The sequence below is a fragment of the Abrus precatorius genome, unplaced genomic scaffold (genome assembly GCF_003935025.1).
Source record: "Abrus precatorius isolate BTA unplaced genomic scaffold, Abrus_2018 Scaffold11, whole genome shotgun sequence".
Classification (NCBI taxonomy): domain Eukaryota; kingdom Viridiplantae; phylum Streptophyta; class Magnoliopsida; order Fabales; family Fabaceae; genus Abrus; species Abrus precatorius.
The window spans coordinates 26,098,327-26,236,935 of record NW_020874303.1 but is presented as its reverse complement, the minus strand read 5'-3'; the positions used below and the strand labels follow the sequence as shown (position 1 = coordinate 26,236,935).

At 30.8% G+C, this 138,609-nt stretch overlaps 22 protein-coding genes, 1 long non-coding RNA gene and 1 pseudogene across 34 annotated transcripts; 19 read left to right on the top strand and 5 right to left on the bottom strand.

The window, feature by feature from the left end:
- The first annotated feature begins 405 nt into the window (after nt 1-405).
- On the top strand, nt 406-3,916 carry LOC113854255. 3 transcript variants are annotated; one of them, XM_027485158.1, is made up of 6 exons: nt 496-585; nt 1,372-1,428; nt 1,814-2,067; nt 2,731-2,942; nt 3,025-3,271; nt 3,476-3,880. In XM_027485158.1, the coding sequence occupies exons 3-6, from the start codon at nt 1,816-1,818 to the stop codon at nt 3,776-3,778; spliced, it is 1,014 nt and encodes a 337-aa protein (XP_027340959.1). In that variant the 5' UTR covers nt 496-585; nt 1,372-1,428; nt 1,814-1,815; the 3' UTR covers nt 3,779-3,880. The 3 variants fall into 3 exon arrangements, with proteins under 3 accessions (XP_027340960.1, XP_027340959.1, XP_027340958.1); XM_027485159.1 differs by lacking the exon at nt 1,372-1,428 and having other exon boundaries at nt 406-585; nt 3,476-3,916; XM_027485157.1 differs by lacking the exon at nt 496-585 and having other exon boundaries at nt 1,327-1,428.
- A 932-nt stretch (nt 3,917-4,848) lies between these two features.
- On the top strand, nt 4,849-6,179 carry LOC113855934 (annotated as a pseudogene).
- A 1,926-nt stretch (nt 6,180-8,105) lies between these two features.
- On the top strand, nt 8,106-10,361 carry LOC113855218. 2 transcript variants are annotated; one of them, XM_027486760.1, is made up of 5 exons: nt 8,106-8,371; nt 8,515-8,715; nt 9,136-9,347; nt 9,429-9,690; nt 10,026-10,361. In XM_027486760.1, exons 1-5 carry the CDS (start codon nt 8,288-8,290, stop codon nt 10,353-10,355), a joined length of 1,089 nt encoding a protein of 362 aa, XP_027342561.1. In that variant the 5' UTR covers nt 8,106-8,287; the 3' UTR covers nt 10,356-10,361. The 2 variants fall into 2 exon arrangements, with proteins under 2 accessions (XP_027342561.1, XP_027342562.1); XM_027486761.1 differs by having other exon boundaries at nt 8,241-8,371; nt 8,474-8,715.
- A 1,745-nt stretch (nt 10,362-12,106) lies between these two features.
- Nucleotides 12,107-13,660, top strand: LOC113856542 (protein ABSCISIC ACID-INSENSITIVE 5). Its single transcript, XM_027488396.1, has 4 exons — nt 12,107-12,934; nt 13,265-13,336; nt 13,447-13,476; nt 13,574-13,660. The coding sequence occupies exons 1-4, from the start codon at nt 12,107-12,109 to the stop codon at nt 13,658-13,660; spliced, it is 1,017 nt and encodes a 338-aa protein (XP_027344197.1).
- A 3,632-nt stretch (nt 13,661-17,292) lies between these two features.
- On the bottom strand, nt 17,293-24,615 carry LOC113853838 (transcription factor TGA9-like). The gene is made up of 13 exons (XM_027484498.1): nt 24,516-24,615; nt 24,222-24,376; nt 24,004-24,092; nt 23,546-23,622; nt 23,095-23,325; nt 22,241-22,285; nt 22,100-22,159; nt 21,934-22,011; nt 21,797-21,842; nt 20,626-20,897; nt 19,872-20,093; nt 17,575-17,717; nt 17,293-17,380 (listed from the first exon to the last, which is right to left on the bottom strand). Exons 2-13 carry the CDS (start codon nt 24,329-24,331, stop codon nt 17,293-17,295), a joined length of 1,461 nt encoding a protein of 486 aa, XP_027340299.1. The 5' UTR covers nt 24,332-24,376; nt 24,516-24,615.
- A 6,102-nt stretch (nt 24,616-30,717) lies between these two features.
- LOC113853839 lies at nt 30,718-33,932 on the bottom strand. Its single transcript, XM_027484499.1, has 6 exons — nt 33,727-33,932; nt 33,607-33,657; nt 33,457-33,508; nt 32,870-32,928; nt 31,646-31,691; nt 30,718-31,120 (listed from the first exon to the last, which is right to left on the bottom strand). Exons 1-6 carry the CDS (start codon nt 33,814-33,816, stop codon nt 30,993-30,995), a joined length of 426 nt encoding a protein of 141 aa, XP_027340300.1. The 5' UTR covers nt 33,817-33,932; the 3' UTR covers nt 30,718-30,992.
- A 7,020-nt stretch (nt 33,933-40,952) lies between these two features.
- Nucleotides 40,953-43,594, top strand: LOC113854461 (myb-related protein 2-like). Of its 2 annotated transcripts, none has more exons than XM_027485450.1 (7): nt 40,953-41,117; nt 41,200-41,415; nt 41,506-41,582; nt 42,007-42,064; nt 42,147-42,237; nt 42,352-42,421; nt 42,558-43,594. In XM_027485450.1, the coding sequence occupies exons 2-7, from the start codon at nt 41,205-41,207 to the stop codon at nt 43,323-43,325; spliced, it is 1,275 nt and encodes a 424-aa protein (XP_027341251.1). In that variant the 5' UTR covers nt 40,953-41,117; nt 41,200-41,204; the 3' UTR covers nt 43,326-43,594. The 2 variants fall into 2 exon arrangements, with proteins under 2 accessions (XP_027341251.1, XP_027341252.1); XM_027485451.1 differs by having other exon boundaries at nt 42,159-42,237; nt 42,558-43,582.
- Nucleotides 41,802-42,734, bottom strand: LOC113854462. The gene is made up of 3 exons (XR_003502765.1): nt 42,603-42,734; nt 42,139-42,182; nt 41,802-42,027 (listed from the first exon to the last, which is right to left on the bottom strand). It is a non-coding gene; the product is annotated as an uncharacterized LOC113854462 (long non-coding RNA).
- Nucleotides 43,595-45,967: 2,373 nt separating the features above from the next.
- On the top strand, nt 45,968-46,711 carry LOC113855347 (protein BIC1-like). Its single transcript, XM_027486961.1, has one exon. The coding sequence runs from the start codon at nt 45,976-45,978 to the stop codon at nt 46,453-46,455; it is 480 nt and encodes a 159-aa protein (XP_027342762.1). The 5' UTR covers nt 45,968-45,975; the 3' UTR covers nt 46,456-46,711.
- Nucleotides 46,712-53,314: 6,603 nt separating this feature from the next.
- Nucleotides 53,315-55,875, top strand: LOC113854771 (60S ribosomal protein L10a). Of its 2 annotated transcripts, XM_027485983.1 has the most exons (6): nt 53,315-53,335; nt 53,423-53,483; nt 53,702-53,921; nt 54,374-54,539; nt 54,808-55,013; nt 55,431-55,875. In XM_027485983.1, exons 2-6 carry the CDS (start codon nt 53,479-53,481, stop codon nt 55,482-55,484), a joined length of 651 nt encoding a protein of 216 aa, XP_027341784.1. In that variant the 5' UTR covers nt 53,315-53,335; nt 53,423-53,478; the 3' UTR covers nt 55,485-55,875. The 2 variants fall into 2 exon arrangements, with proteins under 2 accessions (XP_027341784.1, XP_027341783.1); XM_027485982.1 differs by having other exon boundaries at nt 53,326-53,483; nt 55,431-55,623.
- A 4,345-nt stretch (nt 55,876-60,220) lies between these two features.
- On the top strand, nt 60,221-64,971 carry LOC113855140 (glucan endo-1,3-beta-glucosidase 14-like). 2 transcript variants are annotated; one of them, XR_003502831.1, is made up of 4 exons: nt 60,221-60,432; nt 60,940-61,967; nt 62,119-62,260; nt 64,592-64,971. XR_003502831.1 is itself a non-coding variant. In XM_027486641.1 (3 exons), exons 1-3 carry the CDS (start codon nt 60,357-60,359, stop codon nt 62,185-62,187), a joined length of 1,173 nt encoding a protein of 390 aa, XP_027342442.1. In that variant the 5' UTR covers nt 60,320-60,356; the 3' UTR covers nt 62,188-62,990. The 2 variants fall into 2 exon arrangements, 1 of the variants encoding a protein (XP_027342442.1); XM_027486641.1 differs by lacking the exon at nt 64,592-64,971 and having other exon boundaries at nt 60,320-60,432; nt 62,119-62,990.
- Nucleotides 64,972-68,998: 4,027 nt separating this feature from the next.
- LOC113855083 (probable calcium-binding protein CML48) lies at nt 68,999-71,672 on the bottom strand. Its single transcript, XM_027486548.1, has 5 exons — nt 71,152-71,672; nt 71,011-71,057; nt 70,134-70,309; nt 69,767-69,785; nt 68,999-69,433 (listed from the first exon to the last, which is right to left on the bottom strand). The coding sequence occupies exons 1-5, from the start codon at nt 71,492-71,494 to the stop codon at nt 69,323-69,325; spliced, it is 696 nt and encodes a 231-aa protein (XP_027342349.1). The 5' UTR covers nt 71,495-71,672; the 3' UTR covers nt 68,999-69,322.
- Nucleotides 71,673-73,636: 1,964 nt separating this feature from the next.
- Nucleotides 73,637-76,936, top strand: LOC113854665 (rho GTPase-activating protein 5-like). Its single transcript, XM_027485807.1, has 5 exons — nt 73,637-74,176; nt 74,314-74,434; nt 74,598-74,717; nt 75,817-76,047; nt 76,341-76,936. Exons 1-5 carry the CDS (start codon nt 73,839-73,841, stop codon nt 76,863-76,865), a joined length of 1,335 nt encoding a protein of 444 aa, XP_027341608.1. The 5' UTR covers nt 73,637-73,838; the 3' UTR covers nt 76,866-76,936.
- Nucleotides 76,937-78,915: 1,979 nt separating this feature from the next.
- LOC113854666 (protein FANTASTIC FOUR 3-like) lies at nt 78,916-80,093 on the top strand. Its single transcript, XM_027485808.1, has 2 exons — nt 78,916-79,243; nt 79,325-80,093. Exons 1-2 carry the CDS (start codon nt 79,026-79,028, stop codon nt 79,893-79,895), a joined length of 789 nt encoding a protein of 262 aa, XP_027341609.1. The 5' UTR covers nt 78,916-79,025; the 3' UTR covers nt 79,896-80,093.
- A 4,660-nt stretch (nt 80,094-84,753) lies between these two features.
- Nucleotides 84,754-89,247, bottom strand: LOC113855026 (N-carbamoylputrescine amidase). Of its 4 annotated transcripts, none has more exons than XM_027486458.1 (9): nt 88,270-88,404; nt 88,050-88,098; nt 87,063-87,154; nt 86,730-86,881; nt 86,608-86,654; nt 86,459-86,492; nt 86,026-86,192; nt 85,598-85,694; nt 84,754-85,450 (listed from the first exon to the last, which is right to left on the bottom strand). In XM_027486458.1, the coding sequence occupies exons 4-9, from the start codon at nt 86,878-86,880 to the stop codon at nt 85,275-85,277; spliced, it is 672 nt and encodes a 223-aa protein (XP_027342259.1). In that variant the 5' UTR covers nt 86,881; nt 87,063-87,154; nt 88,050-88,098; nt 88,270-88,404; the 3' UTR covers nt 84,754-85,274. The 4 variants fall into 4 exon arrangements, with proteins under 4 accessions (XP_027342259.1, XP_027342260.1, XP_027342257.1 ...); XM_027486459.1 differs by having other exon boundaries at nt 84,984-85,450; nt 88,298-88,399; XM_027486456.1 differs by lacking the exon at nt 88,270-88,404 and adding an exon at nt 89,059-89,244 and having other exon boundaries at nt 84,997-85,450.
- Nucleotides 89,248-92,610: 3,363 nt separating this feature from the next.
- LOC113855933 (germin-like protein 9-3) lies at nt 92,611-92,919 on the top strand. Its single transcript, XM_027487562.1, has one exon. The coding sequence runs from the start codon at nt 92,611-92,613 to the stop codon at nt 92,917-92,919; it is 309 nt and encodes a 102-aa protein (XP_027343363.1).
- A 1,210-nt stretch (nt 92,920-94,129) lies between these two features.
- LOC113856208 lies at nt 94,130-95,176 on the top strand. Its single transcript, XM_027487941.1, has one exon. It carries the CDS (start codon nt 94,222-94,224, stop codon nt 94,921-94,923), a length of 702 nt encoding a protein of 233 aa, XP_027343742.1. The 5' UTR covers nt 94,130-94,221; the 3' UTR covers nt 94,924-95,176.
- Nucleotides 95,177-101,163: 5,987 nt separating this feature from the next.
- LOC113856182 lies at nt 101,164-102,225 on the top strand. Its single transcript, XM_027487901.1, has 2 exons — nt 101,164-101,328; nt 101,667-102,225. Exons 1-2 carry the CDS (start codon nt 101,199-101,201, stop codon nt 102,050-102,052), a joined length of 516 nt encoding a protein of 171 aa, XP_027343702.1. The 5' UTR covers nt 101,164-101,198; the 3' UTR covers nt 102,053-102,225.
- A 2,608-nt stretch (nt 102,226-104,833) lies between these two features.
- On the top strand, nt 104,834-105,868 carry LOC113855932 (NAC domain-containing protein 90-like). Its single transcript, XM_027487561.1, has 3 exons — nt 104,834-104,987; nt 105,088-105,377; nt 105,539-105,868. The coding sequence occupies exons 1-3, from the start codon at nt 104,834-104,836 to the stop codon at nt 105,866-105,868; spliced, it is 774 nt and encodes a 257-aa protein (XP_027343362.1).
- A 5,307-nt stretch (nt 105,869-111,175) lies between these two features.
- LOC113856565 (capsanthin/capsorubin synthase, chromoplastic-like) lies at nt 111,176-112,794 on the top strand. The gene has a single exon (XM_027488426.1). The coding sequence runs from the start codon at nt 111,176-111,178 to the stop codon at nt 112,679-112,681; it is 1,506 nt and encodes a 501-aa protein (XP_027344227.1). The 3' UTR covers nt 112,682-112,794.
- Nucleotides 112,795-113,477: 683 nt separating this feature from the next.
- On the top strand, nt 113,478-116,629 carry LOC113855931 (mitochondrial fission protein ELM1-like). The gene is made up of 11 exons (XM_027487560.1): nt 113,478-113,675; nt 113,755-113,869; nt 113,917-113,962; nt 114,054-114,150; nt 114,872-115,033; nt 115,148-115,274; nt 115,604-115,716; nt 115,815-115,878; nt 115,963-116,056; nt 116,283-116,391; nt 116,528-116,629. The coding sequence occupies exons 1-11, from the start codon at nt 113,478-113,480 to the stop codon at nt 116,627-116,629; spliced, it is 1,227 nt and encodes a 408-aa protein (XP_027343361.1).
- A 1,022-nt stretch (nt 116,630-117,651) lies between these two features.
- Nucleotides 117,652-118,597, top strand: LOC113856248 (casparian strip membrane protein 5). Its single transcript, XM_027487989.1, has 3 exons — nt 117,652-117,965; nt 118,179-118,302; nt 118,382-118,597. The coding sequence occupies exons 1-3, from the start codon at nt 117,652-117,654 to the stop codon at nt 118,595-118,597; spliced, it is 654 nt and encodes a 217-aa protein (XP_027343790.1).
- A 1,485-nt stretch (nt 118,598-120,082) lies between these two features.
- Nucleotides 120,083-125,465, top strand: LOC113854466 (mRNA-decapping enzyme-like protein). 3 transcript variants are annotated; one of them, XM_027485460.1, is made up of 9 exons: nt 120,083-120,435; nt 120,520-120,560; nt 120,634-120,683; nt 121,312-121,456; nt 122,505-122,561; nt 123,457-123,583; nt 124,223-124,693; nt 124,911-124,977; nt 125,224-125,465. In XM_027485460.1, the coding sequence occupies exons 1-8, from the start codon at nt 120,277-120,279 to the stop codon at nt 124,965-124,967; spliced, it is 1,107 nt and encodes a 368-aa protein (XP_027341261.1). In that variant the 5' UTR covers nt 120,083-120,276; the 3' UTR covers nt 124,968-124,977; nt 125,224-125,465. The 3 variants fall into 3 exon arrangements, with proteins under 3 accessions (XP_027341261.1, XP_027341262.1, XP_027341260.1); XM_027485461.1 differs by lacking the exon at nt 122,505-122,561 and having other exon boundaries at nt 124,911-125,459; XM_027485459.1 differs by having other exon boundaries at nt 120,083-120,560; nt 124,911-125,459.
- A 4,183-nt stretch (nt 125,466-129,648) lies between these two features.
- Nucleotides 129,649-133,165, top strand: LOC113854932 (leucine-rich repeat-containing protein 9). The gene is made up of 10 exons (XM_027486275.1): nt 129,649-129,783; nt 129,871-129,942; nt 130,028-130,120; nt 130,828-130,909; nt 131,059-131,115; nt 131,349-131,413; nt 131,503-131,598; nt 131,757-131,843; nt 131,948-132,028; nt 132,122-133,165. Exons 1-10 carry the CDS (start codon nt 129,685-129,687, stop codon nt 132,845-132,847), a joined length of 1,458 nt encoding a protein of 485 aa, XP_027342076.1. The 5' UTR covers nt 129,649-129,684; the 3' UTR covers nt 132,848-133,165.
- Nucleotides 133,166-138,609: the final 5,444 nt, after the last annotated feature.

Here is a 138,609-nt window from a genome sequence, read left to right as displayed (position 1 = left end):
ATAAAAAAATTTAAAAATATTATTAATATATTTTTTTACCTTATATACCAAAAATAAAATGCACAATTAACATTATTCTAATTATAATTTTATTTATATATTCTTTAATTTTTGGCACTAGTTAACATAGCATGACCGAAGCATGATTGGATGAACGTTTCTAAATTTAATTTTATAAAATTAATTTTATTTAAAAATAAATTTAAAACCACATAATTTATGGTTTATTTTAAAAAATGTAAATTTATAACAAAATTTAGTATATTCTTTTTACTTAACGCAAAATTTATAATTTATTATGTTGAATTTAAAGAGTTTTAATGCTACTCCAATGACGTCATGGTCAAATATGGTTGTTTATCTCTTTATAACTTTTTAAATGGAGGGATTTTTCTAGAGTCTCATATGCATTTTTATTTTTTCAAGAAATAAACACATATCGAGACATGAGTGGTCGCACCCTTTAAGTGAGTGACCCTTGGAAGGACATAAGGTATTTGAGAGAGAAGAAAAATCGATGGTTTGTTTGGGACTCAGATTCATACAATAAACGCCAAGTTACTGAGAGTTCCTTACTTGCTGGAGGTGGGTCTTCTTTGAATTTACTTCTTCTTTCTTCCATGCCACTTTATTTTACTCTTCTGATTTGATATTATCGAGTTTGGTTCGTATATTTTATGTTGAGTTTCATTTTTCGTTTAAAATATGAGATGAGGTTCGTTGGTTGCCACGTGGGACTCTCGTTGCCATTTAAATGTTAAGACTATTCCTCTCCTTCTTCTGCTCTTGCTTTTGGTGAAATGAATGTTCAGAACAGATAATGTGTTTATGAACGGAGTTCAGGGAATGATTGGATCTGAACAGAGTTCTGGGAAGTATTGTTTTAAAGTGCTTTATATTTTTACAAATTGAAAATATTTAATAATCGATATCTAATGTCAATATGATGATTAAATGGAAAAAATTAATATTTTTATTTTTGAAAATAAATTAAAACAAAAAAATTTGGATGTTGGTGACCGTATTACAGAACAGAGTGTTCTGTCATGAACATCACACCGCTTTTTTCTTCTGTTTTGGTTTTCTGGGATTTGACGAAAAGGTTGTGGATTGAATTATATTATATTATATATAGGGTCTAGAAACTGATAAAGGCAACGGATGTTTTTTCCATGTAAGAATCGAGAAAAAAATTGTCGTTTACTCTGAGCTATGGCATCGAGTTTTTTTGTTAAAATAGTAAGAAGCGTGGTTACCCCGAGAGAGTTCCACGTTTCGTGCCTCCCCTGTCATTCACACCTCATTCCTTTCTGTCTTGTCCCTTTAACGTCATCCTCTTTTCTTATTCTTCTCTCTCTCACACTCACTCAGACAGACACAAACTGGAGCTTTTGTTTGCAGTTGTTGTTTCATAGCTTCGGGGATAAGGTATACTCCCTTTACATTTTGATTAATGGATAATGATTGAAATGGTATACAAACTGAGTTTGTGTTTCTGTTTAGCTAGAAGTTCAGTAGGTGAAGCAATCAACGGTTTAATCTCTGTCAACTGTAAATAAACTGTCAGTTCTGTTTTTTTAAAGTATTTGTTAAGACGTTCTGCGTTGGTCAACTCTCTTCTTATGAGTAAATTTTTTGGAGTGAGTTAGTCTAGAAATTTTAACATGATATCAGAATTTATTAAATATAAATGTTGGGTTACTCACAGATTTCTAGTTTTGCAATTCGTTCTTGTATTAAAATGTTGAAGTGGCAAATGTTATTGAGCTTCACAAATTGATGGGGCAGTCTTTTTTTTCCTTCTTTTTTCAAGCAATGGTTACTGGAATAGCAGTGGCATTGATGATGATTCTCATAGGGTGGGCTTATATGGCCTTAAAGCCCCCTCCTCCAAAACTATGCGGATCCAAAGGTGGTCCTCCAGTCACTTCAGCTAGAGTGAAGCTCAGTGATGGGAGGCATTTGGCCTACCGGGAATTTGGTGTTCCTAAGGATGAAGCTAAGTACAAGATCATTGTCATTCATGGATATGGCAGTTCAAAAGATGCAAATTTGCCAGTTTCTCAAGTATGAACTACTTGCTCTTCTTTTATTTATTTACGCTTTTGCCTGATTTGATTGTACAGCATTAATAATGCTTGCTAAGAATTGAAATATTATTTTTCTGTGGAGAGAGCTGATGAGTAGCACCATGTTAAGCTCAAGATGTTACAGATTTTGAAAGAGACAAGCAAATCATGTTGTTCATTGTGTACCGAGTAATTTTACATATTTCTTATTGATATGTTTCTGTAATATGTTTATAATATTTTAAATTTGAAGAACTAGTATCGCAAAGCCTATTCAATTACTGTTTTAAAAAAACTTGAGCAAAAGTGGTATTATTGAATTGAAGACGGTAGCACATTCAAAACATAATGCGAAGAACCCCTTATTCACTTATCATGTTTCATTCTTAATTTTGTTCATCGGACATCATTCTAAATTTACTTCCATTTGTTGTATTTTTCACCATTACGAAAACTATCAATATTTTTATTTTATTTGGCAAAAAATTAATTTTACTTTTTAAATGAATAACTTTTTTATAATTATTTTATTTGTCTTTAATCATATATAATGTATCAAAGTTTAAGTATGTTCTCTCACAGAATTAATTAACCCGAACATTTAAGTTTCCATGTGTGGCATGAGTCTACATATGTTAAATTTGAGTTTGCTTGTATGTAGGAATTTATTGGAGATCTTGGGATATATTTCCTCTACTATGACAGAGCAGGTTATGGTGAAAGTGATCCACATCCATCACGCTCTGTGAAGAGTGAAGCATATGACATTCAAGAACTAGCTGATAAATTGCAACTTGGTTATAAATTTTATATAATTGGAATGTCAATGGGAGGTTACCCTGTTTGGAGCAGCCTAAAATACATTCCACATAGGCACGTTAATTTCTAACTTAGAGCTTCATGATATTTTTCATTCATGCTCATGAAAATATATATAATAAAACATCTTTAACAGATTATCAGGAGCAGCTTTGGTGGTTCCATTTGTAAGCTATTGGTGGCCTTCTATTCCTGATAATCTATTAAGAGAAGCACTTCTAATGCTACCTAAGTCAGACCAATGGACATTTCGAGTTGCTCATTACACCCCTTGGTTATTCTATTGGTGGATGACTCAAAAATGGTTCCCTTCATTGACTTTGACAACTTTGTTTTCTCCAGATGACAGAGAAATCCTGAAGAGCTTCCAAAACACTAGTCAGGTAATTGTACAATAAAATATTATTAAAAATCATAAAATATAATACATTAATAATGATACATATAGAGCTGTGTGATCAAACTCCAAGCAAAAGCATTCCATATTTTGGGAGATGAAATGCAATGTAAAATGGGATATGCTTTGTTTGGCACTAATTAACTATTGCTATTTGCCAACTACAAATAATATGTGTCTGAACATTCAGGAGAAGATAACTCAACAAGGTGAATATGAATCATTACACAGAGACGTGATGACAGCTTTTGGAAAGTGGGAATTTGGGCCAACGGAAATAGCAAATCCATTCCATGAAAACAATGGTTCAGTCCATTTATGGCAAGGCTTTGAAGATAGGATAATTCCCTATACCCTAAACCGTTACATCTCACACAAATTACCGTGGATTCGTTATCATGAGATTCCTGGTGCAGGGCATCTTTTTATTTTCAAGAAAATTCAATGCGAGTCTATTATTAGAGAACTTTTGCTCTCACCACATATTTCTTAATAAGATCTATTGTGCCCAGTAAACCATTCGTTTATTTTAATGCGATAGCGAGTTTTGTAGGGACTTGTCATATCTTTTATTGTTTATAAATTTTTAATTTTTATCACATTGTATCATTTAATATATTTTATTTTTCTTTTATTTGTTTTGATCTCTCTCGTATCCAAAAAGTGTATAGAAAAATATTTTTTTCAACTTTTTAAAATATTTAACTTTACAAAAAAGTGTGCAGATCATAATTTGTACAACAAGTGGTGTTTTGCACACTTAGATAGTGTTTAGTTTAGAGACGGATATGAAAATATGCTTTATTATGTTTGGTTAGTATTTTGTTAAAAACAGAAATATGAAAAGACACGGGAGACATAAATTTGAAAAACAGCAGTATATTTTCTAAAAGAAAAAAAAGGAAGAGACATAAATCAAATGTTATTTTACAGTATTTTATACTTTTTTTTACATCAAAATATTTGGATTACATGAGAAATAAGATAATGTTAAAAGAAAAAAAAATATAAAGTGAAATGAAGTCAGAGTTATACTAAGATTAAATATTAAGATATTTATATTTTTTTGGATGAACTTACGGATAAGTAATAACTATTAAAAGATAAAATATTATAAATTAATTTTAATTTATGAATTTTATTTTCTATTTTTTTGTTTTATAGATCTTATGAGGTTTAAAGAGAATATATATAATCAAGATTTACCCAACGATCAACTCCCATTCAAAAGTGTCACGATATGTCAAATAAATGTCCAACGATCTCGACAGCTGATATTTGATGACTAGTAGGTGAATAATGTTAAGAAATCAAAACTAAAAATATTTCATGACAAATTATTAATAATATATTTATCGTATTTTTTATATATTTCTAGTGTTACTCTTAATAAAATATTATTTATTATTATTTTGATTAATATATGCAGGACGCTAATTTTTAAGACCTGATAATAAAAGATACACTATAACTTGACTCTGCATTATAGAAGGGACCTTAAGGTCATACCACTGAAATTGAGTGTGAAGATAAACAACTTCCTTAGCTTTTCTTTGTCCCAATATGCTCACAGCAGCAGTGGTATTAGTGTTTATAGTGAGCATTGTTATTTACGCCTATGAAAGAATGAAACCTTCTCCACCAAAAGTTAGTGGAACACCAATAGGTCCTCCAGTTCACCAAGAATTAGGCTGAGTGATAGTAGACATTTGGCTTACAGGGAGAGAGAGGCGTGCTTAAAGAAAATGCCACTTACAACGTCATCCTTGTCCATGGTTTTGACAGCTCCAAGGATTTATATTTGCCCCTTTCTCAGGTAACAAACTCTACATCACAAAGTACATTGCTTTATCCACCTCCCTCTTCCTTTTACCATCACTATGGTTTAGTTAAGAGAAATTTATCTGTAAATATTTATAGGCATACAAAATAGTAAAATAATCAAAATTTTGTCATAAATTAAAGATAATTTATGCTTCTTTTTTTTTTTTTTAAGAAGCTCTCTTATTTAATCTTTTCAAAACTTGAGAAATATAAGTTGCTTTGAACATATGAAATTTTTTTAATCATTTTTCATATAAGTTTTTCATACAGATATTTGAAAATTTTTAGAAGGCTAGTATAACATTAAAAGTATTTAAAGAATTAATGTGATAATATCATTTTTTTTAAGGACTGGGTTAGAAAATTTTCCTAAATAATAATATCCAGATTTAATGAGATGGAGTTAGGGGTAACTACAGGACAGTTTGGTTTTATTTTATACGTTTTTTTAATCTTAAATTCAATAACAATTAGAGCAATTAGCAATAACAATTGTATGATATGGTCTTACAGGACATAATGGATGAGCTGGGTTTGTACATTGTGACATTTGACAGAGCTGGGTACGGAGAAAGTGATCCTTACCCAAATCGCAACGTGAAAAGTGAAGCATTTGATATCCAAGAAATGGCTGATCAGTTGCAATTAGGCCCAAAATTTCATATCATTGGACTCTCTATTGGCACTTATGCACTGTGGGCCTGTCTCAAGTACATACCCCATAGGCAATCTTTATTCACTTATTGTTCTTTTTTTTTTTACTTGGGATTGTAGTATAAGATACGGCAGCATGGTGAATATGAATCCCTTCATCGAGATCTAATAGTGCATTTTGGCAAATGGGAATGGAGCTAAGAAGTCCATTCCCCCAAAATGAGGGGTGTGTCTACCTTTGGCCACATGATGACAAGCTTGTACCATTTGAACTACAACGTTACCTTGCCAAACAACTACCTTGGATACGGTACCATGAAGTCGCTGATGGTGGCCATTTGATGATCCATGAAAAATGTTTATGTGAAACTATTTTCAAACAACATTTGCTTGGAGAAGAACCAACATTCAATTAGGCCTTTTTATGCCAAGGACAGTTTTTTCTCAAGACATTATCAGAATGTGCCAACGGGGCATCTTGTTTGTTGTAAAATGTAATAAGAGTCATTGGGCTTATTAATAATCAGCTATATTCTGGCCAGTGCTTGTTAGGTATGCCTCTTTGAGAAGTTTGACTTGTGGGCTTATATTGGCTTTGCTAACAAAATGACTTGTTTCTTTTGTGTGATCATCACCAACAGCATGATAACATAGGCATTCTGTGAATATTAATATACCACTTATTTTCTGCTCACAGATTTTTACTTTCATTGTTAGTACAGTTTTTGTCCCCAAACTTTGACATGGCTATCTTTGCACGGTTTTCATTGGGTCAGCCCGTCGAGCCGAACAGAGATTCTTTTAGTAACGAATCAATAGTGACTTCCATTAATTACAATGAATGAGTATGGTCAAGTTATGGTTATATATAATTCGGTTTTGTTAATTATTATCTTAAAATATTAGTTATAAAATACACATTTAATGCTATTAATATATCTTGTCAGACAATATAGTTAACAAAATGATATATTATACACTGCAATACAATATTATCCTTACACAAAAGAATGGCCTTAAAAAAATGAGTCGATTTTTTTTTTAACGTTTTCTTACTAATTTTTCTTATAATGTAATATTGTTCGAAGAATAGTTAAAGACTAACATTTTCTATTGGATCGAACTTCGTTACTTGAAAAAACGTGGCTTTATCGAGATTTCTTGTACCAAAAGTAGTTTTTTAGGGAGTCATAAGATATAACTTGCTGGAATTGTTATCCTTGTTCAAGAAGAAAAGAAAAATAAATAAATTGTTTTGCGTGTATATATGGAGCCCATTAGTAAGTCATATACGTAAATGATGTCTAAATTTAAATATTAATCTAGCAGTAGCCAATTTAAATAGTAATTTCTCCTTTTAAAATCATGATACATAAATACGGTTCTCTAGTTCTCTATTTATATTAATAGTAGATTGACTCTTAACCTATTTTAAATAATTGTCTTATTAAATGCCAAGTGATAACAAACTGTAAATTATACGTTTAACACGGATTCAAAATTTTTCATTTTTACGACTAAAGCATCTTTTTATTTTTTAATTATCATTTCTAACAAGAATAAAATCTTATGAAGAAGGCAGAATATAAGGGCAAACATAATTATACAAATAACGTATGTTCTCAAACAAAATTGACAGTGAAATCCGGCAAGAAATTCCGAAGAATATTCTTCATGTAATTGGGTATAAACCTAGAATCTGTTATGTCATTGTGGGCCTGAGAGCAATTACGGACCGCAAGAGTATTCATGTTATTATGCTTATACAAACCTACCAACCAAAGTATCTGTTAATCTCCGAACCGAAAAATGATATGTCAATCTAAAAAGGGAAATGGCTTTGAACCATGAATAATTACTATACCTGTCTTTATCTAATCATCTAATTTAGTAAGCGTGTGCAATTCACTAGTATTCCTACATTACAATGTCACTCTAAGTATATTTACACGGCTAGTCTTAAAAACAAAATTTGGAGAAATTAGGGAGCTAGCAACCCTTTCAAATTCTAACTTACAATAATATTATAAAAAATATTATACTGATTTAGAGGAATTTTTTAAGAGATATAATTATATTATATTATATATACAGGAAAAAAGATCTTTTTACACACCGAGTCTAAAAATTTAAATTTTTTATTCAATTTATATCTAATTATTAGTAAAATAATAAATTATAATTCGTTAAATATTTAAATTTATAATAATGGAAAAAGATTATATATATATAACATGAGAGTAAAATACACTTGCTGAACAATATGTAGTAACTTGTAATGGAAAGCAACTTAGGCACTTGTCTGTCAGACCATATGAAATGTTATCAATTGGTAACGGATAGACAGAAAAGATGCTCCCTAATGGAACCTTTCAAGGGATATCCCCAACGGAAATCACTTCAAAAAGTCAAAGAAAACGCACAACCCTCTCTGTTTTTTATTTTTAAGAAGGAAGTAATCAAATTCAGCTCCATTCCATTGATGTGCATGAAGAGTTTATAAGATCCTTTAAGTCAAGAGCAAATGAAAAGAATAAGACATCATCTTAAACTATTGACTCAAATCCCACAAGCTCAGACACAGAAAATCTGCAGATGTTTCTGTCAGGTTAGCACCTCACTACTACAGTTTTCTGCCTTTTGTTTATATATGTGATCATTGTGCCAGAAAATTGCATGCTATACCTACCCTCTATCGTTTATAGAGCAGCAATAATGTTACTCATGAGTTTTCTGACAATGGTTCAGCAGGGAACTCAAGTAACTCAACTTTCTCCGAACCATAATGATTCATCAGATGATTTTGCTGTGGTTTCACCAAGAATCAGACTCAGAGATGGGAGGCACCTTGCCTATGTTGAGAGAGGTGTCTCCAAGGACATAGCAAAATACAAGATCATCATTGTTCACGGCTTTGGAAGTTCCAAAGAGATGAATTTTCTGGCACCCCAGGTAATTAATAGCCTTAATCTCTCTTTGCAAAACACTGGGCATGATCTAATTAGCAGGGTACCATAGAAACAAAAACTGTATTAAGGTGTCCTATCAATATCGAGAAAAATTGAAAATTTGACCGTTAAGAAAGGAAACAAGTGAAAAAGGTTCAAAATGCTTAGGATGCGTTGCACAAATCAAAAGACTTGGCTGATCAAATACTTGCACACAAACAAGATGTGTCTATTGGCTATTAGTATTCATGTTTAGCATGATTTTCTTGTGTTTTTCAAGTAAGTTGTAGAGGGCTATGAGTATTGAATTTGACATATAGTTTGAATACATCTCACTTAAACATGCTTTTGGAAGTAGGTACTATTACTGTACAATTAAATTATTCTAATTTCTAAATAAAATACGATTGCTCTGAATCTATAGGAATTAATAGATGAATTGGGGATATATCTTCTGCAATATGACCGGGCTGGATATGGAGAAAGTGATCCAAACCCCAAACGCTCACTAAAAAGTGAAGCACTTGACATTCAAGAGCTGGCTGATCAGCTACAATTAGGACCACAATTTTATGTGATTGGAGTCTCAATGGGTTCATATGCTACCTGGAGTTGTCTAAAGTATTTGCCTCACAGGTAAATTACAATATTCAATAAATGTATTCTAAATTCTCCCTTTTGGCTAAGTATGTGAAAAGTGAAAGACTATTTGTGCAGGCTTGCAGGGTTGGCACTGATAGCCCCAGTCATCAATTACAGGTGGCCTTCATTCCCTGGGAGTTTGATAAGGGAGGACTATAGGAGGAAACTTGTTCAGTGGGCACTGTGGCTTGCAAATCACTGTCCTAAACTATTGCATTGGTGGGTCACTCAAAAGTGGCTCCCTTCAGCTGCTGTTATAGAAAAGAACCCAGCATTCTTCAACAAAAGTGATATAGATATTCTAAAGACAATACCCGGGTTCCCAATGCTTACCAAGGTTAATTTATAGTGTTAAGTAGGAGAAAAGAAATTTTCATAAAATTTCCCTTATTTGGTTCAACAAAGGAAAGAGGGAGGAGGCAAGGGAAAATATTATGACCAAAATCTCTATCTTATAGTATTAGTTTATGAATTATGTTGACCAAATTATCTTTAGTTTGAATACTTGAGTTTATTGGTTTTATTTGTCTACCAGAAGGATATAATAATTAATTATTTTATTTTTTTCTTCTTCCCTTCTCTCCGTTGAATAAAAAAAAAGGGTATAATGTTTTATGTTAATATAATTATGCTATGGAAGTAATTGTGATCGTGGTAAGTTCCTATTTGCAGGACAGTTTAAAGGAACAGGATGTTTTTGACACTCTTCGCCATGACTGGAGGGTGGCTTTTGGCAAATGGGAATTTGACCCAATGAAGCTAAGTAATCCATTCCCAAAGTGTAGAAGTTCGTTTCACATTTGGCACGGCTTTGAAGATAAGGTTGTGCCCTCCGAACTCCAGAGATTTGTTTCAGGGAAGCTGCCTTGGATACATTACCATGAAGTTCCGGATGGTGGTCATTTAATTATATACTATAGGGGCTTGTGTGAGGCCATTTTGAAAGCACTTTTACTTGGACAAGAAAATCTTGCATATAGACCTACAGCCACCCTTATTTGAATCTTAATGTGCCATGTTTTCATAATCTAATTTGTTTCTTTGTTAACATTTTTTTAGTAAGATGTCAATTGTATAAAATACATTTGTTATGTGAAAAAAAAAGGAAAATGAAACATATGTATATTACATTCAGTCGCTTTGTTTGTGAAGTTGCAGTCCTAATAAAGTTTTCTATTTTGATAATCGTAACATTGTAAAGATAAAATGGTTATGAAGGAGACATATTACTGTGACTTTACGAAAGGTCTATCATAATGCCAAGAAAGAGGTGAAGATGAATGTCATGTTGAGCTTGAGTCCCACATTGATGGCTACATTTATCTGAAGCCTTTATAAATCCGGAATGAGATAACCTATTGGCAACCGGACCATGAGGCGATGTGAATGGGCTCAAGCTAGTCACTGGGCTCAGGAAAGTCCCCGGGCCCAACATCTGCGGAGACGCAGGCTCGGTAACGGGTAAACTTCAAGTGGAGTTTGTTACACCCTTCGAGGTGTGGGCTGAGACGCGTGCGGAGCCCAATTCAAATTCCGCTGAAGCAATTGGCCGTCATCACAGTCATTCACATGGTCTTTCACGACCAACAGAACGGGGCTTACGACCTTGTGGTCCTTTTTTTTTTTTCATTACGTATATGAAAGAAGAGTCCAAAGAAAGTAAATACTATAACCATCCCTCGCATTGAATTTTCCTTCTGTATTCCACCAATCTACTTTCAATAAATTTTCTGTTTTAAATAATGTTTTTTTCCCCCTTACTATTAACTTCATATTAAAATGTTATTTTTTAATTAGAGAACTGGACAACAAACATAAAGAGCAAGGATGCTTTTACTTGAAAGGTAAAAATGGTGTTACGCTTCAGGGAAATAAGGTTGATAGCACAAAACGTGTCAATATATAAAGAAATAAAAAGTCGAAACTGTGTGAAAGAAAGACTAAAACCTGCGATTAAAACAAATGGTGCCAATGGCAGTTAAAGTTTGTGTCTCTATGCAGTGTATACCATTCCTCCTATTCTCTTTCTCTTCTCCTATCATTTCCACCCCCTTTCTTTCATAGAGTTGGTTTTGGTGTTGCTTTTCTCTCTCAAATTTTTAATTTCAAATCTTTCCCTATTTCAGAATCCAGATTCTCCCTTGCTGTTTGTTTTCAGGTACACATGGATATCTATTCTTTGTATTTCTCTCCTTCTAATTTTTTCCTTTCTTTCTTCAAGTTTATTTTATAATTTTGCTTCTGTTTCTTCCCTTAATCTGCTTTTATCTTGTGGATCAAATTCAGATGCATGTTTGCATGTTGCATGCAACTGGTTAATTTGGTGAAACGGTCCTAGAAGCATCATGTTATCATCTTAATTACATTGTCCACAGAGGGTTTTTTTTTTTTTTAATATTTAATTGTTTATTTTCAAACCTGTGTCTAATTTTATTTTTTTCTATCTTTCCTGCTATTTCTGGTCGGCGGGGGTTGGTTAAAAATTTTATGCATATGTATCTTAAATCAAGTTATTGATGCAGTTCAATTTCTCAAGAGAAAATTCATGCTGATTTTATTAAAAAAAGTTATTGATGCACTACAATTTCTCGAGCTTTAGATCTGACTCATCTGAGAATCCATCAGTAATAGCCAAGAAGTTTGCTGGGTTTTTTTTATTTTTATTTTTTTTGCAATAAATGATGGTAGTTTCTGAGACAAAAACTGTTCTTTATGACAAAATTTCCCAAGAATCAGCACCTTCATCCGCACACATGGCTTTCCAACAATCAGGGCAAAAGGTGCAATTGCAAAATCCAGAAGCTACATTTTCCCAACTTAGTAAACAAAACTCAATACTCACACTCACCCTTGATGAGTTCCAATGCAAGAGTGGAAAGAGCTTTGGATCCATGAACATGGATGAATTCCTTGCCAGCATTTGGAGCTCTGATGATAATCAAGTTAACCCACCACTACCCACTCATAATGAAGCTGCCAAGAGTAAAGGTGTTGCAAAAGAACCAACTCAACCTACCACTTCCAAGCAAGGTTCATTCTCTGTCCCTCCTCCAATTTGCAATAAAACTGTGGATGAAGTTTGGTCTCAAATCCATAAAGACAAACCACAACACAATGCAGCTAATGACAACCTTGGCAAGAATGAGACACTCAAAAAGCAACAAACGCTTGGTGAAATGACTTTGGAGGATTTCCTAATAAAAGCTGGGGTAGTACAAGAATCATCATCACATCAACCAAGAACTACTTGTAATAATATTGCAACAAATGGGCCATTGAATGCAAGTTATAGATTGAGGCCTGCAATGAGGATGGGATTTTCTACCCAACATGATACTGGGAACAATGTGTCTATTAATGGGCTTGAAGCACACCAAATGTTGCTGCAGAATAACAACTTAGTTGTAAAGGATCAAGCTACAAGTCGCACACTAGAGAAATGCCAAACCTTACCAGAGTCAGGTGGGAATGGTAATAGGAAGAGGATAATTGATGGTCCTCCTGAAGTGGTAGTAGAGAGAAGGCAGCGCAGAATGATGAAGAATCGCGAATCAGCAGCACGATCTCGAGCAAGAAGACAGGTTTTGTGCTCATCACAAGCTACTCTTTGTTATACATCAATTTGATATGCTTATTAGTTAGAATCATGTAACTTAATTACGTATGTTTCAGTACTCTTTGCTATACATTAATTTGATATGCTCATATAAACATGTAACTTAAACTTAATTAAGCTTCAGTACTTCACTGTCCATCTAATTTTTGTTAATTTTTATGCTATGTTATTTGCACGAGGGAAAGAAAAATGCACATTCTTTAGATATGATTTATCAATTATATACCTAATGTTTTGGAATGGTATCAGCTTGAATTTGAGGTAATTTCCCTTGTGTCAAAATCTTCTAATGCAGGCATACACGGTGGAGTTAGAAACAGAGTTGAATCTGCTTACAGAAGAGAACGAGAAGCTAAAACAAATTCTGGTATACAATATTGAAATTGAAGATTCCTATTCTTATTTTTCTTATTATATTATGGTTTATATGTGTTTTCAGACTTTTAACATACTTGTCTTAATTTAAATCTGCAATAGGCTGAAGCTGAGCGCAAGAGAAAACAAGAGGTCGTTGATTATGTTTCAAATATAAGTTAGTTTTGATATATAATATTGGAGGGTTATTAAATTAACATCACTTTGTATTTATGATGTATTGATTCAGATTTCCCAGAGAAAGCACTCAACAGTGGCTCAAAAGAGGACAGAAAAATGGAGGGCAATGAGGAGGCCTATAAGTGCTGCCTGGTGAATAGGATTAAAACATTAGCATACACATGATGTGGAGCAAATAATAATGTGTCTGTACCCTTAAGATATTCTTATTCACTCTTGCTGCACATTAGCAAATATGTATGATTGAAAGTGATATAAATGTTACTATTATTCAAATAAGGATAACTTTAATTTATTAAAAATTTAAAAAACATGTATATTATCTAAGATTTGGCCCCGACGTTGGCTTGCCTGCAAAAACTGCTTCTGAAGATGGCGGCTAAGTTAGTTAATCATTATTTTCACCATCGGTGATGATGAGACTAATTTCTTTGAAATTTATTTATTTTTAGTGTAAAATAGCTGAAAAGGAGAGAAATAAGGAATACATTTCAACGACTAATGAAATAAATAAATAAATAAAATAAAAAATAAGAGAACAAACAATACATAAAATTATTATAATATTTTTATCAATTTCTTAGCCACAACAATGAATGGTTTTGATCAGTAGTTGCAATATATATAAACATTAATAAAGTAATATCATTCTTCTTTCTTGAACCTGCCCGTGACTATAGCTTATGATGGATCAAATAGGTCACAAATAAGTTGTTTGACGAGTTCTGCATGAGATAAAGTTACTAATTTTGTTTCTCTGACATGTGCATGTGCGCCTATGGTCCTAATTCACAAACACATACTAACATGCACGTATTGCTTTATGTTAGTCATATCTCTTTAATTTCCATGCACACACAAACACGCCATCTCATTGACATCATATAGTCCTAAACTTTTATATATTAGAACATGCACCAATAGTGAAAGTATTTATTTTTTAGCAACTAATCATTTTCTCAGAAGCAAAGCAAATTAAGAAACACAAGGGCTAGACGCCTATACCTACAATTGTTAGAAAATATCATAGATTCAACCACGTGGGCTAGTAAGCCCTGTATGTCAGCACTACAAGTTTTTTCTTCTTTTCCTGCTGTTGTGTACTAGGGACTAACACATTGCTTGTTAAAAAAATGAAAGAAAATGTTTTATTTGACTACTTATTAAAGTATGATCTCAGTATCTATTACGATAAAAACTAAATTTTTAAATGAGGTTAAGTGTTAAGAACTTTGAATTATAGATTAATTTTAAAGATAAATATTTCAATCATATTTTTACGAAATATAGGTTAAACAAATAGATTATACAATGAAACTAAAATAATCATCAACCAATTAGAAAAAATATAACTATAGCCACTATTATCACATAAAGAAATATTAGTGAAAAAAGTTTTAATTCAAAAAATAAATTTAGTTTCTTCATATCTAAAATTACTTTTCAAATTTTAAAGAAGATAATTTTTTTAACTCTTTGCTTTACAATAAAAATTAATAAGAGTTAAGAATAAACATTTTTTAATATTAAAGTGTTTTCCTATGATTAATTATATGTTGTTGTTTTAATATTGAAAAAGAAAAAAATTAAAAATATTAATTTTAGATGAAAATAAGAAATTATCACAATTAACATTAAATTTAATATTTGAAAGATATTTTATAAAAAATATAACAAGATCTTTAAACATTACATATAATTATTTTTAAATTTTATTTATTAACTTTTTTATGTGTTTAGTTGTTTTATATGATAAATTTTATATTACACAAATATATAAATTTCATGCAAATTAATCAGTTTTCATTCAAATTTTAAAAATTCTTATAATATATAATTAATGTAAATAATTGTTTTTTTTTAAAAAAAATATATCATTGAAAATTATTTAATTAAATATCTTATATAATATTTAATCTTCATTTGATGTAAAATTATTTTTAACTTTGGTCGTACTAATGTCATTTTTAAATTTAATATGCTCAAAATAATTATTTTTTAAAATTAAATAACTTGAATTTATTTTATATTTTTGTTTAAATAATATTTTTTAAAAATTTTCTATTAAATATTATTTTGTGCATTGCACAAGAACAAAACACTAGCGCATTATTATTATTATTATTATTATTATTATTATTATTATTTACCGAAAAGGGTAAAAAAATCTCTCTTTCTGCTAAACTGTTGAGACTCGAAAGCAATGAGACCCACACTAATTATTGGCTTTCTTCAGTTTATTGGCTATATCGAATATGATTTGGTTTTAATTTTTTTTTCTTACTTTTGAATTCCTTATTCCCTTTTTTAGTGAAACAAATCTAAAAGTCTCAATCACCATAATATAAATTGCGTCTCTCGCACTTTAAATGAGATTTTAACAAAAATTTGCTAAATATGACATTCTGCAGATGGACTCTCTACCATACCATGTAAGAATCTATCATTTTTTGTCTGTGTTCTAAGCAGACTTTTAATTTATATTCTTTAGATTTTTGGATAAACGTTTGGGATGCAGTATATCTTTAACATGACATCATCTTATTCAATAATATTGGAAATTCAAATTCATAACATTTAAGTATTTCATAAGCTCAGACTTACTCCTGTTAAGAAACTCTTATTTTTCAAATACTTCCAACAGCATCACCATCACATGTACTGTATCCATTCGTTTTGCATATCTTTTTACCTTAGTTTGCGCCAATCTTGTAATTAGAAAACTGACATTTGTATTTAAAAAAAGAACATTCAGGATGTGGACACCTCTCTCCTTATTAAAGACGGATGAAGAACATTTCAATATTTTAACTATTTAATTACTATAGTTGTATTTAAAAGCTAAATACACCAAAAATAAAAATTTTAAAAAATAGGAAGAAACAAAAAAGCTAAATCAAAGCTAACCAAGTGGTCAATGTATCTAATACATCTCTATTGAGGTGGAACCCATTGGTGTGTGAGTAAGTTTCATGCAACTCATACACAGATAGATACACTTGTCTATAATCCAATCTCTTTCATTTGCCTCCATATTCAACACAAACAAACAAAAAAAACCATTTTCATTTTGAAAGGCAGCCTCCTCTACTTCCTTTTTCTGCATAAACTCTCCTCTACTTCCTTTTTTCGCATAAACTAAGCCCATTTGCACCCACTTCACATACATAAATGAAGATGAGCCCCTTCTTTTCAGCTATAGAGTCACTCAAATTGTGGAGTAACTAAAAGACAATATAAATGTTCTTAATTCATATCCTCTTTTTCCATTTTTCTCCTTTGCACCATAGAATACCGAATACTCAAACTTGCAACTGGGTCCACCTAGGTACGAATAAATGCAATGTAACAGCCTCGGCTTTTTTTTCTCCCCATTCCCCCAAATTGTGCCACCCTTTCATGGTTTTGTAAAGTCATTAATTAAGATATGGGCAATGTATATTTCTATATTTCTAAATTCGTGAGATTTATAAATATATTAAAGGAATAAAAGTCTGAAGAAAAAAAAAAGCTAGCTAGCTAAGAGATGGCATTTTTATGGATACTTTATATCTCACATGCACCTTTTCAACTGTTTTTCTATTCATCTTTAGCTAAAGTAGGAGCTTCCTCATCATGCACATAAAAACTAAATTTACATTTACAAATAAAACATAAAGACTCAAGGAAGCACATAAGATTGAGAAGAAAAATAAACAAATATTTTCTCCTAGAAGACACTGACATTCATTATAAAGCAACTCATCAATGAAATTCACTTATAATCCCTCAGAAGCTGGAGAAATGGTTCTGAGAAGGTTGCACCATTTGCATCTCCGTGGCTGTTTGGCATGAGTTATCGTCGCCGATCAAGGTCCTGTTTGAATATCCCAAAACGAATTTGTTACATGGAGAAGATTTCAAGTTATATGAACACATAATCTTAGATAAAATGGTAATGTCAAATAAAATAAAATATTATAATTAATCAGCACCTTTAAAAAAAAAAAAAAACCAAGCACTCTTGTTATTGTTAAGAAAATATGAAGTAAATAGTAAATTAAAACTTACTCTCGTGTTCTTGACGCCCAAAGAGTACTAAGGGCTCGAAGACGTCCATAGTATTCTCCAATAACAATAAAACAACGTGCTGCTTGGCGAACTGTCAGTAATCGACATAACTGATGAAGAGTCTGTTGCCTTAAATTATCAGCCTTCAATTCATAAACATGGACGATATGAGGTACTTAATCAATAAGCCAAGTTAATTACAAAACAAGAACAAATTAAGAATGTATGAGCTTCTATATAATTGAAATTAAAATATAAAATCATGCAGTTTAAAATAATCATGTGACAATTTAGGTTTTAATCTACCTCTACATATTAAATATACACGGGTCATCATTTTCAAACAAAAATATTTTTAAGAATTATTTAAAAGAAAAAGTATTTTTAAGAATATCTTTTAGTCATTATGTTATTTGACTTTATCATTTAATATTTAATTCAATTCTAATCTAAGTATTATATGATATTATATATATATATATATACTTTTTTTAATTTAGGTTTATTTAATTAAAGAGAATATTTATTATTTTAAAAAAATTACACTATATTTTGATTTTGCATTTACAAATTTATTTTAATTTCATAATACTGATATACCAAAGATCATTAATTATATATAATTATACATATAAAGGTTATTATTTATCTTTTGTATCTCGTCCAACAACACACATTATGTCTCCCCACCAAGAAAAGTTTAGCTAGATTCAATTCTTGCTTAGACAGTATCTTGAATTGAACACAAGGGATTAACGTCACGATATAATAGTTTAGATGGGTCTTCAATACGACAAATTCTTGTGTATTCTGAACAGTATTAAAATACTTCATATGAGTGATATATATATCTAAGCTGTTAAATTGAAATTCAACTATTATTAAGTTATCCTCTAATCACATGGAGCATACTGGCTACAGCATCAAAGGGGTCGAAACTGATGAGATTGTCTTATCAATAAGCTTATTGACAATGACTAATCATTGAATGAAGAAATACATTTTCTTTTCTTCTATAACCCTAGATTTTAATTAATTAGAATCACTTGAAAATTGTCTTTTAAAATAGTGACGATAGTATTTCTACCGAGCGTTAATGATTCAGCATTAGCCATCACTTTCTAAAACCAACTTCTGACTGAGACATTTTAAAATGTAAAAAATAAATTCACTGCCTAGAAGCCAATATTTTGATGAGCACGAGCGTTAGAAGCAAAGCTATGAATATCTCCAATTATTAAACTAAAGTACCAGAAAACAATATATTTAGAGAGACGTGACAACCAAGTGGTGAGTGAAGCTACGTAATTGAAGTCAACCTAGCTAGTTAGTATCTGTCTAGATAATAGGTAATAGAAAAATAAAAGACATCTAAAAAGAAAGCAACACGTGTCAATGAAAATAAAATCGACTAAGGAAAAAAAAGTTAATTATTCTCAAGTTCAATCAAGATGATCAGAAAATGTTACTATAACAACACAATTTTGCGGCCCAATATATGCATGCAGCCAATGAATAAGCAGAAGAAATACAATGCACTATAAAGTGAAATTGCAACTATTACTAATCATGTGTCAACTAGGTAGCTAGTTTTAGGTTTTGGGGTTAATTTTAATCACTTATGTAGAAAGTGTTACAGGCATAATAAAGTGCCATAATTATCCTATAAAAAGATAAAAATCCAAAGGTCAAAAGAAAGAAAAAGAAACCAATGGCGTAAGTCTATTTAATGCGGTTTCCGTTTTCAACTAAGAAGTTTATAAGCCAATTAGTATTTAAACCTAAAAAAATTTTAAGTTTATAAGTCATATATGTATTCAAATCCAAATTTGACAAAAACATACGAAATCATTGGTTAAACCGAAATAGCAACACACACAGACGTCGTCACCACGAGGCTTTACGTCAACCTCCCCACCAAATTTCGTTGTTAAAAATAGTTAGTTTAACCAAAGAAAATCACAATATTAATTTATTTTATTATTAACGATACATTTTTTATTATACTCTTTTAAATATATTTTATTAAAAATAGTAATTCATGTCTTTAAGAAGCTAATTACTAAAAAAAATTAAAATTAAAATATTTTATTAAAAAACATAAAAATTTACTCACTCTAAAATTTTTAATAAAAAAAAATACTATTGAGGAACTTAACGAGACCCTTTTATCATTAGTTCAAATTTATTTAAAATTATAAAAATGGGATAAGTCTCACCTTTAATAAAAAATTAATTTATATACAAAAGTCACTAACAAAGAATATATTAAAAAGTAAGGGTAAATTAGATATTACCTGACGAACAAATCCTTCAAGATTGGCGAGTTTGCTCATGGCAACGGCCATTTGTTGCACACCATCAACAATGGGGCTTCCAGCAATTGTGTCAACGAGAGACTGCTGCAACTGCTCAAGGCCTTGAGAGAGAGCCTCTTCTGCTTGCTGTGAGGAATGCCTCAGCCCATACATTCCCATTATCTGCTGCTCAGCTAGTGGCTCCAACTGTTGGATCAACATCTGACCAAAATAATAACATTACATTATAAATATTATATTTCATACAATTTTATATTTTTTTTTATTTCTTCATTGAAAATAGTTGAAATTAATGCTAATTAGTAATTACTCATTACTGCTTGTAAATAATTGCAAGATTGCCCTACAAACACTGAAACAGTTTTTCACTGCCACAACCACTGACATGAGACAAATTACTAACAACAGTAAAGCAATGCTATTACCAAATAAGTTTTTTTATCTCACTATCCAAAAATATGACACACACCCTTTAACTTTTTCTAGGTTGTCAAATAAATTAGCATTATTAGTAACTACTTATACTATTAATGCTATAATTATTATATTATATCGATTTTTCTATGCACCAAGCACTTAAAGAGAGAAAAACTTAAAAAGTTTCTAACGTTATAAATGTTTTTTTTATCATGTAATTAGTGCATAATGAACGAGATAGAAAAATGGTAATTATGTTTTCATATAATATATGCTTAATAATCTTAGGAAAAGAAATTATAGAATGTATACAAACCGTGATGAGCTCAGAGGGCCTAAAACCACCAATCCAGAGGAAGCAGCGTTCAGCTTGTGAAGTCCACATGCCATTGATAAGATGGAATACATCTGATTTAGCAGCCACTCCCTTGAGCCTGAAAATCTCATCATAATGGTTAAGATATCCATCCACCATCACTCTCATATCACTGTCTGATAATGGTGCCTGCAACCCGTTCCTCAGCTCCCCCATTAGCCTGTGATCTTCTTCTAACCATCTTGCATATTCCATGTCAAACATTGCGGCTCCTGTAACAAAAATATTGTTATTATTTGTTAATCAATAATTGCAATTATTGATTATGATAAACTATAGTATATGTGGTGCCGGTTCAAATAAGTTTTCATATTTCTTATATACTATTGTTGCTACGATAATTTTTAACTATTCAAGTGTCGGTTGATTTGATGACCAGTGCAATGTGGCCAACAATGAAGCAGACACGGCACCATTTTAATTCCTTGAGCATAAATAAATGGATAATCATAATTTATAGTGCATTTCCTTTTCAATAGAAAGTGTGTTATTTCTATGCAAGGTGATTAAGAATTATTATTTTATTTGTTATTAACTTTTTACCCCTACAATCGTATTGTTTTTGCAAAAGTCGAAAAAGAGCGGTATCATGATGGAATGATTCTCTGAAAAGCCAAAGCAATTATAAAGTAGCCTTTTAGTTTCTATAATATAATGTGTTTAGAAAAGGTCATGCACCTAAACATAAAATATATTAGCATGATCTAATTCAAACATTGGACTATATATATATATATATTGTTTTTATTATTCAAACACGAATTATGCTGCCACAGATTTTGGTCAAATTCAGAGACTTCCTTCAATTTTGACTTTTATTTGGTATTCAAAATATTTTTGTACTTTACACAAAGGCAAATTGCAAGTAAAAAATAGTTAAACCACCGTAAGTCTCTTATTATCCCATTGTTCTATCATCTTCCTCGATCAGTTCTATTTTCCGAGCATAAATAGACCGCCAGCAACATCTTTCAGATATTTATTCCTGATTTCTACATGCTCCATAGTCCTTAATTTGGTCATATCTTAGCCAAAAAATTACAGTATTGCCCTCATTTCAAAATGACACTGCATTTTAAAAATGAGCCAAAAAAATGAGAGCTAAACTCACCAGAGCTTACATTACTTCCAACACCACCACAATCCACGAACAAGCCCTATAAATTAACAGCTCAAATAATAATCACTAAAAGTCAAAGGAAAAATATAATAATAATAATATAATACATGACTTGAGAACTTGAGAACCTGAGAACGTGCTCTTTGAAGTTCTTGTTCGAGTTGAGTAAGCTTTAATCTACTTGACTCTAGCTGCTGCACATAAGCCTGTTCCATAGACAGAAAGCAAAATGCAGTTAAAATTTTATAGCTCTTTCTAAGTTTCCACTTTCAGCAACAATATTATAGAACACACCTTTTTCCTGAGACGGCTTTTCCTTGCAGCTTCTCTGTTTTGGGCTAAACGTCTTAATGTCTGTAGCCAACAAAAAATCTTATCGAGGATCCTATGTAATAAAATAGAGGAAAAATAGACTTAGGAAAATTATTGAAAAACCTTTGCATCAAGTGGTTTCTCTGATGTAGAGCCAGCGACCTTTCTCTTCAAAACAAAGGACCCAAAAACATTATTTAAAAGACATCGATGATATTAGAAGTGATAATAGAGAGATGAACATAAAAGTGTGCCCATACTAGTAGCTAAACAAATCAGGGAGGGAAAAGAAGAAAATTGTTAAACATGGCTCAACTTCATCATGGCTTAGAGAGGTGCTAGCTTTGAATCCAAAAAGAAAGATGACATGCTAGAGTGCTCACTCTTGGAAGAATTTCTGAATGCTGAAGGCCCTTTGACCATTTCTCTATAGGCATGCAATCATCAATATGATATGGGTAGCAAAAGGCATCATTATCTGCCATTGTTTTGGTGTGTATATTGTTGGTTTAGATTTCGAACTCCAAATGTGACCACTGGAGAAAAACACAAGTTTTCTCTAAATTGAGCCAAAGTGGGTGTGGGTCACTTTAATGAGAAACGTTGATAAGTACTGAAAAGATTCTCAATTTGTTTTTTTGTTTGTACTTTGTACACACCCCTCTCCACATCTCTCTATCCTATTTCATGTCAGACATTCATCAGAAAATCGTTCAGGAATCAGGAAAACTCTCTGTTCTTTTGATTTTCTGAAAGCTGTTGGGATCTGTGCCTTGTTTGTGAAGATATGCATGCACAAGAGAGAAAGAGAGAAGGGACAGATCCAACAGTACTAATAGCATTTAAAAAGACCAACTTTTCCTGAGTTTTGGGGATATGGAAAGAGAGAAACGAGAGATTAACAATGAAAAAACAGTGGCTTAGCAACCTTTTCTTGAGGTCTAGACTCTGAGAAAGAGAGAGAAAAAAAAAAAAACCTTTTCCTGAGGTGATTTGGGTGCTAATTGATTCTGTGAAGAGGGTGTTCTTGGGGCACCACTTGCCATCTGCTGTTGAAGTTGCTGTCTTTGATGCAGATGATGCTGATCAAAAGCCTGATGATCTGAAGAAGATGCCTTTTTACTCATGGGAGATTCTGCCTCAAAGGGGGCCTCCGTTTTGCTTGAAAGAGCTGAATCAGTGCTTTCCCCTCCTGACTTTGAACCACCCTGAATTTGGAAAGCCACCAAAAAATTTTGTATCACCTCACATGTTATCATACCCGGTTCAGAACAATTATTATCAATAGCTGAGGATTTTTGAATTGAACAATATCTTTTTTCAAATGAAAGGAAAAATAAAATAAAATAAAATATTGAGGTTTCTTGAACTTGTAAGCACAAGCATCATAAATAAATGGTCAAAGATGGACTAATAAGAGACTACTACTCTTGGAGTTTGCTGGAATCTCATTGGCCATGAAGGGAACATTTCCAGTGTAGCTGCAGGTCTGGCTGTGAATAAAGCTGCAAGAATCACAAAAGCAAAATCTCAAGAGGATCACCAACCGGAAGGAGTTGAAGATTACCAAAATAAAGACTTGAGGACTTTCAATTATAACAAAAGCCAGAGGAACCTAATCCTCCTTTTCAGCAGTTATGGAGTCAGTAAAATCATGCAAAGAGAGTCAGGTTTCTAAGATAGTAACCCCACGCCATCCAAGTCTATTGTCTCAGAATCATTATGGTATTGGAAATGGTAACCCCCCCACTGTGCATTCTTTAGACACATTCAAAGCTCTTGTCCTTCAACCCCCACCACCTCCTTTTTCTCTCTGCTTTTAGAAAGAGTTGGTTATGCTTATCTCACGTCAGAAAAAAGGTTAAGTCACAGAAAAGGAAACATACATGCTTTGCCTTCATCATTTCTACTCTTAACTCCTTGCAGAACTATTGCTTCTTCCAGCTCCCCAAAATCAAAAGCTGATCCTTGATTGCTAACAAACCGAACAATTAAAAAAAGTTTGAAATTGAGCAAACAAACCATATTTGTTAAATGAATTGGAGAACCAACACCACACATATAACAGTGACCATGTATTGAAGGAGATATTATTGTAGAATACATTAAGCTTGATGGAGGAGTATTAATCCCATGAAGAACTCCGTAAGGCATGTGGTGACTTGAAGGTCCTGACTCAGATAAACCAAGTTCTCCTATTCTGTGGCTCGCCATGCAAGGCTATTTTTTAGACCATTATCATATTCCCTGAAGCCAGAACTGAAAAGTTTGGTATTTGTTATGATTCAAATTCAATTCATATGAAAAAAAAGTGGTCAAGCTCTGGCATGAATTATCAGAGCTGAAGAATATGAGAACTGCTATATATATATATGATGTCATGTGCGCTTTACTTTACCTCTATGTGTTTGGAATCCTAAGGATAAATAGAGAGTTGTTCTATATGGAGAAGGTCTATAGAAGCGAAAGATCAAAGCTTTCTTGTCAAAGTAAATATCTAATCCAAGTTGTAAGTTGCCACAAGAAGAGGGTCCAGTCTTTTTCTCAGATATGATCCTCTTTGCAACTTTTTATCTTTCATGGGGTGTCTCTATCTCTTTCTTTTCTCCTTCTCAATGAAGAAACCTGATTGATTAGTCTGTTTGGCTTGCTTTATGGCTGTCCCTAGTTGAAAATATTTCAGATTGAGAAACTCATTCTGTGGTGCCCAAGATGTTGTCCCAGCAAACTTGTCTCATGCTCTCTTTGGTGTTTGGACTTGTGGGGCTTGAAATGAAAGGTGGCCCAAATAATATTTTAAAATACATAATAAAAATTTGAATAAAACAAAAATACTAATAAATTTGGACAGGTGGGGTCTTTTGCAGGAACCCACTAGAATCACTGACTCCTACTCCTACTCCTACTCCACTCTCTCTCTCTCTCTCTCTCTCTCTCTCTTCTAACCGCCTGAGTTTTCTTATTGGTTCACCTTTGGGTCTCTACAGCCTCCATGCACTTAACACAAATAAGAACTGAACTCATGTATTTTTCATCTGGGAAGTGGGAACACAATAAATTCATTGAACTCGTGTATGAGACCAAGTTTACTTTCTCATTCAAGTTTGGCTGAATATAGGAGACCAAAATTGAAAGCTAAAGAGGTTTTTTTTTTTTACATCTAATGGGCCTAATTCCCCATCCCTCTTCCAAAAAAAGGAAAAAAAAACTTGTGCTCATACCATTTCAACCAAAACATTAGAATAATAGTCCACAAGCATAACCACTTTGTGTATTTAATCCCATCTCTGAGATGGATTTGTTTGGTATTATCCCCTTTGTTGATAGGTCAACATCCATTCCCTGTCATCACCTAAAACATGCCACGTTAAGATTCCTTTCTACTTAGAGTTATAGAAATCTGTTTGCAGTGCAATATATGGTACACATGGTAATCCTGAATTACTAGCAACTTGATTTCATTTTTAAGATGTTAATTAGTTTAATAAATCCATCACTTGAGTGTAATTTTTATATTTTCCTCTATATCTTTCCTAACTTCGACACCTTGTATAGTAAACTTAACTGCAAATCTTTTCAAGTTCTAACTACCCTAGAGAGATGTGTTAGGACATGGATTGCTGATGTAAAATAAAGTGTGCATAGCAAGGCATAAGTGGATTTATTTCCACAATTTCAAAGTCTGCGTATAAACTATAAAGTTTGGGACCAACATTATTGAACACATAAATATGTAACATATATAGGAAGATAAAGAACGGACAGACAGAAAGAGAGAGATGGAGGAGACTTTTAGGTAATGGACCCATGATATATATCATAAAGAGGAAAAAGCATTATTTTATATTGTGCCCATCTAATACCTTTTGCAGGTAATATGCCTCCTACCGATTATTCCTTTATGATGCCAATGATTGGTCATAAAAAAAGTAGTTTGGCTCAAAATATAAACGTCTTCATGGGTTAGGTCAATATGTATTTTAAGTATATATACCTTTGTTTCCAATAAACCTTACAACATCTTCATGTGGTAGTGTTTTTGAGAAGATTTTAGGCAATAGATCATTCCACGAATCTCTCATTCCCTTGAGCCGTAATTCTGTGAGTTCTTCTGTTTCCCTGTTTAGAAAGGTGATTGGTCTGGATCAAATCATAAAATTAATTATTCTTTTGTTGATTATGTTAAGTCATTGCTTGTCGGCTAAGCAAGTAACTAAAAGTGTCTTTTTGTATTAATTTTTTCTTTACAGTATTTTTGGGGATCATAGCCAAACCATTTTGCATTTTTGGTCTAAATTTGCATCGAGACTTACGTTGAGCAGTTGTGAGAATTGCCTTTCATTCTTTATAGGTGAATGGCCATTGGCATATCAAACAGAGATCTCATGTGTAAGAGTTGACATGGCGCTAACAATCCACCATATATATTGAGAAAAATCAAGGGAGTCAATGATTGGCAATGGACCCAGGTGGCCAGGAAGCAATAGAAACTTTTATTGACTACATTGATTATTAATGGGATCTGCCAAATTCATTCACTCAAACCAATAAAGGAAAATATTACTATTTATTACAATTTTAGTTTTGTAAGTCCAATAAGCTATGAACACTTAGTTTGAAAATTAACTAAATTCTAATTTTCATTGAAGGATAAATGAAAGTAAAGACATGAAAGCAATAAAAGATAAACTCAGAGGGATGAAAAATATATATATAAAGATTTGAGTTGAATTGAGCGTTGTTGGATTCTCTAAAATTTCTATAGTGGTATTTATAAGACCAAAACTAGCCATTAACGTCCTTTAAGCCTACTTATCATGTTCTTAATCCGCTAATCCTCTTTTTCAATTATGTAAAATAATAATTACCTGATTAATTGACGGACTAGCTTAGCTGAATATGTCAACATTTTGTTATTTGAATAATATTTTAAAACACTTACACCACATATTTACAGGTTATAAAAATTGTTTATATTTTTCTCTCTTTCTATATCACATAAAAAAAAAAAAAAACTGGCCATGCTATGTGTTGATCCCCTACAGTATCTCTTGTAACGCCTTCAGTTCAGATTAATTCTTATTCCATAGAAGACTAGTGATATTTTAAAATCAAATCTTAATTACTAACCTATCACTCAAATTTATATTAAAAAAATCAAGAATTTATCAATTAAAATTTCTTTTTGATACCATAGTTTAAGTGCTAATAATTTTTATTGTATGTTTATTCTAAACTAAGGTAGGTTCCGCTTGTCTGTTTTACTTGGCCAATCCAAAAATCATGAAATCATACTATACTACCTCAAATATTGGATGACATTTTTTTGTTTTATTTAAAAATAGGGATGTTTCATCTCTAGGGAGAATGTTAAAAAGAACACTCCCTATGTCAACCATTCCTATTTTTAAGGAAATAGAACTTAAAGCACATCTCTCGACCTAGTCAACAATGCCTTGATTTAGATCAACATTCATGCTTATCTCTAAAATGTAAGAAATTTTTTTCATACCTCTATTAACTTATTCTTTTTTTTTTATCACAAATTTTTTGTCAGTTTTTTGGTTGGCCTTTATCACATAGATGTTCTTAGATTAGACATTGAGCCCAATATCTTAAACTTAAGGCCCATTTGCTGCAACCTAGTTTTCATATCTTAGTCTTGAAATATCGTCGGTAAAAAAAGTCTTGAAATATTTACTTCACCACACCATCCAAATTATTGTCCAGTATGAAACTTTTCAGCTAATAAGCTTTTTCACCAATGACTGACTATCTTCTTGACAAATGACTCCAGGACTATATGGCTAATTTCTCAAATCAGACTCATGTTCCTTCAGCCCAATAATTTTCTGTGATAATAGTTACATATCTCTTTTAATAACATCACACACGATCATCAAACATTTAGTCTATGCTATCGTCTAGACCTTTGTTCTAATAAACAAGAACTTGTCATAAACACTAGTTGGACAGTATTAATAATCATAACATGACTCGGTTTATTTTCCTAAATTTATCAACATCAAGGTTTAGGCAACAAGGACTTTGATTCACAATTATATAAACTAAAACAATTAATAATTATGTTGGTAACTAAAATGATATTTTACTTAATTTAGAGACTATTTAAATCACTCTTTAAAGTAATAAAAAAAATTAACAATTACATTTACTAATGACTAATAAAATTTTAATTTAGAGAATCTTTCGCCGAGTTTTAAAACCAAAATGATCTTCAAACTTTTAAATATAGAGAACTATCATCAGATTGATCGCATATCGTAATTTTGACAAAGTAGATAATAGTAGCCGAGTAGCGTATACATATTACACAATACCTAACAGAAGCCAAGTTGCGTGTTGACGCGGTTTATCAATACTATCATCGTTTCCACTCATAATTCATCTCAACAAAACAAAGGAGGCATATCATGTCAAATTAGTTCAATGTAAATTGTGTAAAATACATAAGGATGATGATGTGAAGATTCCAACATCCATCTGGCAGAGCAAATAGGTTCTCAAGACTCAACCTCTTAAACGGATTAATTAATGACTTTTGTTCTTCGATAAGAAGTGTTTAATCCCTGAACATCTTCCACGATTGTTCGTTAGTCAACAAAATACTAATAAATATTCCAAGCACCAAAGTCTAAAATGGTGAATAAACTATTAAATTCTTTAAGTAACCAGCAAATGCTCCCATAAAATTTGACAAACAAAAAATTGAGTAAACATAAGGCGTTTATCATAATTATATTGAAACTTCAAATTGAGTAAACATGCGTGCATCTACTCATCCATTAACTAATATACATCCTACCTACACCGTCAAATTTCAATATCAACCTGCCAAAAAATTGATCAGCGACAAAATTGCAATTAGGCAACTAAACAAAACAGAGCAAGAAACGATTAAATAAATATATATACATATAGTGTTCGGTCACCATCAGTTAGGTGTGAACAATATATATACATATATTCAATAGAGGAACACAATTGAAAAAAAAAATAGTTGAATTAAACTTCATAAAAAATACATAAAGCATTCTTATATCTAAAAGCCAACATAAATAAGCATCATCATTAACAATGCAGCATCGATAATGCTACAAAAAATAGAGAGAAAAGCAGTGAAAATATATATTTGGATAGCCCGCGTGGCCATCACAGCCCCAAGGAATGCAAGGGGCTCTGACCGCGGGCAGTCTTCATTGCAGGGTTCCGACGGCACCCGAGAGCCTCGGTATCCACCTCTCAGTCGCGCAAGGTGAGGGGCAGAGCCGCCAAAAAATGGAGGCTCCGCCGTCATCGTCACCGCTGCGCGTGAAAGGGAAGAGAGGATCGGAAAGGCGAAGACCGCGCCGTGGGTTCACTCTGCTCAGATAAGATCAAGCAGTGTTAAGTTTCTGTTTAGGGTTTGTGCTCTGCTTAAATACCAATCCCTCTTTCTCCTATTCCCAAAATACCCATATCGTAAAGCCCACCAATTTACCAAGACCTTGTGTCTAAGAAATTTACAATAATTAGTGACTTCCCATATTGAATTAAAATTTTGTATGGTTTTTTTATAAAAATTTAAAGGCATACCATATAACTATTTTTACATTTAATAATACCATATATTAAAATTATTTTTATTCTTATTAATGAGCATTTTAATATATTAAATAGAACAAAAATATACATTTTTTTTAAAATGAAAAAAGAAGCTACCAAAAATTTACAATTAAAATAAATAAAAAAATTAAAGACCAAACGTTAAAAGAAGATATGTGATATATAATAAGGAAGATAAATTTTTTTAAAATGTTATTAATATTTAAAATGACTCTTAAAAGTGTTATCGTTAAAAAATAAAGATTAAAATTTAAAATATAGAATTATATTACAGAATTTTTTAAAAATTAAAAAACTTAAAAAGATGTTTCTTCGCCTTAATAATTTTATTTTCATAATTTATTTCTGATTTTAAAAGTCATATCCTTTTAATTCATTCTTATTTAATATAATAAGAATGTTCATTAATATTAATAAAAAATTAATCTTCTCTTTAATTTATTTTTATTTATAAATTTTAATTTAAAAATTTAAAAATATTTATACGATACATGGCCAACTTTTTTGTTTTTTTTCTGAAACTTAACAAAAAGATGATAATTACATCACAAGATGTAACAAATCATGTCTACCATACATTTTATATCAAAAGTATTATTTATAAACAAATTGTTTTCTTTCTTACCCTTTTTGTACAAACAAATATAGATGATATCACATTTTTTTTTGCGGTTTATTTGTGAGAATTCATGAAAATGGAAATAAAAGATAATCACGTGATTAAGTTATCGCAAAAGAAACAAAATGAGATTAATTGAATATACGAATGAGTTCAGAATAGTTAAGATTCCCAAATACAAGCAATTAAGGGGAGGAGGTACCATATTTCCTGAAAGTTTTCTAAATCCAGCCCATCTTATCAATTTGACAGATAAAGTCATTATCTGATATTAAACTTTATTCAATCAAACTATAAATAACTACCAGTTTGATTTTAAAATTATAAAAATAATTATGCGTTAGACCTCGCCATTCTATTCTTCTGCGTCCAATAAACAAATATGGAGTGCATGCAAAACAAAAATAGCGAAAAAAATTCCTGGCCAAATGCGCTTGGAGCCTAACTAGTTGTAACTAGCAAAACGAATTTCCTATGTTTCTCTCGAATCTGATGAACCGGTTCACAGAGCTGAAATTACATATCGAAACGTTAAAGCTGAAGAGCAGTATTTACACAAGAAAAACAAAACAAAACAAAACTTTCAGCATCCTACATGTATGTGTGTATATATAATAATTTATCATACTATCATAGAGTGGAGGACTTTCTTGACTTTTGAATGTTTTCATCCTCTGATGGCGGGGCTAAGGTAGGAGATGAAAATGCAGCATGATAAGACGAGGAAACAAGTTGTGCTACTGCGGGAACAGCCCCACCTGCAGTTATGCCAATAAAACTGTTAATCAACTCAGTTTGTATTTAGATAAGAGTTTGCAAGTTTAAATTTGAATGAATTTAATTTTATCGAATTGATTTTACTTAAAATTAAGTTTAAATTAATGTGATTTATGTTTGAAATTTTATTTTTTCAAAAACAAAGTTTGTCATAAAACTTGGTATAAAATTTTCAATTCAAAGCAAAAGTTGCAATTTATCACATCTACTCAAAGATGAGTTCAGAGTGAATTAATTTTGATCAAACCTATTAAACATGTTGAGACAACAATCAAAGCATGTCTACATTTATTGTACGTGATTTTAGAGATGTAAACGTATTTGCAAACATGCAGTCACCAACACGGTAAATCCGCATAAGGATGAAACAGCCGTCATCCTAGTCTTCCCAAAAGACTCTGGTGACTTGAATTGTCAGATGGTAACATGATAAATGCATAGCTTATTCTTTAATTACAAAATCTTGAGTATACAAGTCAAGCAAAACAACACATTCAGAAACTCACCTGCCAGTCCTGCACAGGCTGAAGAGAATACTATCACAGGAGGTGCCTGAATTGCAGAGACATTTTATGTCAGCTAACAAGATTTATAATAATTAAGAAGGCAAATAGTATTTAAATCTACAATTTATGAGAAAAAGCTCTACGATGCTTCAACACATATGAAACATGATTCCAAAAGAAACCGCAAAATATATAATGACTGCAACCCCAACAGTACAAATTATACAATTAATCATAGAATAAATGGGTCTAGCTGAATTTACAGGTAATAGAAACCATTAAGATTGGACCTGGAAACCAACCAATGATGTCTGCATCAAAACAAGACTGATCCAAAATGAAACTACAATGATGATCCAAGATGGTGCAGACAACATATTTAGCAATGATAGAAAACATAACTAAAATTTCCTCAAGGAAAAAAGTTCACTGTTGGTGGCTAAAAGCAACTATTAGAAAGGCTGCTTCAAGGAACGGTAGCAAACACCTACCCCTCTCCCAACCCTCTTCCCAAGAAATATCAGTTCCCTTTTCGCAAGAGAAATTTGCCATCTATCTCGTCCAAAATTTAGTCACCAAAGAAATATGTATGAAGAAAACATGGGAGGAATGAACTAATTGTCAAAATAAATCCTCCTATTTTAAGTTCTATTTATGATTCTCTTGCAGATTATAGGATGATATAAGTCATCTTAGTTCTATATAAAGTGGTAAATGACTTTATAGATCAGTGAAGAAGGAAAAGGTGTCTATTTAAAGGACCCCTGTTAACTGTCTTGTGATGTCACAGATAGGCAAGAATTATTTTAGAGGCCAAATGGTTTTCTTTTGTACACTTAAGAATTTGCATTAAGTTGCCAACAACAACTGTATCACTTCGCCATTCATTAGGACAATAGTATGATACAAGTAGAGAGTACACAGCAGACTCTTAGTTAAGAATCTATCCATGATTTCTTATTAAAAGGAAGCAAGTTTTCGAGAACACAAAAAATGGTAACGTTTTAAGAAAATAATATGATGTACTTATGTCATATAAGGGAATATTAAAAATGTTTAGGATGCTTAATCTTATAATCTAAAAGTTCACTAGTCAAAGATTTACATCTCCAAAGAAATAATATGAGGAAAATCATGAATGAGCATAGAAAAAAGCCAAAAACTAGTAAAATGAAAGAACAAAAAACCAAAAGCAGTGACAATAAAAAGCACTAATGAACTTACACCAATGAGAAAATGCAACCACATGGGTCCTTTGACTGATCTCCGGACAACAGGCATAACTGCATCAGAGAATGAAAATTTGCTTCTGAATATACATACGGGAAAACATGTAGGCTTTATGGACATGAGGCTCGGTGCCAAAGAAGAATTGGAAGAATCAGAATAATGATGCAAACATAAGAAAATAAGGATAAATACAATTCATACAGTTTCATGCTTAAAATTAAAAGTTTTGTTTCTAAATATTAAAAAATTAAACTTTCAGTTTGGAAAATAAACAAATTCTTAAGTAAGAACTCGCATAGAAAACAAACTTAATAATTCCTGTACATAATTTTCACAAGCCCCATATATGCTCCGAATCAAGTTTGAAGCAACGCATCTTAAAAGTAAAATAGGCAAACAGTCATGGGCAAAGCATTATATCTATAGATGCACGGTGTTCCTATTTCCAACTATCATGCTGCAACTAATGACTATGAATGAATTAACCCCTTAAAGTTGAGTGAATCTTAGCAAGCTAATATATGCTCATATAATAATAATAATAATAAAAACAGTGAGGAACAAGAATGCATTATGCATACCATGGTTGAATCCATAAAATGCACTTGCGGTGCCACCAACGGCAGAACCAATCTGCAGAGTATTGAAACCCCAGAAAGAAAATTGAAAAATTTCACACAACCCTATATATATATGAAAGAAAAAAAATGAAGTGGGTAGGAGGAAATTACCATAGAAAAGCTATCCCTGATAAAAGGGGGAACTGTCCACTGAGTGGTTTCCTGAAGAAAAGTGGAATGTTAATAAAATCGAAAAGAAAGAAAGAGAGAAGCAATAGTGAAGAAAAAAACCATGTCCTTGGAAAGAGGTCCTGCACAGTGATGGCATCGAATGTTTTGATAAGGGCTACTCTGGCTGTTACTAGGTTTCGACGCTCCCATGTCGCTGTGACTGTGCTCTTCTACGATTCCGATTCAATTCGCGGCAATGATTTCTGCCCCTATAATGGGATCGGCTATTTGGATCAAACTTAGAAACACAGCCAAGTCTATTTTTATATTTCGGTGAAAAAACCACCTCTATTTATCACCCCCGCTAAAATCTCAAAGTTACTAATAAACACAGGAAAGGATAGGATATTTAATATTATTTTCAAAAATTTATCAATCAATATCTTATTTGTTTGCATTCAATTCATTCGGCAGAGCTATGCATTCAGAGGACTTTAAACCCTAACTCAGATCCTACCAGTTCAATCACTTGTTTAATAATGTAATTGCATTCAATTTATTTTATTTTAAAGAAAACAATTTTTTTTGTTAATTTTTTAAATAAAATTTTCAAAAGCGGCAACAATAATAATGATATTGTTATTCTACTAAGTTTGAAAATAAATATTTTTTAAATAACATTCTTAACCAAACTTACACTAATTAGACGAGTTTTGTTATATTAATTATTTAATTTTTAATAATATTATATTACTTTATAAAATAAATATTAAAAACTTTATAAAATGTTATAAAAATATAAATTTATTCTAATTAGATAACAGAAGCTAACATTACTCACATTTACAGAGTCTATTATTGCACGTCTCCCTATTTTAGAGTCACATGGGGTTAATTGTGTAGTTCTGTAAATTGATTTTATTAACTTCAGTTTTTGTAATTGATTTTAAGTATGTAAAAATAATTATTTTTATTAAAAATATAATATTTATGATTTATTTTAAGATGGTGATTTTTTTTTAAATTATATCATTTATAATTAAGAAAGAAAGATACACAACAAGAGGGAGAGAGAAAGTTAGGCATGTAATAAAATTGTTTTAAAAAATAAAAAACGTGATTTTTAATGAATGAAAAAATTTAATTATTTATATACCATTGTAGAGCAATTGATAGGAATTCTTTCGATCACATATTTATATTTGAAAGAAAAGCTTTATCGAATATTTTTAATAAAAATACTTGTAATTAAAGAAAAAACATATATAGTTTATATGTTTAAGTACTTTTAGCATGGCAAGGGAAAAATATGATTTCTATTTTAATTTTCAATTCCATTCTAATTTCCAAACAAAACCACAGTCTATTCTTCCATTGATAAGCAGATTGGACACGACTATGATGAATGCTAATGCCTTTCACGTTTTTTATAGTTAGCTCGATTTAGGAGTATTCATAAATTAATATTGTGAAAATTAATTGAAAAAGACAATTTGATCGAATCGAAAACTAATTAAACTATATGTTGAAAAAATTATTTTAATTGAATTTAAAATCTAATTTCAAATTTAGTTAAATATACTCTAAACCAAAGTTATGCAGGCTTAATTTTTTTTTATGAAATTATCATACAACTCATATTTGTATGAGTAGATGTTTATAAAATTATTTGCGTTAAGCTAAAATTATATATATACAAATAGAAATTTTTTATAAAAAAATACACAATTATTATATTGAAGTTATAAAAATATAATAAATATTTCTCTTTTTAATAAAATTTTACTAGCTTATTTTCTACATAGTCTCGTTATCTAAATTACATCTTATGATTTTAATATTTTGATAACTTTACTAACTATGAATTGTTTTGAAATGTTCTTCTTTTATCATATAACTTGTGGTTTATGTTGAATAAGTTTCGATGAATAATCGGAAGAAAAAAATACAGCAAGATATTGTTAACTAAGTCACAACATAACTTTTATTTTGACTAATGCTATTTGATTTACAATAGAGACGTTTGATATTCTAAATAACTTTTTTATATTTATTATATATTTCAATCTTTATTTGTAATTTCTTAAACAACAAAATCAAAATTGATTCAATCAAAACTACTCTTGTTTTACTCGAAATTGAATTAATCTAATTCACAAACAGCTCTAACTTAATTAACACATACGCATTCAATACACTTGTTTTCTATAAAATTTTAATATTCAACTTTTAGTGTGGCATACTCTCTAATCGTGATATATTCTTTATGCATCTACTCTCCCTCTGCATCATTTTCTTCATGCAAGGGATAAAATCTAGTAAATAATAGCATTCCTTTTATTTGTCTTTTAAAACATCAGATCAAACAAACCTTTAAATTAATTGAGTAATTTAAAATATGTTTATTTTTAAAGTTAAACAACTTATTTTTTAAAAAATATATATACTTATTTAACTTAATTAAAAAAACTAGTATAACACAAAATGAAAAACAAGAAAGAGAGTTGTTCTTACTTCACTAAACTGATTAAAGTTTTTTATTTATCTCACATTTTTCTAACGATACTTATAAATTAACGACAGAATCAAAATATGTCCCTATTACCTAATTATTTTTTAAAAAATATTTTTTTTTACTATAGTGATAAGTTTTAGTAATAAAGACAAAATGCAATTAAATGAAAACGACGTTGATTTAACTCAAATTATTATAAAATTAACATGAATTAAGATGTAAGTCGTATATTTTATACTTTTAATCATATAGTAATGGTCAGGTTGAATTTAAAACTTAATATTTTGAAATCCTTCAGAGTGGCTTTTCCCTAATCCTCATAACATGATTCAATCTTATAAGAAGAACCTAACAAAAAAATATCGATTTATTAGGTGGAAGAACATCGTAATTATGACGTTTAACATTTTTTTATTTGCTCAGTGTAGGACATAACACACTATCTTGTAAATTTTAAGTTCTACAAAAAAATTGACAAAGTTGAAAGTTATATTACCATTTTCATTCATGATGAAATACTAAAAAAGAAAAGCGCCAAAAAAGTTAGGCCCAGAAAATAAATGTAAAAGTCGCAGTAATATATAATAATGGGTTTCTATGCCTGAAAGCGATGTGTACACTTCAAATAGAGGTTTAAATATGTTAATGGGCTAAACAAATTTGAGCTTCTTTGTCTTGATCAAGCTCACGAAGGGATAAATGATGGGAATCTTCACATTTTGCTGAAAAATGATTACATCAGCAAATTATGTTGTGAATTTATGATTAGACTTTATTTGAATAGCATACATATCGACCATTTAAGTATTCCCCATGAGAACTGCAAAACATTTTATAAGCTAAATGAACCCCCCTTATTATCTGCATATTTAGTTCATGAATTAGTCTAAGGACTGCCAATGGCTGGCATTCTTTAACTTATCCTTTTTATATAGAATCATATTCTAATTATATGGGTATATATCTGCATATCATGACATTTCTACCAGTGTCTATTAAATTAGTTGTCAAATCAAATCTAATATAGTCATATATTACAATAATGATAGATAGAATTTTATAAAGCTGATCATCAGAATTGGAGACTTGGACAATCCCATCATCAAAATAAAGTGGGAAGAGAGAAAAAAAAAAGTGGAAAAGGTATGGAATTATCCAAAGGGGCCAAACCAAACACCAATGAGTTAGCAAGAGAACAGTCCAAATGTCAACCAGCCAGGAGGTCACTTCCCAGATGGAAGAAAAGTTGAAGAGAACCCCAAATCTTATTAGAACATAAACAACATCTAAACATAGCAATTCCCAAAATTGAGATCAGTACTATCAAGGTCATGCTAGTCACAATGAATGCTGAAAAGCATCTGATTACAATTAGTAAAAAGATAGGTGGGGAAGTGAGAATCCATTTTTTGTGGCTTTAGGAGAAGAAGAATAACTTAATTCTTTACTTGAGAATATGATATATGGGCTTTAATATGAGTTAAGATTCTCATATTCGCATTCTAAAGAATCTTTGAAACTTTCCTTTTCCCCACTTTATTTTTTTCCTCCTTTTCCCCGTGAGGAATAACATTCCGTGGTCATTTCTCACTTTTCATTTCAACCAATGCCATCATAGCATCATGTGTGATCAACCAAATCACAACCAGTAAACGTCTCAACAAATGGTTTTGCTCATGATTGACCACTTAGTCCATAAGTTGATTCTCATTGTGTCTTGTGCTTCTCATTTCAAAGCTCCTTCTAGCACTCCAAAGTGAATCTACCTTATGTTAACGTAACATGTAAAAATAAAATGAAATAATTGTATCAAAGAATAAAAGTTTATGTCCCCTGTCAAAGGTGGGACATGCACCATATTGGAAGGTAAAGCCAATTGGATACTCTTAGAAAGAGATAAGTACTCTTTCGTTATGTACAAACACATACAGTATAAAGATGCGGAAGATTTGAAAGTAGAAAGACAGTTTGGAAGCATCAAGCAAAGAAGACTATCAATATGGGAAAAAAAGTGTTCCTTAGAAGAATGAGCATGATATCAAAGCTGCAAAATCAAATTTATGCTATAAATGGATTTGGTTTTGAAGACTTCACAACTTTCTTTGATTATCTATAAACCCAAACAGAAAGCATGGTTTGAGCTAAAAAGAAATGACATTAAATGTGTAGCAACAAATTTTTCTATGTATGGTGAATTATGATTGCATCAGAAACAACCACTCGCCATTGACACCACCAAAAAAAAACCTCTAATTAAATGGTCAACAATGATATAAAATTAAACAGTCAATGCATAAACAAGACTCGAACCAATTGGTAGATAGAGAAGCAGTATTAAAAGGTAAACATAAAGGTTAGTTTCCTTTATTCCATTCAAATAACATCTTCATTTTTATTTTTTAATATTTATGTTCTTTTCCCTTGTCACCTGAGAGAAAAATATTAAACAACTCTGGCATGTTTGTGATGGGATACATTCTATACTAAGAAAAAGTAGACCTCTTGAGTTACATGAAGAGTTATTATAAGTGTGTTTTTATTTATTTATTTTTGATGAATTTTAAAATCTTGAAGGACCTCTAGTAGTGGCCAAGATAACAACTGTTCATGCCAAGTGGTTATAGTAAGTCCATCTAAGGAGGAAATTTGATATCAAGAGGAAAAGGTACCAAATCAATCCTCTTGCTCAAATTATTCCAATCCACATGCAAGAAAACTACTTAGGAACTCACCTTTAACTTTGTCCAAAGTCTCTCAGGATTCTCCTGGCCGCATTAAATATTCTCAAAAATCAGAATCAAGAACAAGAACAAGGAGAAGTGACATGAAGATACTGTTCAAGGAATCTTTGGTCTATTTATTTTTATAGTTTCTGTAAGTTGTCTATAAAATGTTTACCTTACCCATCTCCTTAGCACCTGATGAGTGGGTATCATCAAATCTGATACGGTTCACAAATAGCCCTCTACTTCTACATTTGTGTGAAGACTAGTTGTTTGGTGTTGTGTTTTATGTTTTATATATATATATTCTCTAATTTATTTTGTATTAGCTGTTAATCATTTAAATGTCATATTCGTAGAATTTTAATCACCCGGTACCACACCACTTACACTTATAGTGTGTACAACACTAAAACTAGAACTTTCTTTCCAATTGAATAATGAAGATTTGCATGCACTAGACACATGCATTGCCTGTGGAAATCGTGGCCTTAATTAAAACTGAATCAGATTCTAATACATTTTCTAATTATTTTCATAGTGGTTTAGCATGGTATATGCCATTTAGTGAAAGTTCTCCATGGATAAGAACAACTGTACAGAAAAATTAAAAGTCATGGTTACATAAGGAATGACAAATGTACCTATTCTTACACAAGAATCCGCTACATTAACCATGGTACAAGTCAAGGGCAAGGGAAGTGGTCCTATGCTGTAGTACTGTATTTAACATAATGCAAGTATAAAAGCAAGTACAATTCTGGCTTTCCCTTTTTATTAGGTCCCTCCGGCTTAGGATTCCAAAGGATGGGGCCTATATTTTTGTGCCAAAGAAAGAATGAAAAGTTCAGGGTCCATCTTCCTTATATTTTAAACGGTGCAGGCTGAATAAGTACCAAACTTATTGAAGGAGACAAAACAGAACGTATTCTTATTCTATTCTTTACCTCCATACAATTCCATGGGAAGCATCTTCCTACAACAATTTTTAACCTTCCCTTGCATGTCATGGTGATCTAGTCAATGGAATCCTTCATCTAAGTTCTCCGCGTGTGTATATATATACATACAAGTGTTTTATTATATTTTGGTCTCAATAATTATAAAATTATTAGAAAAATGCAGTTAAGTGAATTGTAACTTTCATGAAACATAATAATATGGACTAAAACGTAATAAAATAGTCTTATAAAGCTTTTTAATTATTAAAACTAATTTATAAATGAATGTGAATATAGGTATAACCAATTAAGATGTTCTTTCATGTCTCTGTCTACAAACTTTACCATAGATAATATTAAGCCGACCCACATCCATCGCGCTACTAAAGAACTATATATGTTCATTCAGGAAGGACTTGTAAAATGACACCAAGATCAAGGCGTGGAACAAAAGATTTAAGCTTCCAACTTCTAAGAATCTTCCTCTAGAACAAAAATAAAGGATGGGCTTTGGCTGTTCCAAGTCTGAGAGGGATGTCAGATTCCCCAGAACTAAGTCAGATAAAAGGAAAATACTCCTTCAAATTTAAGCATATGATTCCCACTTTTACCTGGCAAACGAATAAGAATGCATATTGGGTTAAAATTTAAAGGATCTATTCTGGAACCTAATGCAGTTAGGAAATTTATATTTGGACATAACTTTTTATATATATCTAAGTGTATGTTTAGAATCACCTATTTTGAAGAAATAAATACTTATTTGTCAAAAGTTTTATCATTATGTTAATAAAAATAAGTGATTGTTTTTTAAAATAAGCTGAACTAAACACCTATTAAATATTAAAATATTTTAATTTATGTGCAATTCTTGCACAGAAAACACATAATGTATATGGATAAAGGTTGGCCAAAGAAAAAACTATGTATTTCCGAAGTTTTATTGAAGAGGAACTCAAATGGACAGAACTATCTGAGAATGGTAAGTGGAAGTAGAAAACGGGTCCCCCAAGTGAACAAAAGTAGGAAGGAATAATATCTATTTTTCAGGTCACCGCACACAAGGATTAAGTTTGGTTTTCTATTGGTTCTATCAAAGATTCCATTGGATTACTAGCTCCCCTCAGGCTTTCAGATATAAATATAAGTTTCAGCATGCTTTCCCCTGAAGAGAATTGTGTATAGGAGAAATAAGACAAGCACAAGAAGCATTCATAAATTCTCTTATTAGTTAGTATGAAGGATAATAATAATTAATTCTAGAAAATAGAGCCTTATCTAGTTTCACCTTTCATAGGTAGAAAAAGTGATCAAGAGAATACAAGCCATCAGGTAAATACAAAACTGGTCTTCAGCACTGAGGATTAAGTTGTTAGTTTTTATATGTTGGGGTGCTTATACGTAGCTTTTGTAGGTGAGATGTACCATCATCACCAACATCAAGGGAAAAACATTCATTCTTCTTCCAGAATGCCAATACCCTCTGAGAGGCACATTTTCCTTCAAACAGGAAATGGGTCTGGTGATTCTGGACTTGTGCTATCAACTGATGCTAAGCCTAGATTAAAATGGACACCAGATCTTCATGCCAGGTTTATAGAAGCAGTCAATCAGTTAGGTGGAGCTGACAGTGAGTATACACATCCACTTGTGGATCATCAAATGCTGAGGAACATAGAATTTGAGTTCACTAACGCAAAGTACAATCTTTCTATTGCAGAGGCTACTCCAAAAACTGTAATGAAACTCATGGGAATTCCAGGGCTTACTTTATATCATCTGAAGAGCCATCTTCAGGTAAAAAACGTTAGTGTTTTGTATTGCAAGGTTTTGGTTATATAATTCCATTCAATTTATCCCTGCATCCTCATAGGTGCATGATTTTCCTACACTTACACTATATTATGTAAACAAAATACAAATACAATTTTAAACAAATTCATATGTTGTGTATAGAAGTTGTGTACAAATCATGATTGATTCCTCCTTCACCGTAGTCGTCTTCTGGGAAGGGCCTTATACCTTGTAATGGATATCCCGTATACATCTGATTAGTTATTTATCTTATGTTTTCAATTTTTTCTTGTCCGATCCATCATAGAGATATGGTAAATTGTTATTTGAAGAAAAATTGTCATATATAATATTAATAAACCCATAATAAATTTGTCATCTTACCTTGTCTGTTGCAATTACTGATATTTTCCTTTTGTGTCGCCAGAAGTATAGATTGAGCAAGAATCTGCATGGACAAAGCAACAATGTGACACACAAAATCAGTAAGAGAACAATCTCTATCATTTCTTCTGATCTACTATTGAACCAGAGAGCTGTTTTCTATGACTAAACTTACCATACCAGCAACAAATGCAGGTGCAGCCACTGGAGAGAGACTTTCTGAAAACAATGGAACTCACATGAACAAATTAAGTCTTGGACCGCAGGCTAACAAGTAAGAAAAACTAAAAGATTTTTCACTTGATTCATGTATCTTGTTTGATATGAAACTTCTGTTACTTAAATATTTTATAGTTATACTAATTAATGTTCCATGTCTTTGTGCCAGAGATTTACATATAAGTGAGGCACTGCAGATGCAAATTGAAGTTCAGAGAAGGCTCAATGAACAACTTGAGGTGAGTTTTGGTAGTAACTTGCTATGCATGCATTTTCCTGAAACCAGTGATCTATTCAAATGATAGACACAGCTTTTGGATTTTTGGCTTCAATTTTCTTTCTTAAATTCTAACAAATCTTCCTGAAACCTTTCAGGTTCAGAGACACTTGCAGCTTAGGATAGAGGCCCAAGGAAAATACCTGCAATCAGTGCTAGAGAAAGCTCAAGAAACTCTTGGAAGACAGAATTTGGGAATAGTAGGACTCGAAGCTGCCAAAGTTCAACTTTCAGAATTGGTGTCCAAAGTCTCCTCTCAGTGCCTTAACTCAGCATTCTCAGAGCTAAAGGAACTACAAGGATTTTGCCCTCAGCAGACACAAACCAACCCACCAAATGATTGCTCAATGGACAGTTGCCTCACATCCTGTGACAGATCCCAAAAGGAGCAAGATATTCAAAATGGTGGCATGGGCATAAGACACTTCAACAGCCATGTTTTCATGGAACAAAAGGATGCCACAGAACCTCCCAACAACCTTAGGAACACCGAACTCAAGTGGCGTGATGAAGGGAAAAAGAACACATTTCTTGCCCCAATGAGCAAAAATGAAGAAAGAAGAAGCTATGCTGGTGAAAGCAATTCCAACAACTTATCCATGACCATTGGACTTGAAAGAGAAACAGAAAATAGAAGCAGCATGTATCCTGAGAGACTAATCACAGAAACTCAACCTGATAGTGAGTTCCATCATAGGAACAGAACCAAAACAGAAATAATGAAACCAGTGGATGAAAAAGTTTCTCAAGATTATAGGTTGCCTTCTTATTTTGCAACAGCAAGGTTGGACCTAAACACACATGGAGATAATGAAGCTGCACCCATTTGTAAACAACTGGACTTGAATAGATTCAGTTGGAGCTGAGAAAATATAGAAAACAGTAATGCTTCTTCAGAATTTGATTCAACATAAGAGGAGGTTAGTAGGAACAGTGTGTTGTTACTACAATTTCAGCTCCTCTTTCTTTCAACCCAAATATATATAAGCCATTTTTAGCAGAATGAAATAAGTTGCAACAACAAAGACCAATGATCATTTGTAAACAATCATTATAAAGAACATAGCTCCAGCAACATACGGTATTATTCTAGTTTATTCAATATTCAAAACATCATGCAATGGAGTGTGTAACTTAAAACATGCATTATTACTCTTGAGCATAACTTCTACTCGATTTGAAAATTAAAATGACACTAACATATTAAGTGGTGTTAGTTTCACTCCAAACGTTTGAAGTCACACACAGTCATTTAAAATTTTGAACTGTTCATGTTATTCAGATGTGTACTTGAAGCAATCATGATCTAACGTAAAAACTGCACGTCCCATAAACTTCTCATTCGTCGCCATTCAAAATTTATATTAGGAAAATGGTTCGTATATAAATTCTTAGGTGTATATCAGAGAGATATGTGCAGGAAAAAAGAGAAAAGTGATAGATATAATTTATGGAGGATGTATGATATAAGCTTATTTTAGAATAGGTATTTGATATCTGCTCTTTAAGTTTCAAAGGTCATTTTACACTTTACTTAAATTATCAATTATGATTATTTTAATATTTTAAAAATTAAAAAATATGTATATTTTTTTAAGATGAATTTCTAACTTTCAATGTCTATTATATATATTTAATATAACATTAACGATAAAGGTGATGATTATTCTACATATAATAAATATAAAATGTTCTTTTAATTTTAGAGGTATTATAAAATTACTTTTAATTTATTTTAATAAGTTTCATAACATTACTTATCCAAATAATTTTTTTAATTTATTTTGATAAATTTTATGATTAAATTTATATGGTAATAATACTTGTGTAATATATACTTAGTTAACCTATACACCTAAACACATCCATAAAAATATATGTAAAAAATATTATATAAGTGTTTATACCGGTAGAATGTTACGTGTTTAAAAATCAAAATCGAAATCATTAATTGATGGAAAAGAAGAATATTAAGAGAAGCAAAGCCACATTAATATTGGGTTTCAATTCAAAACATGGGACAACTCCATTGTAATGTGGAAAGAATTGAATGGATCATGAAACGATGGGCTAAATTCATTAGTTTCAAATGTTTGGGTCAATTCGTTATATTGTTTATACCATACCATGCACGAGCAGTTGCTTTTAGTGAAGGGTATTGCATAAACATGTTACACGATTACACTTAATTAAGGATGTCCACACAACAAATTATTGACACGTTTTTAATTAATGAGTTGTCAATAACGTATTGGCCTATTACATTTAATTTGGGCATTCCAAAATTCTTTAAATAATTTCTTAATTTAAAGAATTAAATAGAAAAAATAGTTTTAAAAGAAAATATATCTTATTCTCCAAAAATAAATTAATTAGGCCATCATTAAAATAATTTTTATTTTATCTTTTAATGATCAAAACGGACACCCATTTTAACCTCTAACAATATTGACATCAATTTCATCCTTCAATTATAAGTTTAGCTATTCAAACACAATAACATATATAAAAAGTTAATTTAATGTAATAAAAATATATATATTAAAGCATACATTATGTCTAAATGTTTAATATAAATTTTTATTATCTTTGTATTTTTTAACACACAACGCATTCAATTTTTTTAATTATTTTTTTTTCTTTTAACTCTGCTAATTTGCGCGTAACAAAGTTTGATTTAGCTGTCAAATAATAAGTTTTATTTTACACAAATTAGTGTATTGAGCGGCATTATGAGACATTTTTTCTTATGAATAAAATTATAATTGATGTTTACAATTTTTTTTAATTCATTTATCTGTATTAAATATGAATTTCCATTTGCAAACAGATCATTAATAAAAAAAATTTAAATAATAATACTATGCTTTCCAGTTATTAATTTTTGTTGACGAAGTATAATTTTTAATTAAAAGGATAGGAAAAAAAAATAAAGAACAGTTTATTTGATTTCAAGAGTAATAAATTGCAATTCATCGTTTTTTAATTACTTTGTGGTCTAAGATTTTGAGGATGACTTTATGCCAACCCATAGAAATAAAAAATATCTGGTTAGTTGGTCTGCTCTCATCCATGTCCACATCTTTCTCATCAAATCGATTCCAATAAAACTAAGACAACTGAAATTAAATCCCCAAAACCTTCTTATTTTCCACGACGCACGTCCACCTCACAAAATCTTAAGGCAACAAACCATTCAACATAAACATAAAATCTTCTTCTTCTTTTTTTCTTCTTAATTTATTATTGGCTACGTACATTTGAACAAAACCACAAAATCTGATTTTTATTTTTTTTAATCTCTCTTTTACCTTTTTTTTTCTTTTGTCACCACATCACATCACCAATTATATATTTTTCTTCTTATTTTCTTATCTTTAACTCAATATATACACTTTATTATGTATACTAATCATTTTCCTTCTTGGGACCTAGCGAGACAACGTAGAAGCATCGCATGCCATATATACAAAAACAATTGTATGTGATGTGTACTGTAATTATAACCCCCGATATATGTTCATCATTATATTATTCTCCTTTCCCTTGCTCTTGAACCTACTTAGCTTCTCCATAGCCACAACAAAGCACATAAACCTCACTTTATCAATGGAAGGAAATTCAACAAAAGGCACATGTCAAAGTCATGCTTCATTTTCCCTTGAACCAAATGAGAAGGTCTTGAATAACACCCAAGAATGCAAGAGTTCAAATACGAAAGACAATGATGATAAGGAAAAGGACCAAGAAGAAGTACCGCATGATGAGAAGGTTGAGGTAGAGGAAACGGGACGTAAGAGGCTCAAGAGGCTAAGGGAAGAGGCGATGGAACATGTTAAGATTCCAGAAAAGTGGGGTCATGAGCAATTGTTGAAGGAGTGGAACGATTATACTATGTTTGATGCATTGTTTGCTCCTCATAGATTGATTGTGACTGCTCGTGATGCTCTTATCGCTCATGGACGTAAAGCAAGGTCACAAAGGTTAAGGATATAGATTATTTGCTAATTTCATTTGAATATTAGCTAGTAGTGTTGCTCTTAATTAATGTTCTCAGGCCCTAGCTATGTAGGAGGAATAATGGGTCGTCACTGATTAAATTCAACCTAGCTACTGCTTTTTCCCATTTTGTAATTCATGGAAGAACAAAAGGAAAAGATAAATTAGCATATATTTTACGAGACTGCTAGGATCTATGTCAGTAATTTGTCTTCCTTTTATTATATTTCCGTCATGCACCATATGGTTTCCCACATGTTTGTGTGGGTGCGTGTTCTTTGCTTTCTAGCTGTTGTTGAAAATAGAAACATGCAAATCCAATATGCAATTTTTTAAGAAAACAAAAGGATGAACACCATAGAAGTTTTTTAATAATCTAAATCATAAGTTTAATTTTTTTTCTGAAAGTTGTATCGTAAGCTTGTGTATATCTTTCTCCCTTGTGGTGCTGAGAGTAATAAATGAGGAGATTACTTAAGTATAACCCAGGAATCACCATCGCGTATATATTAGTCTACTTAATTAGTTTTGATTGTAAGTCATGTGCATATATATATATATAGATTAATTAGCGAGAGGTATCTCTCTAATCAATTTACTCTTTCGATCTAGATCTGATCTCCTTTATAATACATGCTTTATTTTATATTAAGAAAACTTTCAACTAATAATTAGAATAGATTAATTCCACTTTAAGGTTGAGACATCATCAAGATAAATAAATTTCTCCAGCAAACTTACAATACGAATTAATCAAGAGTCGAGTATACATTACTTTTTATTAATTTCAATCGTCTAAGTTTCTTTGACATATATATTTTTATTTAGTTCATGTCGAAAATATGGATGGAAACAGGCCAAGCCACCTGCCTGCAGCTTGACCTGGTTTATATTATAGGCCTGACCTATTTAAAATAAAGTCTGGCCTAATCTGACTTGTCCTGTTTCTATCTTTATCTGAAAATTGGTTATATCTAGGTTTAATTTTTTATATTTTTTAATCTCAACTGCAAGTAGGTCCCTGCTGTCCACTCAAGATAAAAATTTAATTTATACTCTTAATTAAAATTATTCTGTGACTTATTCCTTCTAAAATAAAATTTAAACTCCCCTCTTGTTGCATGTCTTTTGTGAATACATGTATGTGTAGATTTTGTTAGGAGTTAAGTTGATCAATTTTACACTCTTTCAACTTTGACCCAAACTCAAACCTTTTTTTTCTACTATTTTTTTTCCTCATTTTTTATGACTTGTTTAAATAATGAAATACACCTTTTTTAAATATCACAAAATAAATAGGATCTCGGAATGAAATATAGTTAAATAAAATATAAAGTTGTTACTAATTTTATTGAAAATAAATAAATTAGAAAATTTTTATATTTGAAAATTGAAATCAAATTCTAAATTTTAATCATGTTCAAGAAATGTAAAGTGTTGATTTAATTATACTTACATACATCAATTTTAAAGTAGTTGCATAAGGTCATTTTTTTTATTTCTTTGGAAAAAATAAATATAAATAAAACATAATTATTCATGAAAAAATATATTAGGAAATTTTTATTTTTATTTGATAAATGAATTCTTACTATTGTGTACCTCTTGGCGCAAACATGTTTAGTCAATACTTGTAAGTTAATTGTTTTAGTTAAATAACATAAAAAGTGATTTTATGTGAGAAATAAATTGATGATTGCAAAAACGTTTAAATAACATGGTAATATACAAATTATTGGAAAAATGTTTTTTTTTTCATATGCATCATAAATAATAAATATTAGACAGACAAGAGGGTAAAAGGCCAAACAATAAATCCAAAAATCTTAAGGTATGTTTAGGAGAATAATTTTGGAAGAGAAAAAAAGGGGAGAACATATTTTTTAATTTTAAATTAAAAAAATTATATATTATTTATAATAACAAATACATTATTAATAGATTATATTTTTATTATTTTATTAATTTATTAATTTATATATTTTTTTAATATTAATTTTAAATATATTTATTTAAAATACAAATTTTACCTTCTCCAAAAATCCCCTTCACAAATAATTTCTTACACAAAAAAAAAAATCCACTTGAGTAAAAATTCATGTAAAATTCGGACCACTAAAATACTGTTAAAGTAGGCATTTGAAAGGCCTTACGGTTAATTATATAAATAGTTTATAACTTCTAAATTTTTTTAATTTAAATTAATAAATTTGTAGTATAATTTATTGAATAAATTTTTAATTTATTTAATCCATAACATGTAGATCTCACCCTCATGTATCTTGGCAGAAAACTAACTCAAAAAATACACAGCCCATCAAACATTGTCGAACTGTTTGGAGATGGGCATAGAGAGTCATAGGGCCCAAAAATAAAATTAAAAAAATGTCATTAGGGCCCAAACAAAGCATATGAATTCATTATATATATATATATATATATATATATATATATATATATATATATATATATATGTGTGTGTGTGTGTAAAATTGACTACACGTATTTATTGTTAAGTGTATTAAATTTTAAAATGTAACTTCATCTACTTATTACTCTATATCTTAAAATTCAAAATGTATAAAGTCATTCACATTGAATCCACTTACTTATTACTTTGTGCAAAAAAATTCAAAACGTATAATTTATGAATTAAAATTATATTTTATTACACTTATTATGTTTTAATTATATTTAAAGAATATTTATTAATATTGATAGTTATATTATGTTACAAACGGCAACATAAATATTTATGCTATAAATTAGCTTAAATTACCGTTATTAAAATTAATTATAATATTTTTTTATAATTTACGAATTAAAATTATTATTTTATTTTAATATAATCTATATTTTATTATGTACTTCAAAAACTAAAATATATTTTAAATTAAAAAATTAAACTTACAAAATTATTAGTTTATAATATATGTTGTTAAATTAAATTTATAATAAAGATAAATTTTCATATTTAAATTATTTTATTAATTCATTAAAATAATCTACATTTCAATATATACTTTAAATATTAAAATGTAATTTAAATAAAAAGTACACATTTAGAAAATTATTTGTTTATATTATATATTGTTAAATTAAATTTAAAAAAAATACAATTTTACATATTTAAATTATTTTATTAAATATTTTAATATAATCAATATTTTAATATTTACTAACAATACTAAAGTGCAATTTAGTTTAAAAATATTACATTTATCAAATTATTAGCTTTTAATATATATTGTTAAATTAAATATCTAATGAAAAGACAAGTTTACAAATTTAAATTATTTTATTAATTATTTTAATATAATATATAGTTTAATATATATTTCAAAAACTAAAACTTACTTTAAAATTAAATAAATTATACTTATCTAATTATTAGTTTATATTATATATTATTAAGATCAAATAAAATAATTTAAAATTATTTTCATAATTTATGAATTATAATCATAATTAATTTATGCTTATTATTTTTGAAATGTATTTAAGAAAAATTCATTAGAATTGATAATTATATAATGTTAAAAATAATAATAACAAAACTACTATAAATATTATTTAATAAAAAATATTATAATTTATTATAAATCATTTAAACAAATTTTAATATTTTTTATGTTAAATATTGAAAATAGAAAAAAGAATATTGATTAAATTGTAAAAAATATTTTTGAAAAAATTTTGTGAAGTTCTCGATTTATTTTTTAATTATAAATAAAAATGTATCTTTGTTTTTAACTTCTATTTAAAGTTTGAATGTTAATTATTGTTTTATATTATATATTATTAAATTAAATTTTCAATGAAAAGATAAGTAAACTATTATATAAATGAAAAGATAACTTTTATTATATTAATTTTTTATTTTTTAAATTTTTATATATCACTGAGTAGGACTTCATCTCTATTTATATAAGTCATGTTTACACAAATTTTAAAAACTTGTTCACGTTTCTTTCTACTGTCATCATTTTTTCTTTGTATTTTACAATTATGTCAGCTGTTAAGAATTACCTACCCACATAAGTATGTGTATTTTTAAGTTTGATATTTTTTTTTTATTTCACTAAATTGTGTTATATATTTCAATTTAATTTTTTAAGTAAGCATAAAGATGTATTTTTTTAAATGATATCATGTATTGAATTTTATTATTAACTGATTAATTTGTATCAAATTTATCATTATTTTTCATGCTTGTGTAGGAGAACAACAAGTTGCAATGAAGATAAATGGACTTTTCTTAATGATTTGAATTCAACAACAAATGATTGTACCAAACTTATATCTCCAACCGTGGAAACAACAAACCAAAAAGAAAGAGAAAATTAATGTATAAATTATAAATTTGTAATGTATTGTTCAAATTTCTTAAATAATACATTAATCTATATTTGATATTTTCTTTTAGGTTATAACTTGAAGAAGATGAAGTAAAAAATGAAGACTAAAAGGCAACAATAAAATATTTAGAAGATTGAATCATTTTTATTGCAATATTGTATAAAAAATTTTAATATTATGTATAATTTGAAAAGTAAAATGTCATCAAATATTTAAATTTTTTATAAAATAATTTTGTTATCTTATTATATACATTTCTCTTACTTTTTTATTATTATTATTATTATTATTATTATTATTATGTATTGACTTTATTTTTAACATAAAATTTGTCTAGATTTTATTTGTGACTCATAAACTTTATATTATATAAACTTTTATAATTTTAATTTATATAAAGATTAATATTTATATTAAATAAAATCATTCTTCTCTTTTAGTTTCTGCCTAAATTTTTATTGAAAAAATTTGAATTACTATTTTTTTTCTCTTCTTCTATTATTTTTATTTTTTTACAATTAATTTAATAGAAATTGATATATCATAATTATGTATAACTTATTAATATAGACAATATTTTATTTATATTTTATATTTAATAATTATGATGATAATAATTGATAAATTATAATTAAGGAAAATTTGTTAAAAATGATGGTTATATTATGTTAAAAATGGTTATATTAATATTGTTATGAATGACATGATGCTTGATAAAAAAATATTAAATTTTTAAATGTAAAAAATTTAAAAAAATTCATTGTGAAGTAAAATTATGCCTAATGAACGAAAATAGTTAAATAGTAAAAAAAAATCTATTAATTTCTTAAGTAACATTTTAATTGATATTAATTTAAATTATTTTATTAAATAGTATATATACAATTTATTTTTTTAATGACAGAATAATATTTTAATATATATATATATATATATTAAATTTATATTTTTAAAATAATTACAGACTTAATTAATATTTTAATAACTGTATAATATATATTTAAATTAAAATTTTATTTAGTTATTTATCAATTTTTTGTAAGATGCAACATATTATTAAATCTATTATTGTCTTAATAAATATTATCTTAATTTTATTAATTCTATTATTACTACATTAACAAATAATTATTTAAAATTATTTCATATTTTAAAATTAATTTAATTCTTTATTTTAATTAGAGAATAATTATAAAAATTTATTGATGTATGTATTAGTATTAATATTATAAATTGTGATAATATTTGCTTATTTATTTATTAATATAATTCAATTGTACACGTATAGAGTTTATCATAACTACTCTTATAATTAATATTTTATCATACAAATTATAAATTAAAATTATGTTTACTTATTTATTAATAATTTTTTAAAATTGTTGGTGATAAATCAAATCAAATTATTAAATAAGAGCTTATGTATCCTATAAAATTATTAAATATTTTAAATTTTAATGAATTTACTCTCCATTACTTGCAACTCAAAGAAGGAATGACAATTATACTACTTCGGAACATTAATCCAACATTAGAAATGTGCAATGAAGCAAGACTCCTTATTAAAGACAATCATTAAATTATGTTGAATTATATTTGCCAAAACTTATATTTAATCATAGTCAATTATATGTTGTATTTATATGTTGGATTGTCTAAAATAATGTCAATAAAAGAAATAAAAATATTTATTATTAAAGAAGATAAACAAATATATAAATACAAAAAATATTGTATAAAAAAAATATTTTATAATCTTTCTTACTGTAATTATATTTAATATAATAAATTTTTTTACCATATTGATATATTTTTATATTTAAATTATATAATTTATATTTTAAAATAAATTAATTTAATAAAAATAAAATAAGCCCGTGTAACGCACAGATATATTTACTAATGTTTATGTATTATAAAACTTGACCCAAAAAAATATGTATTATAAAAAGAGAATGTAATTGGAAAAAGAAGAAGAAAAGTGAAATCAAGTAGAATATAACAAAATGAATTGTTTCATTGTATTTTGTTTGCATATTTAACAGTATCATAAAATTATAACTCATAACATTTTTTTTTTCTAAAAGACTAACAAAGCAATTTATTTTATTTTATTATAAAATATTTTTAGCATTATTCAATATTTAATTTAATTTTATTCTTTTCCCTTTCTTTCAGTGGTATTTCATTTCTCCCAGCATTTGGATTCTGATATGAATTCAATTGTTTTTGGTCTAAATATAAATTCATTTTCTTTAGTTCTAAAAATATGAATTCAGTTTGATAAAAATAATTAATGGAACGCAAGCCTGATTCGAGTCTAGTCGGACTTCAATTTTTTTTTAAAACAAAAATATACATTACTTTTTCCAAAAATAAAAATATTTTATTAATTAAATAATTGATAGAATGCAAAGCCCATTTCAATTCGTGGGAAACCAGGCCCAGCCCATTCCTTTGCCAGCATATATAATTCTGCTACCCGCCGCAAGAAACCCTAGCTAGGATATCGCTTGCGGTACTTTCTCTGCGTTTTGCTATATACTTCTTCTGTTTTTCTCTGATGCTAATTTTCCTTTCTTTTTCTCTTCAATTTTATTCGCAGCTGCCCTAAGATCTGTATCAGCCTAGCTGTTGATTTGAGAAGGCCAAGTTTCAAAGATGAGGTACTTGTACTCTCTTCTTCGAATCGGCTCTGTACCCATTTCTTATCTTGTTTCGGCGTTTTATTATGAAATCAATGCCATTAATCATTTTCAATTGAAAATTGATTTGTACTTTATGCGGCATTTGAGATATTAGAGAAAATCGCCTAATGAAAGTAGTGCACTTGAAAAATCTAGTCCTTGTGGTCTCTGATCTGTTTTGAATGTTTACTGTGTAGTAAGCTTCAGAGTGATGCTCTTAGGGAGGCTATCTCAGGAATCATGGCTGATTCCAAGGAGAAAAGCCGCAAATTTGTGGAGACTATTGAGCTTCAAATTGGGCTGAAAAACTACGATCCTCAGAAGGACAAGCGTTTTAGTGGCTCTGTCAAGTTGCCTCACATTCCTCGCCCCAAGATGAAAATTTGCATGCTTGGTGATGCCCAACATGTTGAAGAGGTAACTAGCTACAATCATCAAACTCTTTTTAGGGATCTTTAATTAGGTGCAATGTTTTGTGCTGTAGGGAAACCCAAGTTTCTAACACTAAGTATTATGCAATAGGTGAAAACTGTAATTGTATAACATAATGTCTCTTGCCTTGCAGACTGTATTTGTTTCCTTCCCATTTAGTTGTGTGCTCTTTGATTTTGTTTTTGAAGTTAGTGATTGTTAGCAATGACTGCCTTCTTTTTAAATAACCATAATATGACACACTGCATCTGTTACTTTGTAACCTCATTTCAAGAGTGTAATGCCGTTCATTAGCTGTTGTTTTACATCGTGAGTTTTAGTGTTGTATTCGGTAATTAGTCATTGTACCCGTACAATGCACCGACAGTTAATCTGTGTCAGTAGTTGTTTGTTGTTACTTAATTTGTTGTATAAATGTCTATTACTCTAATCTGCAGGCTGAGAAGATAGGATTGGACTACATGGATGTAGAGGCTTTGAAGAAGCTAAACAAAAATAAGAAACTAGTGAAGAAACTTGCAAAAAAATATCATGCCTTTTTGGCTTCTGAAGCAGTCATCAAGCAGATTCCTCGTCTCTTGGGTCCTGGTCTCAATAAAGCAGGCACGTTGTATTCTTTTTGGTTTAGGATTTCATTCTTGTACATTCCATAGAGTACTTTACTGATTTGCTTTTGTTTTCATCACTTGTTATCAGGCACTGCTTTCTTTTTGTTAAACTCTGATCTAATTGAGCTGTTTACTTATTGATTTTAAGTACTACATAAAAATCATTTAAACAACTTCCCTTATCCTTGGTATCTTTCTCTATCGATTTCTTCCATTCCCTTTAGTGAACCCTACTGATTTAGGTATTATGCGAGAATTTGCAGGGAAGTTCCCTACACTTGTGACTCACCAAGAATCTCTTGAGTCAAAGGTTAATGAAACTAAGGCTATGGTCAAATTCCAGCTTAAGAAGGTGCTCTGCATGGGAGTTGCTGTGGGGAATGTTAGTATGGAGGAAAAGCAAATCTTCCAAAATGTACAACTGAGTGTTAACTTCCTTGTCTCTCTCTTGAAAAAGAACTGGCAAAATGTGAGTAGTCTACTCTTAACATTGAGTAAAACTGTTGCTTTGTTGCCTTCTATTGTACTGTGCTTTTCTCATTGTAATTTAGAACTTGGTGTAGGAACAGTCTGAAAATATTAGGTGCACCTAGTGCAACCTGCCCTCAGTTTCCATTTTGAATGGCTATGATGTCGATGTATGAAATGGCACTTTTAGTCAGGAAGAGTGATTTTGCAATTGCTGCTTTAATTTGCAACTTTGTTGAATTTTTGCCTCAACATTGGGAAAACGTGACAGTAGCCGACTTTTATATTTTTTTCTGCAATTTTATGGGTTTGATCCTTTACTGCGGATGTGTAGAATTGTTTTTTGTTTCTTCTGTGCTAGGGATTGATCTGGTTGTGCATGCCAATCATCTAAATGTTAACTATTTATTTATTTCAGGTTAGGTGCTTGTATCTGAAGAGTACCATGGGGAAATCGTACCGTGTCTTTTGATAGTTATCGTAATAGATGGACAGAATTCTTTATCATTCTACAGTTTTGTTGGATGAGTTTTTTTTAGTATTTCTTGTAATCGACTTCTTATGTTTTAAGTGCTTTGCAACATTGGATAATTTTAAGGTGCTAATTTTAAGCTACTCGTGTTTTTACTTATATTTACCTTGCTATATGTTTTCCTTTGATGCGCATGCACATATCCTATGATGATGTTGATGTCTGTACGGGAAAGGAAAAGGTCTTCGATTATGGTCTTCATGGGCTAAGTGATGAAGTAAATGTTATGTATAATTAATTTATACATGGTTTTTTATTTTATTAAAACTTTTTTCCCTATGTAACTATTTATTTTTTCCAACACATTCATTATTTGTTATGTCTAAAGTTCTTAAAAAATTTTGTTGTTGCAATATAGCTACATTTAATATTTAGTTTAAAATAGGTTAAGTTTAAATATGTCAACTTAGCAGATAAACTTAATTTTTTTTCCATTTGTATAATGTAAATTCTTTAACAATTTAAATAATTTATAAATTCAAGTAAGCCTGTCTTGTGGTATGAGGAAACAATTATAAACAGTTTGGATATATATAGGTTTGGCATAACAAATGACTATAGTTAAATAACGGATAAAAATGGCTTCACCGTTAAAAATGAATTTAAGACGAGATTAAAAGAAGTAAAATATATTAAACTTGGGTTATATAAATTGAATTATTTAATGTATCTTAATTTATAAAAAAAAGGTTAATTGATGACATTTATGAAAAAATTAGAACACATAAATTTTATGTAACAAAGAAGAGTAATTTATTCTATTTTTTCTAGTATTTTATCTAAACTGATTTTAAATTATGAATATATGTTATGATTAAAATAGAGCAGACAGAAGTAGAAATTATATACATTTATGCTCAGTCCGTGGTGGCGGCACATTGCATGTCTGCCGCCATCCCCATCTAAATAAAAATTAATGTGTTTAGGGTAAATAGAATTTCATTAAAGTCTCTTTCTATATCTTTCAATCCATCATACCGATCTTTATTTTGTTTTTTATTAAACACGTCATTATATATAATAAAAAGTTGAATATTATATATTTTTATTAAAAATTATAAAATGTAATTATACGAATATGAATACACTGAGTGATATTAAATTTTATAAAAATTTATTATGTATAAATTATTGTCATTAGGTAAGTTAAAATACCGTTAATTTTTTTACGATACCTATTTCTGTATTTATAAATTTAAAAGAATATTTTAGAATTTTGTTAAATCAATAATTATGATTATTCTAATATTTTTAAAATTTAAAAATAATTATATATTTTTAAAATAACTCATTAATTTATATTATCTATTATATATAATTAATATAATATTGATAATTATGATTATTTTATATTTAAAGGCCTAAAATGCCCTCATAATAAAAAAATTATTTAATTTTATTATTGTCTTCTGCCAAAAGGTGCTCTCCAGTGAATTTTTGCGCGTTAAGTAAGCGCCCACGTCAACCTGACGTTAAAAGCAATCTAAATCACAATGTACAGGCACTCGCTCGTTATTGATAAGATTGAAAATAAGGTTTTAGATTGGGAACGTCAAAATTCTGAGGAATTTAAGGATTCGACATTTCACTTTATTTTTTTAATTATTTTTAGATAATTTTTTAAAATCTATATTTTTTAAATTTAAATATTACTAAATGTGAATTTAGTTAAAATTAAATCAACATTAAATAAAAGTTGCATATACACGTATATAAAAACATGATATTATATAAAAATTTAATGGACATGTATTACGTAAATAAAATTAAGAAAACATTTTAAATATTTTGAATATGTTTATCACGTTAATAAGTTTTGTTATCTTTTTAACGTATATATTTTAATTAATTATGTGTTATTAATAATATTTCTTTATTTAATAAACAATAGTTAGTATAATATGATGCTGTATATTGATATTAATTTTGTTTAATACATTGTCGAGACATAGTTAAGTTAAAATTGTATAAAAATAAATATTTTAAGTTAAATATTGTAAAAATAATTCTTATTACTTAAGAATGCAAATTTAAATTATATTACCAATATAAATATTTTGTTAATAGACAATTTGTAAGTAATTTTAGTGACTGTGGTGATTGTACGTGCATTTGTTCAAGTAATCTTAATTTATTCCTAGGGTTTAATTCATTTTTCTTATGAATTTAGATTTAACTTTGGTAGATTATGCTTTTCAAAACTCCCAAGCTAGTTTAGGTCCAATTCTTTAGATGAGAGTTATGTGAATTTGTGTTTTTTGAGAGATGAGAAAAATTTGAAGCATAATATTTTTACATGTAACGTGAAAAATATATACGTTTGAAAATAGCCTAAATAGTTTATTTAAATCAAAATTAAGATTCAATTTAACCACAAAACAATTATTAGAGTCTCAGGTTAGCAAAAAAAAAAAAAAAAGAGATAACAGAAAAGATAAAGTGCATAGACTCTTAATAAATACGTAACAAATAAAATTATTCATGTATGGAGACATTAAGTCAACAACTACTTTCAAATAATAATATTTCTTATTTACTTGTTTATTTCACTCTTTCTTCTCTTTATATTTTTTTTAATTTACGATTTTTTAAAAATTTTATTCTAAAACAATATGTAATTTAGTTAATATTAATTAATGTTGAATCTAATTCAGTTTATTGATTGAAATTTACGGATCATTTTAATCTTTTAAAAATTAAGAAAATGTTTGTTTTTCTTTTTAAAAAGAGTAATAAAATATACCCTTAATTTGAAAATAACTATTCTAGTCTTTCTAGAATTAAAATAATTATTTGCTTCACTCTAGGGAGACGAAGGTGGTATTGTGTTATTAACCAATCACAACGTAGTTGTCCTTGACCTTTCAATCGAAGTTTCAAGTTTGGTTTGCTAGAAAAGAAAAATACTGCAAGAGTTTCAGACATGACAATCTTGAAGGATCCCATTTGAAACATTAAAATACATACAAGTGTAGAGTTACGCGATAAAATGAATCAATCATCATGGCTTATGTTGATAGATAGTGATTAGTGAAATCAAATAGAGAATGAGTTTGCAGTAGTTGAAATTCTTTTTGGTTGGACATAACTGTAAAGAAAGTTCGAATAGTTTGCCTTCTATTAATTGTTTATATACACTTTTTTGTCGATTGCTTTATGCACAAGGCTCGTTACTGGGTTCAATCAAATGATAGTATTATTTTTATTTTCTAGTTCCAATCCTAATAGCTCATCATATTCCTTTCAGTCCACTTAAAAACAAAATCAACACCTAATTGCAGCGGAAGTTAAGATGTTTTACTATAAGTTAGTTTTTAAGAATGAGTTACGTCTAATTTTTGAAGAAATGAAAGCTGAAAGATAATTAAGAAATGAGAAATTATTCTTATAAAAGAAAAATATGAAAAATTTGGAAAGAAGCTCGATTTTCACAGAAGTTGTGCGTAACGCGGAAAACGACATGAACGCGCAAACACGTGCCAACATGATGAGGTGTCAGCGTGCTTTAAGAGAGGCGGTGCTTAACACGTGGGCAATACTGAGATCCGCGTATGCGTTTTATAATACTAGTTATTATTTTTCCAATTTATCAATTAATTAAATTGCTGTTAGCCTGTTCCCATTCAGAAATTTTTTAGGCTTTACCACTCTGTTCGTACTTCTATTTACACTTTTAAAATCAATCATCACTGTTGTTTTATTATTGAATAAAAATGTTATTTAAGCATCCCAGTATATGTTATGAATACAATATTATATTTTATTTACAAAACAAGTATCTTACGTAAACTCGTTCATGTATAATAATCATGACTGAGAAAAGGATAACACAATATAATTGAAAAAGAGGTTATGATGATTGCGCGTTCATATTCTTTCAAAAATACTAACCATAACCATAATCATTGTTAAGAAATTTAAATTATTATTAATACCCTTTAATTATATTTTTTAATTTATTTTATCATTATCTTCACTAAAAATATTTATTTACTCTTTGAGAACATTGATTAGTAAAATCATATTCTTTTGATTAACTTGGTCTTCTACCTTAGATTAAGTAAATTATGTACTAATGCAGTTAAAAATATTAAAAGTTAAGGTCTTCTTAAAAATCAATTATAAAAATAATTCAAAATGTATTAAATATTTATTTATTTAATGTTTTAAGTATTTTAATTATCATTTACCTAAAATTTATTACTATTTAAAAACGAATGTAAGCCATTAAAACAAAATGGGGACAGTAACGGAGGAAAGTTATAAAACATATTTTTCTTATGAGTTGCAAGCTCTCGCGAAACTTTCCATAAACGGACGGGTCCTTCTTTGTAAATATCAATAAAACTATAAAAGTCTCTGACATCGGAAAAATAAAATAAAATCTCACTATGTCGGTGATTTGGCAGAGTCTAAATAACCGAAATATTTTTGCTATTTTCTTTTTTTTTTTACATATTTTCTAAACATTTTTTTAATCATTTTTAAGAGTAAATATTAAATAAAATATATTTAGTATTTTAAAATATAAAATAATTATTCTATTTAATAATTTGAAAATTTTTAAAATGTAGAAGTAAAAAAAATTAAATTTATTCTATCGGGACAAGAGTATTTACGTACGTGTAAGCTAAAAAGTGGATATATAATAATGTCAACAACTTAGAAAGAGAGAGAGGGAGACCAAATTGCATAGCCTAGTTTTCACATAAAAACAGAGTTGCTCTGTTTATATATATATGTATGAGATATGATAAACTTTGTTATGTGGCCAACCTTGGACCTTCAGCGGGGTGGTCTTGGTTGGCGGTTATGTCCAAGATCAGATCAGTAATGGCAACATGTTCCTTCCTATTCAGAGGATTATTGCTTCTTCTCACGGTTTCGGGTTTGTTTTCTTCTACTAACTTGTCAACTTGGGCATGATTCCATTTGTTCCACCGAAAGTGAATGAATTTTAGAATTTAGGAAACAAAATAAAACACAGCTTTTGTGTTGTGGAGCAATCTTATTCTGCCCTCGTTTTCTTCGTAATGGAACATTCGACCCTACTTGAGTTGTGATAAGAATACTATTCCTTTTAGCTTTCATGGAATGGAAAAGAGACCACAATGTGTGCTCAGAGGAATTAAACATTAATTTAGCTTTCTGATTTTGTCAATTGTGTTCAGTATATATTCTCCAATCTCCACACAATTTATGTCTTTCTCTTTTGTCAACTATCTATTTTGAATTGTGGGTTTGCCTGTTTGCACAATCTTCTTTCCATTCAACTTCAAAGTTTTTTTTCTTCTTCTAGAGATTGATTGTTAATTATAGCTCTTGAGCATTGTAAAATAGAATTTTTGGATTTTAGGTCTGTCAAATATTCTGATATTTCAAGCTATGTTTTCAGATTTGTTTGAGCAAACTAGAGGCATTAATTTTGGAATCAACTACGGGCAAATAGCCAACAATCTTCCATCTCCCTCACGTGTGGCTGTTCTTATAAAATCTCTGAATGTCACCAGAATCAAACTCTATGATGCTGATCCAAATGTTCTATCTGCATTCTCCAATTCAGATGTAGAATTCATCATAGGACTTGGAAATGAGTATCTCCAAAGCATGAGAGACCCTTCCAAGGCTCAGAGCTGGGTTCAACAGCATGTTCAACCTTACATTTCACAGACCAAAATCACATGCATAACTGTAGGAAATGAAGTCTTCAACAGCAATGATACTCAGCTCACAATGAACCTCCTCCCTGCAATGCAAAGTGTGTATAATGCCCTTGTTAATCTTGGACTATCTCAACAAGTTACTGTCACAACTGCTCATTCTTTCAACATTTTATCCAACTCTTTCCCTCCCTCATCTGGCTCTTTTAGTCAAGATCTGATACAATATATCCAACCCCTTCTTAACTTTCATGCTCAAATCAAATCACCCTTCCTCATTAATGCATATCCTTTCTTTGCATACAAGGACAACCCAAATCAAATTTCCTTAAACTATGTGCTGTTTCAGCCAAATTTAGGGTCCACTGATCCAAACACCAATTTACATTATGATAACATGTTGTATGCTCAAATTGATGCTGTCTATGCTGCCATGAAAGCACTGGGGCATACTGATATTGAAGTCAGGATTTCAGAAACTGGTTGGCCTTCTAAGGGTGACCCTGATGAGGTTGGAGCCACACCAGAAAATGCAGAAATATATAATAGTAATTTGTTGAAGAGGATAGAACAGAAGCAAGGCACTCCTGCAAATCCATCCGTTCCAATTGATATTTTTGTCTTTGCACTTTTCAATGAGGATTTGAAACCTGGTCCTATATCAGAGAGAAACTATGGCCTTTATTATCCTGATGGTACCCCAGTTTACAACATTGGGCTACAGGGTTATCTACCAGAAATGGTTATAGAATCCAAATCCAATGTAAGTAGACACATAAGAACTCCACATAGTTACTTATCTGTCAAAAGCTCCATTACCTTTTGATTTTACAATTTGTCTGAGCGTCAATCGATTCTAATCAGATTGAGTAATTATGGATGTCTCTGATATTGTCATTGCTGTTAATGAGCAGGCTTTGGCTATCAATTTTCTCATCTATCTACTTACATGCTTGGTGTTGGCCTGGGAGCTTTCAAGATAGTGGTCGGGAATATAATAGAACAAAGAAATTCAATTCCTATAGATCATTCTTTTACAAGCGGAAGTAGTTGAAGGTGAGGATAAATTTAACTTTGTCCCTAAATTTTTTTATTTGCAAATGTTTATCTTTATATATATTCCAATTATGACTATGGTATCTGCTGGGATACCGTAAATTTATTTCCATTCATAGGTCATATGCTAGCTAGTTCAGCCTGAACTTCTAATGAATCAAATTTACCATATGATGGAAAATTCAAGGGCATAAGAGATGGAAAGTGTGTGAAAAAAATTCAAAAGCGTTTTTGATTCCTCCTTGTTAGTCTTTGACTTTTTAGTAGTACTAAGGAAAATAGTCTGAGAAATGATATGATGGGAAAGTTTTGGAACCATAGCTTGCAACAGTAGTGCCTAAATGTAAATGGTATCTCTTTAAGAAGAACCTGTCAAATGCTGTCCAATTGGTGCTTGGCGCATGCACCAAGTGGATTCGGGTAACCACCCCGAGAAAACCTTCCTACGTTGCTTATTATTTTTGTTAAAGAAATGGTGATGGGTCTCCATCTTTCTTATCTGCCACTTGCAATCATGCATGTGAATCTTCTCGTGAATAAAATTCTTCTTGTCTTCAGCAATACAAAAGTCCAAATTCGGTTATATTAGACACGAAAAGAAAAGCCTTCAGGAACCCTCCTGCCAGATAACCATGCCTCATGAATTTTGTCCATGGTTTTTAACCTTATCTGAGGTGGGTTCCCCCCTTTTCCACCACTTTTCCCTTCTTTTCCCTTATACTAGCTTTTATATTCCGAGCGTGTGTCTATATTCACATTTAAATCACAATACATTTATGTCTACTTTATTACTATTAGTTAGAGCACTTATGATTATAGATTTTTGGGTGATCCAAAACTCATGTTAGATTTTGGGTGATTAAGAACTATCTGATTTTAATCACTCACACTTTGTCACGTGTTTAATTTTTATAAAAATGCATATGGAAATATGTAATGAAATAATCAATGAAATGGAGAGATAAAAATAAATAAATAGTGTTGTACAAAAGTATTATGAAAATAATGTCACTCATGAAGTTATTAGTATTAGTTGAAGTTTATTATTACCTAGCATGTCCTAAGGAAGGAAGACAGAATTATAGGAAAGGGGAATTGGGATGGAGTGTGTTAGAAGGAATTGAATCTCTCCACTCAGTAAATATCCACAATTCTTATTAATTGAGCTACCAAGAGGGGGCTATCGTAAAAGTTTGTTAAACCTAAAAAGTTGAGAGATTCTATTATGCAGTATCTATTTCTATTTATTTTAAAGTTTAATAGAATTAATTTTTTCTCTCTATATTTTATTGAAGATAATGATGTCAATTTCTGATAACAATCTTAATTTTAAATCATTAATATAATTAGAACATATATTTATATCAAAATATTTTTTATTAAAAAATGTAAAGATCGTTTTTCTTACTTTAAAATAAATATTATGGCAACGAGTGATAACTTGTGCTCCCTTGAAAAAAATTGCTTTGTGTGAACTGTACTTAGGTCAAACCATGCGTTACATTAGATGATGTTGTTGCGTATGATTTGCAACTTAGAAAACCCCATCGATTAGTGGAGTGCAATTGTGAATGGAGAAAACATTGATTTAGAATTCTAATGGCGCTTCTTTGTTGGACGAGAATCATGTCATGTGGAAGATTGTATAATATAAGAGTCGCAAAAAGTAGGCTGGAGGCAGCTGTTAGAGATGGCTTAGGTGTATTGTATTGAATTTATAGATTCTTACATCAGCGCACCATTCATATGGGATGAGATTGACAGGTAGGCACAGCCACCTACAAATTTCAATGCTCAAATAGTGATTGCTATCTTCTTCCATGCCTCAACTTTTGCTGCATTAAAGACATTTCGCTTTTCTGATATTGTTCTTCACAAAGCAAATATCTCCATTCTCTACTCCTTACTTTTACACTTTTTTTTAAAGAACTGGGAAAATGCACCCCAGGAACATGTTGAAAACCTAAGCGTAAATTTAAAGTAACAGTTATATTTACTAATGTTAAGGGTAAATATAAAATTAAACATCTACTTATGAAAGGAGGGCAGAAGAGGAGAAGAGGAGAGTGATGAAATTTTATAGAGATAATTTTATTTGATTAATATAAAAATTTATCTTTCTTTCAAATCTTAATTTTTATTGAGGGAAGTTAAAGTTGAGTAAGAAGAATATTTGTATCTTTCCTTTTTCTCTCCTCTTTCTAAACCAAACATAAAAAATTATTAAAAAATCCCTCTCTTGTTTACTTCCACCTTTGACAATTTTTTAAAAATGATTTTCTGGAAAAGGTGCATACATGTTACTGACTTAATATTGATGCATCTTTGCAGGGAGACAAAAGCAGCAGATTTTACCCCCTATTTTGAAGGCAAATTCTACATTTTTCGAACAGTTGATCGAGCTTGAAGGCTTAGTTGTTCGTATCACTTAAATATGGTAGCTAAAATCATTCATATAATTATTGATTTCACAGTTGAGTAACAATCAAAGGTAGAGCCCACAAAATTGGAATTGTAATTCGGAGTATAGGGATTCTTTTGACAGAAAATTGATATAGATAGAAGATTTTCTTTTAAGACAGAAAGAAAAAGAGAATTGTGTTGTACATGTAGAACAAAATGTTACTACCTTGTTTTTTTTTTTCTTTTGTGTGTGGCCTCTGTCAGCAAATTTGAAGCTCAAAATTTAATATCACTATCTGTTTTCGTCTATAGATGCAAATATTGCTCATCATTCACGCCAGTTCGCATTAGTTCTTTCATAGTTTTCAAATGGAGTTAAGAATAAAATAACTGAGATAAATAATGTTCAGATTAGTTTGCAAGCAACCATTATTTTTGTCCTTGAAAAGTTTATTATTTTTTTGGTGAATAGTTTATGATTTTTATATTTTATTTTTCATTAATTTTGCTTAAATAAGTATTTTAAAATTGTTTTTTGTTACAAAATAGTCTCTTCAATTTATTTTTTTCATTTGGTCTCTCTAAATATTGTAAATTTTTATTTAATTTTTCCTTTTAAAGGAATCAAATGAAAATTTATGAGAATCAAATGAAAACATTGTGTTATTTAGAGGAATCAAATAGTTTTTTTTAAGATATTTAGAGAGACAAAAAAAGTTATAATAAAATTAGTTGATAAAAAATATATCATAAAAGAATCCATTAAAAAATTTTAAATATAAAAGACTGAATAAGAGTTTATAAATTTTTTACAAACTAAAAAGTTAGTTAAACCTAAAAATAATATAATGGAAGTTACTTTAAATTTGAGTTTCTTTACTTTGAAGCATTGATTAGAGGGGGGGACCCGTGCTTAAAAAATGTTGGGCTTTTGGTGAGAAAAAACAACGAAGTATTACAAAAATTATGAATACGAAATTCAAGGCCCGCTTAAGAAAACGAAAGTTTACCAACTACTTGAATGATTGCTCTAATCTAATGTGCTTGTGATCAATGGGTGAATTTATGATATCGTAGACATTAAGTTTAAGCTATGATGATAAATTTCATAAATGAAAAGCAAATCTCACACCGTAGTAACTGCATTATTGCAGATCAAGAAGTAGTACTTGACCAAGAAAAATGATTAAAAAATAGTAGGTAAACTTTTTACCATAAAAACATGTTTACTTGAACTTTGATGATACCTGTATTCTGTTGGGAGAATGGGAATTAATGGATAGACTACGACCAAAGACCGGGTAAAGTGAACAACGAAAATAGTAATGTAACATATATTTAAGAGTTTATCCAAAAAAATTATTAATTTAATAATATTTTTCGAGTACATGAAAAAATTCACAAATTTTAAGAATGCATGAAAAATTATAAAAGGTAGGTTTAAATATGTTATAGTTTCTATAAACGTAGGTTATTTTGTAATAGATCCTTATAAATATTTTTGTTAGAATTAGTTTCTATAAAGTTAGAAATTTATAATTTAGTCCCTACCGTCAACTCCATTCTCTTAAGTGCTGAGTTAGGAGATGAGAAGCTAATTTAGCACTGTCACATGATATATCATGTTTTTTATAAAATAATATTTTATTATTTAAAATAAATATTTTAAAAAAAGTCCCTAAACAAGTTATACAAATTTGTAAAAAAGTCTATCTTCTTCTCCATTCCATTAAGCTATCCTAACTCCCCCCTTTACACCTTTTTATCAAGAAACTATTTTATATTCATTACTCATCTTTCATCAACCATTTCTCTTTCTAGATTGGCTTTATTTGTTGTTAGATATTAACTTGCAAGAATAATCTCAAAATGATGATTATTGGACACAAATTGAAATCATTCAAACTCAATATGCTACTGTTGACGCAACGAGAAAAAATTATGTGGTGAGAGGTTAGTTTCAAATGAGATATTTTTTGTATCTTTCTCACCTATTGTCGAAGTCATCTTTAGTTATAATGCCAAAGACAATAGATTCAACAAATGCCATTAGAAACAAAATACAAAATAAGTAGATAAACATGTACTCTGTGCCAAATTTATGCTTTCAACATAACATACTGTATCATCGTAATTGGATGAAAGAAGTAGGAGGTCGACAAAGAAGAATTCATTCTTCATTATCTTTACTATATGCCCCATATTTAGATTCTTGCACTTAGTATATCCAAAAGTCCCATACCCTTTATGTGCTTTAATTCTTCTATTATTCACCTCAATATCTAGCAGTAAAATATCGTACTTCCTCCCTTACCCCTTCCTATTCCCCATCGGCACCACCCCCTTCTCCACATCCCCTCTCCCACCAACACCCACACCCTCACCCATTTTCATTCCTCTCACTCATACCACTCCTTCCTCACCTTTTTTCATTCTCCCATCCCCACCACTTCGATCCTCAACCCACTCCCTTGTCTGCACCACTCATTCATGTCTCTTTATTGTAGCTATTACAGAGTTTAATTTTGCCTACAAATTATTTTGCAGCTCACAATTGTTTGAGGGTAAGGGAAGAGGGAAGGAATAGGTTAAAGGGAAGGGCACAAGCACAGAGTTGAGAGAGAGGTGGGAATTTAGAGAAGGTACAAAAATGAAGATGGGAGAAGAGTAATAGTGGAAGGAATGTGTGACAATGAAGTTAGGGATGGTGTAAAGGAGAGGGGAAGGGTGAGGTAAAGGAGAATGTATAGAAATGGAGTTGGGAGAAGGGAAAAAGGTATATAGTAGACAGAAAAAGGAGAAAGGAAAAGAGAATGAACTTTTTTACAAATTTGTAAAACTTGTTCAGAGAATTTTTTTTAAATATTTATTTTAAATAATAAAATATTATTTAAAAAATAACGTGGCATGCCACATGGCAATGCTGAGTTGACTTTTCGTCTGCCAGTTTAACATTTAATAAAATGGAGTTGACGACAATGACTAAATTTTAAATTTTCAACTTTACAGAGATTACATACTAACAAAAATATTTATAGAAATCTATCATAAAACGATATACATTTATAAGGACTAATAACATATTTAAGCCTAAAGTAAATTTTTTTTTGTAATTATAAAACGTTCCTTTTATTTTAAAATGAAAATATAATTTAAAAGTTGATAAAGATGTATTTTTAAAATAAATAATTTATTTTTCAGGTTTTGAATTTCTTTAAAAGTTTAAATAAACTTGATAGTATTTTAATCAAATTATATTTCTGTAAAAATTATTTAAATGTACCTTCGAATGCTATCAGTATAAGCAGTTGGTTATTATTCAATTAAGGTATAAATCTATATGACTAGATCATTGATTGTTAGACTCGATGTAATCAAATTCGAATGTTTTATTAATGCAATGATGTAAGAGTTGGTGAATGCATAGATAATGGTTGCTCAAACTTCTTCAACGGAATTCAATGAATGCTAACATGCTATTAGCTTTGGAAAAAAAAATTTTAAATGTCATACTAAAAATTTATGACATTAAAAATAAAATTTGACTGTCATAAAATTATAATTTTAATTAAAAATTATAAAATTTTGAAATAAAATCGTTAATTATTGATTTTGTTAAACAATATTTTTTTCACACATTGATCACAATCTGGAAGACTATTCTAGTTGATGGATAATGATGCCTGCATTCTTTCTCTATTTCTCTTTAACCAAAACACACTACCATGGTGCCTTTTCCCTCCCATGCTTGCAAACCCAAGGATAACGAACACACCAATATGTACATTACTCATTAAGACTTGTCCCACAAGAAACCAAGAATAAATAGAGAGTTAAAAGTCAAGGATTTTACTAACCTAGCTCTTAATTGCTTATATTAAAGCAATTTCCTACAGCAAACCCTCAATTATCTATAAGGTAGTAATTTTTAGGTACAAACTATAAACATGTTGTTGATTAAAATCAGTTTGATAATTGGTTAATGAAAAACAATATGCTTGTGAAAGTGTGTACATATAACATTACTTCTGCAAATATTGAAACTGAGAAAAATGGCTAAAAACACTTTTTTTAATATAATTTTTTATCATCCTCTTTATTATTAGTTATTTTTTAAAAAAATAATAAAAAATATACAAAAATATTAAATTAAAAGTAAAAAAAAGATTTACGTAATTTTATAATTTTTAATTAATACTTAAAGATATTAAATAAGGTGTTGTTAACATTTCTCTTGAAGGAAAAGTATTTGTACCTTGCACTTCTCCCCATCGTGTACCAGTTTTACATAACTTTTAGAACTAAAACAAAATAGCTTAAACGCATCCACATTTCAATAAACATCACTTCACATCATTTTTATTGATCAATATCAAATTTATTTAACAAATATCATTCACCCACTTATTTCACTTTTCTTGCCGCAAAATACCCTATTGTTATTTATAGGTACATTGTTGGTCAAATGAATTTACATGAATGAGAAGTTTGTGCAGTGCTTTGAATGGAAAGTGTGCATCTAATGCCTACCATTGCTCAAACAAAAATGAAAATAACAAATCATTACACCTTACAAATTTCTTCACAATTTAAATCATAAAATAATCAATTGAATGTAGCACCAAAAAACTAAGAAATCTTGACGACGAGCATCACTTCTTAATCGTACGATGCAAGGAAAGGAATGACCATCGACATAAAGGCATCGTATGAAAGTGTAGCTGAACCGGTATAACGTGTGTCCTTCTCCTTAAATTTATCAGTAAGACCCTGAAAAGTGCAAAATGTAATTAGCATTGTGACAAACACATGCATGCATACAAGGAGCAACACTTGCTTCTAAGAACAAGTATTTCATGACATTGCTCATTTTTACACATTGAAATGAACAAATGATGTTCCAAAGCGTTCAAGCCTTCATATTTTTCTTCTGTATGTTTTATGGGATTCAGAATGTGACCCTAATGTTTATTTCCTATCACATACCACATAATGAAGATAATGCACATTAATGTAACAACAGAAGGAATGAATAAGAAACACAAATGAGAAATAAAGAAATTAGAGCCACGTCCATAGCTTCAAAAGATCGTTGAGTTTTACCTTGATAATCATCCCACACCTGCATACATCAAAGAACAGAACATGAGATACACAATGAAAATTTCAAATAGAGCAAAAGCCAATTTGGTTCTTGAAAGATTTCAGAATATCAATTTGGTGCTCCAAACATTACCAACATCAAAATGGTCCTCAAATCATTATTTATCATTACATGGCAAAAGTAATTTTTTTTTTTACTATTTTGCTGAAAAAGAAGTATCATTCGAGGGCCAGATTGATGTTATAGTCATACAAGGATCAAATTAATGATCCAAAAATCTTTCAATGAGCAAAATGAAAGTTTACTCTTTTCAAATCAATAAGACTATAAAATAAGCATTTCAAAGATAAAGATAAAATGTCTTACTCGACAAAACAGTCAAAACCAAGTTCAACCCTCCTAACACTTCCATCACCATACTTGGAAAGCAGAAGTTGTAGCACCGAGCCAGGTACCGCATAGCCAATACCATACAGAGCATCTCTTAGTTCTAATGGATCAATTTTCCCACTCCTGTCTTTATCGTATCTCTCAAATATACCCTGCAAGTGAAGTAACAAATTCCAAGGGTGAGTTCTACTATTAAACTTCATGTTAAAATTTACCCAACCAAAGGTGTACAAAGCATCAAAACACTTATCACTAACAAAAAACCTTAGTTATTATACAAATGTGACAATTCTTGCTTAGTGACAACGTAAAAAATTTCACATCTGATCAAATATAAACTATAGTCAGGAGGATTTACATGAACAGGATAGAACACTTAACAACGTGTGATTCAATGACAACCGCTACCAATAGCTCTGGTAATAGAACACTTAACAACTATTAACGTGTCATTCCTCTCACAGCTTAGGATTTTGGGATATGAGTGGTTTAGAGTTGAATTCTTATAGAACCAAATGTTCATGTGAACAGTTTAAGTGATTGGTAATGTTAATTCGTGTCAATCAAGTATGAAAGTCCATGTTATTAGGCCATCAAATTTGATGCCCAACATTAATGTGTTGTATGGATGTTCCCATTAGTTGAGCGGTTTTTCTAACCTGAGAAAAGTTGCACAGGATAATTTAAATGCTATAATTTTCAATAAAAATGTATTCTATATAATTTCTTATCTTGTTCAATGTCGTTAAAGTTAAAAAAAATGGTGAATTGAAAATTATTGACAAAATTTGACACAAGAAAACATGTTTATTAATTTTGTAGAGAATATAGGAAGAATGAAAAAGAGACTCACTCGCCACCGGCCAAGGCAATTCCAAAGTGCTGCAAATTCGTTTGGTCCTGTGACAGCACAAGCAATTGGCAGTTGACATCAATAAAATTGAAGAAAACAAAAATAAAAAAGTAGAAAAAAAATGGAAGAGAAAATATAAACCAATTCTGAGGGGTTGTTGTGGATGCTTGAAGAGAAACATGAGGAGGCGAATAGTCCTGAGGTTGAAGTGGTGAAAGGCAGAAGAAAGAGCTTGCTGCAACTCACGCTCATCGATGAAGCCGCTTCGATCTCTATCGACCATCTGAAAACTCCTAATAACATCTGGGGGTGTTCCTGGTGGAAAAGTCGAATACCCAGAAGAAGAAGAAGAATACGCAGAAGCATTGGGTGTAGCATAATGATTGTAATTAGAAGTGGGAGGAGCATTTGAATATGGAGGCTCCTCAGGCGCAGAAGGAGCGTAGGAGTGAGATTGAGAATGGTATCTACCGTAGGAAGACATGGCAGCTTAGTTGTTGAAGGAGAGAGAGAGAGAGAGAGAGAGAGAGAGTTATAACGGTACTTTCCAGAGTAGTTTCGACCTTGGAGTTGCGAACTTAGGCAAACATGTTTAAGGTTTCTTATTCTATGAATCTTTCTTATTCACGTAACGACAGAAAACCCCACACGCCACGACAAAGTAATCAGCCAGGGCGGTGGTCAATATTGCCGTTGTCGTCTCAATACTTATCCCAAAGCAAAATATATTTTATAAGAATTTCATTAAGAATCTACTTTTATTTCCAATATGATATTAATTTAAGAAAAGTTTATGGCGTTTAATTAAATTTTGTTTGTACTTTTTAATATATTTTTTCAGAAACTGAAAATCAAATCTTTTTAAAAAAATTAGATGACCCTTAATTTTTTTTTTTGTGATAAACTGATAAGTGAATATTTACTTTAAAAAAATTAAATATTTTACGATGTTTCAATCATGATAAATAGATAGAACGTACTGTATGTACATATAACATAAAGTAAATCATAGTTAGAAGTAATTTCACTCGTTGAAAATTATATTTGTCTGAAAATCATGGCGGCGAGCTTTGTATTTGTTGATATCAGGCCCAGTTGAACCCATTAATATATAACAATAGGCCCAATATCTCCAAGCCCAGTTTGCAAAAAGTTAGCAAAATCCACTTGTCTCAGAAACAGCCTTCTAGTTCTACTCATTCATTGCTGCATAGCTCTTGGACTTGTCTTTTGTATGGCCTTGTTTTATTTTCTACATATAATTTTATGGTTTTATAATTTAATTACGGACTTTTATTTATTAAAAATGTCTCTGAAAAATATATTTGTTTGATTTATTATCTTTTCAATGCACCATGATTTAGTTTATATTGAACACCTTATTTTTTTGTTTTGTTTTAAATAGTATTACTTAAATGTAACTAATTTTAATTTATCCAACTGCTAATATTTTTTTTCTATAAATTTGCAGTCATTTTTAATAATTATTTTAATAGTTGATTCATATAATTTATTTTTTCACCAAATTTTTAATCCTTTTTCACATTTACCCTCTTTCCTTACATAAAGCCCTTAATCCTCTTTCATGTTTATAAATCTTCGCATTGTGTCCAGTTTCATTGATGACAATTATTATATCATTTATTTTTTTTAAAAATAAAGTGTTCATTGCAAGCTTTACTGATTTATGATTGGACAAAAAGTGACGTGGAAGACAATGGCGTGCTATGCAGAGGATTAGAGGAGTATCGATTGATGGATTGCTTTGGGCATTAACAATTAAAGATTTTGTGTCAAAACTAAACGAGAAAGGCGTAAATGAAGGAGATTGAGAGTTATTCGAGTGGTAGAGATAATTCTAGAATAAAATAAATTGTATTCCAGACTTGTAAAAAATCTTGTTAATTTTAAATGAAAATTAATTAAAAAAATTAGTTTACACACTTTTAAAATAATAATAAAAACCACTGTAGATCAATTAAGGAGGGTTATTCCATCTTTAATTTGTGTGACAAATTAATACAATGATAACACATGATTAATTTTCATTATAAAATGTTATGCACCGTTCCATTTTTATAATGCGTAGAATTTCTATAGTCTAGTTTGTCTTTGTCTGGGTAAAAATTTATTAGGCCTTCGATTTATTTTATAGATTTGTATCTTGATTTTTAAGTAACATAATATATCATATATATATATATATATATATATATATATATCATGTGAGAAGAGTGAGAATAATAAATCTAAATTTTATTATCATACATCAACAGTCAAAACTAAAAAAGCTAAGAAATCATGTGATTGTTAAAAAAAATTAATTGACATTTAAAAAGTTCACAGATTTATATATATATATATATATATATATATATATATATATATATTTAAGTCTTAAAATCTTATAATGGAAGTTGGTTGGTACTTCTCACTCTCACCTCAGTGTATAGTTTTCATATGTCAATTCCTTTTTAACATAATAATGTGATATTATTTATCCGCGTGAAAGGATGGAATGTTATTTTGTGTTAAAAGGTTTCAACCTCTTGAGTTCATTTCTTACCAGTTTGTATATCTGTCTTCAGCTCTACTCTTAGTTGCTGTCTCTCTCTCTCTCTCTCTCCACTCTTACTTGTTCAACGCTCCACAACACGCAACATAAAAAAAAGAACTCAGTTAATGATTCTCACGTCCCACATATCCTACAAACACAACTTTTCTTCAATCAAACTCCAACTCAAAACTGTTAACATTGGCATTTTGTGAGCAAATCTTTGTGGTTTCGTTTTTTATATTCCAAGTAAAGGCCTTTTTCATTGCCAGCCATGATCCAAGTCCTCCACTCTCCACCCCATTTTGCTTCATCACAAAGAACAACAACAAAGACAAGGACACCCTCAACAACCTCAACCTCTTCCTCTTCCTCTTCCTCTTCATTCTCTTCCCATGCTATTCTCCGACCACACCTTTCTCTCTTTGCTTTTCTTCTGACCCTTCTCAAGAAGAGTCTCACCAACTGCAAGCACCTTTGCTCCCCCATGGACATTGGCTCCCCCACTAATGTGCGCCATGTTGCACATGTCACCTTTGATAGGTTCAACGGTTTCTTGGGTTTGCCCGTTGAGTTTGAACCTGAAGTGCCCAGAAGGCCTCCTAGTGCTAGGTAACTCATACATTGACATAATATATATTCATTGTTATCATCTTAATTCTTAAGAGAAAAAATTATGTATTTTTATTTTGGAATTTTGTTTTTTTGCTTTATTTTGTTTTACCGTTTTGTTTGATTTTCACATGTAGTGCAACTGTTTTTGGAGTTTCAACAGAATCCATGCAGCTATCGTTTGACTCAAGAGGGAACAGTGTGCCAACAATTCTGCTATTGATGCAAAGGCATCTCTACGCTCAAGGAGGGTTAAAGGTTGATCACCTACATTGATTTGCTTACTATTGGATGCAATATGCATGAAACGAGCAAAATTATAGTTCTGCTTTATATTTAACTATATGGGGGGATTTGTTCATTTTGCAAATGATTACTTTGATGGTTCTGCTGGGTTAAAGGGTTGATTTTACACATGTAGGTGGAGGGGATTTTCAGAATTAATGCAGACAATGGTCAAGAGGAACATGTCAGGGATCAATTGAATTTGGGAGTGGTCCCAGATGACATTGATGTACATTGTTTGGCAGGACTAATTAAGGTACGGCATTGCGAGATGATTGCTTCTGTTTACTCTGTTGATGTACATGTTTATGGATGATTGTTTGGTGAATTGATCTGATTGATCATATTGACTAAAAAAAGTTTCTTCTATGACATGACAATTAGTTTGGCTTGCAGAAATTATTATTTTTTGTACTAGTTTCAAAAAAGCGTGTAACCGATAATTTTCTCTTACTATAGATCTAACATATAATAGACTAATAGAGTCATGTGTGCATCGAATTGATTTAACTTGTTGATTGGAGAAAAAAACAATTTCAAACAGTTATTTGTCCAAGTCTAACAAATGAGACAAACAGTCATCATTTCCAAATTAATTACAAAGTGTATTTCACCGAATAGTACAACATTGCATATCTAGATTGTTTTACGGGATCAGATGAACAGTAAACCTGTTATTATTTTATTATTTTGCCATGCAATATTTGGTTTACAGACTATCTGATAAGTTGGAAGTCTTGAACATCCTGCAGTTATGAGGGGAGGGTATATTGTCACTCTACAATACTAGTGTTTCCAGTCTATAAGCTCTATGGTCCTTTGGCATCTCTTATAATCCTGTACTATTTATTTGCCAAGACTTTTAATATCACCATTCTTTTGCGTATTTTAAGTGATTTGTAAATCTTGTATTTTTTTTTATTGTTCTAGACAAATTTCTATCGGCTTTCCATTCTACCTATATCATATGCTGGTCAATTGCATCTTTATCCGCTTCTGCTTCTGTCTTAACCTTCCAACTTATTTACTGCTAGCCACTAACAACCTGCAACTCGTCTCTAGGACAAATATAACAAGTTTGACTTCTGGTTCATGAAACCATAGCACTACTTAGTTCGAATATATCACTCTTATAGTTCATGAAACAAGTAACTATCAGACTCCATTCCCATTTTATTACATTCTTATATAACAAACCATCTTGTTTACTAAGTGATATAAGGTAAATGCTATGAAACACTGCTTTTGTAAGTGCTACTTACAATCTATTCTTTTTTTTTTTTTTTGGGAATAAAGATGTGTAATGTGTTATTACATACTAGATAATGTAGTTTGATATTCGTGTACTTTTCAAGGCTTGGTTTAGGGAACTTCCTACGGGCATTCTGGATTCGTTATCACAAGAGCAAGTAATGCAATGCCAGACTGAGGAGGAATGTACTGAACTAGTGAGGCATCTACCTCATACTGAAGCTTCACTCTTGGACTGGGCCATCAATCTGATGGCTGATGTTGTCGAACATGAACATCTTAATAAGATGAATGCACGCAACATTGCCATGGTTTTTGCACCAAACATGACTCAGGTGTGTTTAAATAGTTTTTCAATTCTCAAGTGCTTGAGGGGAAGAAAAAATGTACTATATAAGTCCAAAGTATTTTATGTCTCTACTTTATTAAATTTCATATGGACATCTTTTGAAATCCAATTAACGTTTATTTTGGGCACTATTTGTTTGATATTGGTCGTGATCATTCTGACAAACTTTTAACTTTAATGTGTTGTGTTTTTCCCAAGTAATAAAGATGCTAATGTGATAGTTGATCTATCGATGGTACAGTTAGAGTCAATGAAGATATTTGGTCTCTCTGATTGCAGATGGCAGACCCTTATACTGCATTGGTGTATGCAGTTCAAGTAATGAACTTCTTGAAGACACTTATATTAAGGACAGTGCGGGAGAGAAAGGATTCTGTGATAGAATCTTATCCTAGATTATATTTAGAACCTTATGATAATGAAAATAATATACTTTCGGACTCCTGCCATCAAGATATTCCAGCAGAAAATCTAGAGACTCACGAAAATTTTGTTTTGGAGAAAACTGTCTTAGAATGTTCGTCTGAATCTCTCCAGAACAACATTTCAACTGGAGGAGAGTCTAGCAATTTGACAAGCTCTTCTGATGATCTTGTCTGCAATGAAGATTTGTATTGTGAGTTTCCACCAAAAGGAAATGTGGGGAAGAGTAAAACTGGCCAATCAAGTAAGTCCAATGCTAGAAAAGAGACCAAAAAGACCAAAGGCCAGCAACCTATGATCCATCAAACGGTGCCTGTTGAGAAAAGGGGAAATGGGAGTTTGAACTGCATAGATTCAAGATCTGAGCAGATCGAAGCCTGATGGTAAAAGAAGCACCAAGTGTAAATTGATTATTAGACATTGTGGCATTGTAAGTTTGTTTAAGCCTGAAGTTGCAAATTGCTAGGGAAAGTTTGTGAAACGCTTCCTTTATGTTTTCTCTATTTCCTATGCTTGTATAACTTATCAGATTTAAAAAGTAGCACTATGATCACACTAACATTTATGAAATCTCATTTCTGTGTGTTTATTCGTGTTCATAATTATTCCGTAATCATAAATTCATCTTTTGTTGCACTTTTGAATGTACTTTCGGACCCATGCTCAGCTAATTTGTTTTCCTGCCAGTGCTTGGCTGGTCCAATAAGTTGGGCATAATCTTACATGGCTAAGATGAAAATAATATGCACGCCACACATTTAGGTCTAAGTGGAATCTTTTTTTTTTTCCTGGACCAATACCATAATAGTGGAATAGAACTTTACAACAAACTTTCAAAAAATTTGTATGATTGATTTGGGAGGCTTCAGGTCCACAAAGGTAGAACAATGCCATGACATTTTATGGAGGTGGGAAATATCACGAGGAAACAAAACCACAAAGCTATGATTCTTTAAAGAAAACGTTGCATGCTATGATGCTACTTTCCCACCAAAACGCATCTGTGTCTTATTTGTATGTAAATTTCTACAAGGGATAAGGCAGTGAAAGGGAGTGCTAAGTGAGAACCAACCATTTTCCTAGAAAAGAGCGGGCAAGTATAAAGGATTAAACCGAATATTCCTCTCGCTCTTTCCACCAATGATAAATAATAATCACAAATGGTAGTGGTAGAACAAGAAGGCAAGCATGCAAAAGTTCTTGGTTTGTGGCAATTCTATTCTGTAGCCTTATCCTAGTGCTGAAAGAAGAATGTGATGTAGAAGGAGATTCCAAATTTAACCAGCAGGACAAGTGCTTTAATTAGTGAACAAACCCATTAATTAGTCCATCACCAATTCCCTATAAAACAATGCTTATATGAGAGTGCAAAGTGCAAAATAGATTCATCTTTAAGGACACACCTTGTGTATCATTGCAAGAAAGATAATCCCGTATGAACTAAGTTTCAGTGGTCTTATCATCCTTAAATTGCAAGACTTCAACCAATGCTAACTTGATAACGTGGCACTAGATATCACCACATGACGTTGTACATATAGCATGCCACGTTGTTCAATCATGAAGTGCCACTTGTTTGGCTAACAAGTGGAAGTGGTTAATCAAATTTGTAGCAACATTTAAATGTGTTAAAATTCAAAGATTGGAGTTGAAGGGTGTGAGTGCAAGTAGTATCCCCGTTCACATCAGTGACTCTGGACAGCACCATGGTAGGATCGAATCATTGCTCAAAATTTGCCCTTCACAATCCAATAAAGTTGTGGTCCTTTCCTGTCCCTAAATTCCTTCCCCTATGGGAACTTCTAATTGGATCTTCATCAGCACGGGTAAGGTCATGGCCATACCATTTTAACTTCTATGTATTTAGACTCACCATCTTCATAGGCAAACTCATGGTTATACCTTTTTCAAAGTATTTAGGTAGAAGCCTAGAAGGTCGAAAGGTTTGTTGCCTGATGCAATTAATGTATTACACCCAAGACTGGGTCTGTGTTTTGGGAAATACCAAGCCATCAAGGCATTTCCATGACGGTGGATTAAGGGTAACTTTCAAGTTGGATTAATTATAATAAAGGTGAGGGTACCTAGAAGACTTCAAGAATCGAAACCCGTAAAGTCTATATATACATATATAGACTTTTATTTGACTTTTTCAATGAGTGCGTAAATATATAATAAGTTTGATTGAAATCTTACTTATTTCTTTATTTTGTTAAAGAAAACGATCAAGATAAATCTCACCATAATAGTTAGTTACTTAGGACTTTTATGGCCACCAAATCCTGGCCAAGCTACGTAGGGTATATATATATATATATATATATCATACCAATCCAGAAAATAAAATTAAAAAAAATCAGAACTTCCTACTACATAATAGCTTCCTCCCCTTGATTTTTTTCAGCTCATGCTATTTTCGTGCCTCTTTACCCTTTTCCTCTCCCTCAACTACCAAAAGTTAGAACTTAGAACCTTTCCTCTCTTTGTGTGTTGTTCTATACAAAGTACCAACTTATAGAATACTGGTTAGCAAGCAAACCCATGGCAACAACTTGTGGTGGCCTGCAACACATCTTTGATACCCTATTGCCAGAAAATCCAACACTGCTTGAATCCCTCTCATGGAACCAAATAAAAACAGTGAAGTCCATAGACCAAACCCCTTCCTTCACTGAGATATTTGGAGAACTCCATTTCAAGGAGAGTCCAGTGTCAGTGTCATCACCCTCATCTTCCCTCGTTTCTACTACATCATCAGCACAAACAAACCGCACAAACCTCAACCCAAATGAAGACACTGCATCTTCTGATATTAGCCAAACACCATCTTCAGCATCTGTTTCAACCACCCCAAAGACAAACCACACCAACAGGCACAAAAGTAGTGACAGCTTCTCATCCTTGAGTTCAGAAAGTTTGCACCTATGCACGGAGGGTCTTGGTTTTGAGAGCTCAGATGATGTTGAAGACTTAAAGAGTAGAATGGATGAAAGTTGGGAAAGATATAAAGAGAAAGAGGGTGTGAAAAAACGTGTAACTTCAGAAGGGGAGTGCAAGAGGGGAAGGGTGAATGGAGGGGAGTACCCTCCTCCCATTTCATGCATAGGGAGGAGTGGAAAGCCTTGGGTATGCTTCAAGTCCTATAGGAGTAATGGGAGATTTATCCTCAAAGAGATAAGGATACCCTCACAGGAGTTGCTGCATGCTTATAGAGAGAATGGGAGGTTGAAGCTACATTTTGTTCAACCTGATGATGAGTTTATAGAAGAAGAAGATGATGATGATGATGATGTAGAAAGTGTAGACGAGGAAGAAGAAAATGATGGTTGTGTAAAAGATTATGCAAATGAGGAAAAAGAGATTGATGCACAAGTGACTAGTAACTCACTTGATGAAAGGCAGAAAATTTGAATGTTCAAAGTCATTTTCTTCTCATTAGATATCAAAAAAACCGAATCTGTTATGATTTTCTACTCTTTTCTTCTAAAGATTTTGTTTTGTCTTCCATTATTGGCGGACTAACAAGAAAATAACAATGTTGTATCAATTTTGTCCCGCGCGACCTTCATCCCTTGTAAATGAGTCAGGTCCAAGTTATTATGTTTCTTACGTGAGGTGGAAATTCGAGGAATTTCACATGAGACCAAGAGGAAGTAAGAGGGAGACATGGAAAATGAGCAAAATGTATCAGAACACTAAGCTAATTTTAAGTCCCATATATTGTTATCTTCAGACTCTCAAATTAGCTATCATATGAAGTTGTTGCAGTTTAATGAGTACTCTCAAGTTTCAGTATTTGAAAATATAAGTACATTTCATCCCTAAATAATTTATGATTTTTTTTTATTTCATTTCCTTTTTTATCAAACAAGTTCTCCAAAAATTATTATTTTTGTATAATTCCTCTATTAATAATTTATTACTTTTTTTAATATTTACCAATAAAATATCTAACTTTACTTATATACAAAATATGACATTTATATTTTTATTTTTTAAAATACAAAATATTTATCGTTAATAATGTCACATATTACTTATGTTATATCTTAATTAAATTATCTACGAGTTAATTTTAATATATGTAAATAAATAATGAAATAAGTTAACAAATTATTAAACAAAAAATAATTCGTGTCTTGTGATATTTTAAAATGTTTTTATAGGTATTGTACTAAAAAATTGTACCAATAAAAAAAATACATGACCAATTATAAAAAAAAAATTATTATATATAATTTATTATTAAATAAAATTATCACTTAAATATGTGTTTAAGTATTATTAGTTAAAAAAAATTATACGGTATCTTAAAAGTACTATAGAATTTATTAAAATAATTTTAAGGGACTAAATTAAAAAAATCACAAATTTTAAAAAATATTAAACTTTATTTAAGCTAAAATTTAATAATAATAATTTTTTTTATCAGTCATACTAATTTTATTTAATTCAAATAGTCAAATGTTCAATATAATATTAGATGTTGGAATTCTAAACTTCAAAAATATTTTTCAATTCAACGACATGCGAATTCGAATATTTCATTAGATATTTGAGTAACTTAGGTTAGCTTATTTTGAGACGTGTAATTTTTTCAAAATTACAATTTATTCTTAAGGAAAATTTTTTGAGACGTGTATTTAAAAAAATTGCACATTTTTTCATTTGATTGAAAATATTAATGATAAAGATATTGCAAACTCAAGCAGTATTTAAGTCGGGAATTTTTTTTAAGTGGTAAGAGGTTCTCCAATTACCTTTTGTAAATATCGTTTCTTTGATTTTTATTATAAAAATTACTTTTATTTTCAAGAGTTTTTTAAATGGATTTTTAAAATATTAAACTAAACTAAACCCTAAACAAATAATTAATTAATCAAAATTAATAAAAAATATATATACATCATAAATTCATATTGGGTTATGAAAATATCTATAATATAATAAATAAATGAATATATTTATTTATATAATGAATAAGTAGATGACTTATTAATATAAATCTTACAATATATATATATATATATAATAATAATAATAATAATAATAATAACAATTAATATATTTAAAATGATTTTGAATTTTTTATATTTAAAAAATAATTATTTCTTATCAACAGAATAAAGTATCTTAGTCTACGTTTTATCCTTAAGCCATGAAAACCCAGTTAGCATTATTACATATATGGCACGGCTCAATCAATTGAACTCACATGTCCCACGGTTCAACCATTTGATGAGCTGTGACAATTAATATCTGTTTCCAATTTCAACTGAGTAGCTTCTTATCGCTTGTGATTTCTCTGTCACCTCAATTTTATATCACCTATCAGTTTTTGTACATAAATCTTAAAGGTCAAAACACAACCATCTACCCTATAACACTTTTGTATTGGAAATTGATAATTACTTTTGGAAGAAAAATTAATGGATAATAACTTTCCTTCATTCTCTTCCGTGAATGATTAACAACCATCTCATTAATCTGTCAATTTTGAATTTATATGATTCTGTGGCAATATTGTTCTTACTATTTAGCATATCTCTGGTAGATGATAAAGTCGCATTCAGGAAAATGAGCTTTCAATGTACCATTACAACACTTTCACATCCTAATCAAATATGTGATGGTACGAGCATAAAATGATTAATGGGAGCACTATCTTTATTCGATAATGGGGAGGGCTCAATCTAGGTTGGCAATGACATTGAGCCATGCAACTTAGAACCACTTTTTCTTACCGCAGAAAATACGAAGGTAAAGTAGGATAATCATGAAATAAATCAGAACCATAATCAGTAATAGAGATAAGATTGCGAAAGGGACACTCCATACTCAAAAAGAAAAAAAGAAACACCAAGATAGAGCACGTAATATGTGATCCAGGACCATGCTATTTTAGATAAAATTACGTGAACAATGAGCTTAGTAGCTGCTCATATTCATTTAATGCTTAAATTACATACATAATACTTACTAAAAGAAAAGTCAAATCAGTTCACACTAAATTATGACTTGTTGAAACAATGAATGCTGTGTCTTCTTGAAATAGCCTTTTTCCTTATAAAAATATTTAATTTTTTTTTTTTTTTTTAAATTTACCTGTGACTTTTCTGATATATCACAATTCCTTTAACACAGATGTTTACAGAAAAAAGAAATTTGTTAAAGGTTTTTCTTTAATCCCCATATTGAGACGTTACCATTTAAGAGCCAATAGCTATCTTCAACAAATTGACATCCTATTCCTGCTGGCCGATGATTCTTTCTTTCAAACTATGAAATAAATAAATTGAACAATAATTTGGTGTTTTACTTAAGATAAATCATATCTCGCGATGAACAATAACCAACGAGCTCTTTATCTTTAAATTCAGTACAAAAAATATAAATTCAAAAATTTTAAAAATACTTAAAATAAAATAAAGTTTAAATAATTTTTATCTTTGATAACATAATTTTTTTTGTTTTATTTTTTAAAAAAAAATTATAATTTTTAAATACTAATATTTAAAAAAAACAAACTATAAAATATCATGATTTTAGAGATAAGAAAATATACTTAAACCTTAAAATAATAAAAAATGCATAGTTAATTTAAAATTTTAAAAAGAGAAATTTACAATATATTATTTTTTAAGGAGGGGAGAATTAAAAAAATTAAATATTCTTATAAAATATATTTTAATTTATTTAATATATAAAGAAGGTAGATAATCTATATATTTTGTTGACGAATATGTGAAAATTACGAGAGCAGATATGGATATCTCTTTGATTTCTTTGCATGAAAACGAATTTAGTGCAATCAAAGATGCTGCAATTATGAGCGACAAGTCCTGTGGTATAAAAATAGAACAAAATTTTGGAACAGCTGTAAAATCCTTTCGGCCCAAACATAAAGGAAAAGAGATACACACAAGATGTCAGATTTTTAAGGGTATATTTGGACAGAGAATTTTAGAGGAAGAGGGAGCGAAAGATATATTTTTTAATTTTAAATTAAAAGAATTATATATTATATAATAAAAAATACATTATTAATATATTAAATTTTTATTAATATATTAATTTAAAATATAAATTTATCTCTTTTTTTTTTATTCCTTCTAAGACTCCTGTTCACAAATAACTTTTAAGGGTATCTAAGTATTCGCAGTTTAAAGTAGACTTAATCTTTTTTAATAAAATATTTTCCTTACACATCAGATAATTTTCTTCTTAACCATAACTTTTTATATATTTTTTTAAATTTTTAACACCCACTTTATATTCAACTATATTTTCTCTCTTTTCTTATTATTTAACTCCTTCTACCTAAAGTATATATGCCCTAAGAGACCGTTAAATAATCATTTTACTTTTTGTTTGTCGCATGAAAGGCAAGGGGAATACTACAAAACTCCACCAAATCTCTCTCTGATCATTTTTCATCTCCTTTCTGTGTATATTTTAATCGAACTTTCTGTATTATGTTTGACACATTTTAAAAATTAAACAGAGCAAAATATGAGATTATAAAAGAAAGTTTAAATAAAGTTTTGATACATATGGTATTTTTATATGTAGTCTTTTTTTTTTAATCAGCTTAATTATCCTTTTAGTCCTTGTATTTTAACTTATGTATAACTAAATACAAGCAACTAAAATTAGAAGAACAAAAATTATACATATAGTAAAATATAAGAACAGAAAAAATATAATCAAACCTTTTTAATTTTTAAACAAGTTTTATAAAAATTAATTTTCTCTTCTAGACAATCCTTTTATTAGTAATTCATCACTTTTTTTTTAAATATTTTTTTAATTTTGTTAACTCCAATCTTTAAAGTTGAGTTTAAATATTCATAAATAAAAAAAAATTTATAAAAAAAAATACACAGTTATTGTATTAAAGTTATAAAAATATAATAAATATTTATTATTTTAATAAAATTTAAATATTATTGACTACTAACAAAACTTATATTTCTTTAATATCTAACTTAATTCATATAATACATCATAGTGGATGATGATATAAAAAACTATACTTCCATTTTTTTAATATTTTTAAATCTCAATTCAAAAACTCTAACTTAAAACCTAAAATATTTTAAAAATAAAAAATTATAATATTATTAATGACACATCTCAGTTAGGTTACATTTCAATCGAATAATATAAGACAACTTATACATTGTGTAAACAAAAAAAAAGTTAATAAATTACTAATAGAAGAATTAGATAAAAATAAACAAAAATATTTTTTGAAGAAAAAATCGTAAATTTTTAGGTGACTAAGATCTTATTTAAACTGATTAAAAAAATTGTATTTTTAGTTTCATTGAAAAAAGATGAAACCAAAGGAAACAAAAAACATCTATTTTGTTTTGATGGCATACCAAATGTTACCTAGGTCTACATCAGCTACTGCATCCCTAGTTCAGCCAGATATGCTTTAAAAAAAAATGAATGATGTAACTGAAAATACAAAGCTAATGGGGACAGCCACTGAACAAAACACTTGAAAAGGAAACACGTTTAGGAAACTTTCAAAAGTTCATACATGGTGTGGAACGATTCAAATGAATAATTTATGTTTAAAGTGTACTAAAGAACAGCAAATTAATTTGCTCTTGATCTTTAATTCCACACATTTATTGAATTGAATGGAATTAGAAGATGACATTTTGTATTCTCCCTTGTTCTTGCCTTCTTGGTGTGATAAAAGCTGTGGAAGCTTGTAAAGGCTTAAAGCATCCCAGGCACCATTGTAAAGCAGTTATAAAGTAAAATGTTTATGTATCACAGGATGAGACTTTTGCCATCTAATGTTAAAAGCACCTTATATAGATCTGGACGCCTATCACGGAATACCCCCCAACAGTTTCTCATGGATTTGATCTTGTCCATATCAAATTGAGCAATTAGAACAGCTTCCTCTTTATCATCAGCTATTGAAACAATTTCTCCAGTAGGTCCTGCTTGTCGATAGAAAAATTGATTAAAGTTTATATGAATATGAATGTGGTAAAAGTACATAATCTTTTAAATGAAGGGCTTTCCCTTACGGGTAAATTTAAAAGGGGTGCTTCCATGCAGAAAATAGAACAGTTCAGTCAAATTACCTGCTATGAAGGAGTTTCCATAAAATGTTATCTCACTTTTTCCATGCTCAGTCTCTATTATCTCCTTTCCTATCCTATTTGAAGCCACAAGAGGTACCTGCATTTTCCAAAATTAATTTATCCAATTCGTTGGAAAGTTTTAAGCATTAATGATTACACAAGCGGTTGAAGCTCATGACATGTATAAAAGAGATGATCAAATAATAAATTTCCATCTCACTGATACATACTTTAGCATATATATCTTGGATTTTTCTATCCAACAGTTATTGCTGGAGGAGTTCAAGATTAGGAAATCGAAACTGCTGTGAGCATAATAGACTCACACAGATATATAAGCAAGAGATAGCACAATATGCACCTTATAGACACATTATAAATGATAATATATGTTGACAGGTAACTATTAACTAGTAAACAAAACCTACCAAATTGGCCCCAGCATGTCCTTGCATTACTCGTTTCCAATGGTCACGAGAATCAATGCTTTGATCATGAGGTTCAGATCCAATAGCAGTAGGATAAAATAAAATCTCAGCACCTTGAAGCACCATTGCTCGGGCTGCCTCAGGAAACCACTGATCCCAGCAAATAGCTGACATAAAAAAAAATTAAAATAACAATGATGGAAAAAAAATGGTTAACTTCAATTTCTTATCTGAAAGAAAGATGAAAAATGCTGCTTCTACAATGTGTTTTATTTCTTTAGCAAAGCTGAAGTTCAAATTGGGAAAATATTTTTTGATAGATTCTTCATTTTTCGGTCTGTATAGAAATCTTGATACAATCACACATTAAAGGTTTGAGTATCGGAAAAAAAGAATAGAATGCAAATAGTTCATAATAGTTTTAAGTTCTTACCAACTCCAATTTTAGCAAATTTAGTCTGGAAAACCTGTTTGTCAAAAGCCTCAATGTTACATGATGTTCTCACCATTCATCAAAGGGAACAACAAAACCAAGGTCATTCAAAGTAGTGAATATCAAATAAGGATATCTTAAGCACTCACCTTAAATCCAGTGTCACCTAAATTAAAATAGAACTTTTCCTCATAACCTGTAGGGGAGATTATTTGATGAGTTAGAATTGACAAATAATAAATGACACATGAAGGACTTGAATATTGCATACCTGGTCCATCTGGAATGTGGGACTTTCTATAAATCCCGAGATCAGTTCCATCAGCATCAATTATGGCTATTGAATTATAATGCGCATTGTTTGCCTCCTCAAAGAAGCTAACTGGTATGACTACACCTAACTCTTTTGCAAGTTCCTGCATCCTACATTACAAGCATTAAAACAAGAATAATATTCAATGCAGGATGCTGCACATAAAAGATAAAGCCAATTTTTGTTCCTCTTCCCCCTAGACAGCACCATGATATGGTTCCAGTCCATTCAGAGGCATGCAATCAGCGAGTGAGAAGAAGATAAAATAAGTCACTTTTTCAGTTCTTTTACCTCAGAATTGTAGGATGGCCCTTATATGGCTTAGCTCTTTGAATGAAATCCCCTCTTTGTGCCTGACAGAAGTAATAACCTTCAAAGAGTTCCTGAAATTAGTCATGCATCATTAATATAATCCAAACACAATATCCATCAGGCTTTTTCATCAAAACAAATGAGTCCAGTATAATCACTATCTTTACAATGAAAGGACACAGGAATCTGTTTCTTCTGTTTAAGCATCAAAAGTCATAAAATTCCCTTTTGTCGGTCAGTAGTTTCAAAGCTAATAAATTCCAGTAAAAACATTTTGTCAATGTTGGCAATGACAGTCAAGAATCAGCATTATTAAGAAATCAATATTAAATATTTAGTGTAAGTAAACTATGTATAAGAGATTAAAAAATAATGCAGAAGTAAGACAGTAAGTTATTCAAATCTAATCTAAATTCCATTTTACAGAAACATACTGCAGAAGAACAATTCTGCTTCCTGTTTAACAGATTCTTTCACAGTCTCACTAGATTTGTCATCTAGCATAGTTGGACTCAAGTCAAAGCCCTTGACCATAACCTGCTAAAATTTGTAATATAGTTTTGTAGTATTCATGGTAAAAATAGTTAAAAAAGAAATACCATCAAATAAATGGTCTTAAACAACCTACCTAGTGAGCTATAAATAAGGGAAGTCACCTTCATGTGAACTGATAACCTAATTGGATCTATGTTTCTAATCCCCAACCTCAATATTTGCATTGTTAATTTGGAGTTTGCTCCTCCTCAGTTTGCCTAAAATAAAATCACTTTTGGTTGAAGTGGGGAAAAGTTAATCAAATGGTTTGAAACCCAAGGAAGGAAAGAAATCCCTTTTGCACATATTCATAATCTATTTCAACTTAACCTTACCAAATAATTAAAAATGTTAATAAAAGATTGTAAGGCACGGTACTAGATCTTCTATAATTGATATGTGACATAAGCAGGAAGCACTTAATATTCAAACCTGAATGAGAATGATGTTTGCACCCTGTTTATGTGCAGCTCTAATTAGCCTGTATAAGAGCCAAAAGCATCACATAACATGCATATAAATTTTATTTCTGTCATTGATTAGTCTATAAATTATCTCTTATTCACTTAGACAAAAATTAGGAACATAAATGTGAAGCTCAAAAAGTTTCAGTTAGAAGCAAAAACAGAATCCAGAAGACAATTGAATTGACCTTATACATCATAAAACAAAAGGTCTACCAAGAAACACGTTCCTATCCTGCACCATGGCTAGCAGCAGCCAGCAAGAATAAAGTTGAGCATTTGAGAATATGGTAGGATAGAAACCTTAACCGCTGATCTAAAGTAAGTTCAAACAATGAACAGTACAATTTTAAAGCACATATAAAGATAATTTATGGGCAAACCCTTGTTTTAGTTTGTAAGTGTCATTTACTTTAATCCCTGACCTTATAATTCACTTTAGTCTTTTACTTTGTAAAAAATCATCCATTTTAGCTCTTTTCTGCTTCATTTTCCCTTGTCATTTTGCACAAGAAAAGGAATAAAGTAAATGCTGTTTTGGAAAGTTAGGGATTAAAGTGGGAATTTTGTAAAAGTAGGGGCTAAAGTGACTGTCGCTTACCATCCAAGGGATTAAAATGAAAGTTTGCTCGATAATTAAAACAAGAACCAGCTATTTACACAAACATAACAGTTATTTCCCAAGCAGCAGAGAACAAGTATTGATTTAATCACAGTCAAGGTTGTCTGTGTGCTCCAACCAAAAGAAAGTTGTCATATGCAAAACCATTCTAATGTTTCTTTTGAATGCGAGCGATATTCGGCGATGAATATGAAATCTTTTGACCAGGGCAACTCATAAACTTGCAGACCCTCGTGACCTAGTTCAGGATTCAGTGCATGAATTGGGGCTCCAAGGGTGAACAACCCCAAAATGAACTCAATTTCAAGCATGGAACTTTTTTACAGTAAAACAGGAATAAAGATGAAATTTATACCTCTCGGCGGTGGCAACATTCGTTGAGACATCGTCGGTGCAAACAAACTGAAGAGCGGACACAACCACGTTCCTCCCCTTCTCCATCAGCGGCAGCAACGTAAGGAACTGAGAATTTGTGGAGACTGCAGAGGATATTGTTCCTTTATTCACTTGGGGGATAGCATCGAATGCATGATTTACTGAACCCAATATATTCCGCCACCTTTTTAGACTACATATAATAATCACTAGGAGAATGTATTTTACTTTTACTCCAACCTCGAGATGTTATAACAAACAAATTGTTTCTTGAATTTGAAATTTATTCTTACACCAGATTTTTATTTAATTTAAATATAATTTATTATTTTATTAGTCATTATATTTAATTTAAATTTTAGTTCATTTTTTAAATAGGACAAGTTAGACTAACCTATTTTTGGACAGATTTCTATTAAGTCAAGTTAGTAGCCTCGATTTATCACCACTAATCATATCTTTATATGTATCTCCTCCACCTCCTTTTTTCTTCTCCCTTTTTATTTTTATCTTTTTATATCTTTTCTTCTTTCTGTTTTCCTTATCCCTATAACAACAACTTCACCTCCACACATGTTCTATATTCAGAAATAAAGTTTCTTTCCTCCTTGCTAATTTATCCATTCACAAGTTACTATTATACTCTTTTTTTTCTCAATGCTATTTGGTTTCAAAATATTGAGACCTTCAAGCAATTAATGCGAAATCAGTCGTTATAATAGTTTTTCAATTGAAATTTAGAAACAAATTTGAAGACAAAGAAAAATAAAATAAAAAGATAAGAAAATGAAGAAAGAAGAAGAAGAAAGAAGTGGAATAAATACAGATAGAAATCTAAAGATAAAAACAATGAACAATATAATAGAAAATGATAAAATTTTGATGAAATTTTTAATAAAAAAGACATTTAAAAATATTTTTAGAAGATAAAAAAATTGAAATGTACTTAAAATTGGTTGGAGGATGAAAAATTTTACCAAAACATTGTGTTTCAAAATATGACAAATATATTTAATATAAAAAATAATAATGATATTTTAATGAAACAGTATAATTAATATAACAAGAATAGTAGGAATATAGTAGTATGTTTTAGCACTTTTTATAAAATATTTTATTTTTACTTAAAATTTATTAAAAGTTATAAAAATATATGTACGAATTATTAAATTAGAGTGAGATCTAAATAAATTTTAGCTAATAATAAAAATATATTTAAAAAATATATTATTAACATTTATTATTATAATACATACAATCCACAATGTTTAAATAACAGATTTTTTGTGTGTCTACAGTTAGATAATAAGCAAATAATAAATAATAATTTTTATTAAAAATTATATTAGTTAATGCTATTAATATATTATATTAAGTAATAATTTATATTTTTTTATAAAAAAATTATTCATAAATTTTTATTGTGTGTTTTCAGATAATTTTACAAAAATTGTTTAAATAATATGAAGCAAATCATAATGCAAAGTCTGATTGAACAAAAGCACAGTTGGTATGGAGTAATTCAAGGTTTTGAGGGCATGCCATGCGAGCAAGCTTCTCCAACTTCTCTTGCACAGCTTTCTACAACGTCGATAAATATAAAGAAGTTGAACAACGTATAAAAATATCTATATTATTTACAAGAAAAAGCTTTCAATAATAAATATAAGAGAAAAAATTATAAATAAAAGCTAATATGTTATACAATAATTTAAGTATATTAAGTTATTAACAGAATATACAAATGCATAACATAACGTGTACAGAAGGTCTAAAATAAAACCAAAGATCAACAACACAGAACAAAATAAACAAATCATTTAATTTCACAACATATACAGAGGATGCATAGAGCAACATTGCTATAACAGCTGATAGTTCACTTCTTTGTTACTGTTAAGTTTCACATGCATTGGTTCAGAGAGATTAGATTAGGACAAAATTTATACGTTATTTTTTGGATGATTATAATTACTGTTTACTAATTAAAATTATATTTTTTTTAATAAAAGATTTGTACTTAAATTTTATCACTTGTTATGATAAAATTCTAATTTTTATTTGTAAATAACAATGATTGCACCTAAGAAAATACACTTACAAGATTAACACGGTACTGAATCATTCGGCCAAGGATATTATTATATAGGAGAAAACATTACTACAGATCCCAACTTAGGATATTATTATGTAATCTGTATCATTTTTGCTTGTTATGTTGTTTTAGATTAAAGAAATTTATAAAATTCGATAAAGATATGCTTCTTTATTGAAATTTTTTTTCAAGCTAATGATAATTTTGCATTTAAAAAACTTGACCGATTGGCAGTGTTAAGCAACGAAAGACACCATTCTCTAGTTTATGATAATGCCTTCCCTTTTAGTGTGGTTAATTTTGAGTATTAGTTAATAATGTGGTCCGAATGAACAGATACGTGAAACCCATTAGCCAGCTGGATCTGATGTTTACAAAGATCGTTCTTGTTGCAAAATTTAAAAACTTAGAAGGCTTACAAAGTAGAATATGCTCCAAACTCCTCCAAAATAGCACGGTGCGACGAATTTATGATCGTTGTTTTGTTTTTGCTGTTTTGTTTTGTAATAATGGAAGTGATGATTGGAGGATGTAAGGAAGACAATTTAATATTTACAATATATCTAGACGCAATTTGGTCTTCTTCATTATCAATTTTTGTGCTTTGTTAGCCTTTCCTGCTTTTTGGTTCCTAAGTATCTATGATCAAGATCATTTATTAACTTCATACAGTACTATTCTGCTCAAGGAAGAGCTAGTGTTCAACTAGTGGGTTTGATGATATCAAGAATATACTTTCTACACTGTGAAGCAATTATCAAATTTAAGTACACTTTCTACTTTCTTCAAGAATATACTTTATACGCGTCCAAATTTAAGTACCTAATACAAACGATCATATAATCTCGGACTACATAATAATTTTTCTCTTATATAGACTTTTAATAACAGTTTAGAAAGCAAGTCAAAATAAATATGAAGTTACAAAATATTCCCCAAGTTTTGTAAAATTTGGATGTCTTAATCAAGATTTTACGTTTCATGGTTATGATAAATTATTAAATTTAAAAGCCATTTAACAGGTTCAAAAGAATAATTAACTTTTTAATACTATGTGGTTGGACTCGAGCATGTAAAGCTACTTTTTACATAACATTCTTGTGTAAAAAAGCTACTTTTTACATAACATTCTTGTTGACATGCGCTTCCATCTCTAACAATTATTTGATGCCTTCCACTAGCTAAATGGCACAAAAAACAGCACCAGACCACAATAAAAGTTACTTTGAAATCTCCAGAGTTGTTATAATATGTAAGGCCAGCAAACAAGCACCACTATAAATACATAGTTCCTGAAATTCAATGCACATAACCTTAGCTCAAACTTTCAACCTTATTAGATAAATATATCCTAGCTAATTAATTATAATCACGACTTCCATCACCTTTAAGGTGCTGACACTGATCATGTATGTTTTTACCATTGTGCGAATACCAATGACTTTACTATTCAGGGTTGCCTTCAAGTGGGATTTGTGGACACAACCAATAAGAATATTCACTCAGACACTAATACCCGGTGACATGTTAATGTTTCCAAAGTGCCTTGTGCACTTCCAATTCAATGCTGATCCTCAGAAACTTGCTGTAGCTATTTCTGCCTTTGGTAGTGCTAGTGTCGGGACTGTGTCCATTCCTAACACTTTTTTTAACACAACCATTAACGATCATGTCTTGGCTTTGGCCTTCAAAACTGATGTTGCCACCATTCAAACTTTGAAGAAAGGCTTTGCTCACAAAGCATGATAATGGGTAGAACTTACCACCTTTAGTTCCACAATGTGACCTTTGCTTGCTTTGTTACTTATTCTTCAAGTTACATATTTTTTTTCTTTAATTATTTCTTTCTCACCATCATCTCACTTATTTGCAGTCCAATAAATAGTTCTATAAGATGGTGTGAGATGTCAAATGCTTGATCTAACTAATGTTATCAATGTCTGAAAATACAATAAAGAACTTTCACGTGTTACCAATTTCCACCTAACGTGTAAGATTTATTTTTTCTTTTATGAATATGAAGTTAGTAATTCCCACGTGGACTCTGTTTCAAAACACAGTAATGACATAACATATAATATACTTGAAAAATCACAATAATATATATGTCAAATGATGATGTTACTATAACTTATCCATTTTAAATCTTGGTTATTATGCATAAATGATGGATTAGTCAAATCTTGGCATAAAAGGCAATACTACAACCATAAAAAAGAATCACTTACAAACTCAATTTTTTTTATCACTCTCTTTTTTCCCCTTTAAACATTACAAAGTTAAATATAAAAAATGCGTGAATTTTTTCTAATAAGCTTATTATGTCATCTAAATATATGTCAAATAGACGAGAATTTTGAAAAAAAAGGAAGGGAAGGTATATTTTTAAATTTTAAATTAAACTAAATATATCATTTACAATAATAAATGCATAATTAATATATTAAATTTATATTATTATATCAATTTTTATTTTTTATTTTAAAAATATTATTTTTAAATATATTTATTTAAAATATAAAATTTGTCTTCCATTTCTCTTCTCTCTCCTCCCTAAAAAAAAATTAAAAAAATACAATCATTTTGTAAGCAATTTTTATTTTCAGTCTGTGAAATTTACTGATGCAAATTTTCTTATCTAATAATTAGTAAGTTTAAAAATACATAAAAATTTTCTCTATGTAACAAAAAACAAATAAAAAAACTCTTTAAATGGATAAATAAAATAATACTTTTTAAATTTTAATAAAAAAAAAATTTTAAATTAAATGAAATAAACATAAGCTTACTAACTTTAGGACGAAGATAATTTTAACGGCATCACATTATCGACGTTGATGTGTTATTAGTTGCCACGCCCAATTATAGCCAATAAGAAGATTAAGATTCCATTGAATAACAATAATGTAAATAAATAATAAATAAAAGGAAAAAGAGCAAAAGCATAGCCATTACCCTTATTTTTATCTATCGCATTCTAAATTCACCCGACCTTTCTCTCTCGCACACACCACACGGACGCAATAAAGCTCCGAACCCGAACCTAACATGGATCTTAACGATCCGAACCGGTTCCGCAATCGTAAACCCCTCTCTTCGACGGAGCGCTTCCTCGGGGTGCCGTCCCACGCGCCGCCGCTAGAAAATCCTACCACAGACGACGACCTCATCGAGGACGACGTCGTTTTCTTCAACGACGACACCACCGAACCCTCCTCCTCCTCTTCTTCCGCCACTCCCAACCACCACTACCACCACCTTCCCCATTCGCACCACCACAAGGGTTTCGTGTTCGGCCCCACCGACACGTTCGGCATCCTCGCCGCCTTGCCGGAAAACGATCCCTCCCCAAACGCTCGGAACGGTTCGCACTTCTTCCAAAAGGCATCCGTCTCCGTTTCCGTGTCCTTGTCCTCATCCTCCTCTTCCTCATCCTCGCGTCTTATTCCGGCCATCCCGAAGCCTCCGCCGGACCGGAATCCCTTGTCGTCGGTTAAGATGCACCAGTCAGCGCCGGTGAACGTGCCTCCGCCGGCGATGTTGAGGAGGCGCCGCGAGTTCGACGAAGACGACGGCGACGCCGCGGAGGACGAAGAGATGCTGCCGCCGCACGAGATTGTGGCGAGGAATTCGTCGAAGTCGCCGATGCTGGCGTGCTCGGTTCTTGAAGGAGCTGGGAGAACGCTGAAGGGGAGAGACTTGCGCCAGGTTCGCAATGCCGTTTGGCGCCAAACAGGTTTCTATGGCTGAACAAACGCATTGGATTTTCAGTTTTCCTTTTGATTTTTGAGATAATCTTAAGTTTTTTGGCTCTTGGATTTTCTTACACTGGCAAATGCTAAAACCCTAAAACCTCAATTGAATGTAAATTTTGAAGGGATGGTCAATAATGGTTAAGTATTTTATTATTGGTTTATTAATGTTTGATTTCCCTGATTGACGAGAGAACCTTTGTATCTATCTCCTGATATTTAATAATTTACTTTTATTTAAAGTGCATTTCCAATTTTAAATCAATGTTCCTTAATGAGTCCCATTGGAAGATATTTTACTGTTTTCTGATGATTTTTGGAGTTTGTGTGAATCAACTGCTTCACCCTAATCCCACGGATTTTAACAAGAAGGCTGATTTTTGGGTTGCATCTTTGTTTAGTTCACCACGTTTGTTTGCAAATTCCTGTTGAAGCTGTAGTGCTTGGTAAATGTCTAGACATTCAATCAATCAATTGTAGCCTAATTACATCTTATTCTTTTGAAAGTAAAAAGAATAATTGTTCCTTCAGACATTGGAAATGGGCAAGGTAGCTCGGATTTGGATATTTGGTAATCCAAACAGACACAAATTTGTCAACACCTGATTACCTGCTGTCATTTTTTCCCAAAACCAACTTTGAACGTTTCCTTGTAGTGAAAATAGGATACACAATGGTTCTTTATAGTCTTTTTCTCTAATAGATTTAGGAATTATGATAGGTGCATTGTTTGTGGTATTTGTTTTTTGGGTCTATTCTGTGTTAATGTTTCTCTCATTATGTCAGCCTGTAGGGTAGGGAATTGCGATAAGCCTCAGCTTTCGGGACTTGGGTATTCATGTGCGTTTGAAAACACGTTGAAAAATTTATAAATATGGATTTAATACAAAAATTACTACTAATAGTGTTAAAGTAAATGTCAATTCATGACTATTTTAGTGTGAATATAAACATGCTCTTTATTTTGAGTATGTTAGGAATGACAAGGATAGAATGGAAAATGAGTAAATATGATGGTTAGTTTCTTTCCTCCGTATGCAGCCACCTTACTCCTTCAAATCTAGTATGTGCTTGTTTTGGTATATTGTATGATGTACCAGTTAATAGGCTATTAGGATATATTGATTATTTATCCTTTAAGATGGAATGTGATAAATTCTTTCGTGGCCGCAAATCAGTGATCTTTTGTAATTCTTTTATCTAAATAACTGAATAATTTTGACTACAAGTTCTCATTTGTGAAGATTATAACACACACCCTCGATCTCTCTAATTTATCTATAATATCTTCTCCTTCCAATTCACACATTTTATCTTTTATTGTGTACTGGTTATTTCTATATAACATATGTATTCAATTTAAGCGTTCCCAATGTTTGGGTCAATTAAAATGAAAGCAGTCATTTACTTTAATGTTTGGTTGGATTTATTGTCTAGTTATTGACTTTGTAATTGCTATTTGTACTACTTTTGTTTCTATTTATCTGTTAGAAAAATTAAAAATTATTCTTATTTATCTGTCTTTAAATAATTAAAAAAACCGTTAAGGTTCATAAGGAAACTTAGCAATTAATTCTAACAAAATGATCAAATTTTTTGTTTGTGTAATTTCTTCTTTTTCTAGATAGATAAATAGAAACGAAAGTAGTATTTATTAAAGATCCAAAGGATAATGCACATTGAGAGGAACAGCGTAGCACAATAATTTTTGAGATTGTTGGGCTTGTGCTAGGTTTAAGTGTAATTGGGCTTGCTAGTTGTTCCATTTGGCATTGATGGGCTTTGGTCAAATTGATAGATATTTTTTACTTTTGGTTGGGTGCTGTTGTGCCTGTGGGTCAAAAAGTTGTCTCTTTTTGTTTTTAATAACAAATATTTAGACCTCTGGTGTCCGGTGCTTCATCTTTTATCTTGTTCTGTCCTTTGATCATTTTTAAATCAAACATGAAATAAAATAAATGTTTCTGTGTTGTCCAGTCCTGCGTACTGTAGCAAATAAAATGCAACCTAAGTATCTTTGGCTTTTCGTTAACTTTTGAAGAATATGTGGATGTTATTCTAGTCTAATAATATGTTTGTTTGTGATGAAAAATGCATGATTAGCCACCCTTCTATCTTGTCTTCTGTTTTCTTTCTTATCATCTGTCTGTTCTTTGTTTAAGAATTTTCGAGTCTTCTCTCCAACTCTCCCTCATTGGGTTGGGTGAGGGGAGTGACATGACGTAAATGAAGTAACATACATATAGAGCAATTCCATGCTAGATATGTCTTAGCGAAGGATTCAGAAATTTTTGTTAGACTTGTTACTAGCAGCGTGTAATGGTTGCTGGTTTTTCATGTGTTTGATTTGAGTCGTAAACAGGTCATTCTCCCGAAAGGGCTCAAACCAATTCACAACATAACAGTATTATGTCTTAAATAATGGTGAATAGAAATGTCCTTTACAAGGAAATGCATCCCATTTATTTCTAGTCATAAACAGTGGAACTAAATTTGATCTTGTCTGTTGGGAAAGAATGGAGTTTCTTATATTTTGTCATTTTTTTTCTCATTAGCCTTTAAGTTCATGTAATATCTTAAATTAATGTTTTAGAAATTTTTGGAGTTCATGTTTATGAAATTACTTTTGTATTTCATGTTTTTGAATTTAAAATATCTTTCAAATTTTTGGAATAATATTATTAAGAGTTTTGATACTAGATGATAAATTTGGATACTTACTCTTTTAATATTTTTTTTATAAAATGTGAGATTTACAATTTAAATATTTTTATTAAGTAGATTAATTTATAAAAACAAATTTAATAAGTACTTTATTACATTATTTTATTTTAAAAATTTAAATTGTGTGAAATTTGATATATATAATAGTGACAATAATAAAAAAATGATTTTAAAGTTAAAGTAGTCAAATTTGTGAGGTTTTTATTAATTTAATTTTGATGCATTGTTGTTTAAAGCATTATTTGATTATGTTTAATTTAGCATTTTTTTTTTTTTAAAGAAAAACAGTCCCTGATGCTTATGTGCGTGTGCGTCAATTTGAAGAAAGGTCAATTTACACTAATGCCAATTACGCCTTGATTTTATATAGTTTAATATTTTTTATTTTATAATTTTATTTTAAAATTAACCATTATATTAAAAAATATTATATAGATATATTTACAAAGTTTTACATTAATATAAATTATTTGATATTTTATAATTGTTTCATTTTAATATTAAAATAAAAATATTAAAATTATATTCTTATAATTGTTTCATTTTAATAAAATTTTACAAAAAAAATAATCAAAATAATATAATTTTAAGCCAACAATTAATTTAATAAAAAATTATTTTATATTAAATAATTGATAAAAAATTAATATAATTTATTGAAATTAAAAATTATACAAATTTTGGTCACGTAGAAGAGACCACCTAATTAATGAAAATTTAGTTTTTGATAAAATACAATAGCATCCGTAGGGTAGTCGACTTAAAGTGCTGTAAAAATCTGCACTTTCAAAGCCTAACCCCATGGCATTTTGTGCCACATAACCCCTGCGAGAGAAACGCACATATTTTTATATTCATCTATGCTTACATTTTTCATCATCTTTTTTGTCAATCACACTTTTTTACTTCATTTTTTCATTTTCTTTATTGTTTGTTACCTCCACCTACCTTATAAACATATAATTTTGTTATTGAGAGTAGTGTTGTAGCTTCCTTTATGGTGGGACAAAGGTTGATGGCAAATAATGGGTTCCGTAATATTCATGGTCTAATATTAATATGTTAACTTCATTTACTGTAAGTTGCGGTGGAGTAGCTACTGATACAATTGTAAATAAACACTTTATTCTGTTGCACGTGACGCTACTTTTTCGCTCTTAATATGCAACGCCCCATTCTTAGCATCCACTTGCACTACCATTAAAAGAGCTTGTCAATATTTCTATTTCCTCATTCTGAGATTATCTCAAGTCTTTACTCTTTACAAAGGCTAAGGGGTTGTTTGTTTCTCAATTAGAAAATCATTTTTCACATTTTCAAGTATAAAACACTCGTTTCAATAAAAATATATGAATTAAATTAATTTATTCACATACATTTAACAGTTTAAAATTAATTTTATTTTAAGATATTTGTTAAGAAAATTATAATGATACAATATAAACATTCAACATGAAATTTCCGCGGAAAAATGCGTCCACATTTGAGCATAGCTTCTTATGAAGAATATTAATGAGAAACAAAAACAAAAAAAACATGATTTGCAATGTACATTATAAATTATAATTATAAACACCCGTAGTCAGTGTAGTTGAATACAAAACAATTATAACAATTTTTGTGGTATTTTATTTAGTTGTCCTTTTGTCCGTTCTCTTCTGCTAATTTTAAGCATATTCCTAAACTTGTATTCTTTTTAATAGTTCGATCCACGAGGAATTGTGAGCGTATTATGATTGTCGGAGCTACTTGCAGTTGACAGAAACAGCGGAAAAGTGAAAAATAATAAGCATACTACTTGTGTAAATGTTGGTGGTAAAGTGCATGTAGCCAGCAATCATAGGTAAATAGTAATGAAAATTCTTTCATGTGAAGGCCTTCAGTTAAAAAAAATCTTGCATCAAAACTTGGGTTGCATATTCAATGGGCAATAACATTGTATATTCTTCAACTTAAAATGAAATTCCTACGTAGAGCCCTCTTCCTTGTATTACCATATCCCTTCACTGCGATTCCTATATAGTGAGTTGAAGATTTAGGGCACATAGATTGGATCGTTCTACAATAGTTTATTTCCCGTCATGTAACAAGACCTAAGTTATACAATTATTTATTAAAACATGGCACATATTATTTGAGCTATCTTTGTCATTTTTATTTGGGGTGTAGCTACGTAAAAGAGGCGATTACGACTCATGATCGACCAACTACTTACGGTTCATTAATATTCAGAGCAAGTTAGTGTGACCTATCGTCCTTGGCTATCCGCCAAATATCATAACAACGTTGAAATGCATTTTCTACATCCATGTTGAAATTCTAAGCTAATTAGTGGCTCTTATGGATTCCTTCTACCAGGAGATTTGTTACAGCAAAAGCCACTTTATTCTACTCAATAAAAGGGCAGGATCGGTGCACTTGTACTTGCCATTAATTATCCCAATATCTTTTCTGTTCTCTGTTTATTTTTTTAATCACAACCAATGTTTTGATATTGGTCAACATTAAATATAATTTTAACTTAATTAACCCCCATTTGTTTTGACGTTAAAAATTAATTTGTATACTTTTTAATAATATATATATATATATATATAATAAAATTGTATTTAAAATTAATTTAGATGCATGATTTAATTTATTTAAAAATTCAGTGCAAGTAAGACCTAACTCAATTTCCTTTATGAATAACCCTAGTTCAACCATTTGAAGATCTAATTAAAAAACTTGTTTTCAAATCAAATTAATCATGTGGCGTTTAGAGAAATAGGATTATTAGAAGGTATTAACCACGTTGACCATACTATATACCCTCATTAGAAAGGTATTAATCATTATTAATTCCTTATAGCCTAGGAAATGGAATACATTACAGTACTCAGTAGCCGAAGGACCGTACATGATGCATTCATGCTTGTCTTTTCTCTCTTCCGGAAGAAGGGGGAACGATTCATGCATGGCTTATCTGAGACATAAAATTAAGATACTATCCTTCGAGTTTGAAAATCTCGAAAATCATGGAAGTAACATACTTCAGTGTAGTAACCATAATCAGACAAAGTTTCTTTGCTGTGAGGCCAGGGTTTGCTTTTGTTATCTTATGAGATAAATAATTTATCTTAGATAATAAGATTTTTATTTATAAAAAATAATATAATTTAATACAATATCTTATTTTTATTAATTTAATTAAGATAAAATTATTTATCTTATAGAGAAATTTAGCCAAAACCTTACTCTAATAATTAAGTCAAAGGGCCAACCTGTTGTTTAAAAATTCATGTTAAATAAATTCTTCCATAGATAAAAGGCAAGTTTGGATATTTTGAACTAATGCAGCTAGGAGCTTCTTCTCATGTATTGATAAACCCTACATGAGTGAACATAACTACAATTGTTGACACCAACTACTAATATCAGCTTTAGGTCCCTACATTTATTATGTTTGTCTTAAGCTGCCACTATATATACCCTTCAAACTTATCTTCTTCTCTTCAAAGTTTTCTGGCTTCAATATCTGTCAGCTATTTCTTGTTTCCATAGCTCATCATGGCGTTTACTCAGGCTATCACAACACTTCTTTTTGCTTTAGCTCTAGCCAGAATTGGCCCCTCAGCATGCCAAAATTTAGAGGGCAAAGTCTCTTGCGCTGACTGCTCTCAGAACTACGATTTCTCTGGTTTGTCTCCTGTATCAACTCTCGTCTCATTGTTCATTAGCTTTGAGCTTAATTTAATATGTTTGATTATATTACTTTCTCACTCAGTTAAAATACTAAAGGATATCCTACTTAGACAAACGAGATTTTATTTGTAAGAAATTAAATAAAAATAAATTTTTATACATGGACAATGTCTTACTTCATTAGTCCATTTAAAATGAGATTATTTATCTTATGCAGTAACTTAGATTGACCCTTCATTTTGAAAGTGAATGGAAGAAAGAAAAATATGAAGAAAAAGAAGGTGTGATGAATAATATGGTAGTAAAGAAAAATAAACTCTATTATGTTTTCAGGCATTAAGGTCTCAGTGAAGTGTGAAGGTGTGAAAAAACTGGTTATGGCAACTACAGAAGATAAGGGCTTCTTCAAGGTTGACCTTCCCTCAGAGCATACAAAAACTCCCTCAGAGAAGTGCCATGTAAAACTTCTTGGTGGGCCAAACCACCTTTATGCCTCAAGGGAAAACCAAGTGTCCCAAATTGTGCAGGAAAAAGAGAAAAATAGTTACACCATATCCACCCCTCTTAGTTTTTTCACATCGTGTCCCCAAAGCAAAGAATGCAACGCTGCCAACAAGTTTGCTTCGTCCAAAACCATCGATCTTCCTCTGCCTCCGGAGTGGGGTTTGGCACCCAGTAGCTACTACTTGCCTTTCATCCCCATCATTGGAATACCTTAATGTGTTCCATTAATATATTGTCACTGGGAAGAATATATATATATATATATTATCCTATGGTCTTGTTTTCTGCATGCTTTATTCTTATGCGTTATGACTCATGCGTGTAACATGAAAAATGGCATATATAGTTGGGGTTTTAAATATTATTGCATGTGTTAAGGAAGTTGATTTCTCAGTTGAAATATATGGCCATGCTTGTTGCTTAACTGCTTTGTCCATTTTAATCGGTTTTACTATTATCATCATAGTGCTATAAAACAACTATTATGAAATCCTTTGGATAAATTTTTTCTAAAACTTAAAAAACATTTTTTTTAAAGTACTTTTCTTTAACTTCTTTAAAATTTGAAGAATATAAGTTGTTTTTAAAACACGAGAAAACTGTATTTATTTTTTACATTAATTTTTTCTAATAAATATTTTTTATAAATTTACTCAAATTGAGTCATAATCATTTGAGAAATAAAAAAAAAAAACCATGTCCTAACCTCCAATGTGAGGGAACAAAACTCACTCATACAGATCCTTGTCCAATGGGTGCTCGCACTTTTGAACCCAAACTATGACTTTGATAGAGTCCAATGAAACAAGTATTTCTCACTTGGGCTCACATCTGACACTGACAACGCGCCAAGTCCGTAGCCACTTGTTTACGACAAAAGTGAAGTGATGTGATGTATCCTAGAAACCATCCCCTAAGATCTGCTATCCATTAATAAATGCACATAATTATGTATTTCACTGAAAATCATAATTATTTATATATAATATATGTACGTATTACAAAATACCTAATAAAAATAAGATAAATAGAAAAAAAATGAGGTACAAATGAAATAGATTTCTCAATTAGTAACATTAATAAAAATGGAGTATGTAAGTGTGAAACGCAACAAAAAGAGAACTTCTTCCCTCATCTTAGAAACTCTTTGAATAGAAAGATTCTTCATTGTTCTCTTTTTTTTTTTTTTTCTCATTCCTTCGTTTTGTTTATTTGAATAGATCAGCCCAGCTGCATGCACAACGCTACCATGTCACACGCATCACAATAAAATATTAATATTTTAATAATAAAAGATAATTTCAATAAATAACAGAAATAAATTTCATTATTCAATAAAAATAATTTTTATAAATACAATACACCTCTTCAATAAATTTCTCATAAAGGATAAATAACTTTCCGTACACATAATTTTTTTTTTATTCTTCATTTGTCCAAGTAAGCAAATAACTCTTTTCTTAATTTATATAAATAACACATTTTATTGCTAATTTTTTCTACTTTTTCGTGAGCTAAACAAAGGGTAAATGACTTGATAAACACTAGGCAATCACTTTAGTGAAAAATATTAATTAATAAATAATTATAATTGAATTAACGACACCCCAAAGACTTGACTTGAAGTCAATCATGTGGGGACTGTCCCCTTTGAACCAAAGCTCAAGGGATGCATAAATCATATTACTCTTTCGAGTAAATTCACGTAATCGCTCTTTGGGATAACATGGTTGGGTATTTTATTATTTTAAATTTTAAAGTATTTTAAAATAATAGTCATTTAAAGTATTTAGTGTTAATAAACAATAATAAAATAATGAATTGTTGGGCTTATTGACTACAACTATGTCGTCGGGCTTATGATTAATTACGTTTTACTCTTAACTTTTCATACTACTTTTATCTTCTTCTGTCGGTGATATTCATGTAAGAATAACACAAGCTAATCATTTTTCTGGTCTTACAACTGTTTCAACTTAAATCTTTAAAAAATTACAGATATTTTTAAAAATTACATGTTTAGTCTCTTCTATATTTGAACATAGGCTTCTTTAAAATTATACTACGATAAAATGTGAACTTATAATTATTAATTTAAAGCAATAAAAATTATAATAAAGTTTAAATATATTCACAATGTTATAAAATTATTGTAATTTTTTTATTAGTTTTAAATATACGATTGTAATAACTATTTATTTTTATATATAATTTAGAAGAGCCAAATACCTAACCTATTAAACATGATTTTATTATTTCCTTGTTGATTTAAATTTATAAAGTTGATTACATATTTGATTTAGTTTAATTTTAGAGAAACAACTACTTATTTTTTCTAAGTTATCTAAAGTTGAAAAAATAATTATTTTTAAATAAACAGAATAAATTTGAAGTAGATTGCATCTTTATACATATCTGGCGACATCAACAAGGGAAGATCTTGAAGAAGAGGGGAAAAAAAAGAATCAACAACAGCGCATTGATGAGACACGAAAAGCAAGACTTGTTCCACTTCCCCCTACAGGATTCCCTGGCCCAGCAGATAAGCAAAAGGATTTAAGATTGACGCATGGAAAAGTACCATTGGCAAAATCTGATACACAAAACAAATATCAGAAAAAGGGTTGGGCTTATACAAGAAAACAAACAAGAGAAAGGAGAGGACTGATTCAAAGGAAGAGTGCTACAGAGACATAACATATTAATAATAATAATAATTAAAACATAAACACATATATACCCGAGTGATGAGAACAGTTTATGGGGGCACAAAGACGTTTTCTGGTCCTTGCAAACGCGTGGAAGTTTCCAACCATTCCCAATTCATTAGCTTTTCTAATTTCACTCGGCGAATATCCCTACCCCACTCTTCTCCTAAACATTACTCTTTTTGCTCCCATCACAATATATAATAGCCCACCTCATTCGAAATTGTGCAAACGGTAACTAAAACAAAAAAAACCAAGTACGAGGAACAACAATCACACACACACGACATGGTCGACCTCCCACCTGGTTTTCGATTTTACCCAACAGAAGAAGAGCTTGTTGGCTGCTATCTGCACAACCAGCTAGAAGGGCAACGACCTGACATTAGCAGAGTTATCCCAGTAATTGACATCAATGGCGTAGAGCCATGGAACCTTCCAAGTACATTTATATTTCAGTTCTCAACTGCGTACTAGGACATTTTTGTTACTTATTATTCTTTAGTACGTTTCATACCCCCAAATGGGTTTCTTGTGATCAGCACTTGCAGGGGAGCTATGTCGTGGAGACACGGAGCAATGGTTTTTCTTTTCACCCAGACAAGAGAGAGAGGCCAGAGGAGGGAGACCCAACAGAACCACGGCTTGTGGGTATTGGAAAGCCACGGGTTCTCCTGGTCACGTTTACTCTTCCGACAGCAAAGTCATTGGAATCAAGAAAACCATGGTATTTTACAAAGGGAAAGCTCCTACTGGTAGGAAAACCAAATGGAAGATGCATGAGTACAAAGCCATTGAACATTCTCACCAATCCAACACAACCCCTCCAAAGGTATACATATTATTATATTGATCATATTGTACGATTATGTTATTTAAATAACTAACATGACAGAATATAATATAGCTAGCGTCATGGAGTGCTAGTAGTAGTAGTAATTAACGTTGGTTTTTGTAATAGCTTTTTTTTTTTGTCACAAATTTTCATGTTAGTTGAGGCACGAATTCAGCTTGTGCCGAGTTTATGTTATATCGGGAAGCTTTCGATCGTTTGATCGACGGCCACTAGAGAGGGAAAGAGGGGAGTTAAGAATTGAAGGCGGAAGAGGTGGTGCTTCAACAAGTGCTCAGACGCAGGAAGCACCGCCGGCAGTGGAAGAGGGATCAAGCTCGTCTGACACTTCCCATGCTGTAGGAGGAGGTGGGGACCACAGTGCTGTTCATATCTCACAAACTGGGGCATGCTCAAGCGCTACAAATTGGAATCAACATGATGGGGTTGAAGTACCACTTTGGGAATGGGAACAACTTAATTGGAACTAACCACTGTGTAGAAATTTTAAAGTGGTCAGGACAAATCATCTTGTGATAATGTATAAATTTTATAGATTACAGAAAAAAGTTGATGTGTGTAAGGTGAGAGACCGGAACCATGTGATTTTAAGCTACATAAAAATTTTCGTTGCTTAGAGACCTGGCAAGTCTTCATATATTAACCATCTAAATTGTAGGTGTAGTTGGGTTCGGTTAATTTCCTTCAACTCGTAGGGGATATGTTGTAACATAATCATTATATTTGTTGTTTAGAATAGTGATTGATTTTCTCAGTTAGGAATAAGGTCCAAGTGTAAAAGGAATGTAACGTGGATTTTGTCATTTTGTATGCTTGTTTTTGTAAGTTTGCAGATTGCTGCTAAGGCCTGTTGTTTTGTAATGATAATCAATTTCTTTTCACACCTCTCTTTTTACATCACCGATCGAGGATAACAAATAAAATTGGCATGCGGCAACAAATCAAGGGTTGTTTGGGGGATGTCTACATTAAATTAAATTGTTCCCTTCGTTCAAACTCAACTTAGTTCATTTCTTATTTTCTCGGAACTATTTAGACCACTTCAACCCATATGATAGGGCTTGTTCTTCAAAGTCTTTTTAGGAAAGAAACTGTCATATTCGATCAATTTTAAATCAATAAAAAGGCTGTTTGATTTTTTGTTCTTCAATACGAAAATATCAAAATGAACGGCCAAATATACGAGAAGCACAAAATGTAAAACACGTTGGAGGATAGTAGCATTTTTCTCCTCCTCTTGAAATTGATTTTGCACGCTAAACAAATAGGCAGAAAACTGTGGCAAGATTTTCAAATAACATGCTTGAGCAGGTTCAGGTTTCACGGGAATAAAGCCACATACAGTCAACTGATCTTACATTTTTATGTCCACGTATTGAAAAATTGGTCAAACTCGCAGCTTTAACTACAGCTGGATTTGGATGAGACATGCAGACTTTGGCAAAGACTTTCAAATGCATGTTCTTTAGCTTTTGTATAAAATGCTTATTCTAGCTATATACGCGGATTACCCTACAACAATCAACTACCAATCCTTTTTTTAAGTCATTTACATGGATTTAACAATGTTATATATTTTATCATAAAAATTATGTTTATGAATTGATTAACACTTCTAAATTCTTTTTAATTATTTCACCTATAGTTTTCTCGGTCACCTTATGCACTGGTGATCACTGTTTCTACAAATATGTCTATTATGTACCAAAATTAATGAGGTTGTAAATAATTTAAGAAAAATGTAACAAAAATTCAAAAGATCAAAATTAAATAAAATATTTTTAAAACAACTAAAACCAATTTTATCCTTTTATAAATAAAACTTAGGTATACAAGTCATCTATACGTTGAAGTCCAGAATGGCTTACTAGATGAGCTCCATGGGATGATTTATATCTTAAATATAATTTCTTTTTCTATAATAATTTCCTGGCAATGTGCAAGTTGATAACGCAGCGTGAGGCGATGAACCAGTTTCCCACAGGAAGTAACCCAAGTCCTTGCTTTCGTATGAATATAACACGTTTCATATTTTATTCTTCTTTTTATGTTAATCGATTTCTTTCGCATTGTTAAAGCAGAATTCCAACCCCAGTAGCAAGATTTAATTCGATCGTGTTTTAAGCAGTTATAGAATTATCTTCCATACGAATATCGATGGTTCAGCGAAGAAAAACAAGTCTGTTTCCAAACCGCTATTATTATTATTATTATTATTATTATTATTATTATTATTTCTGCTTTACATAGGCTGCACAGTTTTGTTTAAAAAAATAATATAATTTGACGGTATTTTAAAGAAAAAGTTTATGTGAAAACATTTTTGTTCATTAACATCACTTGCACCAAACATTAATTTATACTTAAAATAAAGGTTGAAATAAGCCTTTAACATATGTATCTTAGTACATTTGTTAATGGAAAAATTTAGTATTATATATAAATTTTATCCTAACATCAAAATATAAATTCCTACGGTATAGTTTTTGTGTTATTAATCGAAATTTAAACATAAATCACTTTGAGTAAACTCCCTTTAGGTCAATTTCAAACATTAATGGCAGAAATCAAGGGATTTAATTGTAATGTGGAAGATCTTGGTAGGTATAAAATGGAGTGAAAGTTCTCGGAATCTTCGGAACCGCCAATTCCCGATGGCGATTCCGTTGCCTTCGTGGCGAGAGGCACGGTGGTGCTGCCGGAGTTCCAAACCGTCGCCACCAAGTCTCTGATCCAAATATCCGATGGCCTCAACTACCTTTGTGTGTCTAACGACACCAACGGAAGTGAGTACTTCTTCTTCTTCTCTTCCGTTGTGATTTTGTGTGATGAAACCGTTCTTGGCTTTGTTTATCGTTATTGCAATTGGTCCTCAGTGCCAAAGGTTTTTGTTCATTAGTTACCGAAATGCAAGTGTGATAGGTGGTACGATCCAATTATCCTGTTTCTTACGAAGAAGAAAATGTTTCTATGATAATTGACATTTGTGCATTTTGATTAGAAAAAATATGAACAAAAACAAGAACTGTGTTTGTATAGGGAAAAGCAAGTTTTTGAAAATAACACGTTTCTTTTCAATTATGCTTCTGTGTCAATCCGTCAACAGAGTGCAGATAGAGGTCTTTCAGAGTCCTTTGCAGCTTCCAGTGAATGTTAGGGGCTAATGTTGTCTTTGATAGTTAGTCTATGTTCTGTGGACATTCAGATTATGATCTTCCAATTTTCCAAAGAAGAATGTTACCCGACACTGTTTTCCATACGTTTTTTTTTTATTGATCAATTTTTAAAAAGTTAATGTGACTTACTTTCTATAAGTTATTTTAATTTTTTAAAAAATTAACTAATCATGAAACTTGTGTTCAATAATGTATTGTATTGATAATACTCTTCTTTTTCAAAACATGCTACAAGGCAAAAAAGGAGTGGTTGGTAGATGGGTGGTTTAATCATAATAATTCAACTTTAAAAATTATTTATTAAAATAATATCATTTAAAATTAATTATTAAAATAAGGGAATCCAATAATATTTAAAAATTATTGAACAAATTCGTATGGCAAAATGAGACGTGGGACATATCTTAGTGTGTAGCATGTACTGTATTTTTACTTCAACATGAGTTCCGCACTATGTACTAAATTTTTACTTCTCATTTTGATCAAAATTTATTTTTTTAATATTTTTTATGAATATTAATTTTTTAATCTTAAACTGTGGTCAAAAGTGAAAAAAAAATTGAATTTAACTTCTAATCAATAAAAAAATAAAATTTAAGCTTCAAATTCAATTCTGATTAAAGTGAAATAAATCTGATTAAATTGAACAAAATTTATTTCAAATTTAAATTAACGTAGAACAAAAATTGAAAATTGAAAATTTAATCAAAATAAAAGAAAATTTTTAATTTTAATTTTAATATTAAAAGGTAGTATCATCTTATGTGTCAATTTAGAACATGTGTCACAAGACTTACATTAGAAGAGTGTCCCGCATTGAAACGTTACACGTCGTTACAATATGAACTATTGTCACATACTTTGACAAGTGGGTTTTTTTTTTTTTTTTTCTCAGTACCTTTTAAACATGATTGAAATAACCCATCTCAGTAATTAGATTTAAAATGATATTATTTTAATAAATAATTTTAAAATTGTTTTATTATAATAGAAAGTAGTGGGACGACAAGTGCGCAGCGAAAAAGGGCAAACATTAGAATAACGAAGCTATACGCAGATGGTGTTTTGGATTGGTTATCCGTCCAAAAGTCATTGTTAATGATCTGGGAGCCAAAAAATGATTTTATTTTATTTTTATTTTTAGTGTTGATCCAAATATTCATTAGATTTTGTTTTACAATAAACCAAACATTTTGTTTTACCATAAACCAAACATTTTGTTTTATCGTTAAGAAATTAATTCTTATGTACATTTTTTAATAAAAGCACACAATATAATGAAAATATATAATTCACACAAATAACAAAAATTAATTTTATTAAGGTTATTTTATGTGCAGCAATTTATGCCATAAATCTGGTGCAACCATAATTCGACACTTATTGAAAAATTGGGTACTCGTCTAACACGAAAATCGAACCTAATCATATGAAAGTGTTTATTTAAATTTAAAATTCGATTATCACTCACTGTCACGTTAAACTAATCCAACTACCGATGTTAATGGAGGCAATACACAGCTATATATAGTCAGGACACTCTGTAGCCGAGGTACTATGCTCCATGAATAATGCTGCCAAGTAGTCCAAAATTAATGCTCCCTTCATTCTTTATTCTTATATACAAGGAATATTATTTTGTCTTAAATAAAAAATATATATTATATTCATTAAAAATATTTATTTTTATTTAATATTTTTATTTTATAAAAACATAAGTTATATTTATAATATATCCTTTAAAATAATTTAATATTTTTATTAACATTAAATATCATTATTTAATAATTTAAGTTCTTATCTTGAATATAAAGTCAACAAGCAAAAATTAAAAAGTCATTTAGCATGAAAGATAATTAAATTTTAATAAAATAATTAATTTCAAAGTTATTAATTCATATTTTAAAAAATAAAAAATAAGTAATTAAAAATAAAATTTAACTTAAATACATGTATTTTAAACTATTGTATCTTAAGATTACTTACATTTGAGATTAGAAAGAGTAATTATTATTATTTTTATCTAAAATACAAAAAATAAATACTCATTTAGATATATTAATTGTTAAAAAATTTACATTTTTATTTATTATGAAATTTGAATTAATAAAATATTTATTTATTATTTACATAAATGAATACATTTAATATGTTAGTTATTAATCTAACCATTTGTTATTATAAGTATTTTTTATATATTATTATTTTTTATTAGTATTGATAAAAATTAATTATTTTTTATAAAACAAATTTAAATAATATCTTAAATTCAAAGTATATGTATAGAAAAAAAAAAATAGCTGTAAAAGATTTAATACTACCGTTTGACAACATTTTTGACTCAAATAAAGTTATTTATTGTGAAGAATATTCATAAACAAAAGAAAAATTAGTGAAATTCATTTTAGAACTTGCACTAAAACGGGTAGGAAAGCATCATCTTGGGGTGTGTGGCTTTTTTATTCCCCTTTGTCTGCATGCATATCTTCCAATTACCAAGCTCTCTTTTCCATAAACAAATCAGCTTCCTCCTTTCTGCTGGGTTTCCTTGTACTTTTCTCCATCAATTCTAATCAGAATCAGAGAGACCCTACCGCAAAAATGGGCACTCATTGCATGTTATTTTCCCCACCGCCTCCGACCAAAACTCACCATCCCCTCAACTCACCCACTCCGTCGTTCCCTCTTCCCCCAACCCATTACACAACATCACCTTCAACTTCAAGAAAGTTCAGAGGCAGGATCCACAGCGCCAGCAAGTTTGGAAATTTCCTTGACTTGAAGCCTGAGCACCAACCCGAAGCCTTGGATTTGGACCTTCCATGGTGCCACCCTTCTGATCGCGCTCGTTTTGACGTGATCATCATTGGTGCTGGCCCTGCAGGCGTAAGGCTGGCAGAACAAGTGTCCCTTTATGGTGTTAAGGTTTGTTGTGTTGACCCTGAACCTCTCTCTATGTGGCCTAACAACTATGGTGTGTGGGTAGATGAGTTTGAGAATATTGGTCTTGAGGATTGTTTGGATAAAACATGGCCTATGGCTTGCGTTTATATTAATAATAGCAAGACCAAGTATTTGGGTCGTTGTTATGGCAGAGTTAGCAGGAAGAAGCTGAAACAGAAATTGATTGAAGGGTGTATTGTCAATGGGGTTAGATTTTACAAGGCAAAGGTATGGCAAATTGAGCACCAGGAGTTTGAGTCTACAGTTTTGTGTGATGATGGGACAGAGCTGAAGGGGAGTTTAGTTGTTGATGCTAGTGGATTTGGTAGTAATTTTATAGAGTATGACAAGATGAGAAATCATGGTTGTCAGATTGCTCATGGTGTTTTGGCTGAAGTGGATGATCACCCTTTTGATTTGGATAAGATGGTTTTGATGGATTGGAGGGATTCCCATTTGGGGAATGAGCCTTACATGAGAGTTAGCAACTCCAAGTTTCCTACTTTCTTGTATGCAATGCCATTTAATTCCAATTTGATATTTCTTGAAGAAACTTCCCTTGTTAGCCGTCCAGTGTTGTCCTACATGGAAGTGAAAAGGAGGATGGTTGCAAGGTTAAGGCATTTGGGAATTAGAGTGAAAAGGATATTGGAGGATGAGAAGTGCTTGATCCCAATGGGAGGACCTCTCCCAAGGATACCCCAAGATGTTATGGCTATTGGTGGGACTTCCGGGGTAGTCCATCCTTCCACTGGGTACATGGTGGCTAGAACAATGGCTATAGTTCCTGTTGTTGCTGTTGCCATAGCTGAATGCCTTGGGTCCACTAGAATGATCAGGGGCAAACAGCTTCATGCCAAAGTTTGGGATAGCATGTGGCCAATTGAGAGCAGACTCGCTAGGGAATTTTACTCTTTTGGAATGGAGACTCTGTTGAAGCTTGATTTGAATGGAAGCAGGCGTTTCTTTGATGCATTTTTTAACTTGAAACCTTATTACTGGCAAGGGTTCCTCTCTTCAAGTTTGACTCTAAAGGAGCTTCTTTGGTTAAGCATATCACTCTTTGGTCATGCCTCAAATCCATCCAGGTTTGATATTGTCACAAAATGTCCCGTACCATTGGCTAAAATGATGGGCAATATTGCTTTGGAATACATCGGATGATGGAAGGTTTGTGTTTATGTGAAATGGACATCCACTCCTTATTCATTTTCCTTGTTTGTCTTCTTGGCTGGAGTTTATGTTTTGATCGCAAGTTTTCCCTTTCTATATAATACATTAATACCAGCCTCCTGTTATGTATAGCAGGTATAATTTAGTGCAAAGGATTCCCCCGTATTCTTATACATTAAAATTCGAAATAAAAGAAAATTTTAAGTGCTCCACGAATGCCTTATTATATCGATGCACCCGTTTACCACTTACTCAATCTAGGAAGTTCTATTGCTTTGATTCAAATTGTTAATTCAAGAGATATATCTTTATTTTTTTTTTTAAAAGATATTAGGCTCAAGTTGTTTTGTATAAAATAAATTATTGTTAAGAAAATTAACTCTACCATATTATAGCTCTTCTTAGCTCAAACACAACATTGCTACAATTATAAACCTCAAAATAAGCCCTTAGTGATAAAATGCCAAATACCAATAAAGTGCAGAGTATAGTAACACTCTCTAATGGAGGTTGTTTTGGTACTTCAACAAATAAGTAATGATACCAAATTATATTACGTTGAGTTAGCTGAGGCGAAAGTTAGGAGTGGTTGTTCACATATACAATAAGTGTTTAATTAAAAATTGCTTAAATTATATAAAATTAAAAATGAAAGTGATATGTCATGATGGGAAGCATCATATAACAATTATAAAAAATTAAGTTATCTAAATTCATTGAATTATAGTATTAAAAATGCTCCAAGATCAAAAAATAAAATAAACAGTCCCTTCCCGTCGTTGTGCGAATGAAATCGTTAAAGCCAATTCAACTTCCGGAGCCACCCAGCCCCACCGCCGCCGGAGCCACTCCCGACATCTTCCAATCCGGCGCTCACACCCTCCTCCGCCGCGCTCTCGTCATCGGCAACGGTTTCCCTTCCTCCGAAAATCACTGCATCGGTTTGCTTCGCGTCCTTGGCCTCTCCCATTTCCATCTCTTTTACGTACGCGCTTCTCTCTCTCTTTCTCTCTCTCTCTCTGATTCTATTTCTACTCACTCACTCTGTATGATTGTGTTTGCAGCGAGTTACGAGGCCCAAAGGAGGAATCAATGATTGGCTTCAATGGCTTCCCCTCTCTCTTCATAAGAAAATCCATTATCTAATTTCCATCTTCGTGCCTTTTCTTACAAATCTCAGTTTCTTCCTTTAGCTTCACATAACGGTCTCTCTGTTATTCTTGAAGCTGATGTCAACCATATAGTCAATTTGGCTCGCCAAACTTATGAAAAGTTTATTTATATGATTATATTCCCGTTCTTTTTAGCTTTAAGTTTATGGTATATTGGAAATAACGAATGTTATTGATTTTTCGTTTCATAGGGAGGGACCGTTATTGGTGGTTGCATCTGGAAGAGACACTGTTTCGGTTGCGAGTTCCATAAAACGTTTAGCATCTGACCATGTTTTTGTTGTTCAGGTATGCACTCATGTTTCGTGCACATTTTCTTTATCTGTCGTGTCTTGTAACTTGGGTTGCCAATGTGCTTCTGTTGTCTGGGTGGTGGTATTTTGTGCTGATAAGCAATGTGATTCAATTCAAATTTCATATGCTGCTATATATGTGCATTTACTTACCCTATGTCTTGCTTGTTTGAGTTGAAACTGCTTGATGAAATAATGAAAAAGCTTCAGTGCCATAAAATTCACCACGAGATTCAGCATGCCATTGAAAAAAGTTGGTGTTGCAAATGCATTCCAAAATTCAAAAGAGGAGAGGCAGCCTACTGTTAGCATGGCGATTTCCTGTTTAACTTTCAACTGCTATGCCAGTTTAGCTCTACGATTCTGTGGCATGGTCTTGACAGGAGGGGGAGAGAACTCTCTGGTTCTTCAATATTCCCTTTCCCATATGTCTTGAACTTCTCTTTCTTTTCCTTTATTTTCTTTGCATGTTACTATCTGTCTTTGAGATTTGTTGTGGCCAATTACTTTTAAGATGCTAACTGATATATATATATATATATATATATATTTATATATTTATATATTATTCTTAATGTGGATTTATCTATTAGTCTCAATTTGCGTTGTATCATGTATTCGGCAGTGACTTATTGCACTTCCATATTTCAGTGGTGTTATTACTTCATTTAAGCATTGACTTTGATTTGTAACTTTGATCTTCCCCGGGGGTACAGATACAACATCCGAGGTTGCATCTGAATAGGTTTGATATGGTGATTACGCCTCATCACGATTATTATTATCCTTTGACTCCGGAAGCACAGAAGCAGGTTCCTAAGTTTCTTCGACGGTGGATAAGTCCACGCGAGCCTCCTGAGTCATGTGGTATGTATCATGTGTAGCATATCATGTGACTGCAGTTATCTTTTACTATACTGAAGAAATTGCGATTTTACTTTCATGTTAGCAACTGTGTATTGCTGAGGATTGTATGTGGTAATTTACATTAGGTTCTGACCTTGGGAGCCTTACATCAAATATATTTTGCTTCACTTCGCAGTGCTGCCATTACATGGCATGATGTGTTTGCACACGTTCCAAGGCCCTTGCTCGTGGTCCACATTGGAAGACCAACAAGTAATGATAGTTTACAGACAGTGGGCAGTTGTTGATTTGACATTGAAATTTACATTATACTGTACTGTAACGATGGTTTAAAAAAGGTCGAACTTGATGTAAATTAACCAGAATTTCAGCACTCATGTTTTTTACCATACACAAACTTTCTCATGAATTTAGTAATTTGAAATGTTAGTATTAGAGTAAGATTTCAGAGAGAAAAGAAGACAAGAAAAAGTTCAAAGTTCTATTGGTCTAAAGGCTACAACAATAGGGATTTATGTTTAGCAAACTTTAGTGACCAAAAAAAGTATTTTAATTTACCTGATTTCCATATTACTGTACAGAAAACTGTCGATATGGTGCTGATCTAGGAAAGCCATTAGCAACATCTTTGCTCAGTGTTCTTGGTAGTTGTGGGAGTGTAAGAATATCCTTCTCAGAGAGGACGCCACAAAAGGTATGGTGAAAAAAACGAAATTTCTTAAGGGAGTATCATTAAGGAATTTTTTTCCATCTCCGACACACTTTTCTTCCCCGTATTTTGCTTTTAAACAGGTGTCCAATATTATAGTGAAAGAACTTGGGAATAATCCAAAAGTTTATATTTGGGACGGGCAAGGTAAATATTTATTCTGGTTTAGATTAGATTAAATTATTTAACGGATAGAAAGTGGTTAATCCCTGAAAGTAGCACCATTTTCAGAACCTAACCCACATATTGGGCATCTAGCTTGGGCCGATGCATTTGTTGTCACAGCAAATTCAGTTAGCATGATAAGTGAAGCTTGCAGCACTGGGTATGTCTGTCAAAAATATTTCTACTATTCGATTTTTTCCCCCCTTGATCCCTAATGATTTTACTGAAAATTTATTTTTTTTAGAGACCGCTGTTCCCTATTGATTTGTAACTAGTCTCGCATTGTTTGATAAGACTTGGTTGTTAATGTTATCTGAAGCCCACTCTTACTGTTATTGTTATTTCTGATATTTGTTTGTAAGCCATCAATTTTGTTCCTCCCACAGAAAGCCTGTGTATATTATGGGAGCTGAGCGTTGCAGATGGAAGTTCACAGAATTCCACAAATCGTTGAGAGAACGGGGAGTTGTTAGGCCTTTTACAGGGTCTGAGGATGTAAGTTGGAATTCTACCTACTCGTAAAATATGTGTATTAAAATTAATATGTGGAAGGACATTTGTCTTGAAATGTTATATCTTCCGGTGTCAAATATCCATGTTTTAATGGGTACACGTTTCCTTAAATTGTCAGATATCAGAAAATTGGAGCTACCCACCCCTTAATGACACTGCCGATGCAGCAAAACGGGTTCATGAAGCGCTTGCTGCCCGAGGATGGAAACTGAAGATATAGAACTTAAGTCTTGGTTCACATAATGCTCAATTTTTGTTTATATATTTCCTAAAGGCCGTAACCATTTGTTGTTTAGAAGACAGTTGCCCAAGTATCATATTTCTTTGATTGCATAGCACGAATAGGAAACACAGATTATATGTTTATCATTCTTTCTACCATAGCAATTTTCAAAGATGAAGTGTAATATAAGGTTAGCTGTAAACTGGGAAGAGAGTTTTGGCATTTTTGCGCCGAATGGCACATTTAAATAAATGAGATGAAAAAATGTTTCTGCTATAAACAAAATGCACTGTTTTTTTTATCCTTCTGCTTGTCATCTGCTGCTCCTTTCTTTTACGATCCTTTTATCTTGGAGACGTCCGTTTAATGATACAATACGATACAAATACAATTTGTATTAACTTACATTTTCATTTTGAATTACGCTATGCTAAAACTTGTAGTGTCTTGCACATGAAAATATAATATATTTATGATAAGAGGAATTATAAAAATCTATCTTATGATAAGGGGAATTATAAAAATCTATCATAGTGCTGATAACTAACTAATAACTCAATTTGCGTTTTATCAATCCCTTCAGACGTACTTAATTTTATAGTATTTGTTTTTGTCTGAATCCTGCTCATATTATTTAATCCGTATTGCGCTAATTATCCACCCCCTGCGCCAAATTGAAATGTATGATATGCAATTAAATAAATAATTCATAACCATCGTTCCTCAGTTTAGTTGGAGATTTTGGTACACTTGGGGTAGGAAGGAACCTAACAGAATCAAGAGAAAATGTTTTTGGTACGATGTGGAGCAAGTGAATTCTTAACAACTCCTTCATTACAAAACTTATCTGAAATAAACTTGGCAGAAATATAGAGCATCTTCACTTACCAACCCCTTTAACTGAATGGCTCAACCTTCTTAATGCATCTATATATTGGCAAGTGAGAGCTTCAACTTTACATACGACCAAAAAGCTTTCTCCATATCCTTCAAAAGAGCACCTGCAATATCAGATTCAGATGGACTCAGTGAAAGAGGGTGTGGTATTAGCAGCAACTAGCCCAGAATCCAAGAGGACCAGGAGCAATGGCAAAGGAAAAGCCACTGCTGATGCTGCTCCACCTTCTGCAACTGTAGTTTCCACAAAAGCTACCCCACTACCAAGAGGTGGTTGGAAAAAGGGTGTTGCAATCCTAGATTTCATCTTGAGGCTTGGTGCTATTGGTTCTACTCTAGGTGCTGCTGCCATCATGGGAAACAATGAACAGATACTTCCATTCTTCACACAGTTTCTTCAGTTTCATGCTCAATGGGATGATTTTCCAATGTTCAAGTAAGTTTATGTTCCATAAAGATGATGCCAATTTTGGATATCAGAAAACATTTTCTCTTCCTTAGTTTAAGTGCAAATCCTGTCGCTCTATATTTCCTAATGGGAATCATGACTTGTGGTCAATTTCATTAATTCAATACTAACACACACATAAACGAGCTCACAAACTGTTAGATTACTCAATAGATTCAAATATCATCTTTTTACATGCAGGTTTTTTGTGATAGCAAATGGAGCTGCATGTGGATTCCTGATCCTATCCTTGCCATTCTCAATTGTCTGCATTGTCAGGCCTTTTGCAGTGGGGCCAAGGCTTCTACTTGTGATCTTAGACATAGTAAGCTTGAACTCAATAAGTAAAAACAAAGCAATGATCAATATATTTTGTTCAGTAATTGACTACAATTATTTTGCAGGTGATGATGGCTTTAGTAATGGCAGCTGCTTCATCTGCTGCTGCTGTTGTGTACTTAGCTCATAATGGAAGCCAAGATGCAAATTGGGTTGCCATTTGTCAGCAGTTCAGTAACTTCTGTCAGGTTACAAGCGAGGCTGTGGTGTTTTCTTTTGTTGCAGCGGTTTTCTTAATTTGCATGATAGTGGTGTCCTCTGTGGCTCTCAAAAGGAGTTGAATGGCAATGGTGGTGATTTATAGAAGTTCCTTGCTCTCATATAATTGTTGTAAACTTGTTTGAGTTTGAGGTGTAACTGATGTTTATTACATTGAAATGAAATATCATGTCAAAGGTTTGTGGTTTTAACAAACTCTACATTGCAAAAAAGACAATCTTTTTTTACCACAAATTCATTTCTCCTTTTATTTTGGAGAGGCTGCTTTAGATTTTCATTATTCAACATGGGCCTTGGCAATCCCCGCCAAAAATATTTTACAAAAGAGTTGGGCTTCTTCGGGAGATTCATTATTTGGATTTGTAGAAGCCAACGTAGCAGCTTCATATTTCGAATTGGAGAGAGTAGTTTAATTTTTTATTAGAATTTTAAAATCGTGGTTAGATAAACTAAAATAACAAGATGTTAAATAAAAAAACCCGTAATATTTAATAAAAAATAAATGAAAGAGACTATTTTATAAAAAATATTTTTTATATATATAATTTTAAAAAGATTAAAAACTAAGAGATGAAAATACGCAAAGCTTTTACGGAAATTTTTTTTCAATTAAAGGTAGAATATTAGGGACAATACTTACTAGGTAGACAAGACACGTGTCAAAAACAAGACATGCGAGGTGGAATGCATCTTGTTGAAGCGGTTAGTTGAGTTCTACCGTTTTCTTATCGCCCACGGAATCAAAATCTTCACGGATTCAGCTTTTAGCTATTTTGCTCCTATTTTTCATTTCTTTTTATCAAATTTAATAATTAATTCCACAAAAATTTCTCTTTTTTATTATAAAAAAATTGTACGATGTATTTTACACATACAATTATTATTTTTTAATTATATTGTCTCGTTTGGTTTCTTATTTTTCTTTCGTTATGTTATATTATCATGTTATTAATGAACACGATGATAGGATTATTTTTTTAAATAATAAATTTTTCTCCTATCTGTCCGAAGTAATTCTTTAATTTAGACTTGTTACATTTTATTAATATTTATTAATCAAAGAAATTACAAATATAACAACTACAGAGCGATAGTTGTTTTTGTTTTCTTAAAGTGATCAAAGCCTAGAAATTAAAAAAATCACTGATATTTTTCCTGTATATAATTTTTTTAAGATCATAATAAAAGTTGGGATCATTTTTTTTTCTTTCAGGTAAATTATTATATGTCACGTTTGTAATATTTCTAAGTAAGAATCGTGACAATTAAAGCAACATTGTTACAAAAGTAAGGTAAATTTAAATGTTTTTAAAAATAAATTATAATAAGAGACAATATTTTAATTTTTTGTGTGTGTATTACTATTTAATTTTTAGATAAAGAAAAGTGATTGAAATTGATATAATATTTCTCGATAAAACTATTTTTTATACAGAAGATGAGAAATTGCACCGAAATGGGGAATTAAAAGACTTAGCTAATTCCTAATTTTGTTGGGCTTTATTGTTTCTTAAAACCCTAATTAGTTAATGATAAATTGATGATAATAATAATAGATGTTAATGGATTAGTTATAAGGTTGTTTGGGTCATTTGGTAAGGTTTACCTTTGGGAGGAAGCTGTGTCCGATCGACTCAACCTCGTTCACCTGCATTCGTTGCGTTAATCTCTGTATCCTCAAATTCAGGTTTGATAGAAAGAGACCCTAACCCCCAAATTTCTAGGGTTCCATAACGCAATTATGTCTCAGAACGGGAAGCTGATGCCGAATCTGGACCAACACACCACTAAGCTTCTCAACCTCACTGTTCTCCAACGAATCGACCCTTTCGTTGAGGAAATTCTCATCACTGCCGCACACGTCACCTTCTACGAGTTCAACATCGACCTCAGTCAATGGGTTTGCTCTTTCTTCCTTTTTCTTTTTCTTCTTTTCATTCTCCCACTCTCTCTCTCTCTCTCTCTCAACGCTTTATCTTTGCAGAGCCGCAAGGACGTTGAAGGATCTCTCTTCGTCGTTAAGAGGTATTTTGCTTCTTCTTTCCTATTAGATGGTTATTCTCAACTGAGGTTAATTCTGGTTTTCGTTTAATTTCAGGAACACACAACCGCGATTTCAGTTTATTGTGATGAACCGTCGCAATACTGGTTAGTGACCCTGTCTACTTATGTTTGTTGTAATCGTTTAAGTTGAAATTTGGAAAATTTATGCTGTTTACTGTAAAATTTGGTGTGAAAACCAATTGATTTCCAATAATAGTATGAATCTATGTGTAGTCCATTAGACTCTGTTTGTAAACTAGTCTATGGGCAGTTAGAAGGAAACTCTTTTGACGAGCTGGCTACACAGAGTTGGACGCTATGACTTGATTTAATATCGCTATCTCCCATTTACTTGAAAGTGCTCAAATTTTTGTGTTGATTGTTGTAAATTTACTAGTCTGAAAACTGGTTTTTGAATCAGATTCTTGTTTTGTACTATGTAAAATATGTTAGCTATTCCTCTATATTTGCTTGTGCCTTGTATGTGGTAATAATACGGTTTTAGTTAGTAGGTTTCCTTTTATCTTAAAGTTATAGGTTTGGGGCTTGTTATCAGCATTCCACGGTAAGCATCTTGAACTCAATATTGTGAGTATTGGTAATTAGTAAATGTGTGAACTGTAAATGCCTTTAAGCCCTGTAGATATTGTATTGCTACTTGATGTGATGGTGAAGTGCCTAATGTTCATGCGTGTAACTTGCATTTTGCTGCTTTGCATGTTGGTATAAGCAGAAAATTTGGTGGAAAATCTCTTGGGGGATTTTGAGTATGAAGTTCAGGTTCCATATCTACTATATAGAAATGCTGCTCAAGAAGTGAATGGAATCTGGTTCTATAATGCACGTGAATGTGAAGAGGTTGCTAATCTTTTTAGCAGGTATTGTTCTATCTATGTTTGAATTATGGATAATGGAATTGCTATTTGTCTCACATGAATAGAGTTTTATTTTTTATTTTTTTCATAATGCTAAATTATTAAATTTTGGAGAAAAATTTTGTCATTAGTAGTGTCTCTGAATAATTAAGGGAGCATTGTGCATGTTTGGATTAGTTTAATTGGTGGTTAAGACAGCTTATAATCATTATCTTCATGAGAGTTTTTGAAAAAGGGAAAAAGTTTTTTGTAAAGTTTAAGCAAATCCAAATTCCAAACATGCTTTCTAGTTTGTTCTTTTGAGACTTGATGGGTTTAAAATTTATGGTTTTGAAATTACTGGATAAAAGTTGATCTGGGAAAAACTACCTTGAGGTAAAGAGTAATTTACCTATCCTTTTGAAGGTGAAGCAGTCATGTACCGATTAGGTTTTGAATGAGTCAGCTCTCCCCTTGTCTGTTCCTGATGGATGTTTAGTGCAAATTAAGTGTTCCTGACCAAAGTATGGTGTGCGCTTTGGATGATGATCAAATTCAAATTTTGAGCATTAGTTGAAGGAATCATGAAATTAGCTGATGATATACCATAGATAACATATAAGCTGTGTGCAATAATTAGCTTTAGTTTGTTTCATAATTTGCTTTGCGTGTCAAATCTTTTCCATATTACCATGAATTGTAGTTGTATTTAAATTATAGTCTTTTAACATGTTCCTATGTACTGAGACTTAGTGTCCCCCACAAGAAAATGGAAAAACACGCATTAAATGATATTGATACCTCATTATGTAGATGTGTATGAGAAACAGTAGATGTTACCTGTAACCTGTGGATAAAAAAGGTAGTAGAGAAAGAAAGATAAAAAATATTTTGAAAAGTATATGTTTCTCTTCTATTATTTTTATTGTAGAAAAGTTATACAAGTTTGTTGTTGATAGCTTTAGTTTTTTATGTTGTCATTCAAATCTAGACTTGTTTTGAAATTGTGAATGAAAAAAAAAAAAACCTTTAATGTCTCCATATCATGGATGTATATTTGGCTAATTTTCAGGATCCTTAATGCATATGCCAAAGTGCCTCCAAAATCAAAGGTTTCTTCTACAAAAAGGTAACAATATTTACCTGGTTAATTGAATTTGTGCCAGCATCTACTTGCTCCTCCATGAATGGTGAAACTGCTTTAATCAATGATATCCTTTTTTTAAAAAAATAAATTCTAATCTGTTCAACTTCTTTTACATACTCATATCCATGCTCCTTATGAAGGCCAGGGATTTGATATGATCTTGATGGATGGGTTTTCTATTTGTCTCTAGCATTTCTGTTGCATGCTCTATCTTTATCTTGTGTGCTTCTGCTTCCATGTGCTCCCACCTTTCTTTCCAAAATACTATCATGGATGTTTCCTTCCCTTTTTTAATTGAGATCACCACTTTTAGCTATTTGGAACCCAGATTTTGCTGAGAGCAACTCCTGTATTACTAGTTTACTGTTTGAATTTATGTCCGGGAATGATATGTATCTCTTTACTTTCATGTGGATATATAATGACTATGCAGCTTACAACTGGTTCATATAATTATACAATTATATTATTGTTTTGGTTGGGATTTAAGAAAAGGGGATAAATTTTTCGATTTGCCTATTCTTGTTTCATTTGTATAAATTGTTGTTGAACAGGATTATGTTTTTGCCTTCTCTCTGATATTCTAGCGATGCCTATTTCAAGGGCATTCTCATCTTTGATGCAGAATATGGGTAGCCTTGCTGCTTTCTTAGTTCTATTCTTTTTCTTTTTTTCTTTTTTAGGATTTGAAGAATGTTTTACCATCCTCATTGTACTATTCTCGTTTTCTCTCTAGAAAGAGTTATTTTTTCTTCGATGTCAACAAGTGATTATTATATACTTGCAGCTTAGCTAGCATAACTTAGACATTACTCATTTATTTTTGCACATTGTTTACTTTGAATTTGAGTAACAGTTCTGCTCACATTTATTGCAGTGAGTTTGAGGAACTAGAAGCAGTACCAACTATGGCAGTTATGGATGGTCCTCTTGAGCCATCATCATCTGCTACTTCCAATGTGGCTGATGTTCCTGATGATCCATCCTTTGTAAATTTCTTCAGTGTATGTTCCATAGTGAATAACTTTATTTTCTTATATCTTGTTATTGCAATCATTTTATACATTCTTGCACAAATAATATGATGTGATCACACTTGCACAGTGGAGAGGGATAATTTCTTGTATGCTTAGCTTTGTTGTGTCTTTTGGTTACTGGTACTTGGGTGCTTTTCCTTTTTTAATTATGTAACACTTTGATATAGAATAGTTTGAGCTATATCCTAGTAGTCTTTTCTGCTGATTTCTAGTGGAGAACACAGGAACTGAATTTTATTTCCAGGGGCATACTGGATAAAACTATAATAGGACTTATTCCGTCTAATATTTTGAATTCTTCTTCCACTGCATGTTCCAATTTTAGTAATTCAGACACTACTAGAGACACCCATTTTTTTCATCTATCTATTGAATTCAAACTTCATTTGGTTGTCCATTTTTCCAGCATTTTCTTTGCTAGGCTAGTTTAGACAAAATTTCTAACCTGTAGGACCCATCATAGGATGTCTGGCGCTCCATTTGTGATCATTTATATCTAATATTAAACACATTGATATTACAAAGATCAATTTTCATGAGAAGTTAAATGTTTGACCCTTTGTAAGTTCTGAGGAGGTTGATTTTTCCTGATACTAATTATTGCAGTCAGCTGTGGCCATCGGGAGTACTTCAAATGCTCCAATTACTGGACAACCATATCAGTCTTCTGCTACAAATTCTTCATCTTCTGTGCCAACTCATGCTGCTACACCCACTGTGCCAACATTACAGATACCCTCTCTTTCAGCCTCTACTCCTCTAATACCCCCGTACGATGCTCCTGAATCCATCAGCAGCAGCAACCGAGCCGCAAAACTTGTGAAGCCTTCCTCTTTTTTTGTCCCTTCCCCTTCTTCAGCAATGATGATACCCCCCGTGTCTTCTTCATCTACACCTACTGCCCCTCCACTTCATCCTACTGTTAATGTGCAACGCCCTTATGGTACTCCACTGCTGCAGCCATTTCCCCCTCCAACTCCACCACCATCACTTACTCCTGCTCCTTCTCCCCTTCCAAACCATGGTTTAGTTATTTCAAGAGAAAAGGTCCGAGATGCTCTTCTGGTGCTAGTTCAGGTTGGTTTACTTGCTTACTACTTGTATATGATTTCTGAGTGTTGAATTCAATAATCCTAAATGACTGTTAGGGAATGGAAAATTTTGCTAGATCTTGTCATATTCTATTCCCTTTAGGAAACATACCATCATTATCATTGCTGTGGTTATTGTTATTATTACTACTTTTTGTCCTCTCATTTTCTATTATTGTCTTTGTTTTTTGGCTGTCTTGTAGGACAATCAATTCATTGATATGGTCTATAGAGTGCTGCTGAATACTCATCAATCATGACTTCCCACAGGTGTTTAATTATCAACTCGCAGGATGAATTGTTTTTTTGGGATGAATACGTTTGCTATAATTTTTAGGCCAGGCTTTAATCATGTCAGCAACTTTAAAATGTTTCAGTCAATTTCAATTTGTAAAATTGGTTGTGCTTTGTGATGACCATTTTGATCTAGCTAGTTTCCTGTATGTCACTGGTTTTTAAAACAAGACATTGTGATTTAAATGCCATATCAACTGTATTAGTGGCATGACATGGCAGGAAATGATGAGAGGTCTGGATGAATGGTTAGAGCAACTCGGAACTGATATTACAAATTATGGCGATCGATTGAAACAAATCTCCAAATTATAAGGAGTGGAAAGGTTGTTATTGAGCCTTGTTTATTGTGTATTTTATTATATTGTTATATTTCAAGAAGACTCTGTATAGCACCATTGGTCAGTGTTTCAAAGAAAATGGACTGTGCTACATAATGCAAGTATATAATCAGCCCTATTTTTTGACGAATTACACAGTAGGTAAAAATCATTCTTTTGATGAAAAATCGGTACCTGTTTCCACACTCTGATATTGCAATAATTGTACCTCTATCTACCAGATAGTACTCAGTCACTTGAAAATGAATTTACTTTATCACTTTCATTCGTTTAGGTAGAAAAATTTTAACTCGTGTTTTTCATATGATTTAATACTGCAAGCTTAAGCAGTTCGCAATGTGTGTTATATAATACAGTGCACCAAACGAATTTGTACTTCAAATATCTGGAATGTAGGGTCGACTACATTGTTCAGACAGGTATTTTTGGGTTAGTCACCACATCGCAACTTCTATCGACTTGCAGCAGTATTATTTGCTCTCTCACCAAACATGCAAGCATGTATAGTCTGTTGTGGATCAAACTGTAATCCAAACAGGGCCTGGCTCACTTGAGCCATCCCCGTTTCTGTAAATACAAGCTTCAAACACTTCATTGTCTCTATAAACTTGTACTAGAACGGCAGCCTTGTAGACAAACATCCCAGATATGGCCCGCACAATCTGGAGTGAACAAGAGACGGTAACAAAAAACGAGCAGTGTGTTTCATTGGAGCTGAATAATAAAGCTGTGGTTCAAGCAAAATAATTATAATGCACATGCTGCTTCCAAGTGTTACCTGAAAATCAAAGAAACTGTTGGTGAAATGCTGATGAGACAGAATCCGTAGTCCAAAAATAGTTGATGGATTCACAAGCCTAGGAGATGTAAGTGACATGCTGCAACCCATGATCGACAGCGCCAATAAATCTTGAAGGTCCTCACTTCTTGTACCAATTCTGGTTAAGAAAAATTGTTTATTAATTAAAACAAAGGGTAAACAAATACCAACAACAGAATTGGCTTGCAAAGCAGAAGATTTCAATTGTACTCCTTTTAGTTTTTTCTGGTGAGTATTTGAGGAACGGTTTCACTGGATAGGTTGTCTGCATGCTGATACAAGAGCTGAAGGTACAAACAGCTACATAGGAAAATGATATCTTAATTAAATTTAAAACAAGATTATTAAAGCAAAATAAATAAATTCTTTTCATTATTGAAGAAGGGGTGGAGAAGTAGACTTAATTCCAAGAGGCAATATAGGAGCATCTATTATTAGGGTTTGGATTCTTTCTCGGATGGGATATAGTAGGAGAGAGAAAGACGTATCATTTTGTGATCTTTCTCTTATTTACTGCACCATCTAGTAATTGGAAAAGAGTTTTATATATAAATATATAAATAAATAAATAAATAAATAAATATATATATATATATATTTTAAGATAATTTTATTAATCTCAATATTTAAGCCTGAGTTTAAGTATCCATAAATAAAAAAAATTTATAAAAAAAATACATAATTATTATATTAAAATTATAAAAATATAATACATAATTATTATATTAAATTATAAAAATATAATAAATATTTCTCTTTCTCTTAAAATTTTATTATTATTAGCCGCTTATTTTCCGTAGAAGTTAACATTAAGGAAACTCATATACATATATTTTTATACTCTTTGCTTCTCAGAAAACATATAACATATCTTAAAATTTCGGATAAAAACAATCTAACTCCTTGCAAGTGATATTTGCAAAGTTTAATTATGATGAACCAAATTCAAATCCAGTGAATCAGTAAGGTCAGTAGCGACCATGTAAGCTTATCAACCATTAGCAAATCATTTGCAAGTCAAACCTGAAAATGACTCCAATCGCGTAACTTTTAACAGCCTGCACATTCAAAAGACAGGTAATTAAGCACACACCGTAGGACTCAAGAGGGATCATAACGGAATTAGTTTGATAATTAATTAGGATAGCTAGATAATTTAGACCACTTTGGATCAGCTTCACCCTATAAAAGCTTTTCAATTGAAATAAGCATTTGATTCCTAGCTTACAAAAAAAGTTCCTATAAGTTTATAGATGCTTACCAAGAAATTACGTAAGAGATATAAGTTGATTTTAACTTTAGCAAAAAGTTAGATTTTTTTTTTATATTCTTCTCTTAAAAATGCTTGTTGAGAATTTTATCCAAACAAACTTCGTTAGACTTTGTTTTTCGAACAGGAAAGTGTGCAAAGCAAGAAAGGAAAAGTGCACTGTACCTGCATAAAGCATTGACAACGTTATCAAACAATATCAACTACAAGCCACTCCAATACCCACAGATACGAGCAGTATTTCCCTCTTGAACTACAATAATAATAATAATAAACAATGAAAAAAAAAAAACAGCAACTAAACAACAACTGAACAACCATAATAGGTTCCTGAGCTAACAACGAACCTACTGAGTTTCAAGATTTACACATTCATACTTGAGAATGTTCAGTGTCTTCTGTCTTGCACTGCTATCCTGCAACACCTGTTAATATATGAAAGCAAGCATCAAATAGTATTATGATTTGCAAGAGATCCTCGTCTACATCACTCACTAATAATAAGAGTTTCAAACAGTCTTTTGTAGCAAGAAGGATATAGAATAACATACAAAAGAGGTTTGCTGATGGAAATAAACAATGGTAACAAAACAATTACTTAAATAAATTATTAAACTTGAGCTTTTTAACACCTTGAATATATTATAAGGTAAGGCCCTTATATCTCATTGAAACCAAACAAGGGAGAATGAAGAGAGGTGGTAACCTGAAGGGGAAGAAGGAGCTACTCTTGAGACATTAACGGGTAAAGGAGATAATAATGTAGAAGGTGAAGGTTGTAAGAAGCATGGAGGAATCTAATCCTTGAAAGGGTATCCATAATATGGAACTGTATAAGCTCCTTTGTCCAATTGTTCATCACAGTGCCAGCAAAGATTCAGTTTAGTTTTGCAAGGGAAGCCAAAGTATCTGACTGAGCAAAACACTTTAGCAGATTAGTGTGTCAACTTATTTGTCACTTGTCAATTAGGAAACCAACGTTACCTGGACAAGTTCTTTTAAAACATTCTCAGCCTTTGACTGATTGTAATTACTAAAAAAGATTTTGAATAAAACTTTATGACATTAAAAATATAGAAGTTTAATAAATACATATTTTGATAAAAATATTTTTTATTTATTTAAAAATAACTATGAAATTATATATAAAAAATTAACTTTGATATCAAGATTTTAATCTTTTTTATTACATAGATATTTTTTTATATCACATGTATTTTTTTATTAAAAATAATCATATTTAAGTTGTTAATATTAATATAGATTTTATTTAAATAATTTAATATGAATATGTTTATTAAAACCCAAATTAAATATCAGATATTAAATTGAAATAACTTTCTACTCATTAATCTACATGTTCGATAATTTTGTAATGACTATTTTTTTAAAAAAGAAAACATAATTTTAATTATAAGGCATTTTAAATATAAAATAAGTTAATTCAGTAAATTATTTTATTTTTAAATTCAATTTTATATAATAATACTTCTATTTGAGAATAATTTAACTTTTTTATTATGTTAAAATAATATATTTCCCTAATCATTTATTTTAAAACTATTTTAATGTGTTTTTAGTTGAAAATTTGGACTGACATATAACACATGTTTAGTAATATTTTGTAACCGATATAGTATTTTAAAACAATAAAATAATGCTAGTTTTAAATATTTTTTTATTTTTAATTGCAAATAAAAGATGATGATATAAGAAATTAGGGTTTATTGTTTTTTCTTTTTAAATATAATTTTAAAAAATAATTTTCAATTTTAATTTTTAAAATTGAAAAACAAAATTACTATTAAAGTGTTGTTTTTCTTAAAATTAATGAAAATTCAATTAAAAACATTTTTAAAAACTAAATTATTTAACAAATTTTATTTTTGTTTTTTTTTCCTAAGAATAATTTTGTAAAATTATTTTAAAATATAATTTTTAAAAAGTAACAATCAAAATTGAATCAACCAAGTTCTATTAATTTAACACTCATCTTTCTCATCGTTTTCAACATAAAGAAAAGTGAGAACGAGTTGGGATTAAATTATTAATCGAAAACGATTTAAATAACAATTTTTTTTGTGAAATTATTCAATAAAGAATAAAAGATTAAAATTCAGTTTTTTTTTTTTTTAAAGATAAACAAAAAGAGTAGAAAAGGTAGGGTTTTTTTATGCTTCAGAAGAAATATATAGGTTAGAAGTAACCATAGGAATTGATGGTTGAAGGAGTGAGGTGAGAAGACAAAGACAATGACTCGGCTGAGCTCAGAGCAGGTTTTGAAAGAACACAGTAACGGCGATTCGAGTACCGTTATCAGTCTTCAACTCACTCACAAAGCCCTTTCTGATGTGGGTTTCAATGTTTCATACCCTTTTGTTTTCTCTACCCAATACAAGTTCTAATCACCAAAAATATTAACTTTGGAAATAACCCAGGTATCATGCTTGGCCAGCTTCAAAAATTTGGAAAAGCTTGATCTTAAGCTCAACAATCTCACTTCGCTTCAGGTACCTTTTTTTTTTCTTTTTTTTTTTTTGTAGACAAAAGAAGATTATTGGTGTTTCTGATTGATTTGTTGTAATGTTACACTAGGGGTTGAGCTCATGTGTTAATCTGAAGTGGTTATCTGTTGTTGAAAACAAATTAGAAAGCTTGGAAGGAGTTCAAGGACTTACTAAGCTCACTGTAAGTTGTTGCTTGCTTTGTCTATATAGGTTAAGTACTGGGTTTTGTTTTGTTATGTTTTAGTTTAGCTGTTAATCCTATGTATATGAAGTTTATTTTTTAGTGGATTAGTTTGTAGTAAATTTTATTGGCAGCTTGAACTGTGTATCTGTTGTTAGATATCTTGATTCTCTGTAGAACTAGGTTGTTCAAATTGTATTGGGTAAACAATGCTCTATGATTAAGGAGCTCTTCTTATCTTGAGATAGATATGATTATAACCCCAACTACCGCTCCATGGTATTTGTTCATTGATCATCACCCCCCTCCGCATTACTTGGTTTTAGTTCATGTTTTTCTTATATATTTGTTACATTTTCACTGTAAATATAGAGGATTTCCAAAGCTCAACTCAAATATCTAATTTTTTTAGATTAAATTTGCAAGAAATCTTTTATTTCACTGGGAATGCCAATTGTTTAATCATGTATATTATTCTTAGAATCTGATTGCTATCATTAAAGCTTTTAGAATGAGTGGCATTTTGCTGAGTGAAATAAGGATTCTTCTGTCTTTTTTTTAATGTACTTTTTTGTTTGCCCATGCATATCTTCAGAACTATGAACTTATTTCTTGTCAAATAATCTGCCTTAGTTTAATCCTTCTGACACAATTCAATGATTTGCATGAGGAATTAGGACTCACTTTTATATGTATATGTGAACCAGGTGCTAAATGCAGGCAAAAATAAGCTTAAATCTATTGATCAGGTTGGATCACTTGTAAGCCTCCGAGCTCTGATTTTAAATGGTGAGACTTCTTACATGATTGATCACCCGCTAACCATTTATATTTTGTAGAATTGAAAGAACAATGTGAAAAGTATTGGCACTGGATCTTTCTATTTATTTATATCTTCCTCTTTTCTACACCCTTACTTTTCTTTCGGGTTTTAGCAGAGAATGAGATTTCCTCCATTTGCAAACTTGACCAGATCAAAGACTTGAACACTCTTGGTATGACTAATTATAGCTTGTATTTTATTTATATCTTGTATTTTATTGTTCATTTAATATCTTGACTGTCAAGAATAGATTAGTTCACTGCTCCTCACACGCTCCTTCTCAATTTGTATTTATAGACACCAATACTTTTCTACTTATTGTTGTTTTACTCTATGTACAAAAAGAAGTGTACACAAATGTTCCAGAAAACTTGAATTATCTCCAAATACTTTAATTTTCTGCAGTTCTATCCAAAAATCCTATCCGTAAAATTGGTGAGGCCCTAAAGAAGGTGAAATCTATCACTAAGGTAATTGATGTACCAAGATGTTGAGCTCCTATGGTGCTTATTTTAATATTTTATTCCTATTGCTCATTAAATACCTCTCCTTGTTCCAGCTTTCCCTCTCTTATTGCCAACTTCAGGGTATTGACACTTCCCTCAAGTCTTGTGTGGAGTTGAATGAGCTCCGCCTTGCTCACAATGAGATTAAGGTGTGATTTAAAGATGTGGTTTTCCTTTTTGATTCCACATCTGCTGACAATTTTTCATTGGATCCATATGCTGCATTCATATTTGTTTCATGACTTTATGGCTTAAGAATTTTTTCTTTTATATTGCTTACTACATCTTACTAACTTTTGGATTTCAGTCTCTCCCAGATGAATTAATGCACAATTCAAAGCTTCGAAATTTGGATTTGGGTAATAATGTGATCACAAGGTGGTCAGAACTAAAGGTTTGGCATTCATACCTGTAGTTCACTTTTCCCAACATTTAATAATTCTGTATAACTCTCTTTACCATGTATTTTTAAAATTTTATCATGTTTTGCAACTGTAGGTGCTCAAATTGCTCACAAATCTGAGAAATCTTAATCTACAGGGAAATCCTGTTGCCACCGTTGATAAAATTACTAGAAAGGTGATCCCACCCCCTTGTGTTTTTGTTTCATATGTTAGTTCACACCTAATTCTTAAATTCCATCCTTATACTACCATGGGTGCAATGTTACAGATTAAGAAAGCACTGCCAAAACTACAGATATTTAATGCTAGACCAGTAGATAAAGATACCGAGGCTAGGAAAGGCAGCATAGTTGCTGGTGGTCGTGATTCTTCATTATATCAGGCAGGTCAAAATTTGAAAGATAGCACCAAAGAAAAGAAGAATGCAGGATTTCATACAGCAGATCAAAATGGGGACGATCATCTTGATGATCTTGACTCAAGTAGAAAATCAAGTAAGAAAAGGAAGAAAACTGTTGATGAATCCGAGAAGGAAGTTAGGGTCCTTGATGAGGAAAATAAAGGTAATAAAGGTCATAAAAAAGATAGGGCAGGTAGAAAGAAAGACAGTCATATAGTTACTGTTGATCCTGACATGGAGAATAGATCAACTATAAAAAAGCTAAAAAAGGAGAAGCCCTTGGACAAGGGTTTTGCTCTTGAAGAGAATGTTACAGTTGAGAAGAAACTGAAGAAGCAACAGAAGAATGAGGAGGAACAAAGTGAGCTCGATGTTATTGATGATGCAGAAGCTTCATTTATGGAGCTTTTTAAAATCAATGATGCAGAAAATGTGAATCATGATGGTGAAATGAAAGTACAGGAAAAAGTGCCTAAGAGTAGCACAGCAACATCATTTGCCAGGCGCAAGAATGCTAAAATGCAGAATATAGAGTCTCTATTCCCAGTAGAAGACATTGGAATGGGAGGGCCATCAACATGGGGTGATGAGTGATAATATCTGGAGACATGCTAATGTTTCAAACCTTAACTAATGTAAAATGCGGTTAGTAATTGTTTTACCTTTCAAAGGGATCTCCATTGATTTGCTTTGTTGCATTCCAGTTTGATTTTGATGCTTTCAGATTTTAGAAATTTGTCATGTTTCGCGTAGTAATTATTTTACTACGAACAGAAAAATCTAGTTAGTGTCTTTGTGAGACATAATTAGCAAAAAAAGAGAAATTTAGTATTCCCCTCTTCGTCCAAAACAGTTAGTGGTTAATCCTGGAAAATGTAACATGGTACCGGCTTATGAACAGGGATGGCATTTATGAAAGTATGATCTATTGTATAGTTAAAACAGATAATTAAAAGATTTATCTGTTTACCCAATGTTTTAAATTTATTGATAATAAAAATAATAATAATAAATTTTTATGAGAAACTATTAGGATAATCTAAAAATTAGAATGGAAGTGATTGATATTTTAAATAAAAAAAGTTTTATTCTTTAATCAATATCTCCCTTCTTGCATTTGCCTTAAATATATTTTTGGTACATTAAGGTTGTAAAGTATCATTTAATGCATGTCTGGAAGTTTGTTTAAATGAAGAAACGTGCGATGAAATTCTCAACACTTGAGCTAATGCAAGTGCCACACGTCAAATTGTAAGAAGCCATGTCATTGCCAACAACACTCTTGAATTCCATACACGTATTCATCTTCTTCTGCAGGTCCTGCGTGTCGGCTTCTTAATTTCTTTCTTTTTATGCTTCATTCCGTGTTCCTTGTCCTTGTTAGTTAATGCAAAGGTCTCTAATAATGAAAATTTTTAAATTATAAGTGAGATTTGTGTAATTTTAATAATTTCTTTTCCTTCTGTTCAAACTTGTTTCCTAAGGCAAAAGTTAATTTGGTTTGAGGCAACCAAACATTATGTTTCACGTTAAAATGGCTTCCATTGTGAGTTTTCTTGCTTCCACTACCTATCCAAATATAAGTTAATTATTTTCAAGAAAATATTAATATAAATCTTTAAAAAATTTAAGTAGCTTAAGAGGATAAATTTTTATTAAAAAATTACTAATATCTAAATTCAGTCTTAAAAATAATATTAGTAAAGATTGATATTTATAAAATTAAAATAATTTAATGAATAGGTCATGTTACTTGGGGGCATGTCTCATTCATGTTTTAGCCTCTTTGAATTTTGTGATATTTATTTATTCAACGTTATTAAAAAATGTATAATTGTACCGGTTAATCATTGAATATTGAATATTGAATATTGAATATTGAATATTATTTAGCATGTCTTTCCGTTTAACTTTTGATAAACTTCAACAGAAACGCTACAAGACAATTTTTGAATTGTAATCTTTATCTACCAACTAAAACAAATTAGAGTTAGTTTAGTTCACTTAATATTGTCATTATCAACAAACATTCTTGCACAAGCATGTGCTTTCTAATAAGCCCCATTAGGCCACTGCAATTTTGTTTTAGGCTTACGTCCCTTCTTTTAACTAAAGATCAGTATATTTTATGGTAAAAAATTACCAAAATGAATGCAATTTCTTTATTTTTTTTCAACAGTAAGAAATCATTTTCTTTTAAGGTGAAATAATCATCCAAGTGTGTGCAATTCTTTTAATAAAGTATTTTTCATATATATGACCAGAAATCAAACTTCTGTCAATATGAACTCTCTTATTTATTAATTGTGTCCAACTTTATTAGTAAACATAATATCTTTAAAATAAATTAAGTATTTTTGGGTACGTAGACAAGCAAACTTTTATAAATTTCTTTTCAATAAACATCAATTTGTGGGGTTGCCGTATATAAACAATGTGTCGTCCTTTTTTATTGGTTAAATTTGTGTTTATATTATATACTAACTAACAATCAAGAATCCAGATGGGAATTGCGAGTCACACATATATCCATTTTAATAGCTAAAACAAGTACTTGACCACGCTGGAGCCAATTGGTTAAGACGTGTTTTCTTATTATATCACTTGCTTTCTCACTTGTCATGACAGCTACAGCTGGTGGCAACAAATTTATTGTAAAAAATTATCGTAGAAATCATTAAAAATTCTAACCTTCTTTCGGATGCAATGAATTGATGGAAAAAAATTGAAAAAGAAAATGTTATCTGTTTTAAGAGATAATTGTGATAAGAATAAATTAGTCACTTTAAGTAAAAAGTTTTCCATAGGTCTTCCTCATCTTTATTCTTTCCTCTTGTTCTTTTCATGTCATCCCAATTAGTGAAAATGCCTTTATTTACAGTGCTCTTTATCCTAATGTTATCTTTTTTTTAACACAAAATTTAACTTTAAAACATAATTTTTTTACATTATCAACTAATTGCAGATTGACATGTTACTAAAAGTTATCAATTTTATAATAATTGTATTTAAAACATCTAACAATAAAAAAAATTTATACTAAATTATTATAACAGTATATCAAAATTTAACTCTTGAACTAACTTCATACAAAATAATTTTTATAATTTTTTTAAACTGGATACATTTTCCACGATATGCGAGACTTCACTTAAATTAAATATGTATTATTTAACCAACTTTAATTGATAAGAAAAATTTATATGGCTGTTTTTAATTTATTAGAGTCAAAGACATAATAGATAAAATATTTATAATTTTTTTAATGTATCAAATAATACTTCAGATGCACTTTTGGTGCAACTTGCTTTGACGTCGCTATAAAGGTTGGAAGACGTTAGAACACAATACACCAAAGCAATTTGCTCGTAGCAGTTAATTACTAGTTGGATACTTTTCTTCTTGCTGGCTGATCGGGTTCATACCCGTTCGTCAACTGTTTGCAATTTGCACCCAATTTTGATTGTTGATTGTTCTTATCTAAACATGCCAAAATTTTCAATCCTTGATGAATATATACTCATTTCATGTCTTTCGGATAAACCATTTGTAGCAAGTGGTTCAAGTTGAGCGTACAAATTCACGGTTGCCTTGCCTTTTCTCGTGTATTCATACCCATCACTTTTCAAATTTAATGCTGCAAAAGAGACTTGGAACTAAACTGTTTAATTTGACTTACAAGCATTGACATTGTCTCAAAGGCGGCTTCTAATATCCTCTTCTTTTTTTTTTTAAAGTAAAGAAAAAAATCTTTTGTAAAAGTTATAATATATTATGAACCGTTAATTTTAATCGAATAGGTAAGAATGAATTATAGGATACCGATTATTTAAGTTAGATTTTTAAAAGGATACATTGGTAATTTCATACTTTTATTATTTTTTCTTGTTGTGTAGGTCTTCTTCTTCTTGCTCATGTTGTTATTTTAATTTTTCGCATCGCAACATAATTATGGAACTGGGGTGGAACTGGGTCGCATTATGTACCATTTAATTTTCTGATAAACGTGGAACTGTATCAGAATTATCTCTTCAGGCTTATATTTAACAATGATATGTTTTATTATAGTTGCACTTTTATCCTTCATCTGTGAAAGACATATATAATATTTGATAGTGTTTGTGGTAAAACGCAGACACATTATCTGCTATATCAACCTTTAAGATACAGATTGTAAATGGAATGATGGAAGTTATAAAATAATTCAATTTGAAATTGTAGGCAATATTACAGAAAGTTAAACATGAACATCAGTTTGTGCAATAACCCACATATAGAAGAATTGATATTTATTAGTCTGATATAAAGAATCTGTTTACCATTTTTGTTGTGAAAATGAAAGGGTAGAATATATACGTGAAAGAAATAGGAGTGAGATTTGCATCTGTTGTTATAAAACTAATATTATTAGGTGACGATCGTAATCAATTTGCATCAGTTTTGTGGTAACTACGTTTTAGATTATGTTGATGGACTGTATTTGCATCAGTTATATGAGCAAACTCATCTAGATATACGTGAAAGACTCCTTTTGCATCGGTTTTCTGGCAAGTCTGATGTCATCTGGCAACCATTTGTGTTGGCTGATGTGGCCACTTTTTACATCTGTTATATGACAGAACCCATATAAAAGGAATATTGCATCGGTCATCCAATTCAACCGATGTAGAAGTCACAACACTTGTGTTGGCTTGATGTGGCCACTTTTTACATTTGTTATATGACAGAACCCATATAGATAAGGAATATTACATCGGTCATCCAATTCAACCGATGTAGAAGTGATAACCCATTTTCAAATTTGAAATAATGGCATAACAGATGTCATTATCCAACCACCTTATACTTTACCCATATTTCAATGGCTTCCTTATAGATTTTCCCATCCACTTCCGCTGTGTTTAAATCATTCTCAGGTACACAGTAACTCGGGATGGGAAAGTTGTCTTATAGTTGCCTGTTCTGATTCTCGATTATAAGTAAGGCCGATTTCGCTACTTCATATGGCGCTGTTCACACGTCTTGGTGAAGAAGCTGTGATTGGTGCGGTTTTTGCTTCTTTCCATTCTCTTTTGTTTCAGAAAGAACTCTGAGTGAACAAGACACTATCTTTTCTCAAACTTAATTCGCAATAGCTATCAGTTCAAGCAGGCCGCATATTTTTATTCTAATGTCCATTGTCTCTTTTCTTCATGCTATCTGGCTATTCTATTTATACGTCTGTTGTCATGTCTCTTATTGACAATTACTTCTTTACTGTGTCGTGTTAACCATATCTACATCGACTGTATGTGGCGTATCATGTTAATCAAATTTTATGTACACAACTTGTCACATTTACGTTATTAACCCTCTTCATTCTGCTCACTATTCATTCATATCCGCATTTGTTTACCTTTTCAATATTTAATCTTAGCCATCCAATTTTAAAATGCAACAATCAACGGCTCACTTTCAATTATTAATCACTTATGCAAAAGTTATGCTTTCCAAAAAAATATACTTTTTACAAAAGAAGGGAGGATATTAGAATCCACCTGTCTCAAATATCACATGAATCTTTATTATACTGTGCTAAGCAACTGTGTGAACACTGAATCAAAAGTTATGTTTTGTTCAATAAGTATAACAATCGTGGTTCAATATACTAGTAGAGTTAACTCTTGTTAAAAAATACGTATCCAGTTGTATTCAAAATAGTTTTATGATTTTAATATGTATTCAAAACTTCATAAATGAAAAGAACTGGTATAAAATTGATATATAAAAAATGTATTTACTTACATCTTTTGGAGTAAGTAAATAAATTTGAACAAATTCATTTGTTGTTTGTGGATTTAACCCTATAAATGTTATCCAGTGTTTATTCTATATATTTTGCACAAATTAACTTTGAGAAACAATTTGAAATATAAAACTTATTCAATCATGCTAATGAGGGGTTGGTATACATGACCAAAGATCTAAAAGAAAGGGACAAGTTGAGTAGTTATTTGATAAAAAATACTTCTCCTAATCTCCAATTTGTTATTGGCACCCAATTTGCTAGGATTAGAGCTGTCACCTATTTTCTATTGTTTTTATTTACAAAAGAACATATATTGTCCTGTGCCGAAAAAATAATGCAAAAGTATTTTTTTATGAATAAATTTTCTGTCAACAATACAAGCCGTACTCACTCATATATCATGTCACCCACATCCGTAGAACTTTCTACGTTTAAAAAGAAAACAGTAATACAATAATTATATTTTTATACATTGTGCGTGTTATTGAACAGTATAATTGTTTACGTGGAATTTTTCGTGGACGATGACAGCGTTTGTTGACCTGTTAACTACAGTGATGATGCAAAT

Coding starts and splice junctions, on each gene's coding strand:
- LOC113854255 (XM_027485159.1), top strand. CDS start 1,816: ATGGTTACTGGAATAGCAGTGGCATTGATGATGATTCTCATAGGGTGG. Junction 2,943..3,024: donor CTAAAATACATTCCACATAG/GCACGTTAATTT, acceptor CATCTTTAACAG/ATTATCAGGAGCAGCTTTGG. Junction 3,272..3,475: donor GCTTCCAAAACACTAGTCAG/GTAATTGTACAA, acceptor CTGAACATTCAG/GAGAAGATAACTCAACAAGG.
- LOC113855218 (XM_027486760.1), top strand. CDS start 8,288: ATGAAAAGAATAAGACATCATCTTAAACTATTGACTCAAATCCCACAA. Junction 8,372..8,514: donor TCTGCAGATGTTTCTGTCAG/GTTAGCACCTCA, acceptor ATGGTTCAGCAG/GGAACTCAAGTAACTCAACT. Junction 8,716..9,135: donor TGAATTTTCTGGCACCCCAG/GTAATTAATAGC, acceptor CTGAATCTATAG/GAATTAATAGATGAATTGGG.
- LOC113856542 (XM_027488396.1), top strand. CDS start 12,107: ATGGCTTTCCAACAATCAGGGCAAAAGGTGCAATTGCAAAATCCAGAA. Junction 12,935..13,264: donor GATCTCGAGCAAGAAGACAG/GTTTTGTGCTCA, acceptor CTTCTAATGCAG/GCATACACGGTGGAGTTAGA. Junction 13,337..13,446: donor AGAAGCTAAAACAAATTCTG/GTATACAATATT, acceptor AATCTGCAATAG/GCTGAAGCTGAGCGCAAGAG.
- LOC113853838 (XM_027484498.1), bottom strand. CDS start 24,331: ATGGCGAGCCACAGAATAGGAGAACTTGGTTTATCTGAGTCAGGACCT. Junction 21,843..21,933: donor TTCAAAGAGCACGTTCTCAG/GTTCTCAAGTTC, acceptor GTTAATTTATAG/GGCTTGTTCGTGGATTGTGG. Junction 17,381..17,574: donor TGGGCGTCAAGAACACGAGA/GTAAGTTTTAAT, acceptor ATATTCAAACAG/GACCTTGATCGGCGACGATA.
- LOC113853839 (XM_027484499.1), bottom strand. CDS start 33,816: ATGGGAGCGTCGAAACCTAGTAACAGCCAGAGTAGCCCTTATCAAAAC. Junction 33,658..33,726: donor GACCTCTTTCCAAGGACATG/GTTTTTTTCTTC, acceptor ACTTTTCTTCAG/GAAACCACTCAGTGGACAGT. Junction 31,121..31,645: donor AGCCTGTGCAGGACTGGCAG/GTGAGTTTCTGA, acceptor GCATAACTGCAG/GTGGGGCTGTTCCCGCAGTA.
- LOC113854461 (XM_027485450.1), top strand. CDS start 41,205: ATGTACCATCATCACCAACATCAAGGGAAAAACATTCATTCTTCTTCC. Junction 41,583..42,006: donor ATCTGAAGAGCCATCTTCAG/GTAAAAAACGTT, acceptor TTGTGTCGCCAG/AAGTATAGATTGAGCAAGAA. Junction 42,065..42,146: donor CAATGTGACACACAAAATCA/GTAAGAGAACAA, acceptor TTACCATACCAG/CAACAAATGCAGGTGCAGCC.
- LOC113855347 (XM_027486961.1), top strand. CDS start 45,976: ATGTTCATCATTATATTATTCTCCTTTCCCTTGCTCTTGAACCTACTT.
- LOC113854771 (XM_027485983.1), top strand. Junction 54,540..54,807: donor TCCTGGTCTCAATAAAGCAG/GCACGTTGTATT, acceptor GAGAATTTGCAG/GGAAGTTCCCTACACTTGTG. Junction 55,014..55,430: donor TGAAAAAGAACTGGCAAAAT/GTGAGTAGTCTA, acceptor TATTTATTTCAG/GTTAGGTGCTTGTATCTGAA.
- LOC113855140 (XM_027486641.1), top strand. CDS start 60,357: ATGTCCAAGATCAGATCAGTAATGGCAACATGTTCCTTCCTATTCAGA. Junction 60,433..60,939: donor GCTTCTTCTCACGGTTTCGG/GTTTGTTTTCTT, acceptor CTATGTTTTCAG/ATTTGTTTGAGCAAACTAGA. Junction 61,968..62,118: donor TTATAGAATCCAAATCCAAT/GTAAGTAGACAC, acceptor GTTAATGAGCAG/GCTTTGGCTATCAATTTTCT.
- LOC113855083 (XM_027486548.1), bottom strand. CDS start 71,494: ATGTCTTCCTACGGTAGATACCATTCTCAATCTCACTCCTACGCTCCT. Junction 71,058..71,151: donor ACAACAACCCCTCAGAATTG/GTTTATATTTTC, acceptor GTGCTGTCACAG/GACCAAACGAATTTGCAGCA. Junction 70,310..71,010: donor ATTGCCTTGGCCGGTGGCGA/GTGAGTCTCTTT, acceptor CTTCACTTGCAG/GGTATATTTGAGAGATACGA.
- LOC113854665 (XM_027485807.1), top strand. CDS start 73,839: ATGATCCAAGTCCTCCACTCTCCACCCCATTTTGCTTCATCACAAAGA. Junction 74,177..74,313: donor AGAAGGCCTCCTAGTGCTAG/GTAACTCATACA, acceptor TTTCACATGTAG/TGCAACTGTTTTTGGAGTTT. Junction 74,718..75,816: donor GTTTGGCAGGACTAATTAAG/GTACGGCATTGC, acceptor GTACTTTTCAAG/GCTTGGTTTAGGGAACTTCC.
- LOC113854666 (XM_027485808.1), top strand. CDS start 79,026: ATGGCAACAACTTGTGGTGGCCTGCAACACATCTTTGATACCCTATTG. Junction 79,244..79,324: donor GTTTCTACTACATCATCAGC/ACAAACAAACCG, acceptor TTCAGCATCTGT/TTCAACCACCCCAAAGACAA.
- LOC113855026 (XM_027486456.1), bottom strand. CDS start 89,144: ATGGAGAAGGGGAGGAACGTGGTTGTGTCCGCTCTTCAGTTTGTTTGC. Junction 88,099..89,058: donor AATGTTGCCACCGCCGAGAG/GTATAAATTTCA, acceptor GCTCTTATACAG/GCTAATTAGAGCTGCACATA. Junction 86,882..87,062: donor GGCCATCCTACAATTCTGAG/GTAAAAGAACTG, acceptor CTTGTAATGTAG/GATGCAGGAACTTGCAAAAG.
- LOC113855933 (XM_027487562.1), top strand. CDS start 92,611: ATGACTTTACTATTCAGGGTTGCCTTCAAGTGGGATTTGTGGACACAA.
- LOC113856208 (XM_027487941.1), top strand. CDS start 94,222: ATGGATCTTAACGATCCGAACCGGTTCCGCAATCGTAAACCCCTCTCT.
- LOC113856182 (XM_027487901.1), top strand. CDS start 101,199: ATGGCGTTTACTCAGGCTATCACAACACTTCTTTTTGCTTTAGCTCTA. Junction 101,329..101,666: donor TCAGAACTACGATTTCTCTG/GTTTGTCTCCTG, acceptor TTATGTTTTCAG/GCATTAAGGTCTCAGTGAAG.
- LOC113855932 (XM_027487561.1), top strand. CDS start 104,834: ATGGTCGACCTCCCACCTGGTTTTCGATTTTACCCAACAGAAGAAGAG. Junction 104,988..105,087: donor AGAGCCATGGAACCTTCCAA/GTACATTTATAT, acceptor TCTTGTGATCAG/CACTTGCAGGGGAGCTATGT. Junction 105,378..105,538: donor CCAACACAACCCCTCCAAAG/GTATACATATTA, acceptor TTTTCATGTTAG/TTGAGGCACGAATTCAGCTT.
- LOC113856565 (XM_027488426.1), top strand. CDS start 111,176: ATGGGCACTCATTGCATGTTATTTTCCCCACCGCCTCCGACCAAAACT.
- LOC113855931 (XM_027487560.1), top strand. CDS start 113,478: ATGAAATCGTTAAAGCCAATTCAACTTCCGGAGCCACCCAGCCCCACC. Junction 113,870..113,916: donor GCCTTTTCTTACAAATCTCA/GTTTCTTCCTTT, acceptor TTATTCTTGAAG/CTGATGTCAACCATATAGTC. Junction 115,034..115,147: donor AGTCATGTGGTATGTATCAT/GTGTAGCATATC, acceptor AATTTACATTAG/GTTCTGACCTTGGGAGCCTT.
- LOC113856248 (XM_027487989.1), top strand. CDS start 117,652: ATGGACTCAGTGAAAGAGGGTGTGGTATTAGCAGCAACTAGCCCAGAA. Junction 117,966..118,178: donor GATGATTTTCCAATGTTCAA/GTAAGTTTATGT, acceptor TTTTACATGCAG/GTTTTTTGTGATAGCAAATG. Junction 118,303..118,381: donor TACTTGTGATCTTAGACATA/GTAAGCTTGAAC, acceptor ATTATTTTGCAG/GTGATGATGGCTTTAGTAAT.
- LOC113854466 (XM_027485459.1), top strand. CDS start 120,277: ATGTCTCAGAACGGGAAGCTGATGCCGAATCTGGACCAACACACCACT. Junction 120,684..121,311: donor GATGAACCGTCGCAATACTG/GTTAGTGACCCT, acceptor TGGTATAAGCAG/AAAATTTGGTGGAAAATCTC. Junction 122,562..123,456: donor AAGGTTTCTTCTACAAAAAG/GTAACAATATTT, acceptor CATTTATTGCAG/TGAGTTTGAGGAACTAGAAG.
- LOC113854932 (XM_027486275.1), top strand. CDS start 129,685: ATGACTCGGCTGAGCTCAGAGCAGGTTTTGAAAGAACACAGTAACGGC. Junction 131,414..131,502: donor AGGTGAAATCTATCACTAAG/GTAATTGATGTA, acceptor TCCTTGTTCCAG/CTTTCCCTCTCTTATTGCCA. Junction 132,029..132,121: donor TTGATAAAATTACTAGAAAG/GTGATCCCACCC, acceptor GCAATGTTACAG/ATTAAGAAAGCACTGCCAAA.